This window comes from Girardinichthys multiradiatus, chromosome 23 (assembly GCF_021462225.1).
Source record: "Girardinichthys multiradiatus isolate DD_20200921_A chromosome 23, DD_fGirMul_XY1, whole genome shotgun sequence".
In the NCBI taxonomy this organism is placed as follows: Eukaryota; Metazoa; Chordata; class Actinopteri; order Cyprinodontiformes; family Goodeidae; genus Girardinichthys; species Girardinichthys multiradiatus.
Window position 1 is genome coordinate 15,172,550 of NC_061815.1, and position 128,225 is coordinate 15,300,774.

Consider the following 128,225-nt stretch of genomic DNA (forward strand, 5'->3'; position numbering starts at 1 on the left):
TATTACAGATTACTGATATCAGTAGAGCATTTTACGCTTCTAAAAAAATATAAGGTTATTTTAGCAATGTTCTTACAATTAGGAAATAAAACAATAGAATTTCTTTACCAAACAAACTCTTACTGCCACACCAGTTAAATATCTGGTCAAACTTCCCCACATGAACAAAAAGATTGTGTCCACATTTTTGACACTGGAACATAATAACCTCTATGGATTTGTCCCTCAAATTCTTGTCTGCCCGACTGTGTTGAAACTATTGTTATGGGCCTGATTTGATTCATGAAAGAAGACCCAAACAAGAGACATGTCTTAGCCTTTTTATAATGATCCCAGATACTGTTTCAGTCACATTCAAAAACACAGGTGGGTGGTGACCTTTCTTAGATTTCTATGTTGTACTTACAAAAAGCTGACTCAGATTAACACAGAAACACACATTTATTTACTTAAACAATGGTTCACACCAGCTAGAGAAACAGGCAAGGATTTTCGTGAATGCCTCCATGAACACATGATTACCTGTTTGGTCATTTTTATGACGCTGGCACAGGGACACGCCCAAATTCTGTGTTGTTTTAAGCTCTTCAAGCTTGGAAGCTCTAACCTGATGCATATTGGATGTAATCCAACTAAATAATCAGTTTTATAGGGGGAAAAATACACATCAAGCTGCAGGTACTGTCAACATTTCTTCAGGGTTTTTTCTAGGTAATAAAAATATTTTCCTGGGTACCACTAAAGAAAGCCCAAGTACTTGCAAGAGTACTTGTACAACAGTTTGAGAACCATGGATGCAGAATGGCAAATAATCACACTGGTTGTAGATAATGTCCTTACTCTATTTTCTATGATGAAATTGTGATTAGTTTTCTAGCTAATAGTGTAGTGACCATGAAACCACAGGAATCGGATATTTACAAATATTTCACTCTTCTGACAAAGGCTTTTAAAAAGATGTTCACCATGAATCTAGATTGAACTGAAATAATGTTTTGTCCCAAGTATAATGTTCTAGAGAGTGTCAAATCATGAACAATCTAGAAGAGTAATGATCAAGATGCTGTTAAGATGCATATCAAATTATTTCAATAAATGTTACATGCTAGTTTACAACTTAGTAAGCTTTTGCAGTGATCTATGATTAATTCATGATTAGCTATAACTTTAAATAGGTATTTTTGTGTTAAACTCTGAAAAAAAAAACTTGTTTTCTCTTTATAGAAAATGACTGGGTGAGACCTCGAGCAGATGAGTAAGCTGCTTACAGTTGGAGATATTTTATCTAATTGCTTTGAAATTCCTGCTTCTCTCTCTGAGACTAAACAAATGATTATAAAAACTGTAGACTCTATTTTGGCCTTGACTGGACACAGTTTATTCTGGGGTGATCATCACCTGATGATGTAACTATGAGCAGATTTTGGGAGATGAGTTCTAACAGTGAGAGTTGCAGATGGAGTTTGACAACAGACCTACAGCAAGACGTCCATGCCCGGTCAGATAGTTCAATGTTGAACACCTTTTAAATGATTCAGTTGCAAATCCTATTTTTTTTCTATTCACTGAGGGTTTTTGTTGCCAGAAATTTTTCCTTGAAATTTTGATTTGAAAAGTTCCAGCCAAGTATTGTCTTGCTTTCCTTCATGACTTCACATGCTCAGGATCACAAAGTGACTTTCTTTTTATAGGTTTAGTCCGGGGGCCGGGAACCCGCGGCTCTAGAGTCACATGTGGCTCTTTCGCACCGCCCTAGTGGCTCCCTGGAGCTTTTTCAAAGATTTATGAAAATTGAAAAAAATGGGGGAGGGAGGGGTATATTTTTTGTTTTAATATGGTTTTTGTATAGGAGGACAAATATTACCCAAACATTCTTAACGTTTTCAAATGCTGTAAAAATGTGTAGAATAAATATTCAATTTCAACAATTCTGTCAATGAAGATTTGCATCATAGCCTGCGACACACGTTTCTTGCAGCTTGGCGTAGTGCCAGGCAGGTAGCTGTTGCAAACAAACCGGTGGGTGTGTGATTGGCTATGGATCCCCAAGGGAAAAAGAGAAAGATAGCTGAGGAAAACAGAGGATTCAACAGTTCTTGGACCGAATCATTCGCTTTCATTGCCAATGCGGAAGGATTGCCCACATGTTTGCTTTGTAATGAGAAGTTGTCAAATAACAAAAAGAGTAATGTGGCAAGACATTTCCAGGGAAGGCATGCTACATTTGCAGCCGAGTACCCAGTTGGCAGTGAGAGAAAAAATGCGATTGCATTACTTCTGGGGATATTTGGATTGTGGATTGCATCTCCAAACTCCACTACTGCTGCTAGTTTTGTTGCAACCCGGGAGATAATAAATCGTGGAAAGCCATTCACAGATGGTGGCTACATCAAGGATTCATTCATTAAATATCAGAGCACCTATTTTCAGATTTCAAAATCAAAACCGCGATAATACAGAAAATTAAAGACATGCCTCTCGCCGCAAAGACAGTTAAAGAAAGGGCCATTAAAATGGCAGACAACGTCACCAATCAGCAAATCAGGGACATTAATTCACCTCCAGTAGACTCAATTTCCTGTGATGAGTCATGTGATGTGATCGATATTGAATAGGTAGCACTGTTATGCAGGTATGTCAACTCTGATGGGCCGCAAGAAGAAACGATCGAATTAATACCACTGAAAGGCCAAACACGGGGGGAGGACATATGTGAGGCTGTGCTGAAGTGTTTAAATGACAATGGAATAAACACCAACCACCTGATTTCAATGGCTACAGCTGGGGAACCCAGTATGAGAGGATTACAAAAGGGCTTTGTGACTTTACTACAAAGAGCATTCAATCAAAATCTGCTTGCATTTCACTGCGTCTTGCACCAAGAAGCACTGTGTGCACAAACATTCCCACCGGAGTGTATGGAGGTGATGAACCTTGTCATCGAGATGGTGAACAAGATAATTGCAAAAGCATTAAACCGCCGTCCGTTCCGTGCATTGTTAGATGAAGTTAGCAGCAAATATTTCGATTTCCTGCTACACAAAAAAGTCGATGGCTGTCCAGGAATGAGGTTTACGTTGCTTCGTTGCTTGTTTAGAACACGTGAAAACATTCCTGAAAAGCAAAGACATGAACTACCCCAACTGGAGGATACCGAGTGGCTGGAAAAACTGCACTTTATGGTGGATATGACAAGTCACCTAAACATGCTGAATAAAAGTCTCCAGGGGCAGGGAAACACTGCACTGCAAATGCTGGAAGCTGTTTTGTCATTCGAGCGCAAGCTGACTGTATTCGCCAGAGATGTACAGCGAGGCACACTCTCTCACTTCCCCTCCCTGAGAGAGATCAAAGAAGCCCACCACGATCACACACTCAACGGTGATTATTTACAAGGTGCGATCGTTGCTATGCAAACTGCTTTTGGGAGAAGATTTAGCGAGTTCCGAAAGGAAAAAATGACACTTTCTTTCCCTGTCATACCCCTGCAGATTGACCTGTCCTTGTTGAATTTCCAGGAGTAAATCAAGCTGACCTTGAAATGGAAAAGGCCGATATAGCTGACAAAGATTTATGGGTGTCCAAGTTCCAAAGTCTGACAGCTGAGCTTAAAGACGTCACTCGCCAGAAACCCCAGCTTGCCCAACGTCACAAATGGAGCGAAATTGAAAGCCTCCCAACACCCGAGAAACTTGTGTTTGACACATGGAATGCTCTTCCTGATAGTTATAGGAACATGAAGAAATATGCATATTATCCATCTTTGGATCAACATACCTGTGCGAGCAGATATTCTCAAACCTGAACTACATCAAATCCAAATTCCGCACCCGCCTTACATATGAAAGCTTGCAATCTTGCGTGATGATTAAAGTTACATCTTACATGCCCGATGTTGAGAAGCTGTCCAGTGATTAGGAGTCATCATGAGAGATTGCTCAGCCAATCAGAAGTGGACGTAGGCTAATGCAAACATTACATTGCATTAAATGAGTCAACTCCTACTAATTATTTAAATTTTCACATACCTTGAAATACTGGGCGAGGAGAAGGAGTAGCAACCATCTTTCAGTCCGATTTATTGATTAGTCCCAGACCAATTAATAGCTAAGACTCTTTTGAATATTTAATCCTTCGTTTTCCTCATCCAAAATTGCAAAGCACTAAAATCACTTCTGTTTGTTGTTTTGTACCGTCCACCAGGCCCTTAATGTCAATTTTTAGATCAATTTTCAGACTTTTTATCTAATTTAGTGTTAAATACAGATAAGGTCATTATAAGGGGTATTTTAACATTCATGTTGACACTGAAAGTGATAGCCTAAATATAGGCCTTTAATGCTATTTTAGACTCAGTTGGCTTTGCTCAAAACATAAACAAACCTACCCACCTCTGTCTTCATTCTCTGGACCTTGTGGTGACATATGGCATTGAGTGTAAAGAAACAAAAATGTTTCCTTATGACCCTGTCCTGTCTGGCCAATTTTTAATAACCTCTGAGTTTAATTTAGCGGAGTATTCAACACCTGAAAGAAAATTTCATTATAGTAGATCTTAATCAGACAATGCTGTAACAACCTTTAAAGAATCTGTTCCATTTTTAATTTTCCCATTATCACTGAAAAACATAGTGGAGGGCAATAATTGTGTTTCTTTCCCTTCACAAATCGATTCTCTTGTTCATAGTGTTACTTCCTCATTGCGTGGTGCATTAGACAATGCAGCCCCCTTGAAAAAGAAGGTAATTATTTATACGAAGGCTGGCTCCCTGGTTTAATTCAGAGCTGTGTACTTTAATGCACAATGTTAGAAAATTGGAGAGAAAATGGCGCTCTACACACCTGGAGGATTCCTACTTAATCTGGAAAAATAGCCTACGGTTGTATAAAAAGACACTTCACCAAGCTAAAACAGCTTATTTATCATCATTAACAGAAGAGAATAGGAATAATCCTAGGTTTCTTTGTAGTACAGTGGCTAAACTTACACAGAGTCATAGCTCTGTTGAACCATCCATTGCCTTAGCTCTCAGCAGTCATGACTTTATGGGATTCTTCTTAAATAAAATTGATTCTATTAAAAAGAAAATCATTGGCATACTCCCGAAGATGATTACATCTTCCTCAGCAAGTGAGACAACATTGGAAGTAACTGTAGAACCTGATCTGTGTTTGGGACTGTTTTGATCTTGTGGAACTTCCTGAGTTATCTGAAATATTAGCTTCATTTAAATCTTCAACTTGTATGTTAGACCCAATCCCAACCAAATTATTTAAGGAAGTATTTCCTCTGATTACCAGCCCCATTTTACATATGATTAATCTATCCTTAGAAAATGGATATGTACCACAGGCTTTTAAGGTAGCTCCATATACAGGTCCTTCTCAAAATATTAGCATATTGTGATAAAGTTAATTATTTTCCATAATGTCATGATGAAAATTTAACATTCATATATTTTAGATTCATTGCACACTAACTGAAATATTTCAGGTCTTTTATTGTCTTAATATGGATGATTTTGGCATACAGCTCATGAAAACCCAAAATTCCTGTCTCACAAAATTAGCATATTTCATCCGACCAATAAAAGAAAAGTGTTTTTAAGACAAAAAACGTCAACCTTCAAATAATCATGTACAGTTATGCACTCAATACTTGGTCGGGAATCCTTTGGCAGAAATGACTGCTTCAATTCGGCGTGGCATGGAGGCAATCAGCCTGTGGCACTGCTGAGGTCTTATGGAGGCCCAGGATGCTTCAATAGCGGCCTTTAGCTCATCCAGAGTGTTGGGTCTTGAGTCTCTCAACGTTCTCTTCACAATATCCCAGAGATTCTCTATGGGGTTCAGGTCAGGAGAGTTGGCAGGCCAATTGAGCACAGTGATACCATGGTCAGTAAACAATTTACCAGTGGTTTTGGCACTGTGAGCAGGTGCCAGGTCGTGCTGAAAAATGAAATCTTCATCTCCATAAAGCTTTTCAGCAGATGGAAGCATGAAGTGCTCCAAAATCTCCTGATAGCTAGCTGCATTGACCCTGCCCTTCATAAAACACAGTGGATCAACACCAGCAGCTGACACGGCACCCCAGACCATCACTGACTGTGGGTACTTGACACTGGACTTCTGGCATTTTGGCATTTCCTTCTCCCCAGTCTTCCTCCAGACTCTGGCACCTTGATTTCCGAGTGACATGCAGAATTTGCTTTCATCCGAAAGAAGTACTTTGGACCACTGAGCAACAGTCCAGTGCTGCTTCTCTGTAGCCCAGGTCAGGCGCTTCTGCCGCTGTTTCTGGTTCAAAAGTGGCTTGACCTGGGAAATGCGGCACCTGTAGCCCATTTCCTGCACACCCCTGTGCACGGTGGCTCTGGATGTTTCTACTCCAGACTCAGTCCACTGCTTCCGCAGGTCCCCCAAGGTCTGGAATCTGCCCTTCTCCACAATCTTCCTCAGGGTCCGGTCACCTCTTCTCGTTGTGGAGCGTTTTCTGCCACACTTTTTCCTTCCCACAGACTTCCCACTGAGGTGCCTTGATACAGCACTCTGGGAACAGCCTATTCGTTCAGAAATTTATTTCTGTGTCTTACCCTCTTGCTTGAGGGTGTCAATAGTGGCCTTCTGGACAGCAGTCAGGTCGGCAGTCTTACCCATGATTGGGGTTTTGAGTGATAAACCAGGCTGGGAGTTTTAAAGGCCTCAGGAATCTTTTGCTGGTGTTTAGAGTTAACTTGTTGATTCAGATGATTAGGTTCATAGCTCGTTTAGAGACCCTTTTAATGATATGCTAATTTTGTGAGATAGGAATTTTGGGTTTTCATGAGCTGTATGCCAAAATCATCCGTATTAAGACAATAAAAGACCTGAAATATTTCAGTTAGTGTGCAATGAATCTAAAATATATGAATGTTAAATTTTCATCATGACATTATGGAAAATAATGAACTTTATCACAATATGCTAATATTTTGAGAAGGACCTGTATATGTTCTCATTTGAATGATAATATAAACAACCACTAATGTTAAAATTCTGTCTTGGTGTCACTTATCTATTTATATAAGCTATAGGTATATATAGGATATAGGTAAGGAGAAGGCCTGAGTCTGGATCTCTTATGCAGGAGAAGCTTATTACCATAGTTCCAGGATCCAGAGACACAAAAAACAAGACATTGTATATAACTACATTTAAACTACTTATACACAACAGTCTGAAGATACAAGCATTTGAAAATCAGAGGGGGTAAAAATGACCCCCTTTGTGGTTTCAGTGTTACAGATATTTATCGGGTTAAGCCCATCACTGCACTTTTTTCACAAACCAATGCTTATCTAGTCAAGTGTAATAAAACTAAGTGGCACCACATTTTCACATTCTATCACTAAACGCGTTCATCCATCGTTTTGAAACACACGTCTTTGCTCAATGCATAACAACATAACATAATATCTGGATGCTAGCAGGGACCAGAGTTAGCAAGAGTTATGAAGTAGGTAATAAACTGGGGACTCAAGCGCTGTCATCTTTCTTGATAGGTTTGTTTGCACTTAGTACGTGAACACTACCAATCAGAAAAACATTAGATTGTGTTAGTCTGATCTCTGACTTCTCTGCTTTGCCTCCCACCATGAATGAATGAGCCGATGGAAGATGCTGCCTGCGGATTGGGCTGCGCACCGATGTCTTGTGCTGTTAGAGCACCAACACTGAGCGTGCCGCGTGATAAAATAACCAGGCAGCATGGGATAAATTTTCACTGTTATACTGATGATACTCAGCTTTACTTATCCATAAATCCTGATGAACCCAACCAGTTAGATAGACTACAAGCATGTCTTGAAGACATAAAAAGATGACTTTAAATCTTCTGCTTCTAAATTCAGACAAGATAGAAGTTGTCGACTGGGGTCGTTGAAAAAGAAACTGCTTAGTCAATCACTTAACCTGGATGGCATTAAATTGACCTCAGGTAATAAAGTAAAAAAACTTGGCGTTATTTTTGACCAGAACATGTCATTTAAAACCCATATTAAACAAGTTTCTAGGATTCCCTTCTTTCACGTCTGGAATATTGCCAAAATTAGAAATATCCTATCCAGGGGTGACGTTGAAAAACTAGTCTATGCATTTGATACTTCAAGGCTGGACTATTGTAATTCTTTACTCTTAGGATGTCCACAAAATGCAGTTAAAAGCCTTCAGCTGATTCAAAATGCTGCAACAAGAGTTATGATGACAGTTAAAAAGAGAGATCATATTTTCCCTACTTTAGCTTCCCTTCATTGGCTCCCTGTTAAATCCAGAATAGAAGTTAAAACTCTCCTTCTCACATTTAAAGCCCTTAATGATTTAGCTCCATCATACATCAGAGATCTGATTGTTCCATATATTCCTAACAGAGCACTTCGTTCTCAGACTGCAGGTTTACTGGTGGTTCCTAGAGTCTCTAGAAGTAGAATGGGAGTTATCAGGCTCCTCTCCTGTGGAACCAGCTCCCAGTTTTAGTCCGTGAGGCAGACACCCTGTCTACTTTTAAGGCTAGACTTAAAACTTTCCTTTTTTATAAAGCTTATAGTTAGAGTGGCTTAGGTTATCCTGAGCTATCTCTGTAGTTATGCTGCTATAGGCTTAGGCTGCTGGAGGACATAATGACCACTTTCACTCTCTCTGCTACATTCTCATGCTACTCTCCAATTTTGTATTATATGCTGTTATTTCAGCTTTTAACTTTATGTTCTCTCTCTTTTCTCTTCCTAGAAGCTACACCTGGCCTGACTCTGTGTCTACCTGTGACACCTACCTGGAGGGGGGCATTGTCCAAGCTTCTGCTGCCAACAACTTCATGCACCTTCTACTGATGATGCACTTGGCCCTGTCTTTCGGTGTTTAACCCTATTTTTCTTCTAGACATAGCTACTGGCTGAGCTTTGACTGTGACTAACTTATGTGCTCTCTCTCATACAGGGGTTGGACAATGAAACTGAAACACCTGTCATTTTAGTGTGGGAGGTTTCATGGCTAAATTGGACCAGCCTGGTGGCCAGTCTTCATTGATTGCACATTGCACCAGTAAGAGCAGAGTGTGAAGGTTCAATTAGCAGGGTAAGAGCACAGTTTTGCTCAAAATATTGAAATGCACACAACATTATGGGTGACATACCAGAGTTCAAAAGAGGACAAATTGTTGGTGCACGTCTTGCTGGCGCATCTGTGACCAAGACAGCAAGTCTTTGTGATGTATCAAGATCCACGGTATCCAGGGTAATGTCAGCATACCACCAAGAAGGACGAACCACATCCAACAGGATTAACTGTGGACGCAAGAGGAAGCTGTCTGAAAGGGATGTTCGGGTGCTAACCCGGATTGTATCCAAAAAACATAAAACCACGGTTGCCCAAATCACGACAGAATTAAATGTGCACCTCAACTCTCCTGTTTCCACCAGAACTGTCCGTCGGGAGCTCCACAGGGTCAATATACACGGCCGGGCTGCTATAGCCAAACGTTTGGTCACTCATGCCAATGCCAAACGTCGGTTTCAATAGTGCAAGGAGCGCAAATCTTGGGCTGTGGACAATGTGAAACATGCATTGTTCTCTGATGAGTCCACCTTTACTGTTTTCCCCACATCCGGAAGAGTTACGGTGTGTAGACGTCCCAAAGAAGCGTACCACCCAGACTGTTGAATGCCCAGAGTGAACCATGAGGGAGGATCAGTGATGGTTTGGGATGCCATATCATGGTATTCCCTTGGCCCAATACGTGTGCTAGATGGGTCACTGCCAAGGACTCCCGAACCAGTCTTGAGGTCCATGTGCATCCAATGGTTCAAACATTGTATCCTGAAGGTGGTGCCGTGTATCAGGATGACAATGCACCAATACACACAGCAAGACTGGTGAAAGATTGGTTTGATGAACATGAAAGTGAAGTTGAACATCTCCCTTGGCCTGCACAGTCACCAGATCTAAATATTATTGAGCCACTTCGGGGTGTTTTGGAGGAGCAAGTCAGGAAACGTTTTCCTCCACCAGTATCACGTAGTGACCTGGCCACTATCCTGCAAGAAGAATGGCTTAAAATCCCTCTGACCACTGTGCAGGACTTGTATATGTCATTCCCAAGACGAATTGACGCTGTATTGGCCGCAAAAGGAGGCCCTACACCATACTAATAAATTATCGTGGTATAAAACCAGGTGTTTCAGTTTCATTGTCCAACCCCTGTACTTTAAACTTGAAAACTGGCTCAGAGTTTATCTGTTTTTTTTCTTTTTAGATGAAACCACTAAAGGAGCTACATCCATTAACATTTACTTTTCCTTCCCATAGAAAGTACTCCTGGATCAGTGCTTCTGTGTTCTCTTTCTGTCTCTGTTCTATTCTCTCAAATCCCCAGTCGGTCGTGGAAGATGGCCGCTCACGCTGAGCCTGGCTCTGCTAGAGGTTTCTTCCTGTTAAAAGGGAGTTTTTCCTCTCCACTGTCACTACATGCATGCTCAGTATGAGGGATTGCTGCAAAGTCAACGCCAGTGACTGTCTACTGTCGCTTCATGCTCATCCAGGAGGAGTGAATGAGGCAAGTTACTGATTCAATGCAATCTGCTGATAGTTAGGATTAATTGAAATGTATGTACCTTACTTGAAATTTGTATGATTCGACTGAATTGACTTTGTGAAGTGCCTTGAGACATGTCAAGAATTGGCACTAAACTGAATTGAATTGAAGTAGAGAGGTGATGAAAAATGGATTCTATTTTTTGTTTAAAACACTTTCTTTACACTGAGAGAGGCGTCCCTAAAAAACAAATGTGAACAAACTGTAGCCAAAATTACTATCTAATGACAGAGGCTGTCGTAACATTTTTTCTAAAACATGTTATTATTATACTGAATAACGTACACATTAAAAATCTATATTAAAAGTTAATCATGAAAAATGTTAAGGCTTTCTGAATTTCTAAGTTAGCAAAATGAGATTAACTTTATCTGAAATGTTCTTTCTTTCTTTGTTTTTTACCCATAATATATTTCATGTGGGCAGACTCAGGAACATTAGAATTGCAGGCATTGTTACCATAAAAACAGCCTTTGTGTATATTCACACAGCAGACGTACTCATCTAATTGAATCTATTTCCTTTGCAGATGATGGGTTCACCTTCTGTCACGGTGGATGTTGTCCGATTTCCATGCTGTGGAAATATAGTTTTATTTCCTGGTTTATCTTGGCTGCCTCCAATTCATCTCCTCCTGGTTCTCTCAGCAGCTCTCCCCAATCACCTCTCTCTTTCTCTTTCTGTCTATCTTGCTGACATTACCACCACAAGTCGAGAAATGATGGTAATTGGCCATTTTTGGCTTGGACAGCTACTAACATGAAAGCAAAAGTGGCTTCGGCTTGGAGTGTTGGGCCCTATAACCTCTTCAACAGTTTTTCGCTTAATAATCAGAATTTTTCCTTCACGTTCTCAGAAGCCTGCATTAAAACATGAACGTGCACCTAGGTAAATGGATAAACAGAAATAGAACACTAATGAGCACAAGTCTCCACTGATCTTGCTATTTTCCTGATAGACACTACTGTACTGGTGCACAAAAACAGATACGGTCATGTTGTCAAAAACAGCTCATGTTATGGAAATGTTCAACTGCATATTTAAAAACAACCAAGCACAAATTTACATTGACACAGAAATATAGCTTTTCGATATTCATAGTGATTGATTAATGAAATTATAATGCAATCTAATCACAAGCACATTAGCTTAATTGAAAAAAGCCATTACAGAGGACATATGTCTTAGTTTAAGGTGTAATTTTTACACAGCATTTAGAGATGTAGAATGTCTGTCTACAAAAAGTATTAACACCCCTTGAATTTTTTTTTTTTTTTTTTTGACATTATAACCTTTTACTTATGTGATAGATCAGCACAAAGGGGTGCATGCTACTGAACTGGAAGGAAAAATGGCACATTGTTGTCAACAGATAAAAAGCTGAGAAGTGTGGCAGGCTTTTAGACCCTTTGAATCAGTTGTTTGTAGAACCACCTTTTTAGTGTTTTATTTTGGTTTGCTTTCTTACTCCCATTCACCATGTAATGGCTCTTCCTTTGGGCATAGTTACCTCTTTGAGGGGATAGATCTGAAGCTCATCAGCTGCTTACCTGGCTGAGTACTGAAAGGCTGATGCACTTTTTGGAAGGGAATAACTTATTTAGAGACTTATCAAAGTCGTTTTAGAAAAAGAAGAAGCACACTAGATCTGCTCATTTGTCTGGACAATGAATGTAGGAAGGCACAGATTAATAAAGAGATTCTGACCACAATATTTTTTATTTAGAATATGGATGTGTTGTGTATGGTTGTGCCCTGTAGATTGAAGATGAGAAAATACCATTATGGCTCAGAAAAAGGTAGTTCACAGCAATCTGCTGATTACATTTTGGTGGACAGAGGGAAAACAATCCAAGGAATGCTCTTGAAGATTGAATTCGAAGTAAGATCACTTTGAATGGATCGGAAAGAATACAACACAACAACTGAGCGTACATGGAGCTGACTTTGATCCTGAAGTTTTTACAAAAGACCAACACTGATCTGCAATCACGGGATATTAAGAATTTACAGACCTGATAGAAGCAACATGTGTGGCTACAAATGTCATGGACAATAAGATTAGTATATGGGAAATGAAATTATACAAGTGTATATTTGGCAGAGTGGTGAACAATATGGCTTTCTTCAGAATGGGTATAAAATGAGTAGTATGCTGTTATTCATTGTCAGTCGCCTTGTCTACTGATACATTAACAATGAACAGTCACCCAGAAATAGTCTTTCAAATCGGATCACCAAACTCACGCTTGGTTGAATTAGGGTAAAAGGACAGTTCTTTGGGTTACGGCTCATAAAGGTATTCCTAGCAGATGGATCTTTAAGCAAAACAATACAGATATTCAAAACAGACTTTCAAAGTCTGCAGGGTATAGCATGGCAAGGAAATAAATAATCAAACTGTGGCAAAAACACTGGGAAGACAAAACAAAAGCAAAACAGCTAGCTGTTTATGGTGCAGCCAAAGGTGCAAGAGGTTAGAAGCCACGGCAACAGCAGGAAAGAACAGGTCATAATCAGCTGGCTTAGAATTGGACAAAACAATTTGAACAGTACTCTTCTCATCTTAGAAAAACACGTATGGTTAATTTAAATAAAGCATAAAACAAGAGACAGTTTAATATATTGTGTTGTCTTGTAGAAAGGAAAATGCAGCCACAGGAGTTTTAAACAGGGAAACAAGACAGGTAGATCTTGAAGAATTTATTTTTGAAATGTTATCAGCTCTGGAGACTCATCGGAGAAAAAGGAAATATTGCTTTTTGTTTTCTAAAACTTTTGGACTTCACTATAGAACAGGATTTCTGTTGATTGATGAGTCGGGAAGCAGAGCTTGAGTGACAAATAGGGCACAGTGATACGACCATTTTCATTGCTCATCTAAATTGTTGGAACCTGTTGTTAACTTTTAACCAAATACATTTCTAATATGCCATTTACTTCTTTAAATGCATTTGGTTCATAATTCATCTGAAACACACAGCAATGACAGTTGGAAGTCTTCTGGGGTATAACTCCACTAGCTTTGGATTTAAGCCAAAAAGCAAGATTTGTCTTATTTAATCAGAACACCTTCTTGCACATGTTTGCTGTGCCCACTACTTGGCTTGTGGCAAACTGAAACCGGAATCCTTTTATAGATTTCTCTGAACAATGGCTTTCCTTTTGCCACCAATATCTGGAGAAATAAGCAACCAGCTACTGTATACAGAAACAAGCCTTAAGGAAGCGACCCATCAACCAACTCCCCCGAGGCCTGAAAATATATAAGTTACTGAATTTTGTTTTATCAGTTATTGCTTTATCCAAAATATTGCCCCTGACTTTTACCTTAAATTAGGGGCTGTAGTTTCTGTAGCAGGAACTAAGGTATAACTGAGGTAAGTTTTGCTGACATTACAATCAATAACATGCAGGTTGTTGAATCTTTTTATGATAAACAGACTTTTCTTGAATTTAAGAGTTGTAGCTTCACCAGCTAAAATGATATATATATATATATATATATATATATATATATATATATATACAGGGGTTGGACAATGAAACTGAAACACCTGGTTTTAGACCACAATAATTTATTAGTATAGTGTAGGGCCTCCTTTTGTGGCCAATACAGCGTCAATTCGTCTTAGGAATGACATATACAAGTCCTGCACAGTGGTCAGAGGGATTTTAAGCCATTCTTCTTGCAGGATAGTGGCCAGGTCACTACGTGATACTGGTGGAGGAAAACGTTTCCTGACTCGCTCCTCCAAAACACCCAAAAGTGGCTCAATAATATTTAGATCTGGTGACTGTGCAGGCCATGGGAGATGTTCAACTTCACTTTCATGTTCATCAAACCAATATTTCACCAGTCTTGCTGTGTGTATTGGTGCATTGTCATCCTGATACACGGCACCACCTTCAGGATACAATGTTTGAACCATTGGATGCACATGGTCCTCAAGAATGGTTCGGTAGTCCTTGGCAGTGATGCGCCCATCTAGCACAAGTATTGGTCCAAGGGAATGCCATGATATGGCAGCCCAAACCTTCACACTCTGCTCTTACTGGTGCAATGTGCAATCAATGAAGACTGGCTACCAGGCTGGTCCAATTTAGCCATGAAACCTCCCACACTAAAATGACAGGTGTTTCAGTTTCATTGTCCAACCCCTGTAGATATATATATATATATATAGATGCATGGTGAGCACACTGTAGGTTTATTCTGATAAAATGGATTAGTGACTGGTGGTATTACTTGTGTTCATAGATGGGAGAGAAAGGAGTTAGCTTAATATATTTTTTTCCCAGTCAAATTGAAAGCAGGACGGCTATGCTTGCTTTTGCCACCGTTCAATGGTTGGCTGATGCTGAAACCAGACAAATTAGGTTTATTTGTTAAATGGACAGTCTAAAGTCTAAATAAGCATCAATACTTTCTAAACATGCCCAATAAACCACGACTTGTGACGATCAATTATTTTCAAGCAAATTGAAATAAAAAAGCCGACAGTGGACTTGGCAACTGTGGGTGCCATTCTTCCATAAAAACAGATTTGTGGAGTGTACAACAAACAGTTGCCAAGATAACTGATTATCCTATGTGAGCTGTGGATATCTGCAGCTCCTCCACTTGCCATCGACCTCATTGTGTCTTCTTTGATTAGTGCTCTCATTGTTTAGCCTTTTTTTTTAGGTGTATCACCATGTCTTTGCAGGTTTACGCACAATTGTGCGCAATAATGCACTACCTTGTGTTGGTCTGGCACGCAAAGTTCCAATGAAATGCATTGGGATTTGCAGTTATAATGTGACAAAAAGGTCAATTCCGGCAAATTCAGTCAAGAATAGTTTGGAAATATGCCTCAGAAAACGGCTGTTGAATTGTTTGTATTCATCAAAGCACAACCCAAATTTAACAGGGTGTACTTTATTTCCACATACTAATTTGTAACACACATACAGAAAATTCTCCTTTCCTTTTGATTTGTAAAGCCATTGAATGAGAGCAATTTTCCCAACACATTGTAAAATAAGAAAGTTCCACTTGACTTGTAGTTTTTAATTTATACCAGGCCATTACCCAGCTTGTGTCAGTTAGGTATCACTGGATTCTATAGAGATGGCCAGCAAAAAAAAAGAGCAAGATCATGCATTTTTCCTGAACCTCCTTGCAAATGTGTAAAGCAAAAGAAATCCTCTCACAGGGTCAGAGAATAACATTATGAAATTGAACATTCTCCCATTCTGCAGAACATCCTCAGGCTTGGCCACCTTGTAACGAAGATCCAATCAATGCCTGCAACCTTTATCACGTCTGGCTCTAATGCTACCCACATTGCAGAGTTTAATTCTTTACTCTCACATCAAATTACTTTTCAGCTCAAGGCGCATTTTGTCCAAAAATGCTATCTCTGGTCACAGATTGATCAGGATGGCTGTGCTATATTGATTGACATGGGACTGAAGGCTAAACCCCAGTAGAGAAGATTCCTGGTTGCACATATCCAGACTGGAATCTTAAAAGTCATTGCATGTGTAACTACACCTCGATGACAGAGCGAGGTGCCTCATGCCTTAGGCCACCTCAGTCATTAGCACTGGACCAAAATTCTGTTGCAGAGCACAATCCCAGCACATTATCAGGTTTGGTGGAGGTTTCTCATTGAACCTGTCTTACAGTAGCCAATAATTCAATCAGGGAGTGAACTAAACCTCGGGGCCCTACCAGTTAATTAAAATCCTCCAAGCACATTTGATCAATTTCACTTTATCATTTTTGATAAGTTCCTTCGGTTTCATTTTATGAAATTTGATTCCCCTGAAAACCGTATTTGCCTGTGTGGTATCATTCCAGAAATAGACCCTATTCTCCGATGCACGCTCAATCTGATTTTTAATAATAAAGGATTGCCTTGTAATACACAGTTCAACTTGAGTAAGGGTCATTTTGTATTCTTTGGAAGAGCAGGAGTGCCATCATGTGGAGGACGTCCATAACTGCAGCTTTGAGTTTGAAATGCTTCAAACAGGATGCTCATACAACGACAACAAAAAATATTGCAAGGTAGAGTCACAGGAATCTTGAGATGAAAGTGAAAAAGATCTATTTATATTATACATTTAAAGTGAAATAAGCAGGGTGTCTTCGTTGATTCTATAGGTAATTATTAACAGTTTCAGTCGAGTCCTCTAGATGTCTCCCTTTACTCACTTGTATTTTTGCTGCAAAGACATTAGACAAATCATGAATGAAATCTGTAAAATTCTAGTTGAACCCAGTCTCATATTAGAGAATATGTTTATCAGAATAGATTAATGTAGTTCTAAGTGTGACAACAAATAGGGAAATGCTATGAAAATCTTGAGTGAATTTACAAGGACTGCTAATTTATTTTGACCACGATTTGGATCAACTGACCAGTGAGATTGAACCTTTTCATCTATCTATCTATCTATCTATCTATCTATCTATCTATCTATCTATCTATCTATCTATCTATCTATCTATCTATCTATCTATCTATCTATCTATCTATCTATCTATCTATCTATCTATCTATCTATCTATCTATCTATCTATCTATCTATCTATCTATCTATCTATCTATCTATCTATCTATCTATCTATCTATCTATCTATCTATCTATCTATCTATCTATCTATCTATCTATCTATCTATCTATCTATCTATCTATCTATCTATCTATCTATCTATCTATCTATCTATCTATCTATCTATCTATCTATCTATCTATCTATCTATCTATCTATCTATCTATCTATCTATCTATCTATCTATCTATCTATCTATCTATCTATCTATCTATCTATCTATCTATCTATCTATCTATCTATCTATCTATCTATATTGTTCTAACATATACCTTACATGTATGCACAAAAATGGAGAGAAAATGAACAAAGCTAATGTGAGTCTGGAAAAGTGTAGAATTTAGACCTGAAAAATGCAAAAACTCTGAATCCAAAGATTTGTCTGTTTATCCATGTCTGGGAAAAGATGGCCATTGCTTGAATTCTGTAGTTAAACCCCCTCTAAACAGACACAATGATGCGGTCAGAGGGCAAAATTCATCAAGGAGATAAAACAGAGAATTCTTTAAAAGCTGTAAAAAAAGACAAATTAGTTAACATGTTTGCTTTCAATCACAGAACTAATTGTCTGCAATCTCTCCTCAGATCCCAACATTCGTTCCCACCGTCAGGCTGGCATTGTGTCCCACTGAGAAGACGACAGGATGATCAAAAAAAAAGTTTTATCTCCTTTTTGTCCTCAGCATCCAAATAGCTCTTCTCCTGACTGTGGTCCCACCCTTTATCACAAAAGTCCCCTGGGTTCGCCCACTCAGAAACTTCCTGAAGAAGCTGCAGAGACAGGCTGCTTTTTTGTTACTGATGCTGACCCACAAACACAGCCAAGCTTGGATTTTCCTTTGGGCTTGTAGAGGAAGACACAGAGTTGGTGAGAGGGGAGTAAACATCTGATTTATCGTATCTAAAAAATTTTTGAAAGCCACAGGAGAAAAACTCTGCTAAATAGACCACACAAACAGTGACAGTTTATGCTGGGTTTGGTAATATTCTACATATATATTTTGTTTTCTTTAAGATGTAGGTTTATATGGTTTGTGCTGATTTAAATTCCTCAAAAATCTGCTGTGTCCTCCCTCACTCTAAAACAGGAAGTAGAACCGTGGTTGTCTTCCGCTCGTCTTGTTTATTGGAACCCGCCTTCCTGTTTTTAGATTCTTTCTGATAAAAGCTGAAAATCCCCAGCTGAATGCGTAACAAACACACACACACTCACTAACAGACACACTCCCTCCGTCCTCTCGCCTCTCCTTCTTGCCTTCTTTCTCCACTGCTGTCTCTCAGATGGGCTGGTTGATAAGTTTTGTTTTAGGAGACATTCCGTAACTACTGAAAAACATGTAGAGCTCTCCAAATGCTCCAGCTGTCACGTGAGCTTCTGTAGACAGGCAAGTCAAAAGACCCAAAACTGATTGATTAACCCAAAATGATTAAGAGTTAAGATCAAAGAGTCAGATGTCAAAGTGTGAACCATCAAGATGGGTTAGATTAGTGTGTGCGTGTGTGTGTGTGTGTGTGTGTGTGTGTGTTTTGAGAACAGTGCCATGTGCAGCCAAGCCAGGCAAGTATGCAGGTCAGTCCAGCGGGAATGTCAGGAATGTCAGTGTAAGTCTAACTTTTTTCTGCCACTGGAGCCAAGTACTACCTGAATACTTTTTTTTACAACAGACGTGGACAAATAACCACTTAATATGACTGTATATGAAGAAGTGGGAATGTGTGCATGATAAAAGCATTTCATGTCTTCAGCTTCCCCCAAGGAAGATGGGAATCGGGAATTCCTCCTGGTCCAAGCACATGTGGTAAAATTCCACACACTGTTTCAGCTTGAGTGTTCCCAAACACCTGCACCGAAAACAAGACTCAGCTGACCTCCCAGCTGTTCTCACATGAATTTCACAGCTCCTGAATGTGGTTCCCAGGCTTTAGTAAGCCTTTCATTTGATATCATAACATATCTGACCCCCGCCACCACCTCTTACCATCCCCTCACTCTCTTCCCTCCCTCCTTGTGTGGCTGGCTGGCTTTTTCACAGCAGCCTGTTTTCACTCAACGACTTTGACAAAGACTGGTGAAATAATTACAGCTGGGCCTTAACTCAGCCAGTGTTTGTCTCCTGTAATCTCAACTGAGCCTGCGGAGAACTGGCCTTGTCATAGGAAAAGGAGGAAGGGGTTGATTGTTCGGAAATTGAGAGGCCGATGACATCATTTCAAAGAGCTACGTTCAGCATGTTCGACACTCATATAGTAAATAAAGGGAGAAGTACACCCGTTGTACCTCAAACGAAACATGTTGGGTCAGAGACACACAGATCTTGGCAACTTTCTCCAACTGATCGCTTGCTTTAATGTTGCTCCCTTCAGCTTTCTGTTTCTCATAATTAATAAATTTACTTGCTAACTGATAAGTGGTTGCTTCATTTGATTATGTTTTAGAAGTCTAACCTTAAAATGGACACTGTGAGGCAGGGTGTCAGCAGGAAGACTATTTGGCCTTCTGAGGGAATGAGTGGGTACACTAAAAACTGTTCAGTTAAAAACAGCCCAAATAAGGTTATTTTACAAACCCAATTTGAGCTTGCAAAATAAACTAATTTTATCAAATAAACTGCTAGAATTTAACCAGTTGGTGTAGCAATTTGTATACATGTTGTGGGTAGATTTTAAATAATAAATCTGAGCTAAACAATAGAAATTTAAGAGCAAACGCATACTTTAAAAATTGTTATTGTATTAATTAAAATGTACCTACTCAAGTCAATTAGTTACTGCCTCAGGCTTAAGAAGCTCGGCTTGCAGCATGTTTTCCTTTAGCATTAGCGATGTAGCTAAACTAGTTAAAGCTGGATACAAACTTAAATTCTTGCTCCAAAAACATAGAAACGTTCAAACTTTTACTACGTTTATATTCAGTCATAATGCAACAAATCAGCCTTACAGTTCTCTGGTACAGGCCACACACAATGAATGAGAACAGCGGCTCTCATAACTAATTTGTCAAATTCAAATAAAAATGTAAAAACAATAACCCATTACCAGGATTGTCCAACATGTAAAATCAACGAATGACGTTTATTTTTACTTTAATTCTGAATTAAGACAAATGCAGATCATAAAATAAATAAATAAAAACAACTGCATTATGTCTATGTTAATAGATTTAATGTGGACATGTGTGAATGATGAACATAGCTAGCACTAGTACCTAGCAGGTTAATGGCTAACAATATCTTAAATGAACAAACTTGACCTACTGACTTTAAAATTATTGTAAAGCATCATTTTACCATCTAACCATTTCTTATTTCACACTGTGGAAAAGGTTCACTGAAGTCACAGTCAGTCTCAGTGAAGAGGACTGGATTGTTGTTTAGTTAAAAATGGCGGTCTAAGAAGAATGATGGGGTTACTTCTTGTCTCTTCTTTTACCCAACAAACTGGGTCACAGTTTTTGACCAACACTCCAAACACTTGATGTTCATGACCAGTTTTGGGGGGCTATTTAATCTTAATCAGCTATTGTCTTAAGCCCTGAAAAAAATACTTGAACAGTTTAATTTTGTGCGATGGGCTAGGTGTACCGGGGTGTACTCCGTCTCTCACTCAATCGCGGCTTGTGTGTAAGAAAGGGAGCAAGGGAAGAATCTAAGACCAGAGAGCAATCAACTTTAAGTCAACGTTAAACAATGACAGAAAATAACCACAGAAGCAAACACAATATAAAAATGGAAACTGTAAAACTCTTTATCTATCTGAATAATAAACCAAACCACTATAGGTCACACACTAAAAATGCTCCATCACAGAAAGGTCACTGGAACATGATGTTGCTGTAATTTGCAATGACTGTTGCAAGTGAGTTATTAGGGAAGCGTGGCGTGTAAATGATTGTCTTGCCACAACTGCAGTGTACCCTCAAGTGTCTGATAGCTACTCCAAGGGAGAGGGCCAAGCAGGAGCAGAGAGCCTCTCCATGGGCAAGCAAGGGAAGCATGGACACCCGTAGATATTTACATACAGTCAGACAGACTTCCTGGCATTGTCAGCCTGAGAGCGTTGATGTCAGATCCACTCCTTCCTGTGCAGGAGGAGAGAACGCCATGCTATGACAATGGGACCAAAACAGGACAAAGAGGAAATGTTTAAATTTAGGCCACCTCTTCCACCATCTCCTCTTTCAGGGCGATGAAGCACTGGAGCTGTTTAGTTTTCAGAATTCCTTCAGTTCTCCCCCTGTTCCCTCCCTCCCAGAGCTCCCTCTCCCCATTGTATCATTTCAATAGAAGGATTTTCACATTCAGGGAAAATCCCAAAGGAATATCAGCTAGTGAGACCAAGGTTCAGTCAATAACTTGTTTTCACTGCTTCTTCAGAAATTATAAGTGCTTTCTCATAAATCCATGAACAAAATGAATAAAAGTGCTTCTAAAGCAGCGGGAAATGGATCAGAGATTTTCTTGGGAAAGAGAGAAGGGATAAAAATTGGGTAAAAACTAACTAAAACTATGTATGTATTGTATAAGGTGCAATATTTAGAATGTGTACGTTTTTTTTTTCATTAACTAAAATCAGGGCATGTCTAAGATATAAGCAAGCTTTGTAACTGCTCACTGCCCCCTGCTGGCCGAAGACACATAATAAGAAAAACTTTAATAGCTTGAAAGTGAAGCTATAAATAGTGAAAATAAAAATAATAAATATCATCAAATAAATGAATAAATAAAATAGAGTCATCTTTGAAACTCATTTAATAATTTTTTATGCTGACAGTGATCGTCTTCAAGGTTTTAATTGTGATGAATGTTTGTGTTTTTTCCATGGCCTTGGTTTCCATGCATATTCGTCACTCATAAAAATCATATTCCGTTGTGTTACCTTAAATAGTTATGTGGTTTGCGGTTAGTGTGGCTCTGGATGCAGCCCGAACTCATAGTAGGCCTACTCTCGCTTACCCGAGCAACTTCTCTCTTTCTGCAATTACGAATACAATATACATATAATACAAAATCCAAGTTTGAAGGATAAAAAAAAGAAATCATGTGAATAAAGTGGAAAATACTGCAATAAATGTACACAAAAAAACTTATGTTGCCTTAAGTGATGTCAGCATTTTTTTTTGAAAGGATGGATTTTATCTTGATTAATAAGCAAGGTAGGAAAAATGCTCAAAATAAATTGAAAACCTGGCCATGACATGTTGCTCTATTGTTGAGTTTGGCTGATTTTACTGAAAAGTCTGATAATTAGTTAAAAAATTAAAGTAGTGTTTAAACTGAGCACATTCAAAAAGTCACTTTGAATTTATTCCTGGCTGTCTTGATAATTGTAAAACCAGTTGTGTTAAAAGTAGAATACAAAACTAAAAACAATAAGCATGGAAAGATGTGGTGGGTTTAAATGCAAGTGGGGCCCCAAATTAAATTCTGCTTATGGCCTTATGCAATTTTGGATCGGCTCTGGCTGATGTATTGCCATTTTCACCTTACTGTGTGTGTGTGTCTGTGTGTGTGTGTGTGTGTGAGAGAGAGAGAGACCAAGTGTGTGTGTCTGTGTGTGTGTGTGTTTGCGTGCGAGCTTTATCACAAATCAGACTTGTCGGCATTTGCAGGGGCTTTACGGGGCAAGAGTTCACCGCTTCGTCTAAACTCGGGGAGTTTCTCCAACTCTGAGGAAAGCTGACGAAGTTTTACAGGCGTTAAAACCTAACACATGCGAGCCGAGAGAAATAAAGGGAGTCGCTGTCCACAATAATACATCCGCCTTTTTTTTTTTGTTTTTGTTTTTTTTGTTTTTTTGAACAGGCGGTCTCAAAGTTAAGGCAGTGCCTGAGTTCACCCAGTGTTCAGGCGGTATCTAACGAGGGGACAGCAGCAGAGATGCCCTGTGAAACACGGCGGAGCTGTTCTGCGGGTGAGTCCACAAATGGAACTTCATTTTTGGCTTTAGTTTTATTAACAAAAAAAAAAAACTTCACCTTTCCCTTGTGTTTTAGTTTCTTAGTGTTTCTAACCTATAAAACAGTCCTCGGTAGAGACGGCACAGTGTCAGTGTTTAGGAAGCGTACTGAAGTAGGTAAATTGCGTCAACGAAAATGTTTACAGACGCAACATTCCTGTCAAAAAAGAAGAAGAAAGAAATAGACGCCCAACGAAACAGGAAAAACTCCACCAACTTTATTTTGCTTGTTTAGATAAAACGCAGTAACTGCGCGTTCATTTTTGTTACACTGACATGGGAGCACTTTGTAGAAAAGCACTTTGTAGCCATAGGCTTTAATTACTAAGCAGTATGTTTATTATACACGTTAATAATGGTGCCTTACTGTGTAATTTAAAATAAATTGTTTATTGTTTTTAACATATTACATTTAAATGAATGTGGGTTGTTTAAAAATTGACTGAAAGCAGTTGTAACAGCCTGCCCAAGGTTTCACCGGGCCCTAGGCACAATTTTACTTTGGGACCTATTTCCATTGGAGCTCATTGTCCGTCAGTCAGCTCAGCAAAACCTAAGTCTGTTTCATAATGTCCATGTTGGATCTCTTTTGCAATAGGCATTCACCACAGCTTGTTTTAAAGTTAACTAGAGAGCCAACAAGGAATACCTATAAGGAATAGTTCAGATTTTTTAAAAGTCCTTCTTCCTTTTGAAAGGTCATGAGCAGGTAATATCCTATCTGCAGGATTTTTGTATAAACCTTGTAGTTTAAAGCGGCTAATCAAAGCTGGCCCAAAAACAAAGTGGAAGCCTTACCATCGCAAAACCACTGCTATCTCAAAAGTTCCATAGCTTAATAAAAAAATGCTATTTTATGATCATTAAACTGCTTTTGTGTTTATATTCTGTTCTTACAATAAGCACAGTTTTAACTTGCCCTATGATATTTCAAACACTCTTAAAGAGCCAGCAAGTAAGTCCAAACAGTTGCATATATCGTTTATGCCTTGGGCTGGCTCTGTGTTTGAGCTTTACATTCAGTCTTAATGCAAAGGTTTTTACAGCTACAGTTTAGCTACGTCACAGCTCCCTTACCTCCTCTTGCATGTAATTTGAGCAAATTAACAAAAAATAAAATGCCCATTTTTAATGCTTTGTCCAGAACTCATGCAGGCTGTGACTGGCAGAGGTCTGAATACCACAAACATCATCAAAAGAATGGCTTTCCTCCCTTGTGATGCTTTGCCAAGCCCTTCCTGCTTTAGCAGCAGTGTGTTTGTGGGATTTTTTTGCCCTCAGTTTTGTCTTCAGCGAGTGAAGTAAAGGCTATTCCACTGCTTGGACTTTTTAAGACGTTGTCATCCAAATTATCTCTACATACTTCATAATTCACCTCGCAGCTTTTGTTTTCTGTCAGCTTGTCATGGGGTTATGTCTTCAAGCAGTTGCTTTACAATCAACCCAGACATTTTCCAGCTGATCTTTTGATGTATCACTTCGAAGGGCATTGTTCCAAAACTGCTCTGGTTTTCTAACATGTTTTGGGTTGTTTTTTTAGCTGAATGTTACCTGTGAGTGGCTTGCACCATGTGCTGAACTCTGTAGATCTTGTGATGACTTCTGATCTTCTATTTTGATGCATTTGTTTTAGATTGCTTCTTAACCATTCCAATGACACTCTTTGCTTATATTTCTCTGAAGTAACTAAATACACATTAGAAAACTTTAGAGTGTGGAAAGCTTTAGTATCACTTAACTATATTGTATTCCTATTATTCTATATACTATGATGCAGATAAACAAAAAGCAATGACTGCCTCTGTTTAGAGTGTTTTTTCTTTTATCTTTTCTCCAAGTCTTAGTAGCAAGATTTCTTCCAGAAAGCTTTCAAAAGAGTGTCTTGATAGGGGCCAGTGTCAGTTCTGAGGTGGTTTTTATACAGTTGTCAAACATATTTATCTTACTGTGCCTTTGAAAAGTATTCATACCCCTTGAACCTTTGTATTTAATTCATATTTTATTTGATATACAAAGTCAGAGTAGCACTTAATTGGGAAGCCAAAGGAAAAAAAATGCATTTTTTGTATTTTTTTGCAAATAAAAAACCTAAAATGCCTTCAGTTACTTTTATTCAGCCCCTGTTTCTCTGGTACTTCTAAATAAAATCAAACACAGCCTACTTAATACCGAGACACTTGACCAGAGTCAACCTGCTTTAAGTTAATCTCAGTTTCAAACCAGCTGTTCTATTAAGGCCTCAGATGTTTCTTAGAGGACATTAGTAAACATAAAATCATCATGAGCACATCACGAAGATGTGGGGATCATGTAAACTAGGGTTAGGTTAGAAAACAATATGCCAATTTATTTTACCTCCCATGGGACACTATCTAATTCATCTTAATATCATCTTAATATCAGGGTGGAGGTTTACCTTCCGGCAACATAACTTAAGTTCAGAGCTACATAAAATGGTTTAGATCAATGTTAGAATGGCCCTGTCAAAGCGTAGACCTAAATCCAATTGAGAAGACTTAAAAATAGCCACTTACTGATACTCTCGATCCATGCTGACTGATCTAGAGTTATATTGCAAAGAAACTGAGTCGAAATCTTTGCGAGATTAAAACAAAGCTGGTTTTAAACACTCAAGTAAACTTGTAGCTGCAATTGCTGCAAATACAGGTAAAGACTTGGGGGGCTGCATACAAATTCATATTAAATTACAATGAAATACATTCAGGTTTGTGATTGTAACTTGACAAAATGTGAACAATTTTGTCTCTTTCTGTCCATATGTGTGACTGCAGCACTTGCATTTGTAGAAAACTTTGTATATATGGTATTAAACAAGATATTAAAAATGAAAAGCATGAAATGTGAATCGTGACTTCCAATTAAAAGGCCAGAATCTTTTAAACTTGTTTGCTTCAGATCTCATGTAACAAAAGTAATGTATGCCGAAGGCCTCGTGTATGTAAGATGCCCCTATACATCACTAGGGAGTACCAAACATGGGAAATTAGCATGTGGTGAGGTAGAAAGCATCATCATCCTCAAAAGGAGCTTTTTTTAGAAGTGTGATGATGTCACAGCAGAAGCAGGTCTGAAATAACCTGACATCCCTGTAGTGAGTGTTTCCATGACAACGCAGCCTCATGGTAAAACGGGGGACGGGGACTGTGTCTCAAATAATTACCTTGGATAATTGGTACCAAAAATGATTGAGGCGGGGGGCAGCTGGTGCTGACTTGAGGTACAGAAGTCCCTGTTTGAGAATCACAATCTAACGCTTTCACCGTGATAATCTTCTCATCAGGTATTCTTGAATATTTGACCTAGGGTAAAACACAGCTTTCAGACTGATTTTACTCCCCCATATTTTCTGTAATATCTTTAACATTCATTGCATGTATTTCCGAATATTCTGTGAAAGTAAAAAGCAAAGGAGTATGTATGAAATGTCAGTTTAACGCAAGATTTCTGAATAAAACTGTGCTTTTGCTCCTCTAGGTGTTTGAAAAAAAGAGAGAGGACCTAAACATGATGTTCACCGAAGCTGATAGCTGACACTGTAGAATGAGAGAGGATGGAACAGACAGACAACCCTGCCTCAGAGAGCAACAACCCCAATGGGTTTGTCAACCGAGTGTTCAATGTTTCTCTGGATGTGGAGAACGAGACGGGGAGTATTTGTATTCAGGAGATGGGGCCGGGGCCTTTGGAGGTGCAAATAGAGAGCCAAGCTGCCCCCTCTCAAACCCCTGTCAAGGACAGACAGGAGGTCAACCGGAGGCCCCGTGCCACGGGGGGCATCTGGCGCATCTTAAATCGAAAGAGAGCTGTCTCAGAGCTGGAAAGGAGACCCCAGTCCATGATCCTGCCCGGGGAGGCTTCCATCCCTAAACTCTCATTTGCAGACAAAGTTCGGTCTTTTAAGAAGCTAAAATCCCCCGCTGTGTTCAGAGGAAAAACAGGGAAGTTGTCCACTGCCAAGTTCACTAGCTCCTTTGTGGATGAGGAGTCTTTCTGCCCCGACATTGGCACTCCTCAGCAGACCAGCAAAGGCAGCCTTCGAAACAGAGGAAAGAGGCATTCATATGCTGGCTATACGGTAGACTTTGACTGTTCGTTTGAAGACCTTGACCTCTCTGTGCCAATAGATGGCCAACAGCCCACTGTTACAGGAGTGGCCGTCGTCCAGAATGGCTGTAAACCTTCTGAAAGAGTCTCCTACACTAAAAGAAGCAACAACAACTCCAACAGCTGCAACAAAATCAGTGCAGACTGTGAGGAGCCCTGCATTAGAAGTAGCCCTAGAACCCACCGTAGTGGAGGGAGGAGACAAAAAGATGTGTGGAGTTACCTGAGGAGGATTTCCCTCTTAGGGAAGAGCAATCCTGTGTACTCAGAGAGAAGCTTTGATTCTGAACTTCCCTCGCTGGACAAAACCATGGACTCAGACTTTGGATCTGTAGACTTTGAGAGTGTCAGAGACTTTCAGCCACCACCTCGGAAACCCTCAGACTCTAAGGGACACTTTGGTAGTCTCTTTAAGTTTTTCAACAGCGTAGCAGAATCTGCCAGAAAATGGCGGACAACGTCACGGTCCTTCTCTCCTCCAGAGGAAGAGAGGACTCCAATGGCCTCCCCGCAGGCCCCACAGCGCTCAGTGGACAACATTCACAGTGTTTCTCTGACACTCCACAATGAAGGATCTTTAAAACCCCAACCAACAGAGTCGTCGCCACTTACTGCTAAATCGTCACGTCCCAGTAGCTTTAACAGTGAGACTCCAGCACCCACAGCTGGCGGACAATCCCCAAAGGTTGCCCTGAAAGCCTTTGAAGCTTCTTCAGTATCTCAAGCTGTTAATGGTCTTCAGAACTTAGACAAAGTGACAAACCACCAATCCACGGCTATTGTAGAGAATCATATTGAGGATTCGAGTTTAAACACAGAGGCCGAAGCTAACGCTGAGAGGGATCAATTGAAATGTCTCTGTCAAGAGGAAAAGGTAGAGGGACAGAAAGGAAATGAGCAGGATTCCAGGGATGCTCTGCTGGACTCCCACCAAGAGCAGGAAGTGAATGTCCAATCACAACAAGGTGATAAAGAGAGCACAACCAATAGCGTAACAGTCTCAGATTCTACCGAAGAAATTTTTAAGGTAAGTAAAGAAAAAAAGGCAAAAGTTTTCAAACAATTCCCGAGAAGTTTCACATTTGTTTTGTTAAAATGCTGTTGTATTTCCATTTCCATTTAGAGAATGGCATATCCATGTGCAATGTGTTGCATATTTTTTCCATAACCACATTTCATTGCAGGCATTTCTCACTTCATTAACTTTCCCAGAGGCATGTGTCATGTAATTACAGCGCAAATGCTCAAAAGTGCATTAATGTAACTGCCTTAATCATGGTCATTCTTTTGCTTATTAAAACAATCACCAGCAACCTAGAATGTAAAGCGTGTCATAGCTGTTACTTATGATATAGCCTGGAGTGGCTAAAAAGATAGGTGTTAAATAGCAGCCCTGGCGTTATCCTTTTGCCCCATCTGTTGGACAAAAGAGGTTACAGTGAATACAAAAAAGAGCACTATGATACAAATGTTTGTCCTTCACTGTTTTGCCAGCTTTTGTAGCCTGCAAATAAAAGCCTACACTTCCCATAGAGCCTGCAGTGTTGGGCTGCAGCAGCCCCAGAAGTCTGTGTGACGTCAGCGCCTCACGATGGCGGCCTCCCCTTCTCAGAATTAGTCATCTCCCTTCTAGTCATCCCAATGAGTCAGAACATGTTAGCAACGGCTCCTGACTAAACAAGATATGACATCTCAATACTCAGCACACTTTTATAGGGGTTTATTATGCAGAGGCAAGGGCTGTAGGAGCATTTGTTTTGGGAAAAGTGCTAATCTTGTCTCCCACAATCGGTTAGCAGGGTTCTTCATTAACATCCAAATTGGGGTCAGAAGTGTACATGAAGGTTCTTTAAACTGAATTCCTTTTTATAAATTCTGTCAATAAACTATTTGTGTTTAGCATTTAATCATTTTGATAATATTGAATTTTTGAACCACAGTTGCTTTAAAAAACAACCTGAGATCATTTGGAAACGTATTAGGTTTGGAGGGCAAAAGCCTACATACAGTGTCTTGTAATACTATTCATACCTCATTAAAATGTCCCACATTACAACCAAAGATTTCAATGTATTTTATTAAGATTTTATGCGATAGACTAACACAAAGTAGGGCATAGTTGTTTGGTGGAAGGATAATGATAAATGTTTTTTAAATGCTTTACATTTAGCCCTATTTAGTCTGATACCCTTAAATAACATCCAGTGTAGCCAAGTCACCCAAGTAGTATACAGCTTATCTCTGTTGTATAATCTGCTTATAAAAACTGCTGTTCTGTAAACACTTTAGAGATTTGTTAGTTAACAAACAGCATCATGAAGACCAAGAAATGCCCCGGACTGGTCAGGGATAAAGTTGTGGGAAAGTTTAAAGCAGACTTAGGTTATAAAATCATTTCCCAAGCTTCTGGGTCGTGTTCAATCCATCGTCTGGCTGTCCACCTAAACTGAGCGAATTAATGAGAGAAGCAGCCAACAGGCCCACTATGGAGGAGCGGCAATCAAATCTGTTAGCGAGAGAACTATCAGAGATACATATTTTACATATTTCCATCAAATATTTATATATTTGATGGAGTAGTGGCAAGAAGAAAGCCATTTTAGAAAGAAATAATAAGTCATCTTTGCAGTTTACCACAACACTGCGTATCACCCTGAGAACGCCATGAAATACGATGAGGGCAGCATCATGCTGTGGGGGGCTCCACGTCAATTTGCCTCTTTGCTAATTTGAACACCCATTTCATATCAGAGATTTGCTAATGTGTCCCTTCCCACTTCCAATTCCTACATGTAAAACAATTTAGGCCCATGTACTTACCTTGTATAAGTATGAATAGATACCCCAGATATGAGGAAATTATAGAAAGTGCTTAAATGTTGGTTGTGAAAGTGGATAATAATCAAAATTCAAGGGGTATGAATCTTTGCTAGGCACTGTAAAAAGTCTTTACATATTCTTCACGTACAATATATTGTTCTGTCATGAATTTCCCGTAGAAAACCTCTGAAAATATTTATTTAAATAAAGTATGTGCATTCCTGAACCAAATATTGACAGTCTTTATGCAGAATCAAATGTTATTTTATTTATTTAGTCATGTTTGATGCGTGTTGTGCAGCTAAAAGCTGCAGCAGGACAGACGAGAACTTAGAAAACCTCCTGTGGTATGATGGAACTTCTTGATTTACTGATGTGTCAAAACATGTTTCCAAATCCAGTTTGAGGGATACAAACAGACAATTCAAATTGTTTTGTTTTGACCTTTTATCATAATTACGTAAAGAAATGAACATATGCATTATTTATAACCCTCTTAATAATTTTTCCATGGTAAAAAATGTATTATTCTGCCTCTTTATTTCAATTTGGCTGCCAGCAGTGTTTGTTACCTGGTTACCCACAGATAATTTGCAAGTAGAAACATGAAGTGACGACTGAAGGAATTTTTTTTGCAAAGAAACATGACGTCTATAGCTTGTCAAATTGTAGACATATTTTCCTTATTCCCTGCACAAGAAATACATTGTTGCACTTGTATGTGGGCCAAACTGCTGAGTATCTTTGCCAATCCCAGCTGTGTGAGCAGATTGCCAGCAAGACGGGTTGCAGTTTGAGGCAGCCCGGACAAGCCTTGCCCCAGACTAGCACAGAGAAGACCTCTGTGCCTCACAGGCGCTTGCTCCACCGTCCTCGACCATCCTCGGCTGTACTGGACCTGTGGAGACCCAACCCAGAACAAGAGCTCTACACCCATTATAGTGAGGTCGGCTCCCTACCTCGGCTGAGACGCAGGCCTGCTGCCACCGTACTACACTCCCCAGGGCAAAGACGGATGGCTGCACGCTCCAGGCCTTGTTCTGTCATAGAGAGCAGTTTTACTAGAGAGACACAGTCAACGGAGCTGCCTCACAGAGTAAGATGTTAAAAAGCACAATTATTTCTGCATAAAATCAGTCAGATATTGCCATAGATAACTAAGCGATCACATCCATTTTCACAAAGTATTCATATTCAGTCTATATACTATACACCTGAATAAACAGTATATCAAGATAAAAGTAGGATGGCCAAGGCTCACTAGTGGGCTTCACCAACTCGCCGATAAATATAGAGCAAGTTTTGTAATGAATCAAACACAGTCTCCAGGCTTTGAAGGGCAGGCCAGTACTAACCCAGTATTTATATACTGCTCACTGTTAAGTGCAACAATGCCTGCATGCTCTGCCTCATTTACAGAGACCTCCATTTCTGAATGTTGTTTTTCCCTCATTTGACTTCTCTCTCTTTTTCTTTGCCTCCATCTCACCAAGTTCATTCTTTTCTTCCTCCTTTTTCGGCTTCACTTTCTCCCTCCCTCACTTTCAGTTTTTCTCTGTGGCCAATTTTCTGCCTCATCGCTCCCATAAGCTTTACTCCTCATTGGCCAAACTCAGAGTCAGTTCATTTTAACCTGAGAGAACGCCTGGTTGGCATGATGTATAGTCTCACATGGTTTGCTGCGGAGCACGTACGGAGGCCAGTGCACCAGAATAAACTTGCTGGATGTGAAATACTTAAATTCACAGCAAAAAAGGGGACAAGGCAGAAAGGAAGGTTCCTTTTAAGGTGAAGGGCAGAACAGTGTGTGTGCTTTTTGTGAGTGAGTGTGTGAACTACAGTATCAGTATGTGGAATATATGTCCTAACTACTCAGTGCCCTCTAGGCCTTGTCTCGCCCTCCGGGAGTGTCACCACTAGAGCCCCCACAAAGGGCATCTCTGCTGCGGTGTCGCTCCCTGCCTCTTCCACCCAGCACTCTTACTGCCTTGGCTTTGCTCCTGCCTACATCAGGTAATGATGCCTATTCTTGTTTGTTAAGAACTTGTCACCTCATTTGAATACATTTTCTTAATTTTATTTTTCTATGTGCTTCGAATCAGTGGACATGGGTCAGTCGTCATCGTCAGTGCGCCTGAGGTCTGGAGGCTCCACCAGCTGCAGGAGGAAGAGGCTGTTAAGACCTGGGTCAGAACCACTTCAGGTCAACATAGTGAGTCAGACACACCCCTCAAATCCCCTTTGCAGAGAAATGCGGCTTTATTTAGTCTGTATTTCAGCCATTATATTTATGATACCAAGCTCTGGCTTATGCAAGCATGCCACAGTGAGGATATTTTCTAGAAAAATAATAAGTGAGTTCTAAAATGCTTTTAGTGGGTGTTTTATCAGATGATGAAGGAAAAGGTGCCATTGTGGAACAATGTTATTCTCCACTCCTAAGGAGTTACATGACATTAACGCCTAAATGTCTGACTGCTGGGATTAAACCTAAAGGAAAATTGGCTGACATATTAAGAACGTTTTCATACAATAGCCAATATGCATAGAGTAATACAGTGCCTTTCAAAAGTATTGACACCCCATGAACCGTTCCACATTTTGTCATATTACATTGACAAACTAAAAGGTACTTTATTAGGATTTTGTGTGATTGACCAACACAAAATAGAGTATAATTGTGAGTTGGAAGAACAATGATACATGGTTTTTAATGTTTTTACAAGTAAATAATTTGAAAAATTATCATGTATTTGTATTCAGGCCCCCCTGTGTCAACAGTAGAACCACCTTTCACTGCCATTACAGCTGCAAGTCTGTTTTTACCCATACTTCTTTGCAAAATAGCCGTGAATCACTCAGATTAGAGGAAGAGCCTCCATGAACAGATATTACATTTTTTGCCAGACTCCCAGTAAAATTTAGGTCTGGACTTTTTTCATTTGTCTTTTTTTACATTTCCTGTCTTGTCATTTAAGGCAAACCATTCATACCTACATGTGCCAGGGCAGATTTGCTCTACAATAGGGACATCTCAAAATGCAATCCCAATTGCCTGAATAACATTATTAAATCAAGACTGGATCAGCATCAAAGTAGGCAGGTCACAGTGATGTAATAGTAGTTCTGGGTTAGAGATGTGGGCAAAATACAAAAGCATGCCTTACTTTTCAGATTTGTATTTATAATTAATTTCTTTTATCTTTCATCTTTTCCTTCCACTTCACAGTTGTGCCCTACTTTGAGCTGTGCTATCACATAAAATCCCAATAAAATGCATTGAAAGTTGTGGTTTTAATATAAGACAATGTGAAAAGGTTCACAGGATGTCAATACTTTTGTACGTCAGTGTATCTACAAGACTGTAGCTTCCTCAGCTGTGTAAAAAATAGCTGCAGTAGATGCTAGAATAATGCTACACAGGAAGCAAATCTGGGCATTACAGAGTCGATGCTTTGATGTGGAAGTGTCCTCTAGGGATCTCGAGTGGAAGGAGATGCAAAGGTTTTCTAAAGTATTCCTGACAGGGTAAGGAACAGTTCTGTGACTGAGGACAGGTTGCCTGTCTGTGAAACCTTGAATGCATTGATCCCACATTGATTCTATTGTTCAATCACTGAAAGCCATTTCTCTGCTTCCAATGAGCATTTTTTCTATTTGCTCTACCTTTTTATGCACGAATCAAACCATGTTTCTTTCAGTCAAATATACACCTGAATGCTCACATGTATAGAAATACATCATCTCTGCGATGTCATGAAAGTAAGAGGATTGATGGAAAATGTTCCTTAATAGAACTAAACTGAAACAATTCATGATGTGTATCCACAGAGGACTGCAGGCAGTAAATTAAGTAATATAGGCAGCTCATTGTGACAACAATGATCCTGTCTGTTGAAGTGGCAGATTATGAGCCCATACTGTCAGCTTTTCATGGCTGCCACATCTGTGGATTGAAACCGAGTAAGCTGCGTCCTTGAGGAAATGAGACTGCTGCATTTGACTTTGATTATAAGTTTTTTTCTTCTTCCTGATCTAAATTGTATTTGTGAACCGCGGCACGTTGTTGCTATGACATTCGGCTCGCTCCCGTACAGCTTCTTTGCTTCTATCTTTAGGCAGCCTTTTTAAGCATGAGCTAAATAGAGAAAGTGTGTGGGTGAAAAGAGAGAAAAAGGGGTGGGAGAGAAGGGAAGAGAGATGCTCCCTTTGTTACGGCCCTCCCCTGGGGGCTGCGAACATGGACATGTAATGCTGAAAAATTCTACCTTGTGCTTAAATGGTGAGAGAAGCAAAGTCTAAGATTCAAAGGAGATACTGTTTTAATACAGTTGTTATATTTATATGGACCAAATCCAGAAGTTGCTCATAAAATACTAATAAGAAAGATCAAACCTGATTTCAAAATTATATCACTGCAGGCAAATACCTGTCTCTCATAAGGCGGTCTTGCTTGGATGTGCTGTTTGGGATACAGTTAAGTTTATGTTACAGTCTTCCTGTTATGATGACGACTGAAGCCTTGAGGCCGGAGGCAGAGAGAAAGCATTCTCACTGCAGTGGATTAGCTACTAATGCTGACGCTTCTTTTCTCCCTTTCATTTAAATGGATTTCTCCCCCAGTTCTGCTCTCTTCCTTCCCTTACTTCTCCTCTCCTCTGCATTTCTGCTCTACTGCTACACTTTCATCACTTTTTCCTTTCCCCTCCACTTGTCTCCACTTCTGTGCCGTCCCATTCTACACTTTGAATAAAAAAATAAAATATGGGCAGCAGCAGTGTTTAATTCCTGAACAGATAAGAGGTGTGTGCTGTGTGTTGCTAATGCTGCACCCAAAGCTCTGCTGTCAACTTGTCCACAAGGGGGGGAGTTGTCTTATTAGGGATTTCATGCAGATTAGGACTTTCAACAGAAATCGTATATGATTAAGTTGCAGTACTAATCATATTATGCAATGGTGTCTGTTTAATATGAATGCATGAGTCAGCAGGCTGGAGCTAGTTGGCCAAACAACAAGGCATAGATGGAAAGGAGCAAAGTTGACTTGAAGGACTTCTTTCTGCACATGTGAGGAGCAGCAGCAGCATGAATTAGGAGCTCTCCTAAAGTATTCAAACTTTTTTTCACCTTTTGTTGCTTTATACAAGCAAACTAAAACATAATATTTTGGAATTGTATGATATACTGATAAAAAGCTCTGAATAACAGTGAAGTGGAAGGAAAATGATACATAGTTTTCAAAATGTTTTACAAATATAAATCTGAAAAGTGCGCATTGTATTCGGCCCTCTTTACTTTGTTAGCCCTAAATGAAAACCATTGCAACCATTTTCCATCAGGAGTGGTCCAATGAGTCAGCTGTGTGTAATTTAATCTTAGTATAAATATGGATGCTCTGGGACACAGCAAACATGAGGATGAAGGTGCTCTGGCTGAAAATGCTGCTTGTGGCAGAGAGCTAACGGTGCAAAATTTGCTTGTGCTCCACATATATGCACTGCTCTGTGTTGGCAAGCACATAAACTGTCAGTCACTTACATTAAAACGTGTTATATGACAAAAACTGGAAGAAGTTCCTGGGGTGTGAATACTTTTCTGCAAGGTATTCGTCTAATTGTTGTTTTAACAATGTACCGAGGGATTCTGCTTGAATGATATACCCTGTTTAAAACACTTATACATGGTCGTATTTGGAGTTCGGTATTAAATCTAAATGCTAAAGTCAGAATGGATGAGTCATTGCATTGACATCTTCATTATTGGACAAGTAGTGAGTAGCACCAGCTAGCGATATCTCAGTCAAACACACTGTGTATGTAATTTCACCTTAGGCCTTATTTTGGAGAAGCCATGGGAATAGATCCTGCCCAGAATAACTGCACACATCCATAGCTTGCACGATAATCCAGAGGCGACCCAGAATCCTTCATCAGCGTTCATTCAGCATTGTTCACCTGCCAGCGTGCCAACAGCTACTGCTGTTTCAGAGTACATGATGAGCTGCGTGCATCTGAACTGGATGGTTGGATCAGAGCTTCCCTAGGCTGATTGTTCCCAAAAAATGGGTTCATGGTGTATATATGGCTATGTGACCACGTTTATGCTGAGTGTGTTTGTATGCGTGTCAGGAAAAGGAGAAAGGCTCAGGGCCTTTCTCTTATGTAAGTATAAAGAAGCATCCTATCACTGTCTGCAAAAGCCATTTCAACTTTTCAGATGGCTGCATGTTCTCTGGGAGCTCTACTCACTGGCCCATCCTGTTTTAATGCATCATCCTATTATGCCCTGTATTTTGTCAGATCATGTGCCGCTGTGCTTGCACAGACTTGTGTTTGAGCGCCTCATGTCTCATCAGGGCCGGAATATGCATCATTCACTCTATGCTATGCTGCTGACACATTAGAGCGGTAATAACAAGGTTGTACTAACAAGCATTGATTTTATAATGAGATTATTCAACAAGTAAACATTTGTAAGAAAAACAAAATAGCAGTAGCTTTTGGGTTGTATTCAATTTCTCATTTACCAAGATTCATAATGTCCACTTTTTGTAACGCACACTGTTTATTTTTAGGCCAGTTGGTTGGTTAACAAGAAAATACTCCTTTCAGGGATCTATTCATCCATCCATCCATTTTCTGTACCCGCTTCTTCTGTATAGGGTCACGGGGACCTGGTGTCTATCTCCAGCGGTCAATGGGCTAGAGATGATTAAGTTTATCTTTCTTATGTAATAGTCTTCTTTCAACCAGCTGTTATGCAGTGCACAAGCAACAGGTGGTGGCAGGACACTTGGCAACGTATTAAAAGGAGTTTAAACAGTTGGACTGTTATCATATTAAATGTTAACCATGATTATTTAAAACTTTAATACACAATATCTAATATAGTATTATATTTTAATGTTTTTTTCACTATCACCCATCTGTAGTGTCACCTGTATCTGCTGTGAGCTGCTTCTGCTTAAGCTTAAGACATCATCTCTCGAGCTGTGGGGAGTGTTATGTCGTCCAGTGAAATTAACCACAGATTTAATGCAGCAGGTTGCTGATTTCATTTTAAATCTCAGATGAAGTTGAATTATGATTCAATTTGCTATTTTCAAAATTAGATCATTTTTTTTTTTTCTTCTTTTTTGACTTTGAATATTTGTGGTTAGCTGTTTGATTTCCCTGAGATGGAGTGGTGACATGACCAGGATTGTACACCAATAGAGTACTGCAATAGAATATTATGTTTTCAATCATTTTATATTTATATATTTTATTATATTATATATATTTTAGGTCTGGCACTGGATCCAAAGACTTTTGGACACCTGATTATGCCTTTAAGTAAAAAGACTGACATAAAACACTTTTATTTCAGACCTATTTTTTTCATAAACTCACTGTTTTCTTTTAGTAGCTTCTTCATTAAGAGAAAGGAAAAGTCTGCATGCTCCTTTGTAGCTTTCACTGTAAACCACCATGCTCAAAACTATCATTCTAACAATGAATCATCAATTGCTCTGAGAGTGTGGTTTTAGTAACTACCCAGCTATTTTGTAATTTAAATAAAACACCCACCTCCAACTTCGATCACTTTATCCTGCTTTAAAACAATGAGACAGAAGCTAACTACCTTAGTTTCCTGATAGTTAGGATGTATCCTGGAGGGCTCTGAGGATGATGGGCTACATTTTTCTGGCAGCTGCCACTTCTCGTGTACATTATTTAGCCTGACTTTCTCCCTCTGACTTCCCTACTACTGTGCTACACCACATGTGGCATGAGAGCAAACTCTCCACCCTAGACACGAATTATGCAACCACCTACTGGAGGTCTTTATAGTTCTACCTCAATTTCCATTCTTTGCATGCCTGCCGCTTTTTTTTTCTGACCTAGGAACTCGTCCCCTCCCTTCTTTTTCCACTTTCCACTTCGGTTTTTCCCCTCTACTGTTTTTTTTTCTGTGTTCCTTCACCTTGTCCTCCCTTGCTTTATCCCATTCCTCCCCTCCAGGCATGTTAAAACACCTGGGTTCTGCTGCCTGGTGTGTGTCTGTGTGTATGCATGTTTCTGTGATCATCCATGCCTATATGTAGTCATAAATGTAAGCAAGCTTTGGTTTGGGGAGCTTGTTTGTGAATTATAAGAAAAACATAATGCCTAATATTTCAGTGGAGAGTTTTAATTCAGTTTTTTTGCCTGTGTCATATACGAGTAGAAAATATTACACGGTACATTATGAACCTCTGTTAAAAGTCAGATGGAGCTTTTCTAACTCTTTATGATGAGTGACACATACATTGCATCTACTATAGTGGACGTGAGTTGATTGGAGTGGACTCTTCATTTTTGACCCACTTACCTCTCAAATTAGAGAATAGAATAGAACAGAAATAACCTTTATTGTCCCTTAGTGGGGAAAATTAGGTGTACAAGCAATAAAGTGACAAATGGAAGCAGGAAGATTTACACAGAGGTAAAAATATAAAAACAGAAAGTAAGAGAATGTAAAGTAATGGAAAATTTACACCATAAGAAACAAAATACTGTACAGTCATTAAAAATAACATACTCAGATTCAAAGCAATGTGCAACTAAGTTGGATCATTTAAATGTGTGCAACATGTGCATACATAAATAAACAACATATTATTTACAAGAAATGGAAAAACTTAAACATTGATTGAGTTTGTTGGGAGCAGTGATGGTGTGTCTAAAACCATTGACAGGTAATGCACATAAATTAAAATATAATCAAAAAATTATTTAGTTTCAGTAATTCATATATTTTGAACATTATTTACACACTGGGTGATAGATTTAAAGGGGTTTTTAATGTTAATTTTGCTGATTATAATAACCTTGAATTCAGTTTATCAGAAAATTAGAATATTACATGAGACCAATTAAAAATGATTTGTATTACACATTGTGTAATACGCAATGGCTGACATTGCTAAAGAAGCTGGCTGTTCAGAGTGATATATCCAAGCATATCAATGGAAAGTTGAGTGGAAGGAAAACGTTTGGTAGAAAATGTTGCACAAGCAACAGGGATAATTGCTGTCTTGAGAGAATGGTAAAGCAAGCCCATTCAGTAATTTGGGGAAGATTCACAAGGATTGGAGTGTAGCTGGAGTCAGTGCTTCAAATGCTAACACACAGAAGTATCCAGGTAATTGGCTCAAACTGTTGCAATCCTTGTGATAAGCCATTCCTGAAGCAGAGACAACATCAGAAATGTCTTACCTGAGCTGAGAAGAATGATGACTGGATTGTTGCTCCTTGGCCCAAAGTCATCTTTTCAGATGAAAGTACATTTTGCATTTGATTTGAAAGACAACGTCACAGCGTCTGGAGGAAAAGTGGAAAGGCACAGAATTTAAGTTACTTGAGGTCCAGTGTGACGTTTTAACAGTTATGATGATTTCTTCAGTCCTGTCATCTGCTGGTGTTGGCCCACCGCCTTTTATCATGTCTAATCAAGTTTTAGAGCACTTCATGCTTCTCTCTTCTGAAAAGGTTTATGGAGATGTTGTTTTTTTTCCAGCAGGATTAGGCACCTGCCCACACTCAAAACACTAATACCTGCCTTTCATGGTGTTGCTGTACTTGACTGGCTTGCAAACCCGCATGACCTAAACCCAACAGAAAACCTACAAAGTATTGTCAAGAGAAAGATGAGAATAGACAGTATTCAAGCAACCTGTACCGCCTTAACAGTCCAACAAAAGCACAGGCTGATCGCTTCCATTCCATGTCATGCCACTGATATAAATTTGGCTCTAATTTCCACATACATGGATACATATCCATGTAAATATTTGGTCACCTTGGCATCATGGTAGGCAGACGTTTTTTTATTAAAAATCCATTTTTTTAAATTGGTCTTATGTAATATTCTAATTTGCTTAGAAACAGAATGTGGGCTAAAAACATGAAAATGAACAAATTATTAGTAAAATAACAAATTAATTACTGAAATAAAGTTTAATTGACTAAGAGGCACCATAACAATCTGATTGTAGATGATTTTCTTTAGATGAGCGGTACAGACAGTAACCTCAGGATGGATGTGGAAGGACAAACCTCTTTCCTGCTTACCAGTGCTTAGGGCCGCAGGTGGCAAAGACAGGGCTCTGATGAATAGTGACAATAGTGAGCATGAACACTCACAACTAGCACAGCAGAATGCGAGTAGAGCGGCACTGATTCAGGCAACCAAGCAAATCATAGCACAGTTCATTTGAGTGTTTCCCTTGTGCCACAGCTGGGGTTTCAAATGATCTGTTTTGCTTTATTTTATAAAGCACTGGCACTGATTCTGAGAATCATAAATAGATTTGGGGGCCTATAGCTTTATCTGTTCTCCCAAAAGCTGACCTGTTGTGACCTTGTTCTTATGTTTTGTAGCATTTTTCTCCTCCATGGCAAAATTCAAACTTGAAATTGATGACTCAGTGAGGTAGCTTTTTAACTGCGAAGAAATAAAACATGTTATCATTATTGATCTCTCCCTTTGCTCTGACCCACTGATGATTATTTTCATCATATCTGCAGAAGTAGTTTCACATCCAGGCAAAATTGAATATTTTTCTTGTGAAATGAGAAAATTAATACCTTTTACATGTGTGTGAAATAAATATTAAACTGTGACACATCACTGTTCTTCCAGTATCAGCTGGACTTTTAATTTAAGTAAAGAATGTGTACATTTTTAAAAGTTCTATGTATAGTTAAAGCTACTATTAGGATGACCACATCTTTACCAAAAACAAAGGACGATGATGGAGATGCGCCTTACGTCTTTTCCTGGCCAGTACTAATTTCCATTCCAATGTTTCCCACTTCCAACTGGGAAAGTTAGAGGTTGTAAAGCAGCCTGGAACAATATCCAGTATGGTCACTGTGTATGAAAGACATCATGAAAGTTGCCATTACAAACTATTTATGAGCACTTAACCCACACCAGTGGTGCTAGTAGAACCTGCTCAGCTTGGTTGTGAATCGTTTCTAGAACCGAGGTCTGACTCCTGAGACAAATCAAATGGACCGTGTAACACTGAGATTTTTTACAATGTCCTGCAGGTTCCTTGAAGAGATGGTTGTTTTGAATCCAACAGAAAACCAAGGAATTAAAGGTTTATATCAATTTATGCATCAAGGCATATGTCCCTAACCTTTATTAGATTTTTAAATTAAATTCAAGAAAAGTACATCAAAATGCATGCTGTTAGAGGATCTATTGATAGACCAAAGATTGTTTTTAGTTTTGATGCATTTAATAAATGTAAAAAAATCAGATTTTTCAATATTTAATGTGCTGATTGGAGTCATTAAGGGAAAACTGCCCTATCCTGATCTCTGGCTGATTGATTGGTATGAATTTAAACGATGTGGAACAATGCCGGACTCTAAAGAACATTTTTGTTAGGTGTTGTATTATTAGTCAATCCAGCTGAAACCTGGCTTTCTCTCCATTATTAGAAAATACCTACTTAACATTGCTATGAGGGATATGTACTGTTCAGTTAGTATTCCTGTTTATTCATCCTTAAGATGAGCAAAAAATCAATAACTTTAAGAGTTGTGCTTTATGTTTATCGTAAATTTAAGTAATCACCATTCATTACAAATGCAGTTGCTTCCATATGTAAACCTGCTCCTATAAATACACCAAATATCAACCTGGTTTTAAAATGTTGCCCAGATGGCCCATAATAGCTCATACCATAATGTTATCTTACCTTGTGGACATTGTACTTTGTGCAAGTGTGTAGATTTAAATAAATCCCATCTCTGGTGTAAGATTCATCACAGCTATACCCCATGGTTTGACACTTTACATTTGTTTTGGCAGCTCAGCTTTAATAGCGATGCTGTTTTTGCTGAATTTTCTGCTATTCATGATCTCCTGATCATGATTGATTGAAGCATGCTTAACTATGCAACATTTTAAGAGGGCCTGCTTGTTGATGTCTGTCAGCTGCATTTGTTGACGAGTTACTGGTAGGTGCTTTGCAAAATGTCTTAATTTTATAATCAACTCTGGAATGTCCATATGTCTGCTCATTACTTCCTTCATCATTTTTATGTTTTTTCTCATTATTTGTAAAGCATCTTGCTGCAGGGTATGGGGAGAATCTCCACCAAAAACATGAGACCTCTACCTTATGCTGGATGCAAACTATCATTTATGTCCTGGTGTTCAGGAAAATTAAATCCCATTGCCTAACTTTCCAACTTATCCCTGCTTCCTACATGACTGAACTTACATTTTTGGACAAAATCGTCTGTTATTTTAAGTATAGTTCAAGGCATGATGCAAGAATTTTATTTAGCTTTTTTTTTCTGGAAAGTGGTTGTTTTTCAACAACAAAATTAACATTTTTCTTGAACTACAGGTAGATAAGTGAGTGAGAGGTTAACTTTACTCACCTACATGTGTCCTGTGTTTGATTGACATGGCTGCTATTCACAAGAACCATCAAGAATCAAATCAGAATCTACGTCAAAGAAGAAATTAAGAGCATTGAAACATGTTAAATCATAACCACTCTCCAGTCGTATTTCCTTATTTAGCTTTACTTCAAAAGCTTTTTTCTTTCCTGAATATCATTTGTATCCAGTCAGTTCAGACTGAGGGAATTCAGACTGCCTTTCTTCAGTGTACCTTCACTTATAGCATTCCTCTCAGTTGAACAGTCTCACTAGGGACCGAATCAAAGAAAACATTCGCAAAATAGTTTCTTGTTCTACAGTTTGAAAAACATGTATATTGTACAAATTTTTGATTAGGAAATACAATATCTCTTGTGATGTTTGGCATGTTACTATGATTTCTTCATCCTACTTGGCAGACCCCCTTTGTCTGATCTATCTATTCTTCTCTCCCTTTGCTCTGACCCACTGACTTAACTTTCTAAATGGTCCTGAATGAATAAACAGCTGATGGCAGGACAATGGCGACACAAACTTTGCTCAGGAAAAGTCCAGCAATTTTATTTTTAGGGCTCTTTGTGGCTTGAAGGCCTGGAAGGAAGCAGGAAGTCAGTGTGGTTGCCGTGGGGATGGGAGGAGAAGAAAAGAGTTGGAGCAGACTGAAGGGGAAATGGGTGTGGTGCATTTTGCCTCCCATTAGTGAAAAACCTACCAACCGCAAACAGATTCATTTGCAAGCTCTAAAAATTGAAGTCTTATTCAGGGAAAGATTTTCTAAATATGTAGCTACTCAGCCAAGGTTAAAGGGTTCAGTAATGATTTCACAGAACTCAGAGAACCTTAAAAAGAGACACTAGTTCAGAAAATGATCCCTGCTCTCTATATTTGTTATTCTTGGTATTGTTAGCTTTTTCTAGAGACAAAATGACTGGGACATCTCTATGATAGCTTGCAATAGCCACTTGGATTTATTGTTACAGGTGATAAATCATGTTGAGCTGAATCTTGGGGTCCACACAGAAAAACTCACACTCACAACCCATGGGACCCAAAAGAAAAAGTGTATAAAATATGTTTAAATAAGTTTGACATGGTAAGACCATAGTTGCCATGATCACATCACTCTATTTTAATTAAAACCACTAATTATATACTTTTACAAAAGTCTAACAATATTTAAGTGAAATGTCTGGTGTGTTTGAGGTATAAATAGTTTTTGCTTGTTATGAATCTGAGAATATTATTTAATATTAATATTTTATCAGATAATATTTCGGTCTGTTAAGGGTTGTCCTGTGAATACCAGCCCAGTAAGGCGATGGTATTAGGACAAAATAGAAAGGTGTGAGCCGAGCTCTGACATTATTGAACAGTAAAACTCTGCACATATATGGAATGAATTCACACAATTTCTTAAAATACAAGAATTTATTAACAAAAATAAGTCAACTCAAAGTCAAACATATTTCAATCAACAAACTCTTTACTATGCTAAAACAACCCAACTAAACTACCAAGCAGAATTAAAGAATAACGAAGACTAACAGGCTATGTACAATATAAACTGTTAAATATTCCCTAGCAGGCAAGCATGTGTTCTTAGCTTGTTAGCAGTTAAAGCTAACAAAGGAAGCTGATAGCTTAGCACCAGAATCAAACACACACCTTTAAAATACCATTAATAAAAAGGGTTAATATGCATAAGCGCGGACGGCGCGTTATAGCCGATCTTCTGTGTTTAAAATCACCCTTTAAATAAAGTTTGTCTTAACTTTAAAAACACACAAACACAGAATGCAAAACTGAACACGTGTGATGCAGATAAGTCTGATAACACCAAGATAGATGAGTTCAACCCAAACAAAACCAAACTTCATAAAATGAAAAACGTTTAAATCATTCCAATCTAAATGCTTCTCTATTATTCTGCCCAAACACCAAACCTCGTAGGAACGTGTTGAGGAGTTGTCCGGGCAATGACGAAGTTTGAAGAAAGCTCTGTGAACAAAGGGTTAGCTTCCAGCTAACCTCCGGAGCTGTGGCTGGGCGGCCCATTCTGCTGACCACACTGCACGTTACCATGGTGATGCAGCTCCTGTTGTCCTCTTTTCAGACTGGGAAACTGCTCCACTCGTCTTCGTAGAGACCGTGTCTCTGCAGAGGACTCTCTGGAACACTGTTTGCTTCTGTAGGCCTCAGAGAGAAAGTAAAGCCAGGCTTGTACCTTAATACCCGCTCATGAATGAATCTACCGGATACATAGACAGTGATTCATTTGTACTTATCTTAGTGCATATGATCAATGATCGTATGACACTCTCGCATCCAGTTGAAGAGTTATGTCTGTTTACCAGCAAAGAGACATTAGCGCGCTTGCCTCCCCTATCCCGATGATCTTCAGTGTGGAAGAGACAAGATGTAGCAAGAGCGGTGCTTTTATTTGGACTGTGACGTCACAGGAAGTCCGCAGTTACCCCGTTTCCTGGGTATGCTGGAAGTAGGTTAATGCAATTTATTTTGAAAGTTCCAGGAAAGTCTGTTCTGGCCTTTCACGTTGTAACCATGGCTGTGGGTCCCAACAGCTGAATATTTTCTATGTGTAAATTTTAAACTGGGAAGGTGTGAGAAGCAAGTTGGCAGTTTTTAACCTTCATCCAAACAATCAACTTTTGGAAAACCTCCTGCCAGTAGGATTAGTACAGGCAGACATATTGACAATTAAAAATGTTTTTAAACATGGCTCAAAAGACCAAAGTGGGTCACTTATAGACAAAAAAAACTTTTATTTGGCCAGACTGGATATTCCAAATGGCTTTAGATGTTTCACCTTGATCAGTTCTCCACATAATTGAGGTTGTAAATCTAAAGATCCATTTATGAGCATAACTTTTTTTTTTCTATGTACAGCTCAACAGCTGTGAACTAAGAACTTATTTTATCCTGAAGCAGACTTATATACCAGGTATTAGTTCCTGAAAAACACGTCATGTCACAAACTGTTCCTTTAAACTGTTTCATCTGCAATGGAAATTGATATGATCGCCTTGTTAAATCTATAGTAACTCTGGAGGAGGTGCAAACATTCACTCCCCAGTTGGAAGAATGTTAGTTGTGCACTCCACAAATGTGGCTTTTATGGAGCAGTTCCAAGAAGATAGCCAAAAGAGGTCCAAATCACATGCTTATATCTTTCTCTGGTTTGGATCAAAGCATATTTATGTGTTCAAATGGCCCCGTCAAGGTCCACACCTAAATGCAACACAGAATCTGTGACAAAATTGGTGTTCAAAGATGGTCTCCATCCAGTATGACTGAGCTTGAGCAATTTTGCAAAAGAGGGGCAAAATCTTGGTGTCCTGATTTGAAAAGCAGACAGATACACACTCCACAAGACTCGTAGGTGTAACTGCAGCCAAAGGTGTTTCCACAAAGGACTTAGAGTTCCTGAATACAAAGGTCAGGCCACACTTTTCAGATTTTTGTCTATAAAATACGCTGAAAACAACATTCATTTACATTCCACTTCACAATTATGTAATACTTTTTGTTTGTCTACCTGACAAAATTTTGAAAAGTTCAAGAGCTATGGATACCTTTGCAAGGTAATGCGCACATAACGGGGGTCATGTTTAGTGTAGCAGCTGCAACAACAGGCCTCATATTAAGCTGTTAAGGTAAAGACTGAAACACACAGCCCAGAACCAACTGGTTTGCAGTGTAATGCCATGTCACCAAATTTTTCCAAAATTAATGTTCATAATTTGGACATTTATTTGAAATAGTCAAATAAAAATATGTTAAATTGAGTGTGTTAATGTGAACTGGATCAAGGACAGAAAGCTACTAAGGCAGACCTTATAATTTTCACAATAAAGTCCAATGAAAGAGCTACATCAGATCTTCTTCAGCATGCAGTATACATTCAATAGTCTAACAGTCTAATTTGACATACGATTTCTGGCTAGAGTGAGAAATTCTGCCATTTATACATTCTCTGTCTCTCTTTTTGTATATGTATGAGCATATTAGCGTTGGTGTCTGTGCAGATTTAAACTTTCAGATGTGACCTTTGTTGTCTAAATGTCAGGGAGATTGGAGAGGGAGCCCACAGAGGTAGGACAGGCTTATGTAATCTCCTCACTGAGTCTCTCACACACACAACCACAGATGAGGGGGGAAAAAAAGCATGTTTGAGGACGGTTGTCATATCTCAGCTGGGATGCACCATACCCCTCTCTGTGCACTGAAAGCCTGCCTTTCAGGAGCCATTGCTTTTATCAGCATGTATGTGCAGAAAGTGCCTCGGAAATTATTTATGGCTTTAAAAATACTGATATGCTGCTTCCTTTGGTGTTGTTCTTTTGAACTTCTTCTGAGGTCTTTTTATCTGTACTAAAGCTCTCAGGTGAATCTGAGGAGTGTACCTTTGCATGTTGGATGGTTAACTAGGTGAGTTTTGGTGTGTGGGGATTTAACTGTGGCAGTATTCTCTTTCAACACTTCTTCCATGACTGAGCTTTTTCTAATCTGCCAAAAGCGATAGCACCTGAGCTACAGGACAAGTGTTGCAGTCTGCTCATGAGTATAACAATGTTCATTTTAAGTATTGGTGTGAAAATAAAGGCCAAAGTGATGATTTGCATGCCAATGGTAACAACAAGCTTCAGATGGGACCTAGGGCCATTTTCATCCTGTCACTCACTACTGCCAAGCCTTAAAGGGGCCCCGGGCGGAAAATGTTTTGAATACCAAACACTCTCCTCGTGTAGGTTTGAAAGGCTGCTCCGAAATGTTGCTTGGAAACAGACATTGGGGGCACTCAACATGGATTCTCGGCTGTTACGGTCCGTAACAGCCGAGGGAGGGGGGGGGGTGTTACAACATCCTCTAAAACTTCTCAGAATAGTCCCAAAGCATAATCTGCCTTGCCAGCATTCATCATCAATATGCTTGGTATGTCCCAGACCGCAACGCTGTTACCCAAAGAAATCAGCCAACATCTGCGATAGTAGATATTGGCTCACGGTAAAAAGATCAAGCTAAGGGAGCAGTGATTGGAATCATTGAGCAAGAAAGAAAAACTACATTAATAGTAAATATTCTTGCTCTTTTGATCATTTGCACAGAGTATACAATATGCCCTTGTTATGTTGGCTTTACAGTGTGCAGGATACTCAGAGAGTAGTCACTCTGTGTAAGAGATGTTGCTCTTTTAGAGTATGTGTCACAGTGTCTTTCTGGGTAAAGGGTGTGTCATGTTTAATTCCTTGTTTGCAGTTTAAAAATGTACTTTATGATGCAACGTTGTTCACCAAAAAATACAAAACTATCAAATGTAATCACAAACAGCATGTTTTAATGTAACACAGCTGGTTTAACATCCTAAAACTACTACAGTTACAGCCTCATCTGACTATGTAGTGTCGTCATTGACTGCAATTACAGCTGCTCCACTTTGGTTTATATCTCTACTAGATTTGTATACCTACAGGCTGAATGTCTTAGTCATCCTCCTTTGCAAAATAAGTAAAATAGTCTCACTCGGACTGAGCGGATTTCATTTGTGATCTTCAGGTTTAGGTTTAAGCATGGACTTTGGTTAGGCCATTGTAACCACATGAATATGCTTTGAACTAAACCAGTCCATTGTAGTTCTGGCTGTATGTTTAGGGTTATTTTACTGCTGGAAGGTGAACTTCCACTTGTCTTAACTAATTTATGGCCTTTAATAATATTGCCTTGTATTAAGGTCCATCCATCTTTCTATGATCTCTCCTTAGATTTTATTTTTAAAATGTCTTGCTTCGTAGCTGCACCTCAACTAAAGCCTGATTTTAGATGTTATGTCAACAAGCTGACCTCTGCAGCTTCTCCAGATTTACCATTGGCCTACTCTGTGCTTATCTGAATAATACTCTTTGCTCATCCTGCCAGCTTAGGTTTTATGGCCATGTCTTGGTGGGGTTGCAGTTGTGCCATACTCTTTCAATTTCAGGTGATGGATTAAAACATGCTCCATCGGATTCAATGTCTGACATTGTTTTGTAGCATGATTCTGATTTTAACCTCACAACTTTCTCTGTCCTGTCAGGTGCCTTCATTCGAGTTTATGATTGATCATGTTTGTTCATGCTGTACGTCAGACAAGGACACCACACATTTCAGATTTGTATTTGTAGAAAAATTAAAAACTATGTTATCATTTTCCCGCCATGTTATGAGTATGGGCTAATTTGTGTTAGTCTGTCACATAAATTCCTCCCCGTAACCTATCTTATGTCCTACAAGATGTGAAAAATTTTAGGGGTTATTAATATGAGACTCTTTTGTGTGGTTGGCATAGCTTTAAAAACAGGACAGAGAACAAGAACGATCATCCCGAGCAGGCTGAACATTTCAGAAGTAAAGATCACAAAACATTAAATTATTTTTTTAAATACTGCATTAGGAAAAAGTTGAACTATTTGGAAGAATTTTATAAATATTCACTTTGGTCTACAATGGAAATTACAACAGCTGCTATTTTATTCTTTATCAGTAATAAATCTCCTTCAGGTAGATTAGGGTGTTTCCAGCAGAAGTTAAGGGGTTGGGACCAACATAGTTGTGGAAATACTCTAAATTTCTGCCCCATTTTTAAATAGCATGCAGAGCAAACAGGGTACGTCTTTCATTAGAACAGGGGCATGTAAACCAACTGTGCCATATTTAGTTGACATAAAAATAGGCCAGTAGTATATCAGTGGAGTCAAATTGCGTTTATTTCGACACCTTTATTTGTGCAGGATTAGTAAATCCTCAGGAAACCTTACAAAGCAAGGAAACATGTTCATTTGCAAGTAAAAATCCTATTCAGCTATACCCTCTGTACAAGTTCACACCCATTAACAACAAGGTCAAAGGTCTGTTCACAAAAAATGAAATTTTTATGAGAAATGTCGCCAAAGTCAGCTGAAAAAGTGATCTAAATGTCACCAGATGACACAGTGTGCTTATTAGCATATTTATGACACCAAGGCATCACATTGGTGTTCTGCTCTCTGCCAGCCCTTTACATCCTCATCTAATCCTCTCTGTGCTCACATGCATCACTCAAATACAGCAAAAACTTCCCACAAAGCAGCTCTTGTTCACATATTGTTTCGTTACGGTTGTCAGATGGCAAAACAAATCGGAAATCAGGCCGATCAACCCGTTAAGACTTTTTTTTCATCTGAGTGTGCACTGTTTCCTGAGGTCTTAATGAAAAATATGTGATACGATTTGATCAAAACTTTACAGCTGTCATGTAGCATTTCTTTAGACATGTTTACTTTGTAGCTGATATGGTGAAAAACTTGAATTCACTCCTCCCCTCTCTTTTGTGAGGTGTGTTTTTGAAGATGGTTATGCACTCATAAATGACTCTTATTAATCCTTGTGGAGAATCTTCAGTATCCAGCCTAACAGCTCCCATCAGCCCACACTGCAAAGCAAGGGCTGGTACTTGGGAAACACTTTTTATTCTATTTATAATAGTTAACATGTCCCTCATCTGTAATTAAGCATGAATGGTTGGCAATAATCCATCCTTCAGGCTCAGTGTCATTATGAGTTATGAGTTGAACTGGCAATGTTTAATAAAACAGTACACAGCAGATAGGAGCCCTGAAGTGACACATTGGTCTTCTGGTTAGTTAAGGAACCAGTAAGCTTAATTATTTTGTGGCCGATCAGCTTTATAAGCCGTCTCCTTCCCTGTTTATTATTTTGTTTTCTTCTCAGTATGTTTTTTTCTTTCAGGTGTTTTGGAAATAACATGTATATAGTTCTTAAATACATGTCCATATAAATATTGTTTGTATGTACAAGATGTGCCAGAAAAAAATTCACAATGGGAAAATTGTCCTAAATTGTCTTATACTTAATGCTGGTAATTGTGCCTTGTCACATTTTCAAGCTTACTGCAGTTTTAGCCATCTTGTACCCAACCTTTTCAGGTAGAAATAACAGCCGTCTTGTGTTATAAGATTCACATGTCAATAGTTGATGATTTGAAGTAATTTTACATTTCTCTCCACTAAATTCGGATTACAACCAACCAATGGAAATTGAGATTGGAAATTAAAAGTATTATACAATCAAATTTGAAAACACTTGACATTTGAGCATTTTTGCAAATAACTCTATCCATGATTTATCTATTAGATAAAGAAAAACCTGCTATGGGATCATGGTCATGAACAAGTTTGCTTACATGAAATGGAAGGACGTTGGGTAAAAAAAGATAGGGGTACGAACCGATGAAGGGCCAAGTTGACCTGAAGCGTTCATGACGTTACAATCTTGGCTGGAGCTTCCAAAATTCACTAGAAAGGCAGACAACCAACTACCCGTTGGATTTAAAAAAAATGATTATCCTGTGTATATAAATTGATATTTGTGTGATTATAACAGATTATTATAAATAACCCCTCAACAGTGCAATATTGTTAGATTATTCAACATTACACTTAACCATTTTAAAGCTGTTTGGTGTCACAGCTCAATGTATAAAAAACATACTTGTGCTGATGGATCATAAAAAAAACAAGGTGTTGGCATTTTTGTTTGGGTTAATTTATAGAAGTATTTCTTATGAAGATTTGTGGAGGTTTGAAGTTAAGTCATGAGTTGAATGTAAGGAAGGGCGGGACACTGGACCTATAGTTAAATCTACCAGACACATGTAGACCTGCAGGAAAGACAATTTAATTATGTTGTTGCAGTTTATGTTTAGCCAGAGTCTCCAACTACATATGTATAGTTGAATGATTGGTAGTGGTGTTAAGATGTGTTGGTTGTAGCTGATGTGAAACGTGTGATTAAAGACTTTGGTTGATCTTTAAATGCTTGGAGTACCTTCTGAGCAGCTTGAAGCTGACACCGTGGCGTTGCTGCCTGACGTAGTGAAGCTTGTGTCAGAGGTTGTAAACATTGTTGAATATAATATCAGTTTTGATCATTGCACCTGATAAAAACTGGGATAGAGGCTGACATCATGCCAATAGAATAGTATAATAATAAGGCGAGTGAACTATTGTTTTACTGTATTTCTGCCATCATGTTGAGCTGTTAATGATAAGTCATCAATCACCACAACACCAGGACAATATTTTAGATGGGGTGGGAGATGAATGATGTTATGATTGTGATCTCAGTGGTCGATATAGTCAGAAAGGGGGCTGGCTGTGCCCCTCCCCCGGCTGTAGCTGATGTCTGAAGCCGGTAGTCCAGCAGCAGAACGCTGATCACTGGAGGACCGCCTCTCTTAGGCTGCCGGCACATCTCCCTGGTTCCCATTCACCGGAAGGCTGCTCAGCAGCTGCGAACAGCCTTCTCACAGCCTCTCTCTTGTTAGCCCCGAGAATCTATTGGCCTGGCTGTCGGTCAGCGCAGGGGAAGAGGCGAAAACACCGACAGGTGTTGACTAGCGGAGAGAAATCGCGGTGCAGACTGATGACGATGATGATGGTGAGGATGATGCATCTCTACCCGTGCCTTTGTGAAACGCCGTTGTGAAGAGGCATAGGGAGACATTTTTTCCCCTCACCATTTCTTCCCCATCGGTTATGGTGGATTTCTCGGCCGCTTTGAAGCTTCGCGTCTAGACTTGGGGGGGTGGGGGGGGAGCTGGGAACAAGCCGTTCACAGAGAGCTCTTCTCAGCATCGGCCCGCAGCGCTGCGCCATGGCCTTGGATGTCCAGACTTGCGCGGTGTTTACGGTGATCGCGGTTCTGGTGCTTGTGAACGTGCTGTTGATGTTCATCCTCGGTACTCGTTAATGGATCTGCGCTTGGGGCCCGGTTCGCAGCGCACCACGCTCTGGAGAGGAGAGAAAAGCGGTGCGCGTTGGTCGAGAGCGGGGACACCCGGCGCTCCATCACGGCTACGCTTTGAAATGAATGACGTTGGTACAACATAATGTATTTCTGTGTGTCCCCCCACCCCCCTCTCTCCCAGTTCTCCCCAAACCTTCGTTATGTCTTGTGTCCTCTCACCGTTTGTGATAGCTGCTGTTGTCTAGTGGTGGCTGTAGTTGTGCGGATCCAGGTCTGTGATGCTCTTACCTTCTCTGTGCTCACTGGAATTTCATATCACTCCTACTCTACCCCTAAATATGTCGATCCTCCTCTGCCCCATATTGTGAATTCAGATATTTTTTTCATGCAATGTTATTGTTTTAAGGATGAAATGAATCTGATTTTTTGTAACCCCATTCTACTACTGCGTCAGGACTTGTTTTTTTTTTTCTATTATGATCCACCAGAGCCACATTCACAACATGGCAGCTAATAGCTGCTCAGTGATCTATGTGCAAAAGTTAATGTGATATTTGTAGCAAATAGCTTTGCAAGTGAGAGGCCCCGGCTGCTGCTCTGGAGGATCATTGTGATCTCAGCTGAACAGTAACCGACAGCAGGCAGGGCTGGGCCTAATAAAGGAGGGCCTCCATCACTCCAGGTTTCCCCCATTTTAGATTCAGCTAAACTCAGCTCCCATTTCATATCCCCCAATATTCTCATTTGTCCAGTCTGCACTATTTCCACCTGACACTTGTGTGCAACCTGTTCATTTTATAGTGATAAATACAGGTGTGAAATCATATATTAACATTTGTTTCAGACAGAATGCCTTCTGAGTAGAAAGCCTTGTCAGGTGGTGTTAAGAGAGAAAGAGAGAGAGAAAAACACACTTTCTTGCCAGTGTAATAAAAGGATTGGAGGCAGGTATCATGAATGTTGTATGAATGTCAGAAATAGATATGCTAAAAGCCCGTTCCAGAGCCATCCATGACAGATCTATTTATAGAGATATGATGGCTAGGAATTGTTTAAGATACTGTATGTGCTGTTTCACACTCATGCCAAAGTGCTTTATCTTTTTTGTGTCTGTGCTTAAGTGGCAAGTGTTGTATGCAGGACCAGTTTTAGGAGGTCATTCCCCCCTGGGCTGAAGCCCGTTTAGGTGCCTCACCAACACAAGTTTCTTGGATGCATGTAAATTATAATTGATAGTTAGGTACACATGTACTTTGAGTTTTTCTGAAACATCTTTTGTGTTTGGCCTTTCATAAAAATGTCTTCAACGGTACACACAATTACTTAAAAGATTATAATAACTATGCCAAGCCTTTAAGTAGTGATTTAGCATACTTATTAAGATACACCAAACACAAAGAAGGACGCATGGAGCATGTGCTTAAAGTTTGCTGTTGTTACTTCCGATAGGCCTGGAGTTGAGGGCTAGAGGTGGGGCTATGACATCATCACTTCTAAACACCTGTGTAATGGTTATCTGCATGAAAATCTAACAAATTATTAAGTCTTCTTTGGAAACTTCTGTGTGGGAAAATTCACTATCCCCTTCATTTTTTCTGAATCTACTCTGTAGCTATTATTTTGTTTATTTCTACACCAGTTTCATGTAGCAGGGTGCACCATATACATGTAGATGCAGACATGGCCATCAACCCCTGCAGATGGGAACGACTTGCACAGATTGTTGTCCCCTTTTCAGCCACCAAATCAACATATGCAGAGTAATCAATAAGATAGAGAAAGTAGTTTTAACTTGTTTTATTATTATTTGAACTACCAGAAAACTCCAGGTCCAGACCTGACAAGGCATTCCTCAAAATTTTAAGAAAACCATCTGAGAGTGAGGATCAAGTCAGAATGTCATTTCTAAATCAGTAAGTGATGCTGCACTTTTACTGGTACATTCAAAAAACAGAAGTATTTGCGGTTAAAATGTATTAGTTTGTCATTCAATGTAGTTTATAAAATGTAACTTCTAGTTATATGATAACAAAACCCACACACAGGTGCATGAATACATCTAAGTAATTTTACTTAGTAAATACAGAAAGGCTTGTTGGTTTCTGTCACTAGGGGGCTGTGTGCTAGCTCGCCACCTCCTCCTCTGTCCCCAGAACCAACAACCTCCCATAACACCCACCAGAGTCCCTTGTTTCTCACAGTCAGTGTAACAGCCAAGCGGCACAAAGATTACTCAGTGCACCTTACCTCAGTCATGCAACACAGGAAATATTCTTCACAGAGTTAATTTATCTGAGTTCTTTTTGTTGACCTTTACAGGTCCTTCTCAAAATATTAGCATATTGTGATAAAGTTCATTATTTTCCATAATGTAATGATGAAAATTTAACATTCATATATTTTAGATTCATTGCACACTAACTGAAATATTTCAGGTCTTTTATTGTCTTAATACGGATGATTTTGGCATACAGCTCATGAAAACCCAAAATTCCTATCTCACAAAATTAGCATATTTCATCCGACCAAAAAAAGAAAATGTTTTTAATACAAAAAACATCAACCTTCAAATAATCATGTACAGTTATGCACTCAATACTTGGTCGGGAATCCTTTTGCAGAAATGACTGCTTCAATGCGGCGTGGCATGGAGGCAATCAGCCTGTGGCACTGCTGAGGTCTTATGGAGGCCCAGGATGCTTCGATAGCGGCCTTTAGCTCATCCAGAGTGTTGGGTCTTGAGTCTCTCAACGTTCTCTTCACAATATCCCACAGATTCTCTATGGGGTTCAGGTCAGGAGAGTTGGCAGGCCAATTGAGCACAGTGATACCATGGTCAGTAAACCATTTACCAGTGGTTTTGGCACTGTGAGCAGGTGCCAGGTCGTGCTGAAAAATGAAATCTTCATCTCCATAAAGCTTTTCAGCAGATGGAAGCATGAAGTGCTCCAAAATCTCCTGATAGCTAGCTGCATTGACCCTGCCCTTGATAAAACACAGTGGACCAACACCAGCAGCTGACACGGTACCCCAGACCATCACTGACTGTGGGTACTTGACACTGGACTTCTGGCATTTTGGCATTTCCTTCTCCCCAGTCTTCCTCCAGACTCTGGCACCTTGATTTCCGAATGACATGCAGAATTTGCTTTCATCCGAAAAAAGTACTTTGGACCACTGAGCAACAGTCCAGTGCTGCTTCTCTGTAGCCCAGGTCAGGCGCTTCTGCCGCTGTTTCTGGTTCAAAAGTGGTTTGACCTGGGGAATGCGGCACCTGTAGCCCATTTCCTGCACACGCCTGTGCACGGTGGCTCTGGATGTTTCTACTCCAGACTCAGTCCACTGCTTCCGCAGATCCCCCAAGGTCTGGAATTGGCCCTTCTCCACAATCTTCCTCAGGGTCTGGTCACCTCTTCTCGTTGTGCAGCGTTTTCTGCCACACTTTTTCCTTCCCACAGACTTCCCACTGAGGTGCCTTGATACAGCACTCTGGGAACAGCCTATTCGTTCAGAAATTTATTTCTGTGTCTTACCCTCTTGCTTGAGGGTGTCAATAGTGGCCTTCTGGACAGCAGTCAGGTCGGCAGTCTTACCCATGATTGGGGTTTTGAGTGATGAACCAGGCTGGGAGTTTTAAAGGCCTCAGGAATCTTTTGCAGGTGTTTAGAGTTAACTCGTTGATTCAGATGATTAGGTTCATAGCTCGTTTAGAGACCCTTTTAATGATATGCTAATTTTGTGAGATAGGAATTTTGGGTTTTCATGAGCTGTATGCCAAAATCATCTGTATTAAGACAATAAAAGACCTGAAATATTTCAGTTAGTGTGCAATGAATCTAAAATATATGAATGTTAAATTTTCATCATGACATTATGGAAAATAATGAACTTTATCACAATATGCCAATATTTTGAGAAGGACCTGTATATGTGAAAGATCTGTCGGAACATTCCACAGTTGTCTGGTTTGGATTCTGCTTTTAAAAAGGCAGCATCACAATTTGTACATAATTAGTACCGTTTATTTAATTAGAAATATTATTTCACAAAAATGTTAGCCAGACCTTCATATAGGAAATAATTACATTCTTTTTTGTAATGTCTTTCATGCTGCAGGTTGCTGTTTTGCCTTTTTCTTCTCCTGCGGTAAAATTACGACTGGCTTTCAGCAGATGGTATTTTTTTAAGGAATCTGCATTACACAAACAGCCTTTGTAGAAGGATGAACAAATTCAGATTTGGACACATTTGCCCACCCCTTGTCCATCTTTTGTGTTTGCAGATTTATTAAGATATTTATTTAAAACAAAGTAGAAAAATATTTTAGGCCCCCAAAAAAACTTTGATTCCCAGGTTACTGCCCTGGTAGGCCTCTGCTGTAGATTAGCCCAGGTTGTATGTCTAAAGAGAGAAGTTTGGTAGCAATGTCTTGAAAACAGATACTTCCATCACATGCCAAATCATGTGGGCTGGTGTTGTCATCCCTGTGGCACATCAAATAAACATCTTCCTTAGCTGTGACCTCACAGGACCCAAAATACTTATATACTTATATACAAAAATAGGAAAAAACAAGATTATAACATCAACTGCAAGGATTATGGCAACCACTAATACCTGTCCAAATTACAGATGTGTTCACATGTAAGCATGACAAGTAGCATATGACCGATGGTCTTGAGGGGGTGTTATCTTGTTCCTCTTTGAATGTTTGATTCCTTCAGGGCAGGTACGTTCAGATAGTGTTGTGCTGGGTTGTGTGCCATGCAGCCAGAAGTGTCAATGTGCATATGGCTTGTGAGTGAGTGAGAAGTGTTTTGTGTGAGGATGTGCGTGTGTTTCTCACCGTTTCTGAGGAGAGCATCTTTGATTGGCTTCCAGACTCGGAGTATAAGTATATTACATAAGAGGGCTGGCAGACACAGGGAGGACGGACCGCGAGATTCACTCGGTGCGTCGGAATACAGAAACCTCTTTCAGGGATAACGCCGTCTTGTTACTTCACATCTAAGGAGGACCTTCGCCTCTCCAGCTTCCTAAAGAGATTCAGTTATGATGATTTGAATGAGCGAGACTTCTCCATGTATACGCTCTCTGAACAGTTGCACATCTCGAACATGGTAAGGCTCGGACATTAAGCATGCCTGCATCTGCTCGGGGATGCTATAGGTGTTTTGGTGCAGCTGTGCTCTGGATGGAGACAGTAGGATGTTGGAATGCAGTGAATCTGCCAGTGCAGTGAATGCTGATGTGTTGAGCTGCAAAGATGGTACAAGCAAGTGAATCAGCTTTTTAGTCTTACATATTTGCCAGCCTCAAAAAAAGAAGGCATTGTCATATGCTTCTGTGTGTGGGAACAGATTTTCTGCATTTATTTGCATTGACCCAAATAGAGTGCTTGCAGTTTAAAAAGTGATTATAAGCTCTCTGATGTTTGATGTTGCATCTAGAACAGTACAAGCGGTTAGGCAAACATGTAATAATTAGCATTTGTTTATCTTTGTGTTTACCGTATGCCAAATGATCAAGCTAGGTATGGGGGTGTTCTAGAGGATTGGGGAAGATTGATTATGTAACGCTTTTAATTTATTCTGACATGTGAAGGGAAAAGGGATGCAATATATTGGAGAGTGCAGGACTGATCTCAGTTGAGGCAAACAAGAGTGCGGTGGGACAGGGTTGGGGTATTGACAGTAAATGCTCTATCTCATTTTCTCTTTCTGCGTCTTGTCCGTGTTACAGTCCATTGGTACCGACTAGAGAGACTGTGTTTGTGCTGAATGGGGTTAAAAATTAAGTGACACAGGAAGGAGGATAAGAGGTGGAGGTGCGGGAAAGGAGACTGACATGAAGTGAAAGCTAATCTGTTTTAGGTATCATGGTACAGCAGGGTTTACATTTTGGTTTCAAAATTGAAATTGCAAAATATTTTGAGTCACAGTGCTTGTTTCTTGATGACATCACAAAGTAGCATAGTGGCCAGAGGTTTCTCTGGCTGTGTGGACCATAGAGCTGCAGAGCTCATCCCTTCCCCCACTTGTTGCTGCGGACTGCTCTTTAGCTCCCCAAGAGAAGCAATAATTGCTGCTTTTCTGTTTTAAATCAAATGAATTAGATCATGTTTAAATTTTTGTTTAAAATTTTGTGTAAATACACTGAAGCTGGGCTGCACGGTGGTGCAGTTGGTAGCACTGTTGCCTTGCAGCAAGAAGGTCCTGGGTTCAATTCCCGGCCTGGGGTCTTTCTACATGGAGTTTGCATGTTCTTCCTGTGCATGCGTGGGTTCTCACCAGGTACTCTGGCTTCCTCCCACAGTCCAAAGACATGCCTGTTAGGTTAATTGGTCACTCTAAATTGCCCTTAGGTGGATGAATGAGTGTGTGCTTGGTTGTTTGTGTGTTGCCCTGCGATGGACTGGCGACCTGTTCAGGGTGTACCCCGCCTCTTGCCCATAGACTGCTGGAGATAGGCACCAGCTCCCCCGCGACCCACTATGGAATAAGTCGGTAGAAAATGACTGACACTGAAGCTGCTCTATTTTGATTAAGGTTATCACGCCTTAGAGACTCATACATGGCATGCCTAATCAATTGTATGCTGCTTTTCTTATGTCACCTTTGTCCAAAGGTGTTTTAGATTAAAAAAAATTATAAAATCAGCTCTCATTCTAAAGATATTTTTTTGGCACTAGTGGCCTTTATTTTTTATTTTTTTTTTAAAGTAGGCAGACAGGAAAGAGGGCTTGAGAGAGGGGGAGACATTCGTCAAATGTCACCGGGTCCAGGACTTGAACCCGGGACGGCTGCCTTGAGGATTGTAGCCTCCGTATATAGTCGCGCGCTTAACCCCTACACCATCAGCACCGTGCCCACCTTTGCTCTCATTTTAAATTGAAACCTACCTGCTTGATGTCAAAATGACTCTGTAGCTTGTCGGTTTGTGAGTGTAAAGCAGAACAACAGAGTGATTGCACGCACGCTTAGTGCTTACTCTTTGTTTGTGACAGCTCACGCACTCCTCAAATTTGGAAATAATCTGGTGCTTCCTCAAGTGTCCTTGCCTGTCATCTTTGTCAGCATCAGTGAAGCATCCTCATCTGTCACCATGACGACCACTGTTCTTTGCCTTGCAGGCGTGGACGCATCCCCTTGTGTTCACTCTTCTGCCCTGATTGGCTTATATCCCCTGCAACTACCTTTGTAAGCCACTGTGATTGTGGGCTCGTGTACAGGATAAGCAGGAGAAACTAAATAGTTTTTGTACCACAGATGTGACATTTTGTTGATTTATCATTAAATCAGACTAAATTCTAACAGATATATAGCTTCTTTGATTAAAAAAGAAAAAATAGATGCCTGAATAGAGTATAATAAATGTCATACCTATCCATGGGACACCGCTGTCTCCTGGCCTTTAATAACTCCTTACCTGGAGCTTAAGCATCGCCTGTCAGGCTTGGTTAGGACTGGCTGCTCTGACCACAGCCCCAGGGAATGGATGCATGGTTAGCTCTGAACTCTAGAATGAAAAACACAGAGAACAATTTTAGAAACGTCTCACAGAGCCGTAAACAGGGTTAACGTATACAAAGAGAAAAGTGTGGCTCATGTGCATATATGCATGGACGTGTAGCTGTCAAAGCCAGAAAGCTGAGTAGTCAGTGTGATGGGTGGTGAGGCTGTAGAGTGATGATGTCAGGCTTGGCTCTGTCTTCAGAACATTGTCTGCTGCCTATTCTTCCTTTAATGAGAACACAATTTCCTTCTCCAGGTCCCCTAAAGAATACTCATCAACCTACTGGCTTCACTGTTCCTACTCTACCTGAGACTTTTACAGTGCCTTGCTAAAGTATTCATAACGTTTGATTTTTTTTGTTTTCACATTTGTCATGTTACAACCACATAATACATTGTATTTTATAGGGACTTTTGTGATAGACCAACAGAAAGTAGTGCATTTTTGTTTGGCCCTCTTTACTCTGATACCTGTAAATAAAATGTATTACAGCTGTTTATTAAAGGTCCAAGAGGTTTGTTTGAGAATGTTAGGGAACAAACAGCATTATAAAGACGAAGGACAGCAGCAATGTGAGATTCAATAAATGATATCCCAAGCTTCAAACACCTCACAGAACACTGTCATGTCTATCATCTGAAATAAATAGAGATTGGCGCAACTGCAAACCAACTAAGCTAAGGCTGTTCTTGTAAATTGAGAGTAACTTGGAAAAACTTCAGAGATATTTATAGATCAACAAGATGTACACATTATTTATTCATGATTTGGTAATCAATACATAGAATCTGATGAGTCACTGGTTCATGATTTGTTGGGGATTATTTTGCAAAGGAAACAACAAGCCCTGGTTAAAGCATAAAGGAAGGTTATCTCTTCACATTGTTTTGCTTCTCAGCAGCTATATTACATTAACACTTGTACTTATTACAATGTCATAATGAGCCAATTACAGCCCTATGTAGAGACGGGTATACTGCCTCGGAATGCTGTGTTGTTTCTGCATTAATGGCGTTGCCTTTTTTGTGTTGTTGTTTTTCTTTTGTTGCACCGTGTGCCGTATGCTATTGTGGTGTTGTATTTGCATTGCAATCCGTGTTGTCATAGGACCCCTCTTTCAGTTGGGCATCAATTAGTAATCTAAGTGGTTTAAGGATTTACATACATTGAGGCCAAAATGAGGCATATTACTGTATTAAAATTAGCATCAAATTTGATTTATGTACTTAAAATGTGCATTTTATTGATGAATGTCTGTTTGCCCCTGGTTCATTGTTGCACAGCAGTGGTTTTATGTAATCAGAATAAAACAGAGCAAATCCCCTGTCTTTCTCCCCCTAGTTGATAAGTGGAGGTTCGGTTGTCAACGCTGAGGCGGTATGGGACCATGTGACCATGGCGGATCGGGAGCTGGCGTTTAAGGCCGGCGATGTCATAAAGGTGCTGGATGCCTCCAACAAGGACTGGTGGTGGGGCCAGATTGATGAGGAGGAAGGATGGTTCCCTGCCAGCTTTGTACGGGTGAGTTAGTGGCAGCCGTGGCTGTCAGTGAATCATTAACCCGACACTTTGACACATACAGAAAGGTTGGTACGTGAGCATATAGAGTGGAAGGGATAAACGCACAATCATGTGAACTAATGTACACAAATAAAGGAAGACAGAGTTTTATATTGCTTTATTTTAGGGATACACAACACCCAGGAAAGGAGAGAACAGTTAGCTTTATATCCAAGAACAATAAAGCAAATATGCTAATGAGGTTCTCATTTCCTTTTGCTTTTACCTTCAACTCCTCTCCTTGTTCAACTTAATTTTCGACAATTCCTGTGTTGTGATAATTTTACATCTTCCATACCCTATTAGAAGTCAAGCAAGACTGTATTTTCAGAGAAGTCTGGTGTAGCTACAGCACACTTTTGCAAACATCTGTATTTTTGTTTATTTGCAGCTCTCTAGGATTTTAATTTTAAACAATTTACACCTTACAGCCAAAACATTGTGATGAGGTAAAGTGTATATGGTATGAAAACAAGCACTCTGGAAGGAAAATAGATGTCACTTTAATACTCTATACCCTGCTGAATATTAAAACCCACAACTATATGCCACCAGGACAAACACTTGGATATAAGGAGATGTAATTTGTTTGACGCAAGCCCAAAAAAACACTTCAGACCCATTCCACATCTTGCATGGATAATGACCAACACCTTGATGTCCTTTGTCTATGTACAGACTGGCTTGAGCTGTTTTGGTGGCAAAAGGAGGATTAACATGATGTTAAGCAGGTGGTCATAATGTTATGGCTGAGAGGTGTATAATTAAAGTTTGACAACAACATACATAGTGGCTTACACATTTCCTTCTTAAGCTTTGAAACTTTCTTAACTAACTAATCTAAAAGGTGTATAGCCACATGGAGGAAAGCCACAAAACTCTGATATAGAAACTTTGCAGTGCATTCAAATTGAGATTTACACAGAACCTAACCTCATGAGTTATAGTAAGCTTAATTTGTGTAAATGTATTAATACAAATCTACATGTTTTTCTCATTAAAATCATGCCAAACATCATAAAAAGTACTTTTATATAGTGTCTTACAAAAGAATAGATGCACCCTGAACTCTTATTTTGTCTCGTTACAACCGCCAACTCAATGTAGCGCAAATTGTGAAGCAGATGAAAATTGATTAATGGCTTTTACCATTTTTTACAAATAAAAATCTAAAATAATATGGCGTGCATTTGTATTCAGTCCCCTTTACTCTGATTTGCCTAAATGAGATGCACTGCAACCACTTGAAGTTGCCTTTACATTAGAAAATCAAGTCCACCTGTGTATAATGTAATCTGAATATAAGCACAAACAGCGTAATTAAGACCAAGAAACACAGCAGACAGGTCAGGGAGAAAGTTGTGTTTAATTTAGAGCTAGATTATGAAGCATTATCCTAAGCAATCAGTTAAAAATCCATCATCTAAAATTGGAAAGAACAACTGTAAGCCTACCAAGACATGGACGTCCGCCTAAACTGACAGGCCAAACAAGAAGAGCATAAATCAGAAAAGCAGCAAAGAGGTGCATGGTAACTCTGGAGGAGCTGCAGAGATCCACAGCTCAGGTGGGGGAATAATTCTACTGCACTATTAGTTGTACATGCCACAAATCTGCCCTCTATGAAGAGTGGCACAAAAAGCTGATGTTGAAAGAAAGTTAAAAGTTCATGTAAACGTTTCCCACAATCTAGTAGGTGACACAGCTTCAGATGAGACCAAAACTTGGCATACTTGCAAAACACATTGCGTTGTATCATCAGCTAACATTGCACATTATTCTAACTGTGAAGCATGGTTGTGGCAGTATCACCCTTTGGTGATGCTTTTCCTCAGCATGGGCAGAGAAGCAGTTCAGAGATGACTGAGTTAACCATAGAGCTAGAACCCCAATGGACCTGTGAATCTTGTATCTCTGTGTCAGTCTATCATATTAAATCCTATGTAAACAAATCAAAGTTTGTGGTTGTAACGTTACAAAATAGTACAGTGGAATAGAATACTTTTGTAAGGCATCTCATTGTATATATATAGGCATTATTTAACCCAGTGAAGAAGTATGTAGGTAAGTTAGTAACTTTACTGTAGGTTCCAATGTAGACCACCTCCCGTCCACACTCTTCTCATGCCCATTCCCACTTGTCCACTCTTCCATATTCACTCCTGAGAGGGCAGGAAAGACAGGCTGAGTGACTGTCAACCAAACAGTATCTCTCTGTTCTGTCATTCTCTCTCTCCAAGGTGGAACCCCACCCTCCTCAGCCCCAAACAAAACAGGTTTTCTATATCAACCCCATAGCAACTCCACGGTTCCAAAACACCACGTCAAAGGTGCGTTTTTCCCAGCTTCCATCTACCCATCCAGCCTGCCCGCTCACCCGCCCGCTCCAGTCTGTCCACGCAACGTTCCTTCGACATTACCAGACATCAATGTACCCATGGCGTTATCACATCATTCCTCGACGGGGTCAACAGAGAGGCACCACTGATGAGTCAAAAGTAAAGACTGTGTGAAATGCCCTCTTACTGGCCTAGAGTAAAATTCTACATATTCTAACATATTCATGTAAAATAATTTCATTTTAGTATGATTTTTAATACTTATGGGTATCTTTACATCAAATATGAATCATTTTCCTCAATACCTTTTTTTACTATTGACTCAGACTACTAAGTCTTACTGCTGCTCTACCAGTTCTCGTCAGTGCTCAACCACCCGTCACTCTGCTTGTCTGTGGCGCTGCATTTTCCATCCTGTGTTTGGCATTCTAGACGTCAGTTCTTTGATGTACTCTTGGCAAACTGTGTGTCATCAGGTGTTGGCTGCTGGGCAAATCAAACCACGCTCACTTGACCCCTTATATGAGCATCTGGAACAAGCTTTATATGTGGATCTGTGTGAGTGAAGAGTGCATTTGGAGACTGCATGATTTTGTGAGGGAATTGTGCATTGCTTTAATAAAAAAGGTTTTGTAAGTAGCTCACAGGTCTGAAGTTGAGCTTAAAATCTCCTCAGAATATCTTTTTTTTAGAAAGAAACTTTTTATCATCTAAAGTATGATTGGCAGCATGTCCCTATGAATCTTTTTATCGTGCAAAGTTTGTGAAACTCTCGAAAAGAAGTGGAATTAGTTTATGTATTGTGTGTGTGTTTGTGTGTGTGTGTGTGTGTGTGTGTGTGTGTGTGTGCATTGATGTTCATATTTAGTAAATGTGTGAATGTAAATTGCAATAACTGTGTAATACTGACACTCAATAATGCTGATCATACACAGTGTCCTACACACTTGATAACACTGTGTAAAAATTATTTTATTAACCTCACCATTTACTTCAGTAACATAATCTCACACTGCAAAAAAATATATTTTTGAGCATATATAACCTATAGGGAACAAACATAACATCCTGAAAAAAAGCTGTTTCTGTAATATAAAGGTGAGTAACTACTTATGAATCAGAGTGTCAGGATACTTTTAGTTTGCAGTCCATGACTTAATTTATCTGGGGTGTAAAAATTGCGAGGCACAGAGCCCTGTTTATGTTAGCCACTGTTCAACATCAGAAATACAAGAAAACATTCCTTTCAAACAAGGTAAATTGATGCTGATCTTCATAAGTCAGAAGAGGACCACCAGAAAATGGCTTCTCTCCTAAACTTGAGCATATCTACGTTTAGAGCAAAAATTAAAAAAGTTTAAAACAACTAGAACTGACGACTCAGACTAAACAAAGACCTATATTTATCTTGTTACAAGTGAGGAGGATTGTAAGGGAGGCAAAACAAAATGTGGTATTAATTAAATGCCTTCTTCCTGCCAACCTGTTGTTTGGTAGCCGTTCAAGGAAAAAATCTGTTCTGTCATACATTACAATCAGAAAACATATTGCTAAACTCTACTGGGACTTTAGCTGGAATCATATGCTTTGGTCAGACTAAGATTGGGCTTTTTGAGAATAAGACATATAATGAACACTTATACAGCACCTCACTCCCACTGTTAACTATGGTGGAGGATCCTATCAGCCTGTTTCTTTTCTGAAGGCCCAGGGAAACTTGCTATCTTTAAAATATCAGGAGATTTTAAAGAAAAATCTGGTGTGGTCGGCACGAAAACTGTAAATGGGTTTCAGTAGGATAATCATGCAAAACCCATGGACAGATGAACAAAGAACACATCAGACACAAAACCAGCCTTCTTCCAAGGGCATCTCAGTCCCAAACCCTGAATCCTATTAAAAACCTGTGGGGTTGAGCTGAAGAGAAGTGAGCATAAGTGAAGACCCAGAACTCTGGATTTGGAGAGACTGTACAAATATGAATGGTCATAGAATCGCTCTTTCTGTATGTCCCAACCTTGATTAATGTAATAAGATAGAAGTAGGTGATGTCCTATTGACAAAGTACTGACAGCAGAGGTGCCAATAATTGTGTTTTCATAAAAAAAAAAACAGATTGGGTATTTCTTTACATGTGAGATTATGCTACTGCAATAAAAGATAAATTTATTTTAAGACTTTTTACATATCTTGTTGTGCTAATAGGTATGTAGCGTGCTGTATAAATATGTTGAGTGAAACCTTTTCCATCAGATTAATGCATCAAACCTAAGAGTGCTCATGAGCTCTTATGAAGTGGCTCTGTGTGTGAATGTATTTGTCCTCAGCTGTGGGTGAACCAGGAGGACGGTGCAGCAGAGCTGGCCGAGGGGACCAGCGAGGTGCAGAACGGGCACCTGGATCCCACCAATGACTGCCTGTGTCTGGGCTCACCCCTTCAAAACAGAGACCAAATGAGGGCTAACGTCATCAATGAGATCATGAGCACAGAGAGACACTACATTAAACACCTCAAGGACATCTGTGAGGTACTGAACACATGCACACATCCAGCAACACAAACATTAATGCACCTTGCGCTTCCTTAATAGCACTAGTAAGAGCAGCAGATGTAGTAAACTGTAAGAAGCTGAATAAACAAAAGCAGGTGTGAGATGTAGAGCAGGCTTTTCCATGCTACACAAGGATCTATTAAAAATCAGTAACACTCCCACATTCACACCTTTATCCGATTATCATATTTTATCTTTGGATTAAAAAACAGTCCAGAGATAAGGCTCTTCTTGTCAGAGGGATGTGAGTTATACTCTGTAGTTTTGGCTGCCTATAACAAACTTATCTTCTGCTGGGGGTTTAAAGTTACATTTTACCCTAAAATTCAACCTTTTTTTTTTTGTTAATTCCTAACTCCTCTAAAAGGCCTTTCTAGTGTTATCGATATCAAAATCTGATTAAAACCTTAAAATCTCACCACATTCTTTACCAGCCAGTCACATAATTTAAAGATACTATCCTGTGGTGTATTTTTTCACCAACAAAGGTAAACTAACAATAAAAACACAGCCAGGGAATCAAGTATGGGTTTTTAGTGCAGAATTTTACAAAACAATTAAGTTGATTTGAAGTGATCTGAAGAAAACAAACAATTAATTCTGCTGCATTAGGAAAAACTATGGCAGACAGTGACTTTTGGCAGATTTTGACATAGAGGTCCATTCCAGTTTTCCCAGCTCTTCTTTACAAAGCGTTCCCATGTGTTTTATTGGTGCCAAATCTTCTTCTTTCCCAAAGGGCTCCAATGTTTTGCTGGAGCCCTTTGGAATACAAGTCAAAACTTTCAAGAAGGAAACTGGTTTTAAAAAAGGCAAATAAAGTGGAAAAAAACAAGAAAAATACAAATGTCACCAGGGGCGTGTATTTGTGGAACCTTGTGTTTAAGTTTTTATCTTAATCAATATTGTTTTACACCATTGATTGATTGATTGATTGATTGATTGATTGATTTTACAGAAAAACCTGCCTTGTAGCTTGAACTAAACCTCTCTTGTAAAGCTTTATTATTACTTTCTCTCTTTTGATTGTGGTTTTATTAACAATAACTATAATACTACATGAGTATTGAGACAGACTAAGATAAATCCAAGTTAATTCAGGCTTGATTTTTTTTTCTCAAGAGCCAGTAGCAGCTGCAGCAGCTTCTGTGTGAGGTCATAGCAGCAGATAAAGCAGATAAATAGACCCATTTGACTTTGGGTGGTTTCTCATGCACATTTCTGGGTTATCTAATCATCTGGGCCTAATCCTCTGTATGCCCTTTGTTTGTTCTGTGGATGATGCGTAATGTTTAAAAATAGTTGCAATTATGCATAAATTTCACCTTTTCACCTCTGGACTTACTGCCAGTGGAAACACTCTGCATAAGTGTTGCAATGTAAAGAGTTTTTTAGCTTGAAAATACATATCAGAAGCCTGCTTACCTAATAGAGAGAAATGAAATCACTGACTATGATTATTTGGACTACTTGACATCTTGATATTTTCACTAAATGTTAAAGCATCATGACCTTTAATTAAACACTAGCAGCCATGTCACGATCCCTTCACGCAATCCTGAGTGGCAAATATGTGAACCTCATTTTTAAAAGTGTCATCCTTTAAAAAAGAAACAAGCCTCACAGTAGTGGCGTGCCATTTGTTTTTTTTGTCTTTGCAGGGTTACTTGCGCCAGTGTAGGAAGCGTGTGGACATGTTTAATGACGACCAGCTGAAGGTCATTTTTGGAAACATCGAGGACATCTACCGCTTTCAGATGGGCTTTGTTAGAGATCTGGAGAAGCAGTACAACACAGAGGAACCGCACCTCTCCGAAATCGGACCGTGCTTTTTAGAACATGTGAGTATTTTGTTTTTTGTTTACAGTAAAAGGAAGAGAGGATGAACATTTTTGGGTATACTTTTTAGTCACTGATTATGTAACCCTTTGGCCTGCTGTTGCAGATTTTAGCTGATTATGGCTGCTCTTTAAGAACTGTAAATAACAGCAATTTGTGCTCCTTTCTGTGTAAGTTGAATATTTAACTGTTTTAATACAGTTTGTTTAATAAAATAAAAAAATTGTTGTTTTTTTTTAAAACACTCCAGCATTACAGAGCTGTCTCTCTGCATCGCTAACAACCTACAGATACAGTGATTATCAGCAGTGTGTGGTGGCTAATGTTCCTCAATGCAGCCGTCCGAGGTTTGATCCTGGACTTTCAGATTCTGGATGTTTTCACCCATTTCTGTGTGATTATTGAAAATAAAGGCCACCAGCAGCATAAAATATCTTTAAAAAAAAATTTAACATATGTCATTTAGTCCGTTACAATACTGGTCTAATCATTAATGTTTTGTTTTTTTTCTTTTGGTTTTGAACACAAACAAATGTAAAGTGCACCTTATCACAAGATATCCATTCTTTTCCTACAAGATAGTAAATGTCAGTCATGTAACTACACAGTAGCCTCATTCTTGGTTTATACATGCTTTTTATGTCCTTATATCCTGACGGTTTAGCTGTTCAACACACAGCGCGGTGACCCTGACTAAACAGAAAGAGCAGCTGGTTAAAGTCTGAAAACATGTTGATTTTTACAAGCATATGCACAGCAGAATATAAACACAGAGGGAATCATTATTCCAAAACGTTACAGTCTTCTGAAAACGGCTAAATAGTAAAACGTATACCGTTAAACTTTGTATCAGGAATGCACTTCCTCTATTGATTATCTGGGTGTCAGTTGCTGAATATGGGGATATTTGATCTGGAGAGACAAGCACTGTTTAAAATAGGAACTGTAGTGAATGCTGTGCGCCTCAAGTGAGGACATCCTGCATGCCTGAATTCTCTCTAGACATCTGGCAAGAAGGTTTACCCACAGCTATAAGTGACCTATCTGTCATTTAGGAGTTTTTTTTATTTAGGAACAGAGGCAACGTCACTCCATGCCTGAGAGAACTATTGCTGTAACAATCTTAAACAAGATTTTACTACTACTTTAAAACAAAGACAAAAAGATGACAGAGTTGACATTTTAAACTGTCTTTAGTATCCTATATCAGCTATTGGCACAGTTAAAGTGATTACTATTACTAGCATGAGTCCTTGGCTACTCAAAACAGAACAGCTTGGCTGTAATAGTTAGCTTCATGTTTTCTACTGACATGTATCCCCTGTTTAAAAGTAACAATATGAATCAATATGTGTCTGTAGAAAATACCTCTTCCTTTCTGGAAGCCTCTTACACCTGCTGTACTTCCCCTGAATGTACCAGTTGTGACAACAGCTAACTGAGCCTCCTTTACTAGCAGTGTCCACACCGAAGGGTGTTACAGTCAGCCAAACATAGTAGATCTTGGGTAAGGTACATTCACTTATCAGGTCTGGTCAAGTATAAAATCATCCTGGTTACCATCAGATTTCTAGATGCCTGTCTAGCTACAACTAATAGTTTTGGGGGTGTTCGCAATTTGAGCTAAACTATCTAAGAAAGGTCAGGTAATATTAAAGTTTTCGAAGTAATTAAGGGAACCGGCTGACAGTTAAAGATAAAAGTACGACATTATCCTGAGGTTAAAGATCCAGATTCTTTTATGTACATACCTGTAGTCCAGCTGTACACTTAACCGAGTTTACAGTCTTTCATCTCCTCTGATGATAAATGTCCCCTCCTTTACATTGCAGCAAGATGGATTCTGGATCTATTCAGAATACTGCAACAACCACTTGGATGCCTGTATGGAGTTAAGCAAACTGATGAGGGATGGCAGGTATCAGCACTTCTTCGAGGCTTGTCGCCTCCTCCAGCAAATGATTGACATCGCTATAGACGGCTTCTTGCTTACCCCTGTCCAGAAAATCTGCAAATATCCCCTACAGTTGGCCGAACTTCTGAAATATACTGCACAAGACCACAGGTATTATCTGCTTTAGAGTTATTCCATGATGTTAGAACTTGTACTGATGCATCATTGCATTCCCAGATGCACCTTGCTACAATGTATGTCCTGCAGGTGTTGAGTTTATTCTACTGAAGCAGTAATTTTCCATGCTTGAACTGAAACAGATGTAGAGCCACCAATATGCATCCAGACTGGAAAATCGCAATCTTCATTTTGTTTTGATGGCGCTTTCCAGGAGCAATTTGCTAAAAACTGTACATAAATACCAGATTTCTCTAGTACGTGCTGCAGTTTTTCACAATCTCCATGCGCAGTGCAGGAGCTGGATGGACAATGTAAACATTTGCACATGCACTCTCACACCCAAATGCATACGTGAGGATCCAGATGTGCAAAGTCATCCAAGTGAGGCCACATAAACCCTATGCAAGTGATTCAGCATGTCTCCGCCAGCTCCAGGTCATTCACAAACCAAGCATCCTCATCCAGAGAGGGACTGGTGCCAGCTCTGCCAGAAAAGCCTGCCAGATCACAGTGTTTCACTGTTTGTGAGCTGTGGAGAATCTGCCAGATATAGGCCTGTGCCTGTCTCATTTGTTCACACAACACTGTGACACAAACACACACACACACACACACGTTATCTTCCAAAGTGAGGATTGGATCTGTAGCACGTCTTAGCCAGAGGGATAAATCCAGCTCAGTTTGCATAGATGCTGTCAGACCTTACTGTGATTAAAGAGACAGCTGAATGAAATTAAATGGCTGTGTGTTAATTTGACTGTATTTCAATGGACTTACCCCACTTACTTAGTTGAGTTTATCACCACTGCCTTTAATAGGCTTCTCTGTATCCCTCACTAATGCAGCATAATATATCTTTGAGTGGCCGAACTCCAAGAGCTATAACTACAACCCTTTAACACTCCCGAGTAATTACGTATACCTTGTGTCTGTAGCGACTATCGATACGTGGCAGCTGCCTTGGCCGTAATGCGAAACGTCACTCAGCAGATCAATGAGAGGAAAAGGAGGCTGGAGAACATCGACAAGATCGCCCAGTGGCAAGCCTCAGTTCTCGACTGGGAGGTATGTACACCGTGAAAAAGGTTTTCCTAGTCAGATTTGTTTACCTGTTTTGTTGTACCTTCGTCTCCGGTAAAATTAAAAATACATACAGTACAGACCAAAGGTTTGGACACACCTTCTCATTCAAAGTGTTGTCTTTATTTTCATGACTATGAATATTGTAGCTTCACACTGAAGGCATCAAAACTATGAATTAACACATGTGGACTTATATACTGAACAAAAAAGTGTGAAACAACTGAAAATATGTCTTATATTCTAGGTTCTTCAAAGGCGCCACCTTTTGCTTTGATTACTGCTCCACACACTCTTGGTATTCTGTTGATGATCTTCAAGAGGTAGTCACCTGAAATGATTTTCACTTCACAGGTGTGTCCTGTCAGGTTTAATAAGGATTTCAAGCCTTATAAATGGGGTTGGGACCATCAGTTGTGTTGTGCAGGACACAGCTGATAGTCCTACTGAATAAACTGTTAGAATTTGTATTATGGCAAGAAAATAGCAGCTAAGTAAAGAAACACGAGTGGCCATCATTACTTTAAGAAATGAAGGTCAGTCAGTCCGAACAATTGGGAAAACTTTGAAAGTGTCCCCAAGTCAAGTCGCAAAAACCATCAAGCGCTACAAAGAAACTGGCTCTCATGAGGACCGCCCCAGGAAAGGAAGACCAAGAGTCACCTCTGCTGCGGACGATAAGTTCATCCGAGTCACCAGCCTCAGAAATCGCAGGTTAACAGCAGCTCAGATTAGAGAACAGGTCAATGCCACACAGAGTTCTAGCAGCAGACACATCTGTAGAACAACTGTTAAGAGGAGACTGTGTGAATCAGGCCTTCATGGTAAAATAGCTGCTAGGAAACCACTGCTGAGGACAGGCAACAAGCAGAAGAGACTTGTTTGGGCTAAAGAACACAAGGAATGGACATTAGACCAGTGGAAATCTGTGCTTTGGTCTGATGAGTCCAACTTTGAGATCTTTGGTTCCAACCACCGTTTCTTTGTGCGGCGCAGAAGAGGTGAACGGATGGACTCTACATGCCTGGTTCCCACCGTGAAGCATGGAGGAGGAGGTGTGATGGTTTGTGGGTGCTTTGCTGGTGACACTGTTGGGGATTTATTCAAAATTGAAGGCATACTGAACCAGCATGGCTACCACAGCATCTTGCAGCGGCATGCTATTCCATCCGGTTTGCGTTTAGTTGGACCATCATTTATTTTTCAACAGGACAATGACCCCAAACACACCTCCAGGCTGTGTAAGGGCTATTTGACCAAGAAGGAGAGTGATGGGGTGCTGCGCCAGATGACCTGGCCTCCACAGTCACCGGACCTGAACCAAATCGAGATGGTTTGGGGTGAGCTGGACCGCAGAGTGAAGGCAAAAGGGCCAACAAGTGCTAAGCATCTCTGGGAACTCCTTCAAGACTGTTGGAAAACCATTTCAGGTGACTACCTCTTGAAGCTCATCAACAGAATACCAAGAGTGTGCGGAGCAGTAATCTAAGCAAAAGGTGGCTACTTTGAAGAACCTAGAATATAAGACATATTTTCAGTTGTTTCACACCTTTTTGTTCAGTATATAATTCCACGTGTTAATTCATAGTTTTGATGCCTTCAGTGTGAAGCTACAATATTCATAGTCATGAAAATAAAGAAAACTCTTTGAATGAGAAGGTGTGTCCAAACCTTTGGTCTGTACTATATGTATTTTTAATTTTACCGGAGACGAAGGTACAACAAAACAGGTAAACAAATCTGACTAGGAATATTTCATCTTAAGTGTTTCACACAGTATGAGAGCCATGAGCAAAAGTACCATGGCATCACAGTATTTATACATGGATTTAAAGAGAAATGTAAAACATTTATTGTTCAGATCATATTTAGAAAATCAACAAGTATTAACGTGACTGCAAAAACAGTATAATATATTGATTATTACAGTTCTAATAATGTTATTACATTATTATTATTATAACTTTTTGCTGTACTAACACTAGTATCATTAGCTGATATTAGTTGGTTAATTAGTAGGGCTATCTTCTCAGGTAACTAGTCTTCAGTCTGCTGCTTATCGTAAATGATGGTGATTTGATGATTTATTTATTTATTTCAGACAATGATTTCAGACAATGACAAACAACAGTAAATAAATAAATCAATTTCAGAAATGCTTATAACAAACAAACAAATATCCAAATACCATACAAAGAAGTGTTTGGTAAACATTAAATTAAATTAAATTTCCAGTTCCAAATAAATTAAATTAACTTAAACACAAATAGAAACCAGTAAAATAAACATTTTCCAACAATGGAAGCTGATGGTCATAGCTCATCAGCATTAACATAAAGGGATCGTTCTGATATTGTGAAATAGGGCGTGAAGTTATTATCACTTAACTTACCTATAGTAGTAAGATGTCATATCACACTGAGATTTTAGAAAAGCAAATAAATCCTGCAAGTTGTGAAAGCCTAACGGGTAGTCAGGCAGCTAAACAGGCAGTTTTATTGACTTAAAATAGCAAAGACCAAACAACACTGTCCGTCTGATTTTACACAGGATGCAGCTGGTTCTGGGCTTTCTTCTAGGGTTTAGGCTGGAGATTCAATTCAATTCAAATCTGATTTATTAATCCCAAAGGGAACTTAAATGTTGTTGCAGCTCATACTATGAAGGTTTCTTTAAAGAGCCGTTGTAGTTGCTGATGGCTGTGGGCAGAAAGGATCTGCTCTAGCGGTCCGTCTTACAGAAGATCTGAAGAAGCCTCTGACTGAAGACACTGTTGTTATACAACAGTCTGATGAAGAGGATGCTCAAGGTTCTCCATAATGTTCTTCATTTTATGAAGAATCCTTCTTTCCACAATGATCTCCAGAGGTTCCAGAGGAGTCCCCAGAACAGAACCAGCCTTTTTTATCAGCTTGTTGAGCTTTTTTAAGTCCCTGGCTCTGATGCTGCTTCCCCAGCAGATGATGGCAGAAGAGATCACACTCTCCACATCAGACTTATAGAAGATATGCAGCATCTTGCTGAAAACACCAAAGGACCTAAGCTTCCTCAAGAAGTACAGTCTGCTCTGTCCCTTCTTGTAGATGGCTTCACAGTTGCATCTCCACTCTAGTCTGTTGTCCAGGTGAACACCGAGGTATTTATACTCCTCCACCACCTCCACTTCTTCCCCCATGATAGAAATTGTTTTTGACTTATTCCTGTTTCTCTTAAAATCTACAATCATCTCCTTTATTTTACTCACGTTCAAAATGAGATGATTGTTTCCACACCATGCCACAAAGCGGTCCACCACCATCCTGTACTCAGCTTCTTGTCCATCTCTGATCCACCCACGACTGCATAATCATCCGAGTATTTCTGCAGATGACAGGAGTCTGTCTTGTACTGGAAGTCTGAGGTGTACAGAATGAAAAGGAATGGTGAGAGTACAGTCCCCTGTGGTGCTCCTGTGCTGCTGACTACCTGGTTAGACTCACAACCCTTCAGTCTCACAAACTGTGGTCTTTTTGTCAGGTAGTCTTTGATCCAGGAGATTGTTGAGGCCTCCACCTGAGTCTTCTGGAGTTTCTGACAAAGCAAATCAGTCTGTCTAGGACCTTCATGATGTGGGCAACAGGTCTATTGTCATTGAGGACTGATGTGTGTTGGAGTAATTGCTGTGCTTTAGCACAGGAAATGCGCAAAGTAATATAGGGTAAAGGACTAACACCTCGAAGTTCCTTGCTGCTACAAGTAGCAGTCTGAACACAGCCTGTGGGAATCTGTGAAAGAAAAGCCTGGGCCCATATAAGCACCGATAATGAGGAGGAGAAGGAAGCAAGGAGAATATTCTGGTTGAGTTTTGGCTGATTCAGCTGGCGGTAACAAACAATGAATGCTTCATGTACAATCTGCTCTGGTTGGAAAGCAGTGTGGCAGCCAGTAAGACAACTCCCATATTATAATCAATAAAAAAAAAGCTACACGCTTCTGTAAGCGGGCTGCACGGTGGCGCAGTTGGTAGCACTGTTGCCTTGCAGCAAGAAGGTCCTGGGGTTCGATTCCCAGCCGGGGGTCTTTCTGCATGGAGTTTGCATGTTCTCCCTGTGCATGCATGGGTTCTCACTGGGTACTCCAGCTTCCTCCCACAGTCCAAAGACATGCCTGTTAGGTTAATTGGTCACTCTAAATTGCCCTTAGGTGTATGAATGAGTGTGTGTGCATGGTTGTTTGTGTGTTGCCCTGCGATGGACTGGTGGCTTGTCCAGGATGTACCCTGCCTCCTGCCCATAGACTGCTGGTGATAGGCACCAGCTCCCCGAGACCCACTATGGAATAAGCGGTAGAAATGACTGACTGACCTCCGTAAGTTGGTGTGATCAGCTCACAGTGATCTGGTAAAAATCACACAAGCATCTGTTTTGTATGCATATTTTCTGTCCGATTTGGTCATCAGACAGTACACGGTGACATGTATGGCATTGCGTTGTGTTCTGCGCATCGCTCAGCTGGGGTGCAGCACAGTCATGCTCTGTCGTTTAGCAACACGCATGCAGTAATGATTTTCAAGCAGGAAGCAGAGACTATAAGAGCAGCCTGTGGCCATACGACAAACTATTCGCCTTTCACAGCTCCAAGGATTTGCTCACTTTTCTACAAGTGTACTGCAATATGACGTCTGTCTAGTACAGGTACGGGAACTATTGCACAGAACCTGACTTAGCTGTCCTTTGCTGTCCATGTTTTTTTTGCAAATGGAAATTAGTCTTTCTTGTAATCGAGGGAAAAAGGTAGTTACTTTCTTTGAGCTAACTGGAAGGGACAGAGCTGCATCATACTATGCTTGATAAAGCTGGTGACACCTTTGATTGCTCCAGCAATTTTCCTGGCATCACATTAAGTGGCTTTAAACCAAAGAAACAATTTGATCGAACATTTTAATGTTTTCACACTGTAAAATTTTTTGAATACTTCGTATATCTTGATACTTCTAACTGGTCCATGACTACCTAAGGGTGTTGCAGTAACTGCTGCATTGTACCACAGGAAGTGCACAAAGTAATATGGGGAAATAACCTAAAAATATCTTAAAGAACTAGTTTTCAATAACAGTAAATCACTAGACGCTACTGATTTAAGACAAAATCAGAAGATTAATTAATGCATTTATTCTTCCCATGTTATTACAGTCTGAGACATTAAATATTTGTTTAATATGTTTAATGTCTCAGAATTATGAAAGGTCCCTCAGAGCCACAAAAAACATTACATAACTGCTCCCAATGGCTGAGCAAATGTAGCTATAATTAGTAAATTGGCTATAAGTATAGTAAGTACAAGTGTCCATTAATTAGTTAAGTTTTTCTGTGATTGTATCTAGGGAGATGATATCTTAGACAGGAGCTCTGAGCTTATCTACACCGGGGAGTTGTCATGGATCTATCAGCCGTATGGACGCAGCCAGCAGCGGGTCTTCTTCCTCTTTGATCACCAGCTGGTGCTCTGTAAGAAGGTAAGCTCTATCTGCCTTCATTTTTTTTTTTTTTTTTGTTTATTTCATCTTCCTTTTGTTTCTATGTTTTAAAGGGTCTAAACAACCTAACTGCAAAAACATAAATCCCCAGTTTGTGCTCCAGCGAGTTTGGGAATCACATGACTGGTTAAGAGGTGAAGCTCGAACACAGTCTGACTTCATACAACCTTAGTGAGGAGTTGAAAATAGATTACATAACGCTGCGTGAGACACTAGTCCGCTGGGAAGATGCATTCAAATCCTAAGCGCATTCCACAAAATGGAGCTGTGGTCGTTTGGGCTCTAATGCACTTGGGCTGTTATTCTTCCTGTCAAACGAATGTTTACGCTCGGCTGGACTCGATACACTCGCAGAGATGGAGACGCAGATGGACAGACATACACATACACACACAGGGGCCATATCACTGCATTAACAGAAGCAGAGGAACAACAGTTTCATCACAGCGCAGACACATAGAAAAACTGAAAAGGAAAATAGATATGTCGTCCATCTGTTTTTCCACCCTTCGGTCCCCATAGTTCGAGACTCTCCGGCATTCAAACTTAACCTCGGTATTTTGTTGGGTCTTTATGTAACCGTTCTTATCCTCATTGGGTGGATTCAGCCTCAGTATGTTCCAAATTATGAATTCCAGTCTATTTTCTGATTATTTAATATCCAGCGTCCTCAGTACAATATGTGCCAGGGATCCTACCAGGCCTTAGGGTGTATCAGAATAGAAGCCTGTTGCAAGTACTCTTCTACCTCCTCATCCCATCTTATACTAATCAAAACAAGATCTACGTGTATTTTCTATGTTGATTAATTAAATCCTTTTTAAGGATATTGAGGCACCGGCTCTAGAAGAGATTGTTTTTTTGTGATAATTTTTCTCTAGAAAAGTATAATCCAATATTAAAAAATTGTAAAAGAATCCATCACCCACCTTAGCCTAGTTATGCAACTGAGACATACCACAAAAAAATTAGGAAGAATGGTTCAACAAAGTTTTGACTCAGGGAAGCTGAGTAGAAACTGATACCACACTTTTCCCATTTTTATTTGTAAAATCATATGTACCTTTACTTTCGCTTAACATTAATTCATGTTAGTCCGTCATATAAAATCCTTTGAAGGTATGTGGTAGTAGCATGACAAAATGTGCTAAACTAGGGTTATTATTAGTTATACATTATTATGATTTGCTGTATACAGGACACACGTTTAGGATGCTAAAGGAGAAGTACTTGTTGACCAGTTTACTCTGCACGCAGACACACACTGTTACAGAAATCCTCCTTTCCCTCCTCACCAGGACCTGATACGTCGGGACATCCTGTACTACAAGGGCCGCATCGACATGGATCGCTATGAAGTCCGGGATGCTATAGACGGCCGGGACGACGACTTTAATGTCAGCGTTAAGAATGCTTTCAAATTGTTCAACAAAGACAGCGAGGAGATCCACATCTTCCTGGCCAAAAAGCCAGAAGAGAAGATCCGCTGGCTCAGGGCCTTCCATGAAGAGAGGAAGATGGTACTAGAGGACGAGAAAATTGGTAATCACACACGGTCTATAGCTTCCAGTTTAGCTGAAATCATTGAATTTAAAGTTGCAATAAAAGGATAATAAAGGATAAAGGTCTGTTGTATAATAATAATACAACAGACCAGCATTAGTTCTGACTTGCTGGGTTCTGTCCAGGAGATAAATAACTCATTATTAAAGACCCGTTATTAATATTGCAGAAGATTTTCTTCTTATCTGCAACTTAATTTGATAAACAAAACCTTAAACTTTTAACCTTAGCTGCTTCCGCCTCTGAAACAGACACCATGCAACAACGTGATCGGCTGGTTCTCCATGAATGTCTGACCAAATTCCTGCGCTGTTGTTTAGGTTTCGAGATCTCTGAGTACCAGAAGCGACAGGCAGCCATGACAGTGAGAAAGGTGACCAAACAGAAAGGTGAGGCAACAAGAAGATACCAGGTGATTTTCCCTTTTGTTTTGTTTTTCTCACTGATCTACTCTGTCTTCTCATCGCTGTTTACTATTTCTTTAATAACCTGCTCTCCTTTTTTATTTTCTGCACTCCGTTTAACACATGCCTTTTTCTGAGTGGAAATAGGCCAGTCTTGGACCAAGTAACCCAGAACAGTGAAGAGATCATTTTTACTCGTTGTATTACAGGGCCCTCCTCACTTGTTGGCAGCAATGGTAAAGATGTGTAAAAAGACTTAAAATTAATTCATCTCTTTATTGCAGTAGCATAATCTCACACTTAGAAAAATCCAACTTTTATTATAAATACATTTATCTTATTTTGATGTTTAGTGGCACTCTTAATTCTGATTATTTAAATGTAACTGGGGAAATTTTGTAATTTATTCATACGTTTATACATTTTTAAGTTAATCAGAGAGGAACTTTTGATTAGCAATCAAAAACGTCTTGTTTCTCTTTGGTGTAAATTAAATGGGACACAACAGCCTATTTGCCGGTCTTCGAATGGGAAAGAAAAGAGAACATTTATAGCAATAATTAACAGTTGAAAATAACTGAATCTGTGACAAACAGAGCTGTTTATATCTGCACATCGAGCAGGATGGTAAGAAAACTAAAAAAAAAAAACCCCAAAGCTCAATGTTACAGAACTGCAGCAAAGAGTGGCGTTTTGGGGTCACCAGGTCTCTAAGGCAACCATTTAACAGTATCCACACGTCAATTGGTTGGCAAAAAATCCTTTCCTGTTCTACCAACACAAATGTAAACATGGGAAATTTGCAAAACTATTGAGTCTAACTAAAACCTGCAGGATTTAGTCAGATGAGAGTAAGATTGAGTTTTTAAAGAAAAAACTCTCCAGGTGGGACTTAAAAATGGTTCCCACTGTTAGGTACAGTTGGGGATCTGTGTTTCTATTCCACTGACCTTGGGAACGTTGTTAGAATTAATGGCATCATGAACTATTTGAAATATCATGACATTTTAAATAAAACCTGGTGGACCCTACCAGTAATCGTGACCTTCCGTAGGATCTTGATCTAAAACATCTGTCCAAATTAACAGAGAAGTGATTAACAGCACACAAAATTGACTTTCTTCCATAGCCTTCTCAGTCCTAGAAAACCAGTGAGGTGAGCAGAAGAGAAGAGAGCATATGACAGGACCCAGGATCCAGATTTTGCAGAGAGGAACAGTCAAAGATCCTTCTCTCTGTTTACTTTAACCTTGTGAAATATTATAGGAAAAAGGCTAATTGATGCTCTGTTGGCAAAAGGGGTTATGCAACGTTTTAACAGCAGGGGTACTGATAATTTTGGCATCAGTCAATTGTTAAAAACAATAATTCTGTGTGATTTTGTTTTACCCGCACTTGATAACTGAAGTGAAAGTTTGAGATTACCATACTGCAATGAAGTATGATTTTATTTGAGGGCTTTTTCCACATGTTTACCAGAGGTGCTGATAATCATGGAGGGGGCTGTATATCTAATATCTTTTGTCAGAGTTAGGTGTCAGTCAGCCCATATGTCAGAACGATTTAATACAGGTTGAAAAAGCAGCCGTTAAGCATCAATGAAAAGACAGAGGGCTGTTTGCATGACATGTGAAGGATGATCCCAGTCTTCAGGACATGTGGGTCTTGTGTCATACTTGTCTAGAAACTGTTAATAGTAATACTCCAGATGCGTTTCTCTCTCTCACTGAGCTAAGGTTGTTAAGCCTCTGTTTGCCTATACATGCTGTTTAATATTGCAACAACACAGCATGGCAAATCAGAGTGAGGATTTCAGCAAAGGGTTTCCTCACATTTTCTGCGCTACACGTTCTGTCCATGTCATTGTGGCAGGGGTAAATAACAAACATATGACAATGAGCTCAGTAGCAGACGAACATGTCAAACAAACTATTTTATTTCCAAAAGGAAGGAGCACCCACATGCCCACGCTCGCTGGCATCATCCTTTAAGATTTAGCCATTTATATTGCTAGGCTAGATGTTTGTACATTTATCATTACTGATGTTCTTGCCAGACAAGCATGACCATCCATTAAGGTATTGATGAAGTAATAACTACAGCTGGAATGTTCTCTCTGACGCTAGGAATCCCCCCCGTAGATGTCTGTGAGAAGTAAATGTTGTGTGTTTCTAAGTGCTGTATGTGTACGTGGCTGGCACAAGGTGAAGTACTTTCTTGAATTTCAGATTCATTTATAGATTTCATCTTGAGAAAGAGGGCCATGTTGTATGGACATGGTTTGAAAATGATAAAGGTATATGCATTAGAGTTCCTCCTTAGAGCTAGCACAATAAGATGCCATGGCAACTGCTAAGCAGCATTGGAAGGTGTTGTGTTTATAACGTTGGCACTGGAGCATGCAATCACTGTCCAATCTGTTTACAAGCATTATCTTGACAATCCAAGATAAACAGCCTCTACTAACACAAATAGATCCAACCTCTCTGACTGCTAAAACAGAAGACACCATTTCTCATCTCTTTGTTTTTTTTTTAAAGATGCCATGGCAACGTTTAAATATTTCATCTTCAAATTCTGATTCCTTATTCTGCTAGCATAGCTGTGATGCTTGTAGACTGTAGGTCAATGACATTGTAGACTGTAGATTAGTGCCTATTAAAATGCTTTCTGTTGGCTCTACTTTCTCCACTTGTGTGTTCTAAGCATTAAAAGGTGCTATTCAAACAAACGCGCAGACGACAAACTTGGAAGAACAGACTTCAAAAGCCGGATTTCTTCATCATTTCAGGTGGAACCTGTCAGTTCTCTTGTTGGGCTGCCTCAGAGTTTGATTGAATAGCATCACCGTCCTCCACTGTGTCATCGCTACAGCTGAATTCTACTTTTCTGCCAATTCAACTTTCATCATATGATCAAAGTGTATCATATTTCATGATTAATGTGTAGGAATGATAACTAGAGGCTCATGTTTGTCTGTGTGCCTGATTTCTGTGTGAAGCATGACTTTATGTTGTGTTGTTCTTCGAGATGCACCAGTTAAAATGTGGTGGCCAATTTCCGAATTTGAAGCTGTCGATAACAATTTTAGCAGATTCAGACTTCTCTTTAAGAACTATTATATACAGGCTTCCTGTGCAGTCTTGAAAAATCTGGAAAGATGACAGATCCTTTCGATATTTTTTAAGTCTGGACAAGTAGTGAAAACTGAGTGTGTAAAGATTTGGAAAGGTTTCCTTTCCTAAATCAAAAATCAGAATTTCAAAAACATTTAGTGTTTTTTTTTTACATTGATTTCATCTCTAATTTGGCTTGAGTTTAATATTTCAGCCCTCAGTACAATGGATTTTGGAGTTACTCTCCAAGGGCCAACAGATTTTTAAAATGTACATTTCTTGGCTTTCTTGGCCCCAAAAAGAAATTAACATCTGGAAAAGTGTGACATTTTGACATGAAAACAATGTTAGGAATCTTGAATATGAGGACATGTAGGAGCATAATATTTTGCGGCTCTCCTGCTGGTCATTAAGTAATTATATTAGGAGCAGAGGTTACATCACACAACTGTATGGAAGAGCAGTCAATGCTCAACAGGGTTTGACTTTTATTCCTTAGGCACAAGCAAATAATTACAGAGTTTTGCATTTTATAATTAGAAAAAGCATATCTAAAGATTCATGATTCTTTATTGTCATTATGTCAGCATAATAAACTTTTGCTTACACCCAGCTCAAAAGATACACATGTAAGAGATAGACACAAAATTTAAAACCACTTATAGAAAAAGAGAACATAAATGTGGCATGTAGTATTTAGTTTTTACATAAAGTGCAGCTTGTGCTGAAACAGTCTGAGATGGGCTGGTGGTTTGTTTGATTGTCAGCAGGGATGTTTAGTGTCTGCCTGCAGGGGGACGATTGCCTTCACTGCTTCGGGAAATAAACTAAATTACAGATCCTTATCTCAACTTTGAGATAAAGATACCAAAAAAAAACTAAATTCAGCATATTCTATAACAGAAGCTCAATGTTCAAAAGAATCAAACACATACTTTGCTCTACTCTGTTTAGCTTTCCTAATATCTGCTGAACATCTCGCTCTCTCGCAGCCTGAATGGACCAACCACTGACCTGTATTTTCTATGACATGTCTCAATTAAGGAAAATAGTTTCCTTTTAAATATGCTTTTTCTGACTTCATCGTTAAACACATCACTGATAGTGAAAATAGGTTGAGTCTTCTTCACTCAAAAACAGCGTCCACAGGAAAGAGCCTTGTTGCGTTTGAGTGGTGTTTTCACTAACCATGTTTTACGTTTCGGGACAATCTGGTCACCAAATAATTTTTCAGTGCATCTCTAGTTGTTTTTTCTGTTTCATACAAGAAACTGATGATGTTTCCTCTTTGCTACCTCCCTTCTTCTCTCTTCTGCTTTGTGCTCTGCACTGCATCCTTACCCCTATCTCTACCCCCCTCAACCCCTTGCTTTTTTTCTTTTGCACCTGCCTTCCCAGGTGTAAACAGGTGCACGCCCCCCTCATACCCGCCCCCACAGGACCCCCTCAGCACGGGGCAGTATGAGGTAACGGAGGACATGGCACAAGGAGAGGTTTTTGAATTCAGTCAATCCAAAAGAGGCCAGGGGCCTTTCTGGCAGAATTTTAGTAGATTAGCTCCATTTAAGAAATAGAGGAACCTAGACTCTTCTGAAGGACCAGCTATTTTTCTTAGAAGCACTAAACACTGGATGATAACATCCCATGATGAAGAAAATACAAAAACCACAAATACACAAGAGACTTTGAAGTTAAGGACCAATGTTATTATATCATTTGATCGGAAACACCAAGAGGACTTTGAGACTTGAATTTAAAAATTGAGAAAAAATACACCTTTACAACAATTCTTATTTGTTAGTAACGTTCTTAGTCATCAAGTTTCTCCAGCTGACTCTGCTGTCACAAACTATTTCCCTCAGATTCTGCACATTCACACCTTCTGAATGTTCTGGAGTTCTTGCGATTACTAAATGATTTCATTTTGAATCCATCATCATCATCATCTGGAAAAAGCAACCCTGCAAGGTTAAGCTGGGTCGGTCCTCGTGTGAATGAGATCTCGCTGTGCTGCGATCCTTCTGAATGGGAGTTCGATTGATAACATGGGAATCTGGTGTGTTCAGGACCTGCCCAGCTCAATAATCCCAGACGGATCAGGCTGTCTCTGCTCCACTGATGCCTGCATCTGAAAACCATCCATATTCATATCTCTCTCTAACAGTGTTCTTATGATAGACCCTCTTCATTTTTTTATGTCTGGCTTCAAGTCTTCCCTCCCTACTCCTCTTGTCCTCTCTATCTCTCTATCCACCTGCTCAGCTTCTGTGAGTCAGTGGTTCTCGGAGGAAGAGTTTCATTCTTTTGGAAACCTGCCATTGGCCATGATATGACAGGTCAGGGAACAAATCAATAGTCGGAACATCAATAGAATATTTACATCCTCCCGCCAACTGCTCGTGACAGGGTATTCACATCGACTCACACTGATGCTCAGCGCATCCCGCTCAGATGAGCCGTCTGGGAGCGGGAGATAGGCAGATTATGGTCCACCTGCCTTGCGTCACAGCCCCCCACTACCACTACCACTACTCTCCCCAGAGACCACCCCTGTAGCACTGTGCTGGCAGCTTACTGGGTGTTTGGAAAGAGCACAGCCTACCTCCAGAAATGAGCAGTAAAAGTCAAGTTGATGCATCAGCCAAGGTCCAAAAATCTGTTTCTGACATCTTGCTCTAAAGGAAAAAAACGGACTTCTTGAGTTGATTTTGTAGTGTAAAATATATCCAGTCTGAGTTCTTCTGCTCTTATTTGAATACAAGGGATACAAATATGCAATGCTGCAGTGTGGAAAATTAGTGGGAATCCCAACCAGCCTACTGGTTAAGGACATTTGGGTCTGTTCTGATTTAAAAAAGATCTGATACCATGAGGAGGGAAAAGGAAAGGTGTATTTAATCTGTAGCATGCACCGTCCCTCCCGACAGATTCATTAATCTCTTAACACTTCAAATTTTGCTTCGCCCCCACCACTGCGCCTCTCTTCTCACGCCCTTCGTCACGTCGCCCTACGGATCTGATCCGTGTTCTGGCAGTTAGCTCCGGCATCCCTAGTGATTTACAAAGGATCGAGGCCTGATCAGATTGATTTGTTTAATCAACAAAGTCCCTGCGGCTGGTTTTGGGAGAGAGATCCTCGTCGCAAAGTCCTGGAGGATCTAAAGATCCTCCAGATAAGGGAGGATCTGAGGAGGGGAAAAAAAACATCGACTCTCATCATGAAGGCATAATTCTACTCTTGGAATGTAAGGCAACCATCTGTCCATACTATGTGATCATGTTTTGACGTCAGAAGTACATTTTTGTTTTGAATTATATCACCCAATGGACAGTGCATATACAGTATGACAATTGTGCAATGTGATATATCATTATATATCTTCACTACTCACTACAGTGTGCTATGAAAGAGATAAATATCGTTCTATGTCATTTTGTTTGCCTTCTTATGGGCCTTATAACCTATCAGACACAAGACCTTAGACTTGCTTTGTATGTTGTGTAATTTATGTTCCGTTTCAGTAAAGGAAGTTGAGAAATGGGTGAGTTGGCTGCTGGTTTCTGTAGAGATGGCTCCCAGTGAGATTGTCCTGGAAGATTAACTCTCATGCCTGGCACAGCAAAATGAAATGGTTCCCAGGCCATGATATCCTCAGGTCCCGTGCTACACCTATACACCACCACCACCCCCCTTACTCACCGCCCCTCGGATCAACACTACACACACAGGAATACACACACAACACAGATGCACAATCACTTGCTGGCCCGTTCTGCTGCGGAGAAGAGAGATGATATCTAACAGTGCCTTCCAGCATTCCACTAGTGATTATCTATTCAGTTTTCACTGGCAGATTTAAATTAGTCATGTATTTTCCCTTCGGTGCATTTCTTCTTTTCTTTCTTCTTCTCGTCCACACACTGGGAATTCCTCGTCCCCCCACTCCCACACCACCCAACTCCCAGTGAACGAAACTCCCAACAAATTGGACAGAAACTCAAGGGGTCGGGCCTTTTTTTCCCACACGAGTACTTACTGTGTGTCTGACTGAAACACTTTTAAACATTTTATTGTTATTATTTTGTATTACACTCATATAGCTGCAATCGACTTGCACAGAAAGGTTTGTTCTAATTCTAGTTACATAGTGTTCATTTATTATCTATATAACTTGCAGAAAGAGGATTTGATTTGAATTTAGAGTAGGAAACAGTTTCAAATTACTCAAGTTAGACTTCGCATTTCAGAGTATATTATTAATAGTTAGTTATGGATCGAAAGAAGTCATCTATTTTAACTTTATCTGCTACACTCTGTAAATAGTGTAAAAAAAACAGATCATATATTTGGATATTTTGCGTTGGAGACGAATGTTGTTCCAGTTCTAGCGTGCGGTAGACCTCAGTACCAGGTAAATGCATGCTTGTGGCATCCAATATTTTGCATGAGACTTAAGGCAACTCTTAACGGATTATTTACGTTCATCAAACTTCCAAACGTTTTTCTTTTTTTTCCTTTTTCTTTCCCCATCCCATCATAGCGGAACCATTCATACGTGAAGCCATGCCATCTCACTAAAGGGAGTTGTTTTCTCTGTCCACCTGTATCCTACTCACTTTACGCTCCAAGTTGTAGCCTGTGCTTTTATTTATTGCCACTTAGAGCAGCATGTCAGTCTCTCATGCTGAATGAAACATCTGTCAGGTGAAACGACAGACGACGATGGTCTCCATGCCCAGATAAAAATGGGTATTTTAAACCGTAACCTTTCATTTTATTGCGCTTTTCTTTCATGCTGCAGACTGCTGATTATTTTATTTCTTTTGTTTTTCTTTTGGAGTGCCATCATCAAGCGGAGGCAAAACGGGTATAATTTTTGTATGACAACAGTGAACCAAATAGGAGTTAGCTCTGATCCTGGCTGTTCGTGTATAGATTTGTAGTCGAGCAGAAGACATGAAAACATGTGAAATCCCCCTCTTTACACAAGCTAAAGCTAGATACACACACTGAAATCATTCTCTAGTTTAAGTAATGACTTGAGATGAAAATTTACTATTCTATTTATTGATATCAGTATTAGGTCATTGAGTTTGGGCCAAACTGTTTAAATGATGTATATATATATTGGGTTTGTTTATTCTTACAGTATATAACGTTTAATCTGACCTTTTAGGACTCCTGAAGGACAGCCATCTGTCCAGTTTGAGCTCTTTTTTGTCTCTTTGCTCATGTAAGCTGAGTTAGCAGAAGGAAATTCATCATAGAATGCTTAGATTTTTGTCATTCTTGTCTTTTATAGTCCAGGGTTAACTTGAGCCAGTAACCATCCACGTTCAGCATCCATTGCCTAACAAAAATATCAACACCCCTTTAGCTTCTGTATGTTTTGTAACATTACAACCACTAACTTTAATATGCTTTATCAGAAATTATTTGATAGACCAACACAGAGTGGTGTGTAATTGTGAGGTTGAGGCGAAATGATGCATGGTTTTCTTTTTTTGTTTTCACAAATAGAAATCTGAAAGGTGTGGCTTACGTTTCTATACAGCCCCTCTTACTAGGATACTCCCATAAATACATTTTACTGCCACCTTGCCTTCATAAATCACCTAACTGTTAAGTAGATGTTACCTCTGTATAATTTAATAGCATCATGAAGACCAAAGAACACATGGATGAAGAAGTGAAGAAGTTGAATTATAAAGATTATAAAACAAATGCCAAGCTTTGCTGCAAATGTACCAAGACATGGCCGCCTACTTTAACTAACTAGCATGGCAAGGAGAACATTAACTTACAAAGCAGCCAAAAAAGGCTCTTGGTAACTCTGGAGGAACTACAGAGATCCACGGCTCAGGTGGGATTGCTAAAAACATGCACTCCAGAAATCTGGTCTTTATAGAAGAGTGGCAGAACAGTGTCATTTTCAGTTTACCACAAGCCACGCGGGTGACACAGCAAACATGTGGAAGAACATACTCCGGCCAGACAATGTTCATGCAGAACAATATTTGTGGATGAGAAGCATCTCCACAAAGGACTTAGAATTGAGGTGGACTTTCACCTTACAGCAGGACAACCACCCTAAACCTACAGCAATAGCTACGGTGACGAGGTTTACATCAGAGCATATTTATGTTCTAAAATGACCCCGTCATAGTCCGAGCTTTAATCTGACTGAGAATTTATAGCAAGACTTAAAAAACTGATGTTTACAACACTTTATCCAATCTGCCTGAGCTTTAGCTCGTTTACAAAGAAGAATATGCAAAAAATATCTGCCTCTAGATGTGGAAAACTGGTGGAGAGATACCCAAAAAGACTTGCTGCTGTAATTAAATTAAAATAAATTAATTAAAATATGATTCTACAAAGTATTGACTCTTGGGACAGAATACAAATGTAGGCCAATTTTTTAAGTTTTTATTTGTGAAAAAAAACGCAGAACAAAACAAATGAAAACGATGTATCCTTTTCGTACTACTGATATATCAAATACAATCTCAATGAAATACATAGAAGTTTTTGGTTGTAATGTGATAAAATGTGTAATTGGACCAGAGGTATGACTATTTTTGTAAGGAACTGTTGCCGAATCTTCAGTTCACAGTGGATTATAGGATCCTGTGTTGTTTCAGAATAGTCAGGGTACAAAGTCTTCAATGAGCCATATATTCATGTGGTGTTTAGTGACAACATGAAGACTTCAATACCCACACTTGGAAACTTTTCATTGTATATTACCATCAAGTATGAGGTCCAAATTTCTTTCCTGTCACAGAAAAATGTACTCCACATCTTTTGACACCATATGCAAAGTGTTTTTCTTTCTTGCTTTTTTTCATGCTTTCTTTTATTCTTTCTTTCTTGCTTGCTTTCTTTTTATTCTTACGTTCTTTCTTGCTTGCTTTCTTTTTATTCTTTCGTTTTTTCTTGCTTGCTTTCTTTTTATTCTTTCGTTCTTTCTTTCTTGCTTGCTTTCTTTTATTCTTTCTTTCTTTTTTCTTGCTTGCTTTCTTTTATTCTTTCTTTCTTTCTTGCTTGCTTTCTTTTTATTCTTTCGTTCTTTCTTTCTTGCTTGCTTTCTTTTATTCTTTCTCGCTGGCCTTTATTTGTTGTAGAAATGGATATAAACCTGAAAAATAATGCCTATTCAATCCAGAAACTGTGAATGGGAGAGTGGAAATGTCAACTGTATGTACATTATATGTTTTGATGTAATCAGAAGCACTGGGAATATGTTGTACTTCGCTGTAAAAAAAAATAAATCCATATCTGATATAGCTGTACTTTTGTTGAAAATAAAACCTCTACAGAACGCTTTGTTGGGGCATCAGTGTGTGTGAGCGGGAGGCATTGTTTTTGAGTTTCCTGTCGCGTGACATCACCTCCTGTTTGTAGGAGCCATTTCCAACATGACACATTCAATCTAGGATATATTACAAACGAAGGATTAAAGGACATGAGATAACCACGATCGTGTCACAGAAATAAAAGAAGTCAACAGACTTCCAGCCTCAAATGGTAGCTTGCAAAGGACTGTGCTGCAATGAATAAGTAATGAAAGTTATGCAAACAAATCTCCCTCTTGGCCACGCTGAATTGTAGGCTGTTCACTACGCTTCCTGATGTTTTGAAGTCCTAAGATGCAAAATTTTTATTTTTTTTTATGCTGCCGGAGATCTGAGACATCATGTTGTGATGCAGACAGCCTGTGTGTGCGTGTGTTTCTTCAGTTATGTCTAAATTCAGTGGGGTCAAGCCATTTGCAAAAACAGAGAGAGACAAAGCTGATACAAAAACACCAAGGGATGATCCAAGCTGCCCTCGAGAAGCTTCAAATGGGGTCAGAAACAATGTGCTGTGTGACTGTGGTCTCTAGTGGCCGGCCACGGTGTTGCACTTCGCACAGATTTCCCAACATGGACTCCCTCTGGATAATCCTTTGTCCTTTTCTGTGAAACACACCTATGAGCTTTAAAGAGCTTGACCAGTATGTAATGAAACAGAGAACATTTCCACATGTTCTCACATTGTGACCACAATTTAACCCATTTTCTTGGGATTTTACGAGACAGACCAACAGGAAGTAGTACATGGTTGTGGAGTAAAGGGGAAATGATATGAATAGGATTCTGAAACATGTGACATTGGTATTCAGCCCTCTTTACTTACATACCCCTAAATAAAATCCAGTGCAACCAGCTGTCTTTAGAAGTTATCTCATTAGTAAAAAGATTGCCCTGTTGGATAGTTAGGATTAATTGTATGTATCCGACTTGAAATCTGTATGATTCGATTGAATTGACTGTAAAGTGCCTTGAGACGACGTGTGTTGTGAATTGGCGCTATATAAAAATTAAACTGAATTGAGTTGAATAGAATTAGCTTATAAAAAATCCCAAGTTTATAACATCTGTTAACCAGTGTAACTGTAGAGGAGCTGCAGAGTCCCTATCTCAGGTGGAACCGTCTAATGACAGGACAGCTATTAGTTAACCAACAAATCTGGCTTTTATAGAGCAGTGGCAAGAAGTCCAGTCGGTCACATGCTGTGTTGTAGACACTGAAGTACTCTTGTGTGATGTAACCAACATTGATCTTTTTATGAGACACACCGACAGGAAGTAGTCCATTAGATGTCCTTGCAAAAATGTCAGTGTTTAGAGACATACCTCAAAACCGTGCAGCTGTTATTGCAGCAGCAGATGGTTCTACAAAGTATTAACTCATGGGCTGAATAAAACCAATGCCAGACCTTTAAGAGTTTTATTTGTAAACGATTTTGAAAACCATGCAACATTTTTCTTCCACTTTAAATTTATGCACTACTGTGTTTTGGTCTAACACTTAAAATCTGACTAACATACATTGAGGTTTGCAGTTGTAACACGACAAAGTGTGAGTAAGCTCAAGGAGTGTGAAAATCTTTGTTCACAGAGGGGTACAACAGTTCCAACTTTGTGACTCATTAGAAGAAATGGAGACAACCGATCCAACTTGAACTCCCAGTGCTGGCCAGAGAAATCAGCAAACTCAAACTAATATCACTCAGGTTCAGAGTATCTGTGCTTTAAATGGTTCCTCAGTATTAGGGGTATGTCCAAACTGTCTATTGCAGGGTCCTTATCAGGAAATGGGATGTGCCTTCGGATTGCCAGCCGAGCCTGTGACATCAGTGTTTTGGGACAAACTGTTGGGATAAAAATGACAAAGATGAAACATTTGCTGGATGAGGTATTTAACTATAAGAAAACCTAAATGTGTTAGTCTCACCTCTCTCTTTGAGCAGCAGCACCAGAGCTTCATTCTGCTTCGTAGTTTTGTCAATAATGAGTGTAGGTAAGTAGACGTCTGCCCCAAAATCTATGAGCAGCTGAATGTACTCCACCCCGCAGCCGTAACGGAGGCACATCTCCACAACTGTCTTGGGTTGCTTGATCCTGGCCAGCATCTTCTTATCTGTGCAGTTATAGTTTGGGTTGGCCCCATGAAGTAGTAGCAGCTTGAAGCAGCCCAGGTGTCCATAGACGGCTGAGATGTACAGGGGCCCTCTGCAGGCTGTGGCATTAGAGGCCCACTCTGGTACTTTAGGTCGGACGTCCACTTCACCGCCAAACCGCAGCAGCTCCCGGAGAGTTTCTACATCACCCTCCCGGGCGGCGGTCAACACCGTGGAGCAGTTGTTGTACTGGCTGCCGTTAGGGTCTGCTCCAGCCTTCAGCAGGGCCACCACACAGTTCAGGTGTTTCCCACTCACAGCTGTGAACAGGGGCGTCTGGGCCTTCACATCCAAAATGTCTATCTGGATTTGAAAAGAAAAAAAGGACAACATGACTATCAGACAGGAAACACCATGTAACATCACATGTTTTTGGGGATGGAAGAGCTAGCATCACACTGAAGCCCTCCACTGCATTCACACATCAGCAGAGTAAGGATGTGAGGTTATCACAAAATATTGTTCTGATTCCCTCCCTTTCGTCCAGAATCAGTTCTATTATTCAGTCATTTTTACAATGCCATTTTCCCCAGAACACATCAAACTGTAACCAAATGCAGCCATTCAGAACTTTGCTCTGAATGTTGTTGTGTTTCGTTGGATATCATGTCGTTTCCTTTTTCCAAAATATGATTTGTGTCCTTATCCTTTTTTTTTATTTTAGCTGTATAGTTCTGTACAGTTGTGGTCAAAAGTGTTGAGACTGACAGAAATCTTGTTGATAGAAAACTTCAGTTTTTATGGAGGCTGTTTGTGTTGCGAATGGGTTGCTATGAAGAGTGATCCAACCAAATTCGATTAGCTGCAAAGTAAAGAAAATTGTACCTTCATTTGAGGTCTGTTTTGGCCTCTGTTACTAAATGACCCTCAGGCATCATTTCAGTGATTGTATGGTGAAGTCAGACAAATAAGATCTGACTGGTCGGTGCATGAAATCATTCTGTTTTGAACCTTTGTTATCTTCAAGAAAGAGTGTGCTGTCATCATTGCTTTGCATAAAAAACAGGTCGACAGGTAAAAATACTGCTGCTAGTAAGATTGCATTCAAACAACCATTTATGGAAGTTGCTTCTGAGAACGTCCTGCAAGTCTTAGAGAGCTAAAAGGGATGATGTTGCCACCAGTAAAGGACTTGCTAAGGAATGGCAGCACACACTGACCATCAAAACAAGTCTCTTTTCATGAAGAAAAACATTGAGAACAGATGGAAATACAGAGGGACACACCAGGATGGTAGTCTTCAGACTGTTTGGGACATTTGGGAAAATTACTGTCTGTAGAAGAAAAGTTGAATTACCATTGGTGCTGGGATCAAAATGTTCTCCAGCAGCAATTTGTTGATGATCACAGGTTTTTCTGGAGCTCTGTGCCACAAGGCAAAAGAAATAACTAAATGTCTAAGGGATCAACACACTGAAACTTTTTGTCAGTAGCCTGGAAACACTTATGATCTGTTTGAAAAGCTTTTGATGCTGTGCTGAAACTTGATGGATTTCTCAATAAACATGTTTGACACCTGCAAAATGTTTATTGTTGAACTGCAGTGATGCCATAGAAATATCTGACAAAAGATCTAACAACAATGAAGGAGTAAAGTTTGTGAAAACCTTACTCCTTCAAAACTTGTGCTGTACAGTTTTGTACTCTGCAGCTTAGGGCTGCAAAGCTACCAAACTCTCTTTATTCCATTGCATACAGTGTTGCGTAATGAGGCTCGTCTTTAGTAGCCCCCAAGCCCAATCAGGTAATTAATTTGCCCAAACACAGTGCATATAGCCAACATTTTAGCAACGTGTTACACTAAAAATATTGTTAGGCTTCCACAGCACTATGAGCCTTTAATGAGGTGGTAACATGCTGAGCTACTGGTCACCAGCAAGGAAAGCTACACTGATTAAAACCCACTGTTTCACTCACTCGCAGTGTTGGCTGTAAATAGTGGGTTGTAGGAATGTGGGCACACAGTCATGCAGAAGACACGTGGTTTTTAAACTGAGGCACAAGTTTGGGACTGAGAAAAGAAATCCCGTCATTGATTATTTGCAATACACGCAAACTCATTGAGATATTCAGCTAATTATATTAGAAGATTTGACTGGTAAAAAAAAATGAATAAAAGAAAATGAGCTATTCACTAACTTTGATTTTTGGTTCATCATTAACTTTTCCGAAGAGAATCACAGTGGGGAAAGCACTGAGAACCCCTTTCACAAAGAGGAGGATGACAGTGAACAAGGAACAAGTGTTGGTGTCTGCCACTTTCTATCCACCTCTAAAGTTTATGTCTGGGAATGACTTCAAACCCAACTTACTTCCAGTTCCACCTTCAGAAACCAGTTGGGTTGCTGAATTATATGCACTGTGACAAAGCTAATTATTATTAGCAGTGCAAACTAAACACCATTTTTATGACATGTTCTAAAGTGTGAGTGAAATGCTGATTGGATTTCCGAACACACCTGCTTACAGTGAATTTTATTTCAGAGAATCCAGAGGCTTTAATACAAACGGAGAGCCACACTTTTCAGATTCAAAGGTAAAATCCTTTGAAAAAGATTTTCCCGCCACTTTTTTTGCACTACTTGATGTTGGTCTCACTTAAAACAAATCCCAACAAAAATCCTTTGAAATTTGAGTTTGTAATGCGTAATAATTCAAAGTTAGTGGATACTTTGCATGGCACAAAAATAGGATTAAATTAAATATTCAGATATGGAAATAAACTCCCGTTGCAGTCAATATGTTTTACATTCAAGGCATATTGGATTTTGAAGTTGGACTTCCCATTTATAGTTTCCTCTTTCTGTTTATTTTTCAGCTCCCAGGGAAAAATGGAACATATAATTAAACTGTATTCTTCAACCAATCATGCAGAAATAATGTTTGGTTTTCTTTTTTTAATTGTTTGTAACATAACCCAGCAAGATGAAACATCCAAGATGGAGGTACTTTTGGTATGAGATAGTATATGGTGTAAGAGCTATTTCATTACACATTTCATTACTCTTAGATGTTTGATTCATGGCTCATGTGAAAATATTTATTGCTGCAGGTTTAAGGCACAAATACAGAAATTAGTGCCAATTTGTTTCATGTGTCGTCTTTTCTTTAACAGTGTTGTCTCTTATCTGGGTTGACTGGTCACGGTACAGTACAGCATGCAATTTATGTCATTAATACAACTAATTACATCCATTACACCCACTGATTGGTACAAATGTAATGCCTCTCTGCACAACAACTCATCCACTTTGAATCTCACCTCTGCACCGTGCTCCAACAGCAGCTCCAGGCACTTCAGGTGTCCGAGAGCAGCGGCGGTGCGCAAGGGGGTCACCGGAACCCCCCAGCCACTCGGAGCATTGATACACCTCCTGTATTTTTCCTGAGAGAGGAGCTCAGAGAGCAGAGTCGTGTCTTCAGCGCTCACGGCAGTGTTCAAGGCCTGACCCTGCTCGCCGTCCTCGTCCTCCTCCTTGGGCTGGAGCAGGGAGAAGATCTTTGAAATGTCCATCAGACTCATGTTGACAGCCTGGCCCAGGGCCATCGTGAAACTCCGAGCAAGGAGGGATCAGAACGACTTCATCTGCAAGGCCACAAACTGCTTGTTTGCTTGTTTTTCAGCAGAACATACACATCACAGGTTATGCAATAAGACAAGACATCTACCTTAAGTTGCTTTTAGTCCCAATGAGCATAGCGATGTTAAAGCTCCATTATAAAGAAGGAAGCAAAGACAGAGAGGTCCTCCAAGAAGTGTGATTTCTCTACAGCTGCTATGAGTTGTAAAAACTGTAGTATCCCCCTGTGAGTGTGCGTGTGTGTGCGTGTGTGTTAACAATGGGGGCCAGGAGCTTCTTTCTAGAGGGGGTGCATGGGGGGCTAATTTTAGGCCACACAGCGGGCTGGCTAAACTTCCATTCTGGGAGGGTGAAGGCTCGGGTTTATAATTAGAAAGGTGATAGAGCTGTGACACTGTGATTGGAGAGCATGACTTAGTCCTTCTTCACACCCCAAATAAAACCAAAATAAAGGAATTAGCTCAGTAGGTGGACATTTTAGATAAAAAGAACTTCCTAGGTGAATAATTAGAATGTGTGTTTTCTTTATCTCCTGATTCCTGACTTAGGAACTGTCAGCTGAGAGCCTGTTGGGGGCTTTAGAAGACAATCCAATCATCTGCTCCCACCCACCCATGTCTTCTCACTGTCCCATGTTTAGACAGGAGGCTCAGACGCACACATTCCTTCAGCAGATGGCAGACTGTCAAATTTCTAGCATTATTCAAAGATATGAAGAAGCTTTACTTTTTTATTAGCGCACACAGAAGAAGCAGATGAAATGATTGTGGACATGTGAGGTTCGTTTGATACAAGCTTACTGAAACCTATCCAAGAATAGTGACTTAATGGGAGCTATCAAAAAAAAAAAACTTAAGACCACACAGGCATCACTGTACGTTTCCTGGTATTACTTCCTTAAATAACGTGGATTCTTTAGAGAAATTACCAAAGAAATATATATATATTTTTTTCATTTTACTAAACCTAAAGGAACCTATAATTTGATTTCTATTCCTTTTTATCCATTTAATAAAGCAGCTGGATCTGAAGCTGGAAAAGCCGAACGTCTTGCATGCATCCTTTTCTTGCTCTAACTTGTCAACAGCTTAGACAAGAACAATGCTTTGCAAAAGTGTTCAAACCCTTTCTCATTTTGTCACGTAACAACAAAATTGGAACTTCTATGTATTTTATTGGGATTTGATGTTATAGATAGAAGCAGAAGGAAAAGCTGTCCTTTTGTTTTTTACATATAAAATCTAAAACGCGTGTCATTTCTATTCAATCTCCCACCCCTGAACTAATATTATGTTAGGAGATGAACCTCCGCTCCAGTCTCCAGTATTTTTCAGCCTCTAACATGTTTTTTTCCAGCATTGCCCTGTGTATAGATCCATCCATATCTGGATCATCTTTGATTCTTTTTTATGTATTTTATTTTGATCTCATATGACCATGTCACCTTCTTTCATGTTTGTCCTCTGGCTTTAAACAAAAGTTTTTTTAAATTACTTTCTTATTGTCACTCCTCCCACATTTGTGAAGTACAACTTGGCTGTAGATTTCTGCAGCTCCTCCAGAGTTACCATAAGCCTCTTGGCTGCTACTCTGAATAATGCTCTCCTGCCAGTTTAGGTGGAGGCAATTAAGGGGGGTTATTTTTGTCTTTTTTTAGATTTTGTGGAACTAATGGCCTTTATAAGGGCACAGGGTAGACATGCGCTGAATCGCACGGGTTGGGCAGGGAATCCAAGGGCTATAGCCTCTTTATTTCGTGCGTCTGCTGTATCACTGAGCCAAGCCATCTCTCTATGGCGATTTGTATTACTGAATTTTTATTTAGGGGTATTAGATTAAAAGTGGTTGAATATGCCCCACTTTTCAGCAGATCTTTATTGGTAAGAAATTTAAAACCATGTTACTTTTCCTTGCAGAACGGTAAAAACTTGTAGACGGATAAAATCTGCAGCGTCTTTTGTCCAAGCCTTAGGAATGAACCTTAGTGTTCTTTATCACATTTCTTTATAGATATTTCTAATGTTGCTTGTAATTTGAAATACCTGCCTCAAGGTAAGAGTTCAAACTCACTGTATGGTGGGTGAGATGGTTCACTACTAATTCTCAGTCTTTTTTTGCACACTGATCACCTGCACTGTTGTATTGCTCTTGCACGCAATACTGCTCTATATTTACTCTCACTCACTTAAAACTGTGCACATATATTTATATTATATTCTAGATATTGATCTGGATTGGGAGAAGATGCTCCACAGCAGCAGGTGAGACTGGGGAGCGTCTTCTCCCGATCCAGATCAATAAGTACTGGTGCCCCCCAGGGATGTTTTCTATCCCCACTCCTCTTCTCTCTGTACACAAATGACTGCACCTCAGCGGACTCGTCCGTGAAACTCCTTAAGTTTGCAGACGACACCACTGTCATTGGACTGATCCAGGATGGTGATGAGTCTGCATACAGACAGCAGGTGGATCGGCTGGTACACTGGTGCGGTCAGAACTACCTTGAACTCAACCCACTCAAGACAGGAAATGGTGGTGGACTTTCGGAGAACACCACCCCCATACACCCCCCTCAACAACACTGTATCGGCCGTGGACCACTTCAGGTTCTTAGGAACCACCATCTCTGAGGACCTGAGATGGTCTTCACACATAGACACTGTTCGAAAGAAGACCCAGCAGAGACTGTACTTCCTGAGGCAACTCAAGAAGTTCAACCTTCCACAGGAGCTGTTGGTCATCTTCTATACTGCCATCATTCAGTCTGTCCTGTCTTCATCCATCTCAGTGTGGTTTGGCTCATCCGCCAAACAGGACAGGTGCAGACTGCAACAAATAATCAGGACTGCAGAGAGAATAATCAGGGCTGACCTTCCCTCCATCCAGGACTTATACAGGTCTAGGGTCAGGAAAAGAGCTGCTAAAATCTCTGCAGACCCCACACACCCTGCACATAAACTGTTTAGAGTTTTACCTTCAGGCCGCTGCTACAGAGCACTGTTCACTAAAACCAGCCGCCACAGAGACAGTTTCTTCCCCCAGGCTGTTTCTCTGTTGAACATTCAATAGAGTACAGAACAACAGCAAACAGATGTTGCAAATGCACCATTTTTATTAGATATGTATATATTGTACATTGTAAATTGTAAATTTGTATATTCTGTAATGCAAAAACAGAACAAAAGAGCAAAGTTTACCGGAGTCAAATTCCTTGTTTGTATGTACGAACTTGGCAATAAAGCTTTTCTGATTCTGATTTTTCACAATTTCAAGAAAGGTTTAGCTCACTCTAAGATTGTTACGCTTGCAGAGCAAAGAGGGGTGTTTGGGTAGAGGGGTAGAGCACCTCTTGAACATGAAATCTGTATTTTCCCAAAAGGTAGGTTAGGTCAATTTATGTGCTAAGATCAATAAAACAATCTGTCATTTTAACAGAACCTTGAGGCGTTCCGTTGGTTCCACTCCAACTAACAAAGCTTAGGACATATTTTGTCATATGCACAAAGATTTAGAGACATTTCATAAATTGTACAAAAACAAACAAGTTCCAGACGTATTTCCAGGCAAGGAAAGACTAGCTTTCAAACAAGGATCCCTCCTTCCAAGAAAACTGCAAATGTCAATAAAAATAAAACTGGTGCTCTCCTTCAGGTTTCCTTATAAACCGCCAGGTGGCGGTAGAGGCGCATCGGTAGCAGGAAGTATAACTGTAGCAAACACTCATTAGTAACACGAGTTATCGCCAAAACAAGCTTGATGTGATTCTTTAAAAGCTGGTTTAGTTTATCCCTCAGACACTGTTATTTTACTCCATTTTAAATCAGGATTTACTACGCATAAGAAAGTTTAATTCACAGCAAAAAAAATTTCACTGTTTGGAGTTTGACTTAAAAAAAAAAAGAAATCGTTAAAGAATATTTGCAGTTTTATACAGCAATCATTATATCCATCCATCTGTCCATTATTTATTCATACAGTTGTTTCCTCATCCATCACTGACATATGTAGGAACCCTGGAATGAAGACGAGGTTTTTGTAGGCTACTGCTGCAGATGACTTTATGTGTCTGGAACCAGAGCAATTCTCTTAACTCCTTTAAAAAGACCAGGAGGAGTCTCAGAAGATCAGCTACAAGTGATGGTACTCACTGAGCAGACAAACTAAAAGAGAAACCCATCCCCCTTCAATCAGGGTCAAGGTCCGGATCTCCAACCTGTCCCTGTTTAGTCCAAGCGGATTAGACATGTGGGAGACCATCTTTCTGAGGCTCAGTTTTTACTCTGTAGCTTTTATTCATGTCTTTGGGCTGAGCGGCTGGGGAGGAAGGCAAAGCTCCCTCGTCCCTGTGCCTGCAGGGTGTGCGATCACAAACAGGCCTCACTGGCCTTGACAACTTTTATCTGGAGGGAAGACACAACTGCACTTCCAAACACTGAAGGACAGACTAAACACAAACTTAAGTGACTTAAGGACAGATTAGTTTGGCAGACATATTATATTTTTCAAATGTGGCTTTTAAAATTTGTTCTGTTATGGGATTAAACTCTTATGTCGGACTTGGTGCAGAGTCCCGGCCCTTGGTGGATTTGGGAGGAACTTCTTCAGTGAAAATATGCGGGTCACAGCAACCTGGGGTTGCCTTAGCAACCACTAAAGAACGTGGAGTTGCCCTGGCAACAGATGAAATGAGGGGTTATCCTGACAAAAACACTACAGGAACTCATTTAACAAATGCTCGCTGTCCTTTTTCTGACATAGCTGCAGAAATGACAGCGTATCACAGTATTAACAGAGAGAAAGGCACAATGATGCGCTAGAGTCAAAGATATCCCTACCTCTTTATTTTCAAACACAGTCCATTCATGTGCCTGGCTCAGACCTAGCAATGCTTACAGTGCTTCGCAAAAGTATTCATACCCTGTAAACATTTTGATATTTTGTCACATTACAACAAGTGTCAATATTATGACCTTATTATAGGCCAACATAAAGCAGCGCATAATTGTGCAGAGGACAAATGGTTTTTCACTTTTCCTTCAAATAAAAATCTGAAAAGTGTGGCATGCATTTCGTTCAACCCCTTTTATTGAGACACCACTAAACAAAATGCAGTGTCAGAAGTCACCGTATTAGTAAACAGATTCTGCCTGTGTGTAATTTCATCTCAGGATACAGCTATTCTGTGAACGCCTCAAAGGTTTCTTAAAGAACATTTTAGAACAAATACAATCATCTTAAACACATCACCCCCATAGAAAATTGTTGTAGCTTCATCATGAGATAATGCTCTTCTTCAGCAAGGATCAGGAAGCTGGCTAGAGTTGATGGGAAGATTTATGGAATAAATTAAAAAAGGCGATCCTAAAAGAAACCTATGAAAGGCAGCAGCTTAAGACTGGGGCATAGGGCTCAACTTCTAACAGAGCGACAACCCTTAAACATACAGCCAGTTTCAATGCATAGTCACGTATTACACTGGTCTAAAGTCCAAAAAAAAATACATTTGGGAATATGTGGCCAGGTTTAAAATGTGATGTCTACAGATGCTCTCCATCCCATCTGACTGAATTTAAGTTATTCTGCAAAGAAGAATGGGCTAAACTGTCTCTAAATGTGCAGAGAAAGTTGATTCTACAAAGTATTGAGTCAGAAAGTGGATTCAAGCCACACTTTTCAGATTTGTATTTGTAAAAGAAAAAAAAAAAAGTTAAAACGATGTCTCTTTTTCCATACTTATACTATACATCCATGCATGACCTTCATAATAAAGTACATTGACACACATTTGTGGTCATAACGGGACAAAATGTGAAAATGTTTAATGTGTAGGGACACTTTTGCAAGACACTCTATTTGCACAACACTATATCACAAAGACCATTAATTCTAGTTCCTTGCACACAAAAAAAACAAAACATGGCAACAAAGTTAGTACAAAACATCAATTTATTTCATTTTGTTGTATTAAAGGTAAACATGTTACTAGTTTTTTTTTTCTTTCATTTTGATCACTGTAAACGTAAAACAATGGTGTATCTGCATTTAACTCGGAGATTAAACCCATTTTATGTTGGCACAAAAACTACACAACAGTCATGGCATGCACTGCGAATAATGATTACAACAAGATAATAAAAGGCAAACAGTAGAAGCAATGGCAACATTATTTGGACAAGTTCACTTTGCATTACTGCATTACACTATTCAGAACCTAGTAAACTACGATGGACATCATACAGTTACATATACAGTAAACACATCCAAAGCGATGATAAACACAGACAACTTATATGACATCAATATATCCAGAATTAATCGCTGACAGTACTAAAGTTATTTACTAGAACAGAGACTGTGTTGAAGTGGTCCTGAAGTTCAGAGCTTTTTATTTCAGTCATGTAGAGGAATAAATCTGTCTGATCCAAGATCAGTGGACTGGAGCAGTTTAAACCCTACCGAGAAGTTGAAGGTGTGAGAAGGATCTACTCATCTGGCTTCCTTTTGGGCTTCTTTGGGTTGCGGGAGCGGCTCTTGGCCTTGCACAGTGGACATATGGGAGCGTTACGGTGAATCTGCTGGTGGCAGGACAGGCACGCCTGGACAGAAGAAGTAATTTAGTTGCATAAAATTGGACTAAACCTGTTTATCTCACTGGTAAATCCAGCAGCCTTGGTTGTTCATACTGATTCAACAGCTACTGCGCCAGGCGGCTTTCATACCTCTTCATTTTATGTTACAACCACATTGGTATTTGTGGTTGTAACATTTTATATTACAACCACAAATATCAATGTGTTTTACATTATTTAATTCAATAGAGGCACACAAGGTAGGTGCATAACCAAGGAAGGGAAATGATCAACATTTATTACAAATACAAATCTGAAAAGTGAGATTTGCATTTGTATTCAGCCTCTTTACTCTGATCCTTTTAAATAAAATCCAATGTAACCAGTTGCTTTCAGACGTCCCCCAAGTGGTAAACAGAGTGCGAATTAAATAACAAATAAATACAAATTTCCTGCCAAGAACAGTAGTGAACAAACAGCTTCATGAAGACCAAGGAACACAGCAGACAGGTCAGGGAAATAGTAGTGGAGAAATTTAAAGCGGGGTTACAAAACAAGATCATGTTGGGACCCGGCCATGGATTTCAACATTAAAACTCCGGTACACACTTTTCTGGAACTTTCAAAATAAATTGCATTTAACTGACTTCCAGCAATTGAGGAAAGGGGGGCTGCAGCAGACTTCCCATGATGCCACTGTCTGAATAAGAGCACCCCCTCTCCAACATGCCGATCTCTTCCACACGGCCTTCGAAAGGGACCAGATAGGGGAGACAAGCGCGCTGGTAAACAGACATAAACTCTTCAACTGGATCCAAGGATGTCATACAATCATCGATCATATGCAAAGTTAAGTACGAATGAAATACTGTCTGTGTATCCGGTATTTTCATTCATGAACGGGGAAATTAAGGTGTAAGAGTTGCTTACTTTTTCTCTGAGGCTTGCAGAAGCAAACTGTCCCAGAGAAGTTCCCTACAGAGAAGCGGTCTCTATGAAGCCGAGCCGAGCGGTCTCCCAGTCTGGAAGGAAGACAGCAGAGACCGCATCACCGTGGTAACGGTGACGTCCAGTGTGGTTAGCGGACAGAACGAGCCGTCTTTCATCCACAGCCATGGAGGTTAGCTAGAAGCTAACTGTTTGTTCACAGACCGGCCGACAGAACAGCCGCCACTCCCACAGCTAAGGAGGTTAGCTGTAGCTAACCACTGTTCACTGTGGATACCTTCTTCAAACTTCATCGTCACCCAGACAACTCCTCAGCATGGTCAGAGGTTAGTTTTGGGCAGAGCAGAATAATATAGAGGTGATTTAGATTGAAATAATCTAAACGTTTTACATTTATGAAGTTTGATTTGTTCGTGTTGAATTCAGCTATCTTGGTGCTAGCAGACTATTTGCAGCACACGTGCTCAGGTTGTGTTCTTTGTGTGTTTTTAAAGTTAAGACAAACTTTATTAAAGGGTGATTTTAAACAGATTGATCATAACGCGTCGTCCGCGCTTATGCATTTTAACCCTTTTATTAACGGTATTTTAAAGGTGTGTGTTTGAATCTGGTGTTAAGCTAGCAGCTTCTTTGTTAGCTTAACTGCTAACAGCTAAGGACGTGTGCTTGCTGCTAAATAATATTTACCCAGAAAGGTTTAGTTTTCAATACAGTAAATAATGTGTCCCTAACATAATTTACTAAATTTGATAACTAATTAAACATCATTAAGCCCCATTTCTCCAGAAAGATTTGGCTCTTTCCAAAATATTCCCTTAATAAGATTTCTTAAAATATTATTTTAATAAATAAAGGCAGCTAATGAGACACTGTTGAGAAATGGTCATCCAGAAGGTTGGTTTTATTCAGCAGATCATTATTTAAAACATTTTATTAAAATAATATTTTATCTAATCTTGCATTGTGAAGAGTTGTCTAAAGGTTTGCGGGTTATTGCCTAAATTGGTTCCAAGACTAACTTAACTTCATTTCCAGATTCTTCAAGATAATCCTTGCTTCTCAAACATAAACATTGCATAGTAATGTTGCTTCACTCTTTTGGTCATGATTTTCAATCATCTTTAATCAACTTGTTTCTATTGTACATAGCCTATTAGTCTTCGTTATTCTTTAGTTCTGCTTGGTAGTTTAGTTGGATTGTTTTAGCATAGTAAAGAGTTTGTTGATTGAAATGTGTTTGACTTTGAGTTGACTTATTTTTGTTAATAAATTCTTGTATTTTAAGAAATCGTGTGAATTAATTCCATGTGTGTACAGAGTTTATGCTGTTCAATAATGTCAGAGCTCGTCTCACCTTTCTATTTTGTCCTATTACCATCGCCTTACTGGGCTGGTATTCACAGGATAACCCTTAACAGACCAAAATATTACTTGATAAAATATTAAAATTTTAATATTAAATAATATTCTCAGTTTCATAATCCCAACAATCACAGGTTTTAAAGCATTTTACATAAAACTGTATGATCCATCATCTGAAACAGAAACAAAAAGCCATGTAGTGGATGCAGCAAACATTTGGAAGAAACTAACACTGCTCATCATTCTGAAAACAACATTCCCAAGGTGAAACATAGGGGTGGCAGCATTATGCTGTGGGGAGGCTTTTCAAAAGCAGGATTGGGGAAACTGATCAGATGGGACAGGAAAGAGAGGTAAAGTTAAATATAGGGACAAACTGACAGAAACCCTGTTAGGTACAGCGAAACACTTGAGCCTGTTCGGCGGTTCACCTTCCAGTAGGAAAATTACCTTGGACAGATAGCCAGGGCTACCATGAAAGAGTTTAGATCAAAGAAAAATAACGTGTTAGAATGCCCCAGTCAAAGTCCAAACATAAATCCAATTAGGGGCTTGTGGCAAGACTAAAAGTTGATTTTCAGACACTTCCCATCCAATGTGATCGAGATACTTCTCGTAGGAATGGGGAAAATACTCCCAAAAACCCGCAACTATAATTGCAGCAAATGGTGGTTCTGCAAAGAACTGAATCAGTTGGCAGATGAATTGGCAGATGGCTGCTCACACTGAGCCTGGTTCTGCTGGAGGTTTATTCCTGTTAAAAGGGAGTTTTTCCTCTCCACTGTCGCTACATGCATGCTCAGTATGAGGGATTGCTGCAAAGTCAACACCAGTGACTGTCCACTGTCTCTATATGCTCATCCAGGAGGAGTGAATGCTGCAAGTCATTGACTGGATGCAATCTGCTGTGTTTCCATAGATAGAAAAACTTTGTCCAATTTGAGTAAAACTCTGACTGCATTGTTCAATGGTTAGGATTAATTGGAATGTATGTACCTGACTTTTGTGAAGTGCCTTGAGACGACATGTTGTGAATTGGCGCTATATAAATAAACTGAATTGAATTGAATCATAGTGGATGAAAATAAATGGTTTTGGTTTTAACGTCACAGAAATGTGGAGAAAAAAAAAGAGCAAGAATACTTTTACAAGGCACAACCCCACTAAAACTATACTTACATTATTTCCAAAATAAAAATTGTTAAGTAAATCAAAGTGCTTTCACCCATAAACAGGATGTAAGGCATTTCCAAAACATCTGGAAAGATTAGCAACTGAAAATCTCCACTACACTGAGCCAAACACAGCATTGCATGTCCAAAGTAAGGGGAATACTTATTTGTTTACTACAGGTTTTTTCCCATATATCACAACAAGGAGATAGAGTTGCAGGATCTAAAGATAAGTGAAAAGTGCTGTGAAACCCTGCTGCTAACAATATTAGTATTGATGTGTTCCAGCCATGTTCACATTACAGCTGTACTTCTAAAGTGTTCTGTCTGCAAGGCACCTTAGGAAACAGTGTATTTGCAGTGCCCTAAATCTGGTCAACTTTATGGGTTTTTTAGTGACAATTCACAGTAAAACAAAAAACAACCAAAGCAACCACAGGAGCCAACTGCCCAGTGTTTTCTTTACATGCTTAGACGGATTTACCGCAATATGTAACAAAAATAAACAAAACAAAGGTCTTGTGTGAATAAGTAGCAACCCACTTTGCAAAAATATTTACAGATACATTGCTGTCAAATGAGCCTTAAAAATCTAATTTGTAACAGATTTTTTTAAACCCAAAACTTGCAAAGTCCTACCATAGCAAACAATGCATTGCATAGATATCTTCGTATCATAAGTTTAATTAAATTAAATTAAGACAGTGAAAGCACAGTTTATGCTGATTTTACTATAGGGCTTGGGAATGGACGTCACGGCGCATTGCACGCTGGGATTGCCACAGCCATTTTTTTGGTGGCAACACCGGCATTTCTAACAGAAGCTACCTTTAAACACAATGTATCATGAGCAGAGCAAGTCACGGATCCCGTACCAAAATAAATTAAACAGTGTTTCGAAACAGCAATACCTAGAGAAAATACATTCCGTTAACAGGCTTGATCCCTACGACAACCGACCTAAATGAGCTTCCAGGGGTAACATTATCTGACGTGTTTGCACAAGTTTCACAAGTGGTTCACAAAGCTGTTAAGTTTTACACTTTCAAAACAATACTGGGGCATATATTGGTCGGAGAACAGCACACTGTCATAATTTTGCCCAGTGCAACCACATTACTGCAGCACCCTGCTCAGTGGTATGTTACCCCGCAGCAAGGTATATTAGCTCTCCCGCCTGTGCTCCATAGTGCTGCTTCCACACTGGAAAAAGGAAAAAACGCACTCCATCTGGGATCCGTTTTCCTCTCCGATCATGAAACCGATTGTTGCAGTTAATAACGCAAAAACCATTTGCCATTGTATCGTTTTTTTTAGAATGTTTAATCAAAACAAAGCCACACCGCTCCAACTCGATCCCCGACTCTACTGCATCTTACACCGAAAAAACACGAAACGCATTGCACTGCTGACGTCACGTTCCCGAGCCCTATTGGCATGTTAGCTAAGCATCTGCTGACAACAGCATATAGGCTGCTAGCAATGTATAGCACGGTTACTTAATGTTGGCTAGATTTTATTGTTAGCAACACTCTAATATTAGAATATTAGCCAGCAATAATGCCAGCATATAATTTACTATTAGCAAAATAAAGTTAATGCTGGCTAACCTGTTAGTGATAGCCAAGCTAATATTCACATATTAGCTAACCTTAGCATTTTAGCCATTGAAAACATTTCACAGCAGATAGTGTTAGCTATTGTTAGCTAACATGCTATAAGAAGTACTTTACCTAATGCTAGCATGGTAGCAAATATCAGCATACACCCCAACTACAATATATCAATGTTTGCCATTGATAGCTAGCATACTTATTTTTGCATTTAGCTAATATTAAGCAGTTTTGCTTATAGTAGCACTGGGCTGCTGTTAGCATAGTGGACAGTGTTACTGTGCTACTGTTGGCTTACATGGAATTAGTAGATTGGTAACCATGGGATATGGTAATAGTGACATATTAGATAAGCTGAACAAAAAACCCAACTTTAGCATCACAGATCATGTTTCTGATCAATCCCACAATGGCAATTTTTTGCAAATATGACCACTAACCAATAAAACACCTGCTGTCATGATTTACAGTTAAGCTCAAAATTATTCTGACAATGAATAAAATAAAATAATTTATGTTTTTATTCAACTAATAAGTTTGTTTCAGATAGAAAATGAAATGGGAATCTTTCAAGATAATGTAAAACAAACACCAATTTTGACTAATTATTTTGAGTAATTACATTTTACAAAAAAAAACTGAATGTTGAAATTGTATATACAGTCTCAGTAATCAATGGAAAACCTTTACTGGCATCATAGCAATCAAACCCTTCCTATAGCTGTGGGCCAGTTTTTGCATGTTTCCTTTTGTACTTTGACAAATTATCTTTGGTGATGAGCTCCAAGTCTTTGAGGTTGGAAGGCCTCCTTGCCATCACCCTGATATTTAGCTCCCTCCCCAAATTCTCTTCCAGATCCAACCCAGGACTCTAGGATATTCCAAAATGTTATAATTACTTTCAGTCAAAAGAAGTTTGTTGAAAAACAAATCCACAATCAGGCAGGGGTATGAATAGTTATGGGCTTAACTGTGAATTAAAGTTAGATTAAAGAGCCAATGCGAACACACCCTCCTGAAAAAAAATGTTGTGCTTATTACAGCCACTTAAACTAGATACTAATAAAAAGACAAGTGAAGACAGGGTTAATAGAGTGTAGTAGTTCTGTAATCTGTGGTATTTTTAATCACAGGAAAACAAGAAGCACAGCGCCACAGACATTTCATTAAGACCTCAGGAGTAACTGCACACAAAGAAAATCCAGTTTGTCCTTTATGACCTATTTATATTTGAATGCAAAAATGTATGGACTGTGGACCTAAAGCCATTTCTGTTATATCTTATTGGAGGTAGTCATAATCATTATTTAATGCACATGCTGCTAACGACGCCCTGCACTTACTGCACTGTGACATGAACACTGTACATACATATTCTCAAATATTTTTTATACAAACATAATACAAGTTGATCAAATTAAAATATAATTGCAACTTGCTGGCAGTAACAAAAAAAAAAAAACAAGTTAAAAGGTGTGTAGAAATTATGATACAAAAAGTATTAAACACATAGTAAGCACAAGTGGATAAATGATTTCTTCGTTCTTTCTATGTGCCGTTATTCTGGATCAATATGGTTAAATAATGCATTTAAGGTTCAGTTATTAAGGCAATAATCCTTTAAAATGATGCTTAATAAAATATATTTGTCAGGTTATACCAAACCGTACTTATTAGAATGAATAAAAACAGGGGGAGCCACAAGTTTTTCTTAATGCTGTTGTGTGTAAGTGGAAAAACCATTGACTGCAGTTAGCAGGGTTACTTGAGTGTGTGTGTGTGTGTGTGTGTGTGTGTGTTGCATACATCAGTTGTATTCTGCTCAATCTAAGTAAATGTTAAAAGAAAAAAAAAGAACAACAATAATATAGGATATAGCATCTGCCTTATTGTCAAATAAGCAAACTTCTAAACATTTTTATTATAATTTTCTATGGCCAAAGTGTTTTTAAGTATGGGAGGACTTGGTTTTGTTTTTACTTCCATCTGGGCTGCTCGGGGTTATGCATATTGTTAAATTATTTAAACAGCATTTACTTCTTTAATTATTATAAAGAAATTACCAATATTTATGAAACATTCCCTAATGAAAGCATCCAAAGAGTTTTCTGATGTCTGCTGCATCTGTTTTAAATGGAAATACCTTCATGGGTGGCGGCTGCTGCCTAAAGGTGGCTGTCTGCCGGGCATCCTGCTTCCTAGACACCTGAAGCTGTTGTGCAGCTGCTGCAGCCGCAGCAAGAGATTCTGGGATGGCGGGCTCGTGTGGCTCCTTCTGCCACTCTGCCTTCTGCTTTTCAAAGTAACTGTTCAAAGCATATTGAAAAAAAAAAAAAGAGTGAAATAAATCTGGCAAGCACATATTATTTAGAGCTCATAATTAACACATTAACAAAACACACTAAACAGTCCATGATAATCATCTTCAACTGAAGAAAATTGCAGTTGTGACACCGTTTTCTTAAATGCACATCTGATTAAGTGTTTAAAGTAATTAAAAGTCTGTTTGGATGCATAAAAGTGTGTGTGTTGCTGTGCTTGTGTGTGGGCAGGGGAGGGGAGGGCTGGGAAAGAAATGTGGCCTTGGACTTTATGCATGACTGGCCCTTTTTCAAAACAGAAAAAAAGCGATATCCCCTTTCATTACCCTCTCTGGTTTCCCTCAAAATAGGTCTGAGGTAGAGTAGATCTTTGAGCATTCACAGAACAAATTTGATGCGTTAGATTTCCTGTGAACACGACCGACCTCTGTGCCAAGCACGCTGGCCTTTTTACTAGCACTGCATAACCCACAGAGACATTCAATGTGTTTCTCAGGTTAATATTTCAGGGAAGATTTCTCCCATGTCTTGAGGTATAGAATGCTCATTTTTCTCCTGACATGTCACTCTCAAATATTACCTTTAAATGTACCCAGCAAGCTGTTAGGGTTGTGATTTAATTTTCTCCTACTCTCTTCCTGTACATCTTGTCATACAGTTCCTCAGGGAACTTATATTATTTGCTACAATTACTAAACATTTCCAAATTAACATCTCCTTTCATCTCTCCATAAATCTGTCACTCGGCTTCTACAACGAGTTGTCTATACCAAGAAAAACCTCGGGGGAACATAAGCTGCTGCTTTCGAAGTCTCTTTTATGGCCGGCTGAACGTCGGGGGGGCATGTCACTGGGACAGGAAGGAGAGACAACAACCACCTGGCCAGCAATGAACTCATCACTCGAGCCTGCACACAATACATGGCCAAGTCTACAAGTGAGCCGACCAACGATGTCAGCACACAGAGCAGCACTGGGTCAGGGCTCTTATTGCAAACTTTTTTTTATCCCCCCCTTTTGTTTTAGTGTGTAAGGAAATCTCACAAACCATTTCTTTCTTACTTATTAGGAAGGTCACATTTGTCCTTTTAGCTGAGGAGTACATCCGTTTGATAAAAACACAATAATAGCACTAGTAAAGGCTAGTAAGATGGAACAGAAAAGTTTCGTTTTTTTTAAACTGACACTTAGAAACAAGAACGTGGCCTTTAGTGCAAATAAACAAGACAATCATAAATAAACCAGTCGTCCATCATCAGGAATACCCGCCAGTGATACTTTAGCACTCTTCCCGTACACCAAAACATTGGTGACAAAACTAAAAACTACACCCAACACTTCTGACTTGAGATACCTGAAGGTCTGCTGGCCCAAAAAAAAAAAACTTTGGATACGTTCAACTTCTATATTCTAGCACCATTAACTATGATTTGCGGCAGCAAATTGTACCATCATCTGCTGCTGATGGATGTCAGCCTGCGGTTTGTGCTTCTGGAAGCATACTTGTCAGGCCACTCTGATGTACCTTCCATTTAGTGGATCACACAGATTTTTGTGAATCCTGAAATTGCTTTAATTCCTCACCATCATTTTGGCAGTTTCTGAAGCTGGACAAATTTAGGTTTCAACCAATGAGATACTTATAAGTCATTTACAAGACAATCAAAAGGGGTATTTTAAACTTTTTCGGATAAATAATTAGAAAAAAAGTTCATATATTTAGTATCAAGTTTTTAAAGGGCCAGTTCACCTAAATCACACCAGAAAAAAAAAGAACATTTCAGGGTGGGCTAAAATGTAGAGGCATCTGCACCATTCTCCATTGGAATATTAGTGAATGTGTCAGAAGCCTTGTAAATAAACTTTAACATAGCCATATCATTATTAATCAGCGTAATTTCTCAGACCAGAGACTGCAAAAAGATCACATCCAACTCAAGAGATATTCCACTGTAACTCGGTACAGCGCCTCAAATTTCTGTTCTTGAAAGAATTAGAACATTCCCCGTCACATGTGGGCTTTAGCATGAAGGACAAGCTCGGAAACCAACCAAACCCCACGGTGATGAATGGGGCGGGGAACAACCAATCGGGTTCTCAAGATGTTATCCAATCAAAAATTGTCTCAGACGAAGGAGCTCCAGGTTCCTGTGACTTGCACTGTTCCATCATCTCAACAGCAACTTTTCAACTCTACAGCGGTATCAATAAATACAGTAAAATTCTGAGAGCCTTTTCTGTAGCTTTGGTTACATTTCATTGGTCTGGCCAACACCACATCAACCAGATTCTTCCTATTCTTTAAATTAAAAAGCAACCAGACTGTTTTTTGTCTCCTGGTTGAGTCGGATGATTAACAACCTTTCCCAAACTTAATTAGGCTTTGCTGCTCTGTTCCAATACATCAACACCAAATATGTGTTTGTTATCACCATGGAAGTGTCATGTCGTCATCAGAGTCATAAATCTATTAGAACAAATGGAAAAAAAAATCCCATTCAAGTTTCGTTGAAACTTGTAGCTGAGGGAGGGGTATGCTGCAATGGTTCATCTTGGATGTGGTTAAAGGAAACGGTTATATCACAGTTAACAAATAAATACTATTTAATGAGAGAATCTCTGGGCATTTAAGATATAATAACCTCAAGTGAAAATATACTGGTCTCACTGTATTTACAAGACAATTTTAAACAAAAATTTATATTATTTTATTCAGTGGCAACCCTTAAGCATCTGAGCATTTGAGCTGGTCTTTCTTGTGAGGAGCAGGTGAGCGAGGGGCAGATAGGCGTTATTCTGTGTTTAATACAGCCAGAGAAATCTCTGATCATTCTGGCACTTTCCTCTGGCATCTCATTAAAAGGCCGCAGCAATAGTAAGATGGAAAAATATAGCATTTTCGAAACAGTAACTTTTCAAAACAAACTTATTATGACCCAGGAACTCTACTCAACTTTGTTCTTTGCAATATGCAGAATTTAAACATTTAGATATGGACCGTACGTCGTCTTTCATGCAGCAGATTTTGTTTGCTACCTACGATTTCTCTATGTCACACCAAGTTTGTCCCAATACTATTTTGTGCTGGTAACTTTAGATGGGACTTGTAATAAAAGTGAGATCACATGGTCTTGTCTGAGTAGTACCATGAGAACGTTAACAGCTCCAAAGCTTCAAGCAATGGGGTCAGCCATGATGCACATTAAAATGCCATCCATCGCTGCAAATATTCAATGTGCCATGATGCTAAAATAAACCCTGTAAAGGATTACGATTGCCCTGCTGTAGTTCATCTGTAAGTCTGTACCTTATTCCTGCAACAAGTAAATATACTTAATGCTTCAAAGAAAACCACTTAAAGTATGGTATGAGAATGTCAAATGTTATTTTGGAAATATGATATTTTATACATTAAAATTGCAAAAAAAAAAAAACATTATCTGCAGGATTTGTCACCAATGTATTGTAAAAATATACAGTAACCTGCAAAGATCTTTGAACCTTTTCATGTTTGGGCGCATCGCAACCACAAACTACAGTCCGTTTTATTTTATTCTTTCTGTTAGACCCAAAAAACATGTTGCATAATGTCAAAGTGGAAGAAAAACTATAGATTATTTTTCTGAAAAGTTTACTTAAATAGAGCCTGTGTGTAATAAATCTTAGTATAAATGCAGCTGTTCTGTGAGGCACTCAGAGATTCGTTACAGAACATTAAGTATGTGAACAACCAGCATCCGACCGAGGAACATACCACATAGGTCAAGGATAAAGAGAAATTCAAAGAAGGATTAGGTTATAAACCCAGATTTAAAATCTCAGAACATCCTACAAAGCACTGGTCAATCCATCATTCAAAAAACGGAAAGAGAATGGCACACCTGGTATTTACAAAGACATGGATGGACATGGATGTTTTAGAAAGGCAACCCAGAGTTAACTTTGGAGGAGATGCAGAAATATTTTGACAGGACAACTATTAGTTTTGAACTCTACTAATTAGGCCTTTAAAACATTGTTGAAAGGAAGCAATAAGAAGTCTTCTTTACAGTTTGCCACAAGCCATGAAAGGGAAACGGCAAAAACATGCAAAAAACCAAACCCTTTGGTCAGATTTGTAAGCATTGTGGAAACCTATCCTTACATCCTACAGTGAAAGGTGGCGGTGGCAGCATCATAATGTGGGGATGGATTTCTTTAGCACAGATGGAATAGCTCATCAGAGTTAATGCATTCAGCTACCAAGAGCTAATTACAGTGCATCATCCTATTCTGGAAGAAAACCTTATAGAGGCAAAAAAAAAAGACTTAAGGATAGGAAGGATGTGGACCTTCTAGCAGAACAGTCCTAATCATACAATCAGAGCCACTAGGGAGTGGGTTAGGGCTGCAAAATATGAGGAAAACATGTCAATGTGATACTTCTGCTGAATAATGTGATGACTACGAAATATACATTAAATGTGGACATCAAGGGCAGTTATCGCCTCTCCAACTGGCTGAATTTATTAGCAGCAGGCAGAATTTGCATGCCTGCCTATCAAATTTTTCATATACTAACATGACGATGATGGTTATGAATGGATATTGTGCAGCTTATTTATGTGTAGCCTGGACAAGTCAAAGTCCAGATCCACATCCTATTGAGAGTATGTGGCAGATCTTAAAAACTGATGTTCACAAATGTTCTCTTAGCGTATTTTGAATGGGTAAATGGGTAAAAACCTCAGTCTATGTAGAGCAAAGCTACATGAAACATACCCTAAGAGACTGGCAGCCATTTATGCAGTACATCGATGTTCTACAAAGTACTGACATTTAGGGGGTGCTAATTACAAATCTACTCCACATTTTTTAGAATTTTATTTGTAAAAATATTTGTTAAAGCTATGGATCCTTTTACATCCACTTTACAATTATGAACTAATTTATGTTTGTCAATGAAAAATCCAAATAAAACAGAATGCAGTTTGTGGTTGTAACGTAACAAAATGTGGAACTGTTCGATGTGATATCAAGCAGCATCTCAGCTGTGTTGTTTTTCTGTTAGTGTGTGTATATACTGACTCCAGGGAGAGCTTCTCCTCCTCTTCGTTCAAGTTGGGAAGTCTGTGCAGACCTAAGGTCATCCTAAGTGCATCAACGTGCTCCTTCAGAGGTTTGTACTCATCATGAAGGCGACGAGTTGTTTCTAGTAGTTTATTCAGGTCGTTCTCTGACTGCTTTATGGTGCTCTCCATCTAAAATGACAGCATTTTAAGATTAATACAGACATTTTGGGCAAAAAACTATTAGGTTCAGAGCCTAAAACACCAGATTCCAGTAAGAACCAGATGCCAGTGCTTTGATTGGCATTTAAGGATTTTTCAAGAAACAGCTGCTGGAAATTGTATTTAACAATAACCAAACAGGTTCTTGGTTGTGCCAAGTGCATTTTGGGAATATGACCAACTTACCACATTAATATCTGCATGAATGAGGCGCAGCTCTTCAACATGGGCCATTTTCTCTTGCAGAAGGAGATCCATTTCTTGCTTGTATTCTTTTAGATGCTTCTCCTCAGACTCCAGGGCCTCAAACTCCATCTTTAGACGAGACTTGATCTTCTGCATCTGGATCGTCTTGTTTCTGCAAGCCCATGGCAAAGATCTTTTACTGTTTTTTAGCTAGCTGTCAGAATTCTGTATAGATTTCCTCTAAGGGAAATGCCAAAGGGCAAGATAAATTATACCCAAAACAATGACATCTATAAAAGAACATTCCCCCCACACGGAGCAAATTATATCAATTCAGACCACTATTTATTGTAGTGTTGTTAAAACTACACAAACCTGTTCCAACAGGAAATAAAACATCATTATCCATCTCTGCTAAGCAGCCTAATGATAAATAGCTAAGCAACTAGCTAACACAGTTCATCATAACACATCTGGCATTTGTTGTGGCGCATCTGGGATTTTGATGCATTACCGCAAACATGCGCTTTAAAGATCAGCACGCCGTGTGTATTTACTACACAATTAGCCCTTCTATCAACAGTGTCAGTGACTAGATAATTGAAGCCGTAGAGCAGCAAAACCCCTTTAATTCAGAGCAGAGCTGCTAATCTTGGCGAGGTTAAAAACAAAAGCGAAGCCAAGGGGCTTTTTCTCAGACGGCTAAAGCTAGCTAACTTAACGCTTCGAAACACTAGCCAAACATCTGGAAGACATTCATTGGAAGAGGCTGCATTTGCGCTTTACCGTATTTCCAAGATATTCTCCAGTTTGCACATTATTTCTTGTTCGTCCGCCATGGTTTTTTAAAGCGCCTAGTTATTATTCAGCTGGTCACCCGCTCCGTTACCCCAGCAAGGCCCACGGTGGTCTCCTGGTAATAAAAAAAAACACAATAGCCAGCGTGAGCGCGCACATATGCACGCGCGCGCAAAGTGAAACCGTGGCAACGTAAGAGACGACAAAGAATGCACGAGCTGAAATAAAATGTTCCCGCTTCCTCTAACACCTGCAAGCAGAATCTGTGCACACAGACAATTCAGTGCACGCTAAGAAATATACGAAGGAGCAGGGGAAACGATAAACAGATGGACAATTATTTATTTAGCTTGTTACACAGAGGCTTAGAAAAGTATTAACACCTCTTCAACTTCGACCCTTGATACACGGACTTAAAGTAGGCTAATGCAATACAATGGAGTCGTAGGCTATTGTCACGTTTTTGTATGGTAATAAAAGTATGAAAACGGGGTGTACGTATGTTTTTAACCTGCTTTCAGGTGGGAGAAAGCCATTGTTAAAAGAAAGCCATAAAAAGTTATTATTAAAGTTGATCATAAAGCATGTAGGGGCCACAAAACATGTAAAAACCTGATGCATGGAGGTTAACTAACATTTCACACCAACCTGAATGCAAACGGTGGTGGCAGCATCATGCTGTGGGGAATGCTTGTCCTGGATGGAGTTAAATACAGAGCAATCCTGGAATAAAATAAAGGCAGAGAATGACTTGGGACTGGAGTAGCTGTTTAACTCCCAGCAGGGCAGTTTGACATTCAGTGAAGAATCTTTTTGGGGGGGCACATGTTCACCCATCTAATTTGAGCTGCAACTGTATTGCAAAGAAAACTGGCAGTTACTGTACTGGTAATTACAGTCTCTACTGATACTGACACACCCCAGAAAAACCTGCAGCTGGGACTGAATCCAAATGCACAGCATACCCGTCAGATTTTATTTGTAAAAAAAAAAGTACAATTTTGCTTCACCGTCACAGTTATGAACTAAGTTTTGATCAAATCCTTACCATTGAAAAGGAATCCAAGAAATTATAGCTGCACCAAGAAAACGGTTTAAATATTTTATCTGTCAGATAAGATATATATATATGTTAATTATGAATTTTACATCAAAATCTTACCTTACACACCAGTTAGTTATGGCATTCCATTGAGTTTCATGGTTGGAATAGTTCTCTGTACTTTATTTATACCTCCACTCAAAGCAGGATTAACACCTTTAGAGGGTTCCAGGGCAGTGAAACTCAAGGACCCCAACAAGCAAACTCACAGACCTAATCTAAACTAAATGCATACCATGGCAAACCGATACATCTGAAATTACTACATGGTAATACCCTTTATCAAAGAGAAACCTATTAATCATTATTGGTAAAAGCCACACAAAAAATAAGATTCATAAAATACTTATGGTAAAAGTCACTTATATCCAATGTTACCCCCTGCTCTAACTGTGTCAATGCTTATGAAAACCACCAAAACAGACAACAATTTAGAATGCAGAATGTGTGCAGACGTTTTTACTATGTACCTATGGAACCAAGACAAGATAAAACATATAGATAATAAAAATCATCATCTTTATGTATTTGCTATCTGTAGACATGCTTAATTAGGGTTTCTCTTTATATTGGTAGGATTAATAAAGGATCACAGGAATCTTTTTTTTCAAGGTGTATCATAAACATCTTGATGTTGCTTATGACTACTACGTATTCCTGACACAGGAGTATGATGAGACAGACATACAGTATATTGCCAAAAGTATGTGTCTGTCTACTTTTACATACATGAACTCTATTGACATCCTATTCCTAATCTATAAGGTCCAATTTGTTGATGGAACAACATGTGCCATTGTAAATTTGTGAAAAAACTAATTAATATCCTTTGTGCATTTAGGATGCAGCAGCCTGTCTCTAAAGGAGCTCTCCAGTTCTGTGACAGTGTCATGTATGGGGTGGAGAAATTTCCAAAGAGAAATGTTTTGCTAGAGTTCCCCGGTCTCTTATCACCTCCACTAGGTCAAAGGGACATTCTAGGACAGAGCTTTCTTTCCTGATGAGCTAATTTAGTCATTTCCTCATAGTTGTTGATAGGCTGCTGAAGATGGCACCGAATGAGGAAGGTGGTGATAATGTTATGCCTGATCTCTGTATTAGAATTTGATAGGACCATTTGTAATTTGTCCTTGAAACCAAACCTGACTGTAATAAATTCTACTAATTTCAAACAGATATTGGGGATCAATTGGATTCTGCATGTGAAGATATGAATTGCACATGACTCTCATTAAAATAGGCTTGAAATGAGATTTGTCTTAAATTATCATTGTATAAATATTATTCACTGAACTGCTTTCGAGAGTGTACTATGTTAGCGTGAAAATCATGTGAAACAACAGCAGAAAACAAGGAAGAAATAAACTCTTCCTTACTTAAAATTAAATTCAAAATCAAAAATATCAAATCACAATAATAACTAATGTGATTTGATATTTTATAACTATTGACAATCACAATCGAGGGGTTAAATTTTCAATTTCCTTGAATTTTATTGACAACACTGGATGATAACTGACTATGTAAAGAACTGTTGTTATCTGTTCTGTGAGCTGAATTAAAGCTGGGTCTTCATTATGCACCTTGCTTAATGCTTGGGAGCAATAATCAAGGTGTCTTTAAATTTCAGGATTCCAGGATCTAGTCAATGCCAATAAACTATATAATTTATGTGACAATTATTAGCAAATTTAGGATAACAGAACTTTACATGGTCTTAATAGCAATGTTTTGATGGACAATATACACTGCCTGGCTCCTCATCTTCGAGGAGGAAATGTGGCCGGACAAAAATCCTGATTGATTGTGATCGGCAATCATTTAAACGTTTGGTGAAATCAAATCGAAGAACAACAACAGTATAACTCCGGGCTATGTTTAATAGTGAAAGTAAGAGCATTTACACACACACAATGCTAAGGGAACTCAAGGGATTGGGACTGAACAGCTGTGTAGCCTTAAGAAAACCATTAATCAGTGATGCTAACCGGAAAAAATTCTTCAATTTGCTAGGGAGCATAAAGATTGGAATCTGAAGCAATGGAAGAAGGTCATATGGTCTGATGAGTCCAGATTTATCCTGTTCCAGAGTGATGGGTGGATCAGGGTAAGAAGAGAGGCAGTTGAAGTGATGCACCCATCATGCCTAGTCCCTACTGTACAAGTCTGTGGGGGCAGTGCTATGATCTGGGGTTGCTGCAGTACAGGTCTGGTTTCAGCAACAGTAAGTGTTCAAAGAATGAGGTCAGCTGACTACCTGAATATACTGAATGATCAGGTTATTCCATCAATGGATTTTTTCTTCCCTGATGGCACGGGTATATTCCAAGATGACCATGCCAGGATTCATCGAGCTCGAATTGTGAAAGAGTAGTTCAGGGAGCATGAGACATCATTCTCACAAATGGATTGGCCACCCCAGAGTCCAGACCTAAACCCCATTGAGAATCTTTGGGATGTGCTGGAGAAGGCTTTGCGTAGCAGTCAGGCTCAACCATCATCAATGCAAGATCTTAGTGAAAAATTAATACAACAATGGGTTGAAGTACATTTTGTGACATTGCAGAAGCTTATCGAAACAGTGGCACAGCAAATGTGTGCTGTAATCAAAGCCAAAGGGGGTCCAACTAAATATTAAAAATATACTTTATTTTTGGCCAGGCATTGTATTATCATCATTTGCCACAGTAAAACATGCAATTGTTACAAAAAGACTGTTTGTCACGGTTTATGTAGCGAAGGATCCCAGCATGCAGACAGACAGGCAGCATGACGGTAAGTAAAGGTTTAATCTTTGGAAAAACAAAAACTCACTCATAAGAGGAGGCAGGAACAAAACAGTAACAAGGCAGGCAAGACAGGCTTGGCATGATCCTTAACCACTGTCTGAAAACAGGGTGGCATGATCCGAAATGTTTCTGCGAGGAAAAACCTATCAAGAATAATAATAAGAAGAAGAACACAAAAACACCCACAAATCATGACATTGTTGTTATTATAATATAAATGATTTTAGATATTCTAGTTACATAAAGTATTACACAAGGTATTTTTTTAATTTAATTATTTTTTAACTATCCCTCTAGATTTAATTTGTGTGTAAAGAACTGAGATCAGCATATTTGCTTGATTGTTTCCCATCATTTTTTGACAGCTGACAGATATGTTGCATATTTGCAAACTCGTTTTTCCACACATTTTAGACAATATCAGTTTCTGTGTTTCTGAAATACATAATTTGCATGAACAACCTAATGAAAGAAAATGAAAAGCCAAGACCTCTATCAAATATGACAGAGTTCAGTTTAGTCTATTGCAGTTTACCAAGTCTGTCTTATTGTGGTTAGATGAGTCAGAGAAAGAAGCTAAAAATTACATCCGCGAGAAGGTTATGTTTTTGTTGGTGTTGGTTTGCCTGTCTGTCTGCAAAATAACTCTGAAACCTTTATGAAAATCAGTTCATAACAAGGTGTGTATTAGGACAATGAACAGATGATTAGATTTTGGCAGTGATGCAGAGCACCATCTGGATCCCGAAGTATTTTTAAGGATTCTTTATCATTGCATGGTGACTAGAAAATGTTTAATAAATAAAAGGTGAAAACTTACAGGCAGGCACGAGGAGAACGAGGCATGGAGCGTGGGCAAAACACACAGGTATGAACATGAATAGACCTGGCATGAATAGAGCCGAATAAACCAGTGAAGGACAAATAGAGCAGAAGAGTATACAGTACAGACCAAACGTTTGGACACACCTTCTCATTCAAAGAGTTGTCTTTATTTTCATGACTATGAATATTGTAGCTTCACACTGAAGGCATCAAAACTATGAATTAACACATGTGGAATTATATACTGAACAAAAAAAGTGTGAAACAACTGAAAATATGTCTTATATTCTAGGTTCTTCAAAGTAGCCACCTTTTGCTTTGATTACTGCTCCGCACACTCTTGGCATTCTGTTGATGAGCTTCAAGAGGTAGTCACCTGAAATGGTTTTCACTTCACAGGTGTGCCTTGTCAGGTTTAATAAGTAGGATTTCCAGCCTTATTAATGGGGTTGGGACCATCAGTTGTGTTGTGCAGGAGGTGGATACAGTACACAGCTGATAGTCCTACTGAATAGACTGTTAGAATTTGTATTGTGGCAAGAAAAAAGCAGATAAGTAAAGAAAAACGAGTGGCCATCATTACTTTAAGAAATGAAGGTCAGTCAGTCCGAACAATTGGGAAAACTTTGAAAGTGTCCCCAAGTGCAGTCGCAAAAACCATCAAGCGCTACAAAGAAACTGGCTCGCATGAGGACCGCCCCAGGAAAGGAAGACCAAGAGTCACCTCTGATGCAGACGATAAGTTCATCCGAGTCACCAGCCTCAGAAACCGCAGGTTAACAGCAGCTCAGATTAGAGAACAGGTCAATGCCACACAAAGTTCTAGCAGCAGACACATCTCTAGAACAACTGTTAAGAGGAGACTGTGTGAATCAGGCCTTCATGGTAAAATAGCTGCTAGGAAACCACTGCTGAGGACAGGCAACAAGCAGAAGAGACTTGTTTGGGCTAAAGAACACAAGGAATGGACAATAGACCAGTGGAAATCTGTGCTTTGGTCTGATGAGTCCAAGTTCGAGATCTTTAGTTCCAACCACCGTGTCTTTGTGCGGCACAGAAGAGGTGAACGGATGTACACTACATGCCTGGTTCCTACCGTGAAGCATGGAGGAGGAGGTGTGATAGTGTGGGGTTGCTTTGCTGGTGACACTGTTGGGGATTTATTCAAAATTGAAGGCATACTGAACCAGCATGGCTACCACAGCATCTTGCAGCAGCATGCTATTCCATCCTGTTTGCGTTTAGTTGGACCATCATTTATTTTTCAACAGGACAATGACTCCAAACACACCTCCAGGCTGTGTAAGGGCTATTTGACCAAGAAGGAGAGTGATGGGGTGCTGCGCCAGATGACCTGGCCTCCACAGTCACCGGACCTGAACCCAATCGAGATGGTTTGGGGTGAGCTGGACCGCAGAGTGAAGGCAAAAGGGCCAACAAGTGCTAAGCATCTTTGGGAACTCCTTCAAGACTGTTGGAAAATCATTTCAGGTGACTACCTCTTGAAGCTCATCAACAGAATGCCAAGAGTGTGTGGAGCAGTAATCAAAGCAAAAGGTGGCTACTTTGAAGAACCTAGAATATAAGACATATTTTCAGTTGTTTCACACTTTTTTGTTCAGTATGTAATTCCACATGTGTTAATTCATAGTTTTGGTGCCTTCAGTGTGAAGCTACAATATTCATAGTCATGAAAATAAAGAAAACTCTTTGAATGAGAAGGTGTGTCCAAAGGTTTGGACACACCTTCTCATTCAAGGTGTGTCCACCTGCCACACGCAGGTGAGACAGGGAGACTGATTGTGATGAAGCAGTTGGACCAAATGAAGCTATGGTGGCAGTGGCTGAGAGTAGAAATAAAACATGATTGAACTAAACAGACATACAAAGACACAATAAAACCAAAGGATAGATCCTACTGAAGTACCAGAGCTGAAGCGCACCATAAACAGAATAAATAAAACAGTAAACCTAAGAACTACTAAAGCACCACCTAGAAACATAATCTGTCTTTGTCCATGTTTTCTTTACCTCCTCCTGAACTTAAGTAAAGATTGAGGGTTGAAAGCAGTCAGAGGTTTAGGATCATTTTGAACCAAGCCGGCCTTTTCCAGTTGCAACCCTTCTGTCTTAGATGTCAGCTCTCCCAGCAGGAGGTGAACAGCGAGTTGGTGGAGATGAGGCGAGAAGGGGGTTTGTCTCTTGACTGACCGTTGGAAACTTCTCAGAAACATTTCTCTTTAAGTCCCACTTGATTAGAAAGCACAGGTTTGAACAGTATTCGGAGGAGCAGGAATAAGTGGAACCTCATCCAATTCTGTCTCTCTGGCGGATATTGGATCTTCATCCAGGTTAAGGTTCTCCTTTTTTTTCTTGAGCATGAAATGTCCCAATGAAGTGAGAGGGTGTCGAAGCAGTACGTGTGATCAGAGGATTTATTGGCTGCTGTTGTGTGAAAGCAAAGATGCAATCAGGGTGAACAGCAGTTGGTGTCAGATGTTCTGGGACTTCATGGCTCTGGGGGTGAACAATCTGAGAAATGTGCCCCACTGCAACTTCAACAAGTTTATCCAGCAGCTCTGCTGCAAAGTTTTGCAGTGTTGTTCTACAGGATGTCATGTGTATTCATCTGTCTGATCCCTGTAGGGTCAGACGGAACCATGTTGTCTCTGATGCAATGAGAGACGGTGGTCTACTGTTCCACGTTGTGAACTTTGTTACCCTAACATTGAGCACCTATAGCACATGTTTAAGTGTGAGAAAAAGGAAGCAACTAAAGGCCCTGCAGGACTTTGGGAATCACCTCCATCGCCTCATCTTGTGGACTGAGCAGACTGGAACTGGTTGTCTCCACCTTTCTCTCTCTGATAAATGTAGGAGTTCTGTAAGGTAAATTTAGAAAAGTTCATCTTACTGTTCATACATACATACCATACCATACATACATACACATAAGGTGTAGCTTAGCTGGTGTAATGTATCAAAAATAATTTTGGATAAGAAAACATTTTATAAAATCTACAAACTTAGAATTAAAAACAGCAATGATTAATGTAGTTTAGAAATTGTTAAATATCCAGAAAACAACATGGAATCATACCACTGTATAGATAGATTTGTCATAATCTCTACAAACTGACACTTCCACTGTTAAACAAATTCATGCTTACACATTATCAGACTGAAGCCCAGATCAAAACACAAAATTACATTTTGCAATAATAATTTGGCCTTATCTAGTTTTTACTCCTATAGGTTATTTCCTGTAAGTCTGCTTGTTTCCATAATTAGTTTCCTGTTAAGACTGTGTCGTGGTGAGTGTCTTAAACTGATACTTCCTGGAAGATGTTTTTAGAGAAGATCCACAAATTACAGAGACACTAAGGAACAAGCCGTGTGATGCTAGAGAACATCTGACAATGAGAAATTAACCCACAGCTTGTATGCATAATTATGGTTAGTATTATTGTAATCATCAAATCTGACAAAAATATAGATATTTTTCGTATTTTCATTGGTTTTAGTACAATCATTTCAAAGTTCTGAACTGCATAAAAGAATATAAAAGCTCCTGGAGCTTTTATTCCTAAAAGGAGCTCTTTTTTGTCCTCTTCTGAAAGAAAAATCCACCTGAAATTAAACAGTAGCCCCATGGTAACACCTGGGGGTTCTGTGCTTTGCTTAAGACCGAGTATACTCAGAGGTGATTAAGGTGTTAAATACTCCACATCATCACAGAGCTAAAACTTGGAAAACGTGGCTGTTTTCTTTGTGTTTTTGATGTTTTTTTTTAATCTATCTATGAGAACAAACATTTGGGAATTTTAATTATCAAACAAAATGTGCATTTACATAACTCCTTACTTAAAATCAACTTATTTTTCGCAGTAGTATTTATACCTTTTAAACTTTTTTTTGACAGGTTACAACCACAAACTTCAATGTATGTAATTGGATTTAATGTAATAGACCAAAAGAAAAGAGATAAGCATGAAGTGGAAAGAAAAAGATATTGCTTTCATGTTTTTATTCAAATAAGAATCTGAGAGGTCTGTGGTGCATTTGTATTCAAGCTTCACATCATTTTGGGGTGTGTCCTCATCTGCTTTGCACAGGACTATTCCTCTTTGCAAAATAGCTCAAGCACAGTCAATTAAATAGACAAGGTCTGTGAGCATTAGCAAGTAAGTAAACTTTATGTATATAGCACCTTTCACAGATCAAAAACCACAAAGTGCTTAACAATAAACACAAGTATAGAAAACACAGATGACAAAAACATAAAAGAAAAGATAGAACAGCATACATGTAAAGCATAAAACTTAAAAGCCAGTCTGAACAGATGAGTCTTCAACAGAATCAAGACAGCAAAAAGATGGAGGAAATGCATTCCACAGTCTGGGGGCCACAGCACTAAGGATTTATCCCTTCTGATTTTTAAATGTGTTTGTGAAACCCCTAACAGCCTTTGACTAGAAGATCTCAGACTGTGAGAAGAGGTGTAGGACTCCAGAAGGTCAGAGCTATGGACTCAGCCTTAATCACACAGGGATCTAACAGTGAGGACTCGTACTCGTCGTCTTCCGCTTATCCGGGACCGGGTCGCGGGGGCAGCAGACTCAGCAGAGACACCCAGACGTCCCTCTTCCCAGACACCTCCTCCAGCTCCTCCGTGGGGAGCCCAAGGTGTTCCCAGGCCAGCCGAGAGACATAGTCCCTCCAGCGTGTCCTGGGCCGTCACCTGGGCCTCCTCCCAGTGGGACGTGCTTGGAACACCTCCTGAGGAAGGCATCCAGGAGGCATCCGGTATAGATGCCTGAGCCACCTCAACTGGCTCCTCTCGATGTGGAGAAGCAGCGGCTCTACTCCGAGCCCCTCCCGGATGGCCGAGCTCCTCACCCTATCTCTAATGGAGTGCCCGGCCACCCTACAGAGGAAGCTCCGTGAGTGACGACTAACATTTTAAAATGAATTCAAAAATGCACTGGTAGCCGATGTAACAAGATTAAAACTGGAGTAATGTGCTGTCTCTGTCGTGTGTCGGTTAAAAGCCTTGCAGCAGCATTTTGAATTAAGTGAAGAAGGTCAGGATCTTTCTTTTTCAAACACATCAAAAGGCTGTTACAATAATCAAGACGAGATGAAATAAAATCATGAATAATCTTCCCTAATTTAACTTTTGACACCAGAGTTCAAAGCTTAGAAATATTTCTTAGCTGAGAAAAACTGTTTCTTAGGTTTGGTTTGAGAGAGGAGGCCAATAGACCAAAGCATTGCTTGATTTCAGTTTTTCAGTTCTAAGTCTGTCAGAGTTCACCTGCAAGTAATTTTGACAGAGCCACAGTTTGATACTACTAGTACAGTTTATCAAAGAGGACAATGTTGAATATTTAGTGCCTGATTATTTGGCCTAGAGGGAAAATATACAAAAGAAAGAGAATAGGTCCCAAAACCGAGCCCTGTGGTACCCCACATGCCAGGCTCTTGCAGGGAAAATGTCATTTGGACAGGTAGATGATTTCCAGCACATAACGCTTTTATCTAAATAAACCTTTCCTTCATAGCTCTTGTTGTAGGTTTAGGGTTGTTGTCCTGCTGGAAGGTTCTGCCCAGGTGTCAAGTCTTTGGAATTGCCCCATATTAAGCCCTGAATTTAATTCTATCTATTAGAACCTTTCTGACATCAATAAGTATGTTATGAGCTCTCAAAAACCAACACATCATGCCTTAAAAATCTATCTAAATAAATTCAAAAACAGACCAGAAACAAAGTCATTTACATCTATCGAGCTGGAAAGATTTACAAAGCCATTTCTAAGTTGTTTGGACTTCAGTGAACAGCAATGGCAGCCATCATCCACAAATTAAGAAAACATGGAACAGTGGAGAACCTTCCTAGAGGTGACCGGCCTACCAAAATTATTAAAAGAATGCAGTAATGACTTATCCAATGGGTCACAAAAAACTCAGAGCATAATCTAAAGCAGTGAATGCCTCACTTACCTTAGTAAAAGTCCATGTTCATAATTAAACAACTAGAAATTACCCAATAACTGGCAAAAAATTACTTCAATGAAAAAACTACTGTCAAAAACTACTGGTGACCAAAAAGAACACAAAGGACAATTTTATATGTGCAAAAAAAAAAAAAAAACATCTTGATGATCCCCTAACATTTTGGGGAAAATATTTTGTGGGTTGACGAGACAAAAGTGTAAAGTTTTGGAAAGTGTGTTGCATCCGGAGTAAAACTAACACAGTATTTCAAAAAAGATCACTATACTGGCAGCCTAACATGGTAGACGATAACATGGTTACATGGTAGCATGATGGTCTGGGGCTGCTTTGCTGCAGACTGATGAAACCATGAATTCTGCTCTCTACCAGAAATAAAAAGAATATCCAGTCATCAGTTGATGACCTTAAGCTCAAGCACACTTGGGTTAAGCAGCAGCACAATGATCTAAAGCACACCAACTAGTGCACCTCTAATTGCCTCAATAAAAAGAGAAGGTTTTGAAATGTCCTAGTCAAAGCCCGTATTTAAATCCTATTGAGATGCTGTGGTATGACCTTAAACAGGCCGCTCATACTCAATAACCCTCTAATTAGTCGCAATTAAAACAATCCTGCAAATTTTTATTTTGATGTTTTTTACTGAGTGAAAGGTTGTAGTAGGTAGTTGCTTTTCATTGACATGATCACCTAAACCTACTTTCAGTTGACACTCCACTGTTATAACTATGGCTGTGCTTCAGGTTTCCAGTAGAACATTGCTCACATTGTGATGAAAGGAAACAGGCCATCAGAACTGAGTTAAAGAGTAAGAGGTCATAGTATTTTCCAAAGCCAAGGGGATCTCTTTAACACCTCGGAGAAACTGGATCTCTTTAAATCACGGTCAGACACTGAATATAAATTTCACATCAAATAATTTATACATTTACACACATTACAAATTTGTGAAAACAAGGGTGAGGCAATAACTCAATAAAGCCCCTTTAGCTGTTAAAGATGGAAAATTATGACAGTGAACAATATGTTAATACAATGCTGAATCCTTCTGTTTCCTGTTTGCCTTTTTACACACACTCCCTCCTCTGCCGGTTTAAACCTCTAACCTGGACTCGGCTCTGAAAAGGAATTTTTTCCATCTTCTGTGAAATGCTGAAAGGAATTTTGCCAATTTTCCTCCAGTAAGCTTAAAACTGCTTAAATCTCAGAGCGAGCAAACAGTTCGACATCAATCTTTTTAGCATGTGGCCATTTTTAGTCACCCTTACTGTGTTTGGCTCTGTCCCTTTGGTGACCTTCAGTCTAGCCATGATTCTAAGATGAAAGCCCATGTTTACTTCAGAAAAAAAAAAAAAAAAAAAGAATCTTTCAATACTTTCTTCTTTGTACTCTTGCCATAATTTTCCTTATAAGAATGTCCTGCTGGAGGCCTGAGGCACACCCACATTTGTAGCAGGTGAACAATGGCTGTGAATGCATTTTCTCAAACAAACCTCAGTTTTAGAGCTCCTTTTTAACACGTGCTTCAGTGAAAAGGATAAAACTTAAAGAAGTCTGACCTTTTGTTCCAATGGGGATGGCATGGTCAAGCAACAAATTTGCTTAAATTTGACTGCTGACCTAAATCTAGTGCTAAATCCTAAACATTTCTTTGTTTTATTGTTCACATTTAAACTTGTTCTGATGCAAAGAGATCCTAAGCCTTCAGCCTGCAGTGTTTTGGAAAAGTATTCATAACCATTAAATTTTTCCACAATTTGTCCACGATGTATTATGATTAGATCTTATGTGATAGACCAACAGAAAGTAGAGCATATAAATAAAGCTGAAACTTTTTTTTGCATTTTTTCCCTAAATAAAAATCTGAAAAGTGGGGATTGTATATTTATTCAGACCCCTTACTAACTACCCAAACAACCCTTCTGTGGCAGTTTTATATGTTTATTAGGAAGTATTAGTGAATAAACTGCTTCATGTGGACACAGGAGCACAGTAGACATGTCAGGAGTGAAGCTGTGGAGACGTTTAAAGCAGGGCCAAGCTCTGAAAAAATATCCCAAACTTTGCACAGTTCATTTAGACAGAAAACAAAGAGCATTGCTCAACTGCAAACCTACCAACACATGGCGGTACACTTGGCCGGTTCTTGAGTGAATACCACCCTGGCCGAGCCTCCCTTTTCACCAAGGTAAGATTTATTTCAGTGAGTTATTTATTCTTAAAGAAAACAAAGATTCACAATTTT

At 39.4% G+C, this 128,225-nt stretch overlaps 3 protein-coding genes across 8 annotated transcripts; 1 reads left to right on the forward strand and 2 right to left on the reverse strand.

Moving 5' to 3' along the window:
* Positions 1 to 22,857: 22,857 nt before the first annotated feature.
* On the forward strand, positions 22,858 to 85,463 carry LOC124860539 (rho guanine nucleotide exchange factor 9). 6 transcript variants are annotated; one of them, XM_047353927.1, is made up of 15 exons: positions 22,858 to 23,141; positions 26,682 to 28,338; positions 30,889 to 31,227; positions 32,018 to 32,144; positions 32,234 to 32,343; positions 61,220 to 61,399; positions 63,679 to 63,768; positions 66,105 to 66,305; positions 67,991 to 68,170; positions 70,001 to 70,233; positions 71,178 to 71,307; positions 76,685 to 76,816; positions 78,136 to 78,379; positions 78,721 to 78,789; positions 83,319 to 85,463. In XM_047353927.1, exons 2-15 carry the CDS (start codon positions 26,758 to 26,760, stop codon positions 83,492 to 83,494), a joined length of 3,792 nt encoding a protein of 1,263 aa, XP_047209883.1. In that variant the 5' UTR covers positions 22,858 to 23,141; positions 26,682 to 26,757; the 3' UTR covers positions 83,495 to 85,463. The 6 variants fall into 6 exon arrangements, with proteins under 6 accessions (XP_047209883.1, XP_047209886.1, XP_047209884.1 ...); XM_047353930.1 differs by lacking the exon at positions 30,889 to 31,227; XM_047353928.1 differs by lacking the exon at positions 63,679 to 63,768 and having other exon boundaries at positions 22,863 to 23,141.
* Positions 85,464 to 90,682: 5,219 nt separating this feature from the next.
* asb12b (ankyrin repeat and SOCS box-containing 12b) lies at positions 90,683 to 97,204 on the reverse strand. The gene is made up of 4 exons (XM_047353934.1): positions 95,099 to 97,204; positions 94,692 to 95,015; positions 91,204 to 91,732; positions 90,683 to 91,120 (listed from the first exon to the last, which is right to left on the reverse strand). Exons 2-4 carry the CDS (start codon positions 94,974 to 94,976, stop codon positions 90,975 to 90,977), a joined length of 960 nt encoding a protein of 319 aa, XP_047209890.1. The 5' UTR covers positions 94,977 to 95,015; positions 95,099 to 97,204; the 3' UTR covers positions 90,683 to 90,974.
* A 3,734-nt stretch (positions 97,205 to 100,938) lies between these two features.
* zc4h2 (zinc finger, C4H2 domain containing) lies at positions 100,939 to 115,406 on the reverse strand. The gene is made up of 5 exons (XM_047353935.1): positions 115,238 to 115,406; positions 114,452 to 114,623; positions 114,063 to 114,235; positions 108,818 to 108,980; positions 100,939 to 101,606 (listed from the first exon to the last, which is right to left on the reverse strand). Exons 1-5 carry the CDS (start codon positions 115,288 to 115,290, stop codon positions 101,493 to 101,495), a joined length of 675 nt encoding a protein of 224 aa, XP_047209891.1. The 5' UTR covers positions 115,291 to 115,406; the 3' UTR covers positions 100,939 to 101,492.
* Positions 115,407 to 128,225: the final 12,819 nt, after the last annotated feature.

What these genes read in the sequence shown, in the direction of transcription:
- LOC124860539 (XM_047353927.1), top strand. Translation starts at nt 26,758, where the DNA reads ATGGAACAGACAGACAACCCTGCCTCAGAGAGCAACAACCCCAATGGG. An exon ending in AGCTGGTGCTCTGTAAGAAG is followed by an intron (nt 76,817 to 78,135) that starts GTAAGCTCTATC and finishes CCTCCTCACCAG; the next exon opens with GACCTGATACGTCGGGACAT. An exon ending in ACTAGAGGACGAGAAAATTG is followed by an intron (nt 78,380 to 78,720) that starts GTAATCACACAC and finishes GCTGTTGTTTAG; the next exon opens with GTTTCGAGATCTCTGAGTAC.
- asb12b (XM_047353934.1), bottom strand. Translation starts at nt 94,976, where the DNA reads ATGGCCCTGGGCCAGGCTGTCAACATGAGTCTGATGGACATTTCAAAG. An exon ending in TGTTGGAGCACGGTGCAGAG is followed by an intron (nt 91,733 to 94,691) that starts GTGAGATTCAAA and finishes TTTCAAATCCAG; the next exon opens with ATAGACATTTTGGATGTGAA. An exon ending in GCTGCTGCTCAAAGAGAGAG is followed by an intron (nt 91,121 to 91,203) that starts GTGAGACTAACA and finishes TTATCCCAACAG; the next exon opens with TTTGTCCCAAAACACTGATG.
- zc4h2 (XM_047353935.1), bottom strand. Translation starts at nt 115,290, where the DNA reads ATGGCGGACGAACAAGAAATAATGTGCAAACTGGAGAATATCTTGGAA. An exon ending in GAGAATATCTTGGAAATACG is followed by an intron (nt 114,624 to 115,237) that starts GTAAAGCGCAAA and finishes ATGGGCTTGCAG; the next exon opens with AAACAAGACGATCCAGATGC. An exon ending in AGCAGCCGCCACCCATGAAG is followed by an intron (nt 101,607 to 108,817) that starts GTATTTCCATTT and finishes TCTTCTGTCCAG; the next exon opens with GCGTGCCTGTCCTGCCACCA.